The sequence below is a fragment of the Drosophila albomicans genome, chromosome 3 (assembly GCF_009650485.2).
Source record: "Drosophila albomicans strain 15112-1751.03 chromosome 3, ASM965048v2, whole genome shotgun sequence".
Taxonomy (NCBI): Eukaryota; Metazoa; Arthropoda; class Insecta; order Diptera; family Drosophilidae; genus Drosophila; species Drosophila albomicans.
In genome coordinates, this window is record NC_047629.2 from 22,492,893 (window position 1) to 22,637,071 (window position 144,179).

A 144,179-nucleotide genomic window follows, 5' to 3' on the forward strand; every position below is an offset into this window, starting at 1 on the left:
CGTAGCTTTCGTCAAAGTACATGTTTCTCGCATATAGATGTCCTGTTAAAGGACATGAGTGATTCACATTCGAGAACCGTTGCATTGTTTTCCAAACTATTGTGCCATAAACTAAATAATTTCGTTTTGAAATTATATCACACAGATTAAATCGAACGTCAACCAGAAATGGTTTATATTGATTCGCGTAATCCTTTTTGAAGAGCTTAAACTGAATCTATAAAAAGAATAATTATATTAAAGTTAACGTGTCTTGCTGGTATCTTATTTTTTTTTTGGCTAACTTACGGATAAATTATTTAAAGGTTCATGAGGATATACATCTATATTAGCAGTGGCTTTACTCCAATTAATAGCCTTTATAGAGCAAGTGAAGTTTGCAGAGAAATTTGCATAGTCACAGCATTCTGCATTTGTGAATTTGTAAACTGTTTTGGTATCACACCTCTGTCAAACGAATGTTGCGTTGTTTTTAATACAGATTTAAATATAATATTTTTAATTTAAAAAAATACTTTCCCCTTGCCAGTAGATCCAAAGAGCTACAATTAACACTATTTTTAGTGTCATAGTTTCGACTGATCGGATCAATAAATTGACATCGACATTTATAGCTTACAATAGTTTGAAAACAATTCCGGTTGGTCAATAATTTGAAATTGATTTGTTTTTAATGGCATTTATCATTTAGTTATTATAAGACAAAATAGAAAACTTTAGCATCCGTAATTATATTATGTTTTCAGTTTTAGTAGAAATGTTTTCAAATATTTTGCGTTTTCATTATTTCCGTTTATATGTATTGGTTTAAGATTTCAGTTTTATTTCCTTTCTTTTATTTTGATCTGTATTCTTCCATAGCTTGAACAAATAAACTTACGACACCAAGTGTATCAATCCGATTGCTTAAGTACTCAGTAAAATTGATACGTAATTGGTAGACACCCAATGGAAATATTGGTACGTAGCTTTCGTCCATGTATAAGTTTCTTGCAAATAAATGACCGTCTAAGGGACATGAATGATTTACATTCGAGAATCGTTTTAACAATTTTAGGCAATTGTACCGTAAATTAAACTGTCTCGCTTGGAAATCGTCGCACAGATTAAAACGAATGTTTATAAGGAATTTCTTGTATTGATGGCATAATCCTTTTTGAACAGCTCAAAGTGGACCTATAAAGAGTTGTTAGATGTGAACGAAATTATAATTTAAGTAACTCAGCTGTCGCTTTATTCCACTTTACAGCCTTTATAGAACAAGTAAGGTTTACAGCAACTTTCGAAGGCGCATCGCATTGAACATTCGCAAACTTGTAAACTGTTTTAGAATCGCTGGCCAGATAAGCAAATTGGAATTGTGTTTATCCTTAACACCTGATATTGCAGATTACTTGTCACTTGCCCGGCGAGCCAGAGATTTATAATTAACAATTGTTTGAAAGTCATGATTTTAACTGTTGGATTGACAATTTGTAAATGTGCATAACTTCAAAAGTTTTGGGTAGATTTTGCAAAACAAAACGAATTTAAAATAAATTAGTTTTTAATGAAAGTTTTGTATAATTTGATAACCATCTAAACATTAATATTTCTACTGGTTTATTTGCTAGAGTCTAACTTTTGCACTTCCCTTAAAACGATATTAATCTAACTTATTATACAAATAAGTAAGTATTAAATTAAACTAGATGTGTTTTGGTGCTGAAAAATACAGAAAAGTATAAAATGTGGCAATTGGCAAGCAGAATGCAATATGAATTTAGCAAGAAAAAATATTATTTGCATAGATAAAAAAGTGTTAATATAAATTAGATCCAAAAGAAATATATTTCTGCTCTTAACTTAGCATATATTCTATATTTGAAATATTTCCTTTCTTAGTTTTCGATCGATGTTCTTCCATGGCTTCAAAATAAAGAACAATCGCACCATGAGTATCAAAATGATCGACAATGGGTTCAGAAATATTAAATAGCATCTTATAAAAGCCGAAGGGAAAACTTGGGAGGTAGATTTCGTCGAGGTACAAGTTTCTTGCATATAGATGTCCTGTTAAAGGACAAGAGTGATTCACATTCGAGAACCTTTGCATTGTTTTATAAGCAATAGTTCCATAAATTAAAGAATTTTTCTTGGAAATTATAGCACATAGATTAAATCGAACGTCGATGAGAAATGGTTTATATTGATTGGCATAATCCCTTTTGAAGAGCTTAAAATGAATCTACAAATATTTTTATTAAGTTATAGTTGCATTGATTAAATGTTTGCTTTGGGTTACTTACAGATATGTTGTTTAAGGGCCGAAGAAGATGAATATCTATCCTAGCAGTGGCTTTACTCCAATTAATGGCTTTTATCAAACACGTTATGTTTGTGGCGATATTTGAATAGGGTAAACATTGGACATTTGTAAATTTATAAACTGTTTTGGAATCACAGATCTGTCAAGCGAAATATTCTTTTAACTTAATTTATTTAACTACAGATAAATACTTTCCTCTTGCCAGAAGACCCAAAGAGTTAAAATGAACACTATTTTTAACGCCATAGTTTCGACTGATCCACTCATTAAATTAGCATTGACATTTATAGCTTACAAAAGTTTGAAAACAGTTCAGTTGGACAATAATTTGAAATTGATTAGTTTTTAATGGAATTTATTGCGAAATTAAATTACACTAATATAGAAAAGTTTAAAATGCGATATGTTAAATTATTATTAGTTTACTATAGATTTAGCTTTTAGTTGTGTTACCTTTTTTAGGCTTTAATTTATATTCTTCCATAGCTTGAGCATATAAAGTTATGACACCAAGTGCACCTAAGTTTTCAAAGAAATTGACACGCAATTGATAGAAACCTAGCGGAAATATGGGAATGTAGCTTTCATCCATGTATAAGTTTCGTGCAAATAAATGTCCTTCTATAGGACACGAATGATTTACATTCGAAAAGCGTTTTATTGTTTTCCAAATAAATGTGCCGTAAATTAAACTGTTTCGTTTAGAGATCACGTCACACAGATTAAAACGAACGTTTATAAGGAAAGGCTTATATTGATTTGCATAATCCTTTTTGAACAGCTCAACGTGGGCCTATAAATATTGTGATAAATGTGAATTGAGTTGTAATTTGATTAACTTACAGATATATTAACAAGAGGTTCCACAATATCTACATCCAATTCAGCTGTTGCTTTACTCCAACTAACAGCTTTGATAATGCAACTGAGATTCACAGCATTATTCGAATAGGAAACGCATTTTACATTGGTTAACTTGTAAACTGTTTTCGATTCACAGGCCTGTCAAATAATTTGCAGTTACTTTTTAATGCACAAGATTTGATAACATAGTGTACTTGCCACTTGACCGATGAGCCAGATATTTAGTATTATTAATTGCTTTAAGGCCATATTTTCAACTGTTGGGATTACAATTTTCATGTGAAGAGATTTATATAATTTTGTTTGTTTCAGGTAATAATTTGAAATAAATTAGTTGTTAATGTAACCATTAAGTAATTAGATAATCTTGTTTTCCAATACTTGCCGACTAATTAACTAATCAAATTGTACAGCTGAATTCGGATGACAGTTCATTTTTGCACTTCCCTAAAAATTGTGTTAATTACTTTGAAAAAGTCATAAGCAAAGTATTTAATGTGTCTGAAAATGTTCAAAAGTGAAGTGGTTAAAGCTAATTCACAGCTTATATTTATTTTTGCATGATATTCTTCTATTTTTCATACATTTGAAATTTATTTTTATATCCGATACTCATTGGGTAGAATGGTATTAAAACTTTGTGTTTTCAGGAAATGTATGTAAGAGCCAGAAGGATATATCAAATATTAAAACTCGGTATACTTTATTGATTTAGTATATTTTATGAATAGTACCGCACTATTTTGCTCCTATTTGAACTGGATATTACTACATTGATATTCCAAATGTAGCCTTCGGTATTAGAGGTGGGCGCGGGCCTGTATTTTAAGGCCCGGGCCCGCACGAAAACAAACTCCTTTTTTGAGAGGCCCGGCCCGGCCGAACACGAAACTTTTTCACTAAGGCCCGGCCCGGCCCGGCACGAAACTTATTTACACATATAAGGAAATTCAAAAGACATGTAATTTATATATACATATATATATTTATTAAGGTATTTATATTGAATATGGGCAATTCTCTAGAAAGTGCAACCGGCGCCAAAAAATTCAAACTCTATAAAAGCATGTTTTCTTCACATTTGTTTATAGGGAAAATATTACATTTAACTAATATAAACGATTTTTCCATTTACTCATAACACATTTTGAAAAATTTCAATGCAAAGTCGAAGATGAGCAAAAGTTCTGTTTTGAACATTTCTACAGCAAGTTTTGTTTTGATTCCTTTCCTTAAAAGGAGTCAGTATGCATTGATACCCTTAGTTTAATATCTTGTTTAATATCCAAGGAATATACAAAATATATAAAAGAAATGATGCAATAGCTAATAACGGTAAATTTCTTTTCAGCTAATCAGCTTCTATTTTTGTCGCGTGCGACAGTGAAAAACAGCATTTGTTATGAGTGCATCTAAAGTTTTTGTCCATTGAGCATGCAAAATTGTGTCCAAACACATATTTTGTTACCAAATATAATAAAATAAAATTTGGATGAATATAAGCACAACTTAATTTTTAAGAATTTTTGAAAGTTTGTCGCGTGCGACATGGCAAAAAAAAATTTTTATTTTTTTTTCGTTAAATTATTTTTTTTGTAATGTAGATGATGCATACTCTTTTTATGTGCAAAAAACAATATAAATTTCATGTCATAAGCGCCAATTGAGACTTTGTCATTATAAACAATGATAGAATGAATGTGCACAGTATACCGGGTATAAACCAAATGAATTTGTTTGGCTGAAATGGCCAACAAACGAAATCTACTAGAACAGTATATTCAAAAAAAAAAAATGTTTTGACATTAATGATGTAATTTAAGATAGGTAATTATGTTTCTAATGTGCATGATATGAATATATTACGTTTTGTTTACCTTTATTAAAGTTATTTTTTAAAGTGTGAAATTTCAGTTGAAAATAAAAATATATATTGAATATATTAAAAAACTATGAAAATGCTTCATATGCTCTTCAAATGTACTTAAAAAGTAAAAAAAAAACAGCATAAAAAGTATGATGGAAAAAATGTCGCGTGCGACATGTCGCGTGCGACAGTGATTAAAATTTAATTTAAAAAAAACAACTTAATATTTTTAAGTCAAACCAAATACACTATTTAGATAAATATATGCATAATACATTAAAATTAATTGCATTAAAATCTTTCATCACGTTTCGCTGAAATTAGTGCTTGAACTGGTTTTTGACAAAGTAACTTCTGTTTTTGTCGCGTGCGAATGCGCAACATTTTTGCAATTTTCTTGAAAACGAACAATTGCCCAAAATCCATCTTAGCACCAATTATAGTGCTAACCGAGAGCTATAAGTTTCAATTTTTACAAAATTAAAATAATGTCTTGGCACATGTTTTTTTTCAGTTTGAATGCGTACAAATGTCGCATTCGACATCAGAGAATTGCCCATATTGTTATGTATTTAATGAAAAACAAATTAATTCATATTTTTATTTAAAAATAAAATTTTTTCTACATTTTTGCTTTTTAGCCTAGTGCGTTTTTCATTTAAACCATGGCCCACAGATTTGGTAATTTCACAATAGGCCGCCAATTTTGAATTAGTGGTGTGCAAACAAGTAAAATATTGTATAACCAAATCAATAGTAGCATCGATAAGCAATTAAAATGCGATAAATGGCGGTTCTAATTCGATCAAATCAAAATTGTTTTCAGGCCTACTTCGGGCTTTTACGGGCCTATTTCGGGTTTTTACGGGCCGGGCCTTTTTTCTAAGTCCCGGGCCCGCACGAAGCCCGTACGAATCTTAATTATAAGGCCTGTGCCCGCCCGAACCCGCTCCGGGCCTGTGTAAGCCCGCGGGCCACGAAAAAAAGCCCGGCCCGTGCCCACCTCTATTCGGTATATTTTTGTATATTTATTTAGTATATGGGCAATTCTCTGATGTCGAATGCGACATTTGTACGCATTCAAACTGAAAAAAAACATGTGCCAAGACATTATTTTAATTTTGTAAAAATTGAAACTTATAGCTCTCGGTTAGCACTATAATTGGTGCTAAGATGGATTTTGGGCAATTGTTCGTTTTCAAGAAAATTGCAAAAATGTTGCGCATTCGCACGCGACAAAAACAGAAGTTACTTTGTCAAAAACCAGTTCTAGCACTAATTTCAGCGAAACGTGATGAAAGATTTTAATGCAATTAATTTTAATGCATTATGCATATATTTATCTAAATAGTGTATTTGGTTTGACTTAAAAATATTAAGTTGTTTTTTTTTTAATATATATATATATATATATATATATATATATATATATATATATATATACTGTGCACATTCATTCTATCATTGTTTATAATGACAAAGTCTCAATTGGCGCGTATGACATGAAATTTATATTGTTTTTTGCACATAAAAAGAGTATTCATCATCTACATTAAAAAAAAAAAATAATTTAACGAAAAAAAAAAAAAAAAATTTTTTTTTTGCCATGTCGCACGCGACAAACTTTCAAAAATTCTTAAAAATTAAGTTGTGCTTATATTCATCCAAATTTTATTTTATTATATTTGGTAACAAAATATGTGTTTGGACACAATTTTGCATGCTCAATGGACAAAAACTTTAGATGCACTCATAACAAATGCTGTTTTTCACTGTCGCACGCGACAAAAATAGAAGCTGATTAGCTGAAAAGAAATTTACCGTTATTAGCTATTGCATCATTTCTTTTATATATTTTGTATATTCCTTGGATATTAAACAAGATATTAAACTAAGGGTATCAATGCATACTGACTCCCTTTAAGGAAAGGCATCAAAACAAAACTTGCAGTAGAAATGTTCAAAACAGAACTTTTGCTCATCTTCGACTTTGCATTGAAATTTTTCAAAATGTGTTATGAGTAAATGGAAAAATCGTTTATATTAGTTAAATGTAATATATTCCCTATAAACAAATGTTTGTTAGAGTTTGAATTTTTTGGCGCCGGTTGCACTTTCTAGAGAATTGCCCATATTTAAAAAATAATTCCGCGGTATTTTGCTCGTATTCAAATTGGGTAGCGGGTATCTCAAAGTAGGTTTTAAAGACCAGGAAGATAAATAATATATTCAACACAGATCGATGTATTTAAATCAATATACATAGTCTGTTGATTTTTGGAATGAATATTTATTGGAAACATATCGCTAATTTAATAAATAGAAATAGAAATAATTTCAAGTTCGTTGTGCTGAAAATTCAATCGTTTTTCTTTGTCAAAATTTATTTGGGAAATTTGCACATGTGACAGTTGACTAGCTGGCTAACTGACAAACTGACAGATGGCCGAGACAAGAGGTTCTCCACTTGATTCAATTAGCGCTAATTTAAAATGCCAACATGCCGAACTCTAGCTGAGAGTAAAAATAAAAGAGAGCAACTCAAAAACGAAACAAAAAAGAAAAGTGATGAAGAGGAAGTGCAACCCCAATTTACCACATGACCCCCATCAAAGTTGTTGTCACTAGGAGCTAAGTGTTGACATTTGGCATCATTTTGGGGGATTTTTCGGTCGCTTGTTTTTAGTCTGTCAGTGTTGCGAGGCGTTAACTGTTCTATACGACCAAACAACAAACAACTTGCCCCATGTCTGTTCACTATAATATTTTTGTGCGAAGGCGAACAATCAAATCAAAGTGTAAATTTGAAAGGTTCTGCGACCTAATTGTGCACTCAGCCATGACAATCAAGCAATGTGAGATATTGAAATATGTGTATTTTTACGTTTATTAGATAATAGGGTATAAATAGATGAATGTTTGTCGGCAGTTGAAGTTAAACTCTCGTTTTGCTACTTCGCGATACAAATGAGCTTATAATGCGTATACGCCATGTAGGCACAGCAGGTCGACGCCACATTTGCAGCTTTTATGGCGCACATAATCATCAGCATCATCATCATAATCATTACACACTCGCACACACAAACACACACGCATGTATCTAAATGCACATTGACAAATGTTGAAGTTGCTTGCCAAACATGAAAACACATTTGTCTGCCCGCAGGCGGGCTTCAGAGCACGCACGCATCTCTCTCTTTGAGAGTGTGTGTGTTAACTTATCGCTTAGTCTGCAAAGTGCATGTGTGTAGGGACACACTTTAAAAGGAGGTTCCGTAATAGCGGAGCCATTTGTACGCACTTGCTAACCGACTGCGTCTTAATGCTGCCTGCAATTAAATTAAATAACACCATAATTAATTACCTGATACTAAGAGAGAGAGCGAGACGGAGAGTGGAGTGAGTGGGCAAGCTAAAAGAATCATTTCGTTGCCCACAAGTTTGTTTGGCTTGATTTGTTAGCAGCATTTCATGTGGCACGCAGAACAGCCTCTAAGGTGTTAATGCTCGCCGTGCCAACGCCATTCATTATTAAAGTAGACTGCGTTCGAAATCACAACGCTGGCCACGCATGTTTTCGTTCTCACAATGAAACTTTGACCCCAACATTCGCTTGAATTTCTTTTCTTGTTGCTTAATTTTTGTTTTGCCAACGGCTTTCGATTTCGCTGGGTACGCTTCAATTATCTCAAAAGCAGAAAAAATATGGCAATTCTTCAAATCGAAAATTTTTAATTTAATTTTATTTTTTTTTGCTTTGGCTAGCTATACAATTTTTTACAAATTTTATTATTTGAAATTTTAAAAATATAATTATAATCTTTGCTTACAGCTTGTAGATGACTTAAAAAAATAAGCAAAGAGGAATAATAAATAAAGAAGCAAATAAAAACTAAACAAAAATAATAATTAATAATAATTAAATAAAGAATAAAAGAAAATTAAGTACATTTTACTTTAACTTGTGCTATATAATTGAAACTCGTATTTCAAAAGAGAGTATTGCTTTCTTCTATGGCCGATCTGTATATCTTTAAAGGTGTGAGTAGTCAACACACATAAATAACTAATTTGCTAATACACGGAAAAAAAAGATATACAAGACATCGTTGCAAACCAAGAAGTTTTCTTCTTCAGATAAAAAAAAGTGAAATGTAATTATAATTTTGTCAAATCTCATAAGAGGATCTTAGATAAAAGTTATTAATTGCATACAAAATGTAGAATACGATTAAATTAAATTGATTTTCCAACTCTTTATTTAATAATTTTGTCAAATTTCATGAGACTACTTTTAAAATTTTAAATGTTTTAGAATTTCATCAAATTATTAACTGCACAAATATAAACTATTAATCAATTTATGATAATGATAATTTGAGAAAGATGAATTCTTTATTCTTGAAACATATTTATTTTTTGCTGTGGAAAGCTGTCTAGTGTTTTCTGATACCATTATTCATAGCTCATAAACAGATTTAATCCCCACTAATTATAGCTGCCATCGAACTAAGGTGCAACGGCGTCTGGACAGTCTATTAATAAAGCATACACTATCTGCATGTCTTTGTGCCTGTTATAGGGTATTTCATGCTCAAATGCCCTTGACTCAAAGACCCAGTCAAAGTCTACTGAATGCTGCTGAATGGCTCATTGATAAAACTAAGCGTAAACGGCAAGTGCTTCAAGTATCACATATGAGTATGAGTATGTATGTAGGCCGCCATAAAGTGTATCATAAATTAAGGCAATATGATAACGAGGGCGCTGCACAAAAGCGCACAAATCAATGGGCCATAACAGAGTAATGCAACTTATAGCAATTTGGCAATAAATGTTAATATCGCTGCATTGATTGCCAATACGCCAACGAGCACAAGACTGAGTGTGTGTGTGAGTACGGATGTGAGTTTGAATACGAGTACTTATACATTTCGCCCATCAACTGGCCAAATGTGCTGGCCGTCAAACAGTTGTTGCAAGCTTATCGTTGGCCCTCAACTTCCTCTTTTTACCCCCCCCTCCACTCTCGTAATATCAAAAATTGCATGCATAAATGCGCTTTATGTTAACGAGTGGGTAACGAGCAGGAGTTACTGCTGATGATGTTGCCCCGTCCGACGACTACTGTTGCTGCCACTGCATCAGCTTTTCTCTTTGTTCCTTTCTTGGTTCTCATATCTGAAGTATTTTCATCGCGCCTGTTTTATCTCATGGCCCTTGATGAAATATGCCCACGTCCATCGCACTTTCCGGCCACCAAAAAGAGCTGCTGCTGCTGGTGCTGCAGCATAAAACCCCTGAAGCGTGCAACATAAAAAAGAGGCAGCTACAAAAAATATCAACTTAAATTAATATTCTTCTACTGGTGCTCATCGCTTTACCAACTCTTTGGCTCAGGTGAGAGCCGAGGCATACTATAAAAAAAGATGCTCTGGTAACTCAGCTAACAGATTAACATTGTCCAGCTAAAAGACGCGATGAATTTCTATAGCAAACTAATTTTTGTTTTCCAATTTCGAAGAAGGAATTCGATTTCAAAGAAATAGTCTTTGAATCAAAAGTATTTGTAAAAGTGTTTTATTCAGTATTAAGTCATGTCAAAAGTATTTTTCAACTGGTCTTTTATTTAGTATATTTCTCATATAATAAAGGCTTTATGAATATGATTTTTTTATTTTAAAACATGAAATTTTGATATCAATCATTGATTTTTATGACATATTCAGTATATTAGTATTTATTCAATATATACTAAGTAAATCGTCTATATAAAAGATCTTCTCAAGGAGTGGCAACCAAATATTTAATTCAAATATTTAAACTTTTTTGTTTTCTTTATGTTTTAAGTTATTTTTACGTTTCTATTTAAAATAGAGAAGTTTAACATATAATACATATCTTTTCTTAATTGAGTGTTGGCTTTTTGGACTGGTTTTTATTATTATTTCATTAAAAAAGTTCATAATTAAAGATAAATTAAAATACTTTTTAATTTCTTCTCTAACAAATTCGCAGTAGATTGGCAACCCTGTCACTCTGCCAGGGTTGTCATACGCTGGGGAATTACACTCAAGTGTTGTGGCGAGTCCGATGATGGAGCATTAAATGCCTAAATACTTGCAGAGAGTGGCAGAGTATGGCAAATTTGTGATGTGGATTGCTGGGAGAGAGAGAGCAAGCAAATGAAGTATACTTATTGCGGGATATTTGATGCGTTGCCCGATGCTGCCACAAGTTGCATGTGGACGAAAACGAACGGGCAGAAGGCAGAAAGCAGAAAGCGTCTTAATCAGTTTCGTTGCCTGTTGTTGGGCAAATATTTGCGAAATATTCTTGCTCGTTATGTGTGTGGCGGCGGAGACGGAAAGCCGATGACTGCCCCTCCCCTCCCCTCCCACACTGACTGCCTGCCACCAGAGAACTGATTAATGAGCTGCAAATGATGTTATGCGCCAGCGCTCACAGCGTGCGTAAATCACAAACAATTGAGCGTGTGTTGAGAGGGGAGAGAGTTGTGTGCGTGTGTGTGTGTGTTGCATGCAACAAATCTGCAAGCATGTTGCTAATAAGGTTGTTGTCGTTATCGTTCGTCGTTCGTCGTTCGCCGTTGATGTGGCATTGTTGAAGTGCGCAGCCAACTTGGCATTCGATGCGTTTCACTTGTTGCATGTTGCAGCTGTTGTTGCACTTGCTCTTGCACTTGCACTTGACTTTAGCCTCTCTGGCTTCTTGCCTCTTGTTGTTATTTATATAGAGCCGTAGACATGCCGCATCGTCTGACACTTTGAACGGTTTGCTGCCAAACTTGCGTTGCATGCCACACGCCCCCAAAGGCGACAAAACTTTGAATTGCGACACCAATTGGCAGCTGCGGCAACTGGCAACTGGCAACAGCGGACGCTCGTCACTTTAAAGCCATTAAAAAAGGCAGGACCAAAAAAAATGAAGGGGAAGGAAGTAGAAAGAAAGCAAAAACTGACAAAGCTGCAAGTAAAAGTTTTTATACTGCAGTTAACAGCAATTGGGGAAAAACTTATGTGTGTGGGAGGTTGGAGGAATGGAATGAATGAGAAGCTTGCCACTTGAACGGGATCAACAATATGCGCTGTGCTCTAGACATTGCATTTGCCAGGGCATAAAAGCAGCTTATGGCTTAATAAGTACAAGTACGAATGCTTCAGATTGTTCTAGCTGCCACAAAGGGTTACAAGCAACGAAAAATATGCTAACAAGCCAACGAAAAACAAGTAAAACAGCTACAGTCGAGTGTGCTCAACTATGACATACTCGGTACTGATATATACCGAATTGTATATCTAGTATATTAATATACTACTACTTTCAAAATATACAATACAAAATATACCAGATTTGAAAAATAAAACTATCTCTCAAATAGCTTCTAATGTTTTTATTCAACCGAAACGAAATGCATTTTATGTAGGCACAAAATTATTATACCCTTTTACTTTATGGGTAGCGGGTATAAAAATATAGAATCATTGAGCGATGTTCTTACCTTTTGACATGGTTTTGTTTCTCATCTGAGCTGAGCTGCTGCTCTTTTCCATCAAGAATATTAACATTTATTTTGTCAACCACACAAAATAAAACAAAGTAAAACAAAACCGAACAGAACAACACAGCAAAAATAAAATCACGAATTTCACATATTCCCTTGAGAGAGATCATCAATGATGTGATACACTGCCAGAAATCAATGCTTGAATCGATGAGTGTTGTCTGTGGCATGTTGCATAATCACAGCTGAGCTGAGAATATGAGGGAATGAAATAAAGATACAAGCAGAGCTGCCTTCGGGCTGTGCTCTTAAGTTTAGCCAATCGCAGCCTTAGTTTCTCTGCTTAATTATGCGTTCTTTTTTTGGGCCGAGAATTCCAGTTTCAAATACTCTTTAATATGCTGAGCATGTGGGTTTCATGATTTGAGAAAACTTAATTATTTGAATAAATATTTTGGCTGAATTTAGTTAAAACTGGTTATGAGAGAATATGTTTGCTACATGTTTCATAAAACTTGTTTTAATCTAACTAAATATTTATGTTTGATACAGCGAGGAAATGGAATGTCTTCGTGGTTGCTGTATTAAGATCAAGCCGGCAAACTAAACAAAATAATAAAAATTATACACATTCTACAATATCGCACACGCGAACATTGAAATTATAAACAAATGTCAAATAAGTTGTTAGACTGGTGTCAACAAAATAAAAGTGGAATATCAACAAAATCATTGATTGAACGTATAAAAACTGTCGCAGATCTTGACGGCTGTTTCAGTTGATGCTGGTTGAAAGTGAAGACGATTTCATAAAATAAATCATGCGCCTGCAATTCACACTTTGGGCATTTGTGCTGCTTTTGGTTATGACATTCACAAGTAAGTCAATTGCATAGTTGGCCATCAATTTTTTAAATTAACTTGGCTAACACTTGCAGTGCAAACGTTTGCTGAGGATGAGTCAAGCGTAAATATTAGTATGGATTTTGATGACTCAAAAGATGGTGAAAAAACAGAAGATGGTGTGCCCGAGGAGAATTACTATTACTATAACAATGATTTTGAGTGTTAATTGCCGTTGTTGGATAAATAAATATAAAGCAAACTTTTTGAAGTGTATCACAGCGATCGGCGCTAGCTTATCGAGAACAAGGTTTTAAGTCGTGAAAGTTCTCGACTCTAACTAATTGCACTATAGGCTGCTGGCTTGATTAATAGACTTTCAAATGTGCCCAGATGCCATATAAATCACAGAAGTCGACTTCGACCAAGTCGCATATCCAACAAAGATGTCAAAGCAGCTGCTGCTCCAGCTCTTGTTTGTGCTTCTGGCCACAGTTGCAGGTGAATGTGGCAACATTTTTACTGGCCACAAAACAAACTCACAATCGAGTTGCGTGTGCTTCCAGGTAGACAACTGATGTTGCGTCCGCTGAGTGGAGCCGAGACTCGAGCTCTCCTCGATCGTCAAGAGCTTGCCGAGGGTCGCTCAGTGCGCAGTGGACTTGCGGCACTTGGTGGCTATACCCTGGGATTAAGCAAGGCGCTGTTGGGTGTGTTCATCTATGATGTGATAACGGCGAATGTGAGCAGCATTGAGAGTGAAACGAGCAACGGATATGCACAACAAGTGTGCTTCAACACAAACGGTTTGCTGACAACCACCGAAGGTCGCTCCAATAATATTATCGATGAAGATGATGATGATAAGTCTGTCTACAATCCGTATGAAGACGACGATGTCTATGATAATCTGGGGCGTCAAACTACAACCACAGATACAGATAGCGATACAACTAGCACCGATTCTGGGGACACGGCAACGACGTCGAGCGATGCGGATTCCAATGTTGCCACTTGTATAATTTTATATCGAAATAGATGAACTTTGAGGTCAAAACCGGTTGCTGTTGTTATTGTTATTGTTTTTGTTGTCGGCGGGTCACGAAAACGAGGGCAAAAGTGCTTTACATATATGCAAAACTTAATCTGTAACTTTCTTTGGCAAATGCGGCCAATAAAAGTGGCACAGAACCTCGCGGCTGTTTCAGTTAACAAACAGATCGAGGCATGAAATCGTCGCCAATTCTTCTTTGGGCATTTGCCCTTTTTCTACTCTCAGCTCTCAGCTCACCTGTGGCAGGTAAGTTGGCAAAAATACTGTGCTATTAAACTCCTATTAACTTTGACAACTACTGAACTGCAGCCGGTCGCATCTCGTTGCGTCCTCTGTCGCCAAGTGAACTGCGCAGCGCTTTGCGCGATGTTACCAGCCAAGGAGTCGAAAGATCTCCGGATGGTCGCTCGGTTTCGTCAGCTTTGGCTGCTCTGAAAGGATTCGCTTTGGGTGTCACCAATGGCATTGGCGGCGCTTTGCTCTACGATGTGGCCACCTCGAACGAGACGATAGCTTACCTGAGCAATCTCTTCGATCAACTTAACACTACCTTGAGTAGCTACTCCAGCTCTGGGAGCAGCAGCAGCAGCAACGATGAAGGAACTGTGCAGGAAGTTTGCTTCTCCAGTCGCAGTCTAAATAGCGAAGCGATACAAGCACGTTATAATAATGACGAGGATGAGGAGGAGGAGTTGGATGATGATCAAGAGTTCTATGACGATGAGCAGGAAGAGGAGCCAGAAGAACAGCTGAGACAAGTTGACTATAGTGACAATTCCATTGGTAATGCACTCACCTGCATTGTGGTCAACACGGGACAAGCCATTTTGCGGCATCGTCGTAGCCTTGGTAATGAGCAGGTAACAGGTCCAGAGGGAGAAGTGATATTCATTAGAAAAGCAGCGAAATAAAAGTTACTAGTTTGTGTGAAAGATTTGTTGTTTACGTTTTAAAAAGCTGGCTCAGCGTGAGGTCGTTGGCACTTAAACTCAACAGTTGCCAACATATTTCTTATTCATATTTTCAGAAATGTCAAACATAACATATCTTATTTATCAGCTTCGCACTTGGGGGAAATTTGACAGAAATTAAAGACTTAAATTGAGCGCAAATTGAATGTGGCAGAATGCTGATAATCGCATGACATGTCAAAAAGTGTGTGTGGCAATTGGATAAATGATATTATAGCATGCCACACACACACAGACAAACATTGGGTTTGAATGCGATTCGAATTCGGTTGCAGAGTCCGAGCCCTAAAAGCCTTTTAAAGCCATCAAATAGGGAGCTAAAACCTGATTGAATTTCTCGCATGGCTGATTTAATCAAAATGAGCCGCCAGCCAAATACCAAAAAAAAGGGGGGAAGAGAGAAAGATTGGGGAGTGTGGAGCGTGGTCAATGTAAAAGGTTTTAGCAATGCATATGTCACCATTTGCAGTGTCATGCCTAGACACAGTTTGTGGCACATGCGAAGCGTGGCATAAATAGAAATTAATGCAAAGAGCCACGCAGAAGGCGACAGAGCAAAAGCAGCCATCATCATTGAGCGCCAATCCCAAACCATCAGACTATATAGTTATGTTGATACTATGTACTATCCACAAATATATATATATAGAAATAAACAGTTGGTCGGCTTATGTAAACATTGAAATGTCATTGCCGCCAAGGGCAGCGACCAGCCCATAAATCCTGCCGGCAATTTATTAACTTTAACACTAGCCAATGTCATCAGGCTTCCCATTTCACTTCCACATCCACATCGACTTCGATATCCATTTTGTGGCCTCGGCCGCGCCTGTCTCATTTGATTTGCTATTGATTTTGATGAGAAATTTATGTGGTTGAAGGACCCCAAGCAACTGACTCCACTCCAGCTGTCGACTTTTTCCCATCCTCCTCCTCCTCCTGCTCTACTGTCTCCAGCCACCTGTCTGCTGTCCCTTTTGCAACCTGGCATTATGGAAACTATTAGCTATGCTTCAGCTTTCGTTTATTTTGCTCCCCCTCTCGAGTTGGGACGCAATTGCTGGAGTTGTGCTTGGCAAATGGTCATTGCATTAGTTGCCATTGATTATTAATGGTAATTCGTTGAAAGCCATACGCCATTCTGATTGAGTTTTAATCAAATTAATTCAATTTATCAGAGCTTTAATTACCGACTGTTGTAATAGATGGTGAGTTGGGGTTTTGTAGATTTTACATCGCATTTATGATTTGAATGTCTCTTGGTTGAAGCTCTACAAATGTTGTTAATCTGTTTGAAAAGATGGATAGAGAGACAGCTACGCAGATGGATGGATTGAAAGACAGCTAGTTAGACAAGCAGTCAGATTGAAATATCTTCAGATGGACAGCAGGATAGACAGCTAAAGGCGCCCACAACTAAATTACTTAGTAATATTGGGCTAATATCACTAGCTCCTGCTGTCTGTCTGTCCATTCACAAAAAGATTTGGATTTCAAAAACCACAATAGACACAATCACCAAATTGATCAACACTATTACTATCTTTACTTAGTAACTTCGCTTAGTTCAGTTGGAAATGTATTTATATGATTGATGTTATTATGTTAATTACCATACAACATATATTATTATCTCTTATATTATCAATTATAAAATTATATTACATTTATAAAAAATTCGCTTGCAATTAATTGGATATTCCACAGAAATAGTTTCGTAATTAGTTATCAATATTCACCTATGACTAAATCCTGTTGTCCGTCTGTCCAGTCATATTAAATCATATACAGATATTTAGCAACAATATTTCCAAGGTTGCTTGAGAGTTTCACGGACTTTCATTGAAAATAAAATGAGATCGCAACATAATTTTGAAGATAGAAAATATATATTATAAATAAATATAGTAAATGCGTATTTCATAATAAATTAACATAAGTACAACATCAACTATATTTGAATCGTAAATCATAGAAAATTATCTGCAAATAAGATATCGTACTGAATATTCTAGTAGTTGTCATAGTACGTGCTAAGTATCGGATCTCTGAACAATTAGGAATCAAGTGAAATTTTGCAAGCGAGTTGCCACACAGAACAACCACATGCATGGTAGACACACTCAGAGTCTCCTGCAGAGCCAGGACACACGCCAAAGGACTCGCATTCGAAATGGCAAGAAAGCAAGCTGGAAGAGCGAGCTGGAAATGGAGCACTAAATGCGCTAAATTACAAACTAAACGCCGCAAGTGCCGCCCCTGGGCATGGCTTAGATTTCACAAATGAACGCCTCTTTGTTGGCCAGGCCAAGACAGGGGCATGGGGGAGGCAGAGCAGAAGGAGGAGGGGCGGGTTAGAGGGTCGCAGTGGAGCAGTGCTAAAGCAGTCGCCAAAAATTGTGGCAAGTGGCAAGTGGCAAAGCCAAACTGTCGACAGTCGATGACATTTGAGCGATAAGAAAAACTGTTGTGGCTTTAGGAAACCGTCTGCAGAGTGTGAATAAAGGAGGACGAGAAGGAGGACGAGAAGGAGGACGAGAAGGAGGAGGAGGCGGAGGAGGAGCGAGCGAGGTGGCAGATCAAACAAGCAAAGCCAAAGGCAAATGCTGTTGCTGCTTGTTTGTATTAAGTATGCAGGCGTGTGTCAAACACACACACACAAACACACTTAGTTGAAGAGCGAGCAAGAGTGTGTGTGAGCGAGAGGGGTATAAATAGCAAATGTGCTCTTCTTCTTCGTGTTGTAGTTGTTGCTGTTCCCTGTCTGTGGCACTGAAATTTTTACAGTTATTTTTACAACATTGAAAATTGTTTTAAATGTTAATGCTGCTTGTTGTTGTTGCTTTGGTTGCTGCCACAGCCAGTCGCAGTACTGCTGCCCGCCTTGTGGCATAATAAAAAGAGGCGTAACAACGCCCACTTTTCGCACGCACAGTCAGAAGACAAAGTGTGCGGGAAATCCCAGTGCAAACAAATAATTGAGACGCTTTTGCACCCTGCACACACACACACACACTCACACAAACATAAGCACAAGTACACGCACGCTCACACTCACACGCAGACATATGTGCAGAAAGAGAGCGAGTGTGAGAGAGAGTGTGGTTAGGTTGTGAGTGTGAAGGGGAGCAGGGGAGCTGACAAGTGCGCGCACTTGTGTTAAATTATGCGGGCTTTGCTTTTTATTGCACTTTGCCGCTCATTTCTTTTGCTTTCGCTTTCGTTTTCGCTTTCTCTATCTGTTTTCGTTGTGCTGTTCTTGTTGTTGTTATTGTTGTTGCTTTGCTTTTGCTTTTGTTTTATGCGTTCGTTTTGATTGTTAAAGGTCCCAGTGGATGGCGCTGCTTGGCTGCCGCCACCTGCCGCTAGGTGGGGGTGCAGCTCTGCACAAATCAAAATCATTTGAAAAGTCAACGCGCATCGAAAAACATATTTTTTGTTTTGTATGCTCTTATGAATGTGCTTGTCATTTCGTTGTTGTTGTTGTTGTTGTTGTTTTTCATGCATCCTTGACTTCACAAGCATCCAGTGGGAGTTGGAGGGTGGGAGAAAAGGGGGGTACTTGGCATTTCAATTAATGGCACTTTTGGGGAGCAATGCTTCAGCTTAAGGGTCATCACTTTCACTCTCTCACACACGCTTTCACTTTCGCCTTTACACTGTGTGCGCTCTAATGAAGCCATCTCCCTCCCCTCTGCACCCCAAAAGCCACCCTTAACTCAACTCGACTCGAGTCAAATTGTTCGCTTTAGCGAGTGTCAACAACGTGGCGCGATATCATTGCAATTCGTGTGACACGTGACCGCAAGATATCCGCTACAAGCAAAAAATGTGCAGAGTGGAGTTAGGGGTGGATATACAGAGGGGGAGGAGGGGTTTTGGGGGTAGCTATCGCGTGGGCGGGTTGCTTAATAGATTTTTGATTTGTTTTGTGCGCGCCGCGTTGGCAAAATCCAATTGTGTGTGCGAACGCTGATTCGAATAATGATTTGCCAAATGCTTCAAATTTATGCGATCCCCTCACTCCTCCCATCCACATCCCTTGTCTATATGGTAAATCAATACGGTTCGAGGTATCCTGGTATCGTGTTAAAGCAGCCGCATAATTCAATAAAGAAATCACGCAAACAGCAGACAAAGACAAACACAAAAAGACAAAGCGAAGCGAAGCGAAGAGAGAGACAGAGAGGAAGTTGAGGACAGGTTCTCTAGCCTTGGATTTTCTTAGCCGTTGGCCAAGACTAAAAGCGGCTGAAACGAAACTTTGTTACACCAATCTTTGTTGCTGTCTTCAGTTCAGTTCAGTTTTGTTGTTGTGCGTCTTTTTTACAAATTGTTTCAATTAAAAAGTTTACTTTTGGCTCGCTTTTGCTGTTGTTGCTTTTCACTTACATTCTTTTCGCTTTCGGTTTTAGCGTCTCACCCTGTGGCAACTGCGTAAGCGGAGGCGTCTCTAATCGGCTTTGGGGCATGGCCCCGCATGCGATTGACACGTGCCTCAATGGAAAATGAGCGCTAATTGCGACCATAAGTACATGCCACAACTAGAGATAGATAGCGGGGATAGAGATGAAGATAGATTGTAGACGGAGACGAGAACAAGCTCAACTTTTGGCTTAAGTAAAACTTGTAATTTCGACGGCCTTGGCACCGCATTTATAAGTCAAAAGCGCGATTGCATAATACACACACACAAAAATACACGTACAGTGACATTGCTCCTAATTATACCCTGTGGCCATGGAAACTTTTGTGAGTAATGCAAGACTGCTGCAGTTGCATGTAACAGGTTGCACAAGGCAGATAAAATAAAAGGTTTCATTTGGAAAATTTAATTTCATATCTGTTCTTTCTCTATCTAAATCTACCAACACATTTTTTTCTAAACTTTTTAACAATAATCGAATATTATAGGAGTGCAATATATATCGTTATTTTAAATTTCAGATGAACTACAATATTCAACTATTATAATATGTACAAATGTAATTTAACTAAAGGATAGTTAATAGTTAAAACTGATAATTTATATCAATATCTCTCTATCTCGTATTGAATTTACTTAAGCTGGTTGCAAATGTAGATTAATTGCTTTTCGTTTATTAAATCCATTAATTCTTTTCGAACTGAATACAAAATAACGTAATTTTAGTCAGCAATATTCGTAAACTTTTCTGCAACAAACAACTTATAATAAACAAACTGTTTGAGAGCATCTGGTGGCGCCATCTAGTGCACGTAGATAGCAAACTGTATGAGATGAGTTCACTTAGGAGGGGATTACAAATGGGAATGATTGTTAAACTTAAGGGATTAACTATAGAGTTGTACAGGGTATTTTGCAGTTTAGCACACCTAATCAGCAGCTGTCCTATTTGTTGAGCATTGTAACTGGCCAAGCAATTAATTAAATATTGTTGAATCGAACCGAATTGAATTGAATTGATGAGGAAAAAAAGAGAACAAAGTTGCAACCTTATCGCTGCATCGTTCAAATATTTCGTGGCGCTAATTAATTTAATTGATTTAAGCATTTCAACTAGCTATCTATGTGTGTGTGTGAGTGTGTGCAGTCCAGCATATAAGCTATTGACTTTATTATCTGTTTGTTTGCTTAAATGAAATTGACTTGTAATTAAAAAGTTTTGCAAATTGATTGAAACTCGCTTCGAATTCGCTCTCGCTTTTTTCTATGGTGTGTGTTGGTGTGTTTATGTGGCCTTTTCGCCATTTGGCAACAATGAAACCACACAAACAAAAAACAAAACGAAAAGAAACGGCTAATTACAAGCATTAATTAAAAATGCACTTTTTTGTTATTGTTAGCCAGTCAGCTTAAGAGTTTGTACGCAGTCACGTTAAGCAGGAAATTCTCTCTTAATCTAACACTCAGATGACAGTATAAGAGCGCAGATAAGCAGACTCTTATACGCGCGGCTAACTGACCTAGGTCATGCCATAGTTGCTTAGTTTACAGTTTGCATCAATTGTTAATTGAGGCGGTCAGTTTTGAGTCCGTTAAAAGTAAACAAATTAAACTGCTAAATAAATACCATTTCATTGAATTAGAAAATAATTAAACGAAAAAGATGATAGTATGTCAAAAAAATAAAGTATTGAGACTTTTCTTATAATATAAAAATTACATATTCGAAAGAACTCTGGTAAAATAAAGAGTTATGGGTTCTAATAAGTTAATTAATAATTCAATAAATCTTTGTTTGAATTTAGTGTACAAAATAAAATAGCATTTAGTTGAAATAGGTAGTTCTTAAAAATATAATTTAAAGTCCTCTTCAAATTCTACTGACATTTCATTGCTGAATATTTCACTATAAGTTTAACAAAAGTGGAACCAAATAATATTCAACTGAAAACCAGTTTCAGTTAGTTCTGTTTTATTGAAATACATTCTATATTATATTTGGAAAAATAACTCTGCCAGCAATAATATCAACAAACTACAACAACAACGCGAATAAAAAGAACAACAACTATAAACAAATAAAATAGCATCAACAAGGAGCACACAACGAGTGTACTCCTAGTACTACGTGCAACTTAAGAGTACTCCAAAGTTCGGCTGTAATTTCGTGCACCAATAATTCCAAAAAGCAACAACAAACAAACACACATACACACTGAGCTCTTGCCCAAAGAGTAATTTTCGCTCTCACTCAAAACACATTTGCACTCTCTTTGACTCTGCCATCATCGTGTGCGAGCCGAAGCGCGATTGAGTTCGTTAAGTGGCGAGACTTCGTGCGACGAAAGACGAACGGCAAACGGCAAAGCGACGCGAGCAGTTCAGTTCAATCCTGTGACTCGAGTGCGAAGCACGCGTTTTTGATTTATGTTCGTGGGGGAGCTGTCAAGAGTGTTGTCAAGTGCTGAAAGTTCTGTGTGTTCTGTGTGTTTCCTCGAACAGTGTTGCGACGCGCTTAACCCAAAAGCCGCTGCCTGCTGCCTGCTAAAAGCCTAATGTGTGGGCTTTTTTTGTGTCGGGTCTTTGGAGTTGCTTAATGGCGCCGAACCGTGCGTGTTAATGGCCAGTTAATGGCTGGGTGATTAAGGTGCAATAAACATATGCATAATTCAGCCAACCAAAAAACCAACAAGAGCGTACCAAACGTCGTCGAGAACAACAACAACAAAAAAAAAAGCGGTAATCAAATCGTGTTAATTCCATCAATCTAACAACTGTCATTGGAAACAGAAACAAATACAAACAACAAGCACACAAGGAAAAGCACTTTGCAACTTTTGTGCATGTAACAAGCGAAAGCAAAACATTTGATCTAGCCACACCCAGGACTAGTACGACTAGGACTAGTGCGTGGGGGGTGCGTGGGGATGCTGTAAAGTCGAATCCCATTCCCAATCCGAATCTGAACCCCAAACCAAAGTAGTGAAAGTGCTAAGCCGCAAAACAACAAGATAAATTACTTGGGCCTCCGTCGTTGTCGCATATTTCGTTATCTAAACCAAATCAACAACAACCATCAACAACAACAACAATAACAATTGTATCTGTGCGATTCAGCGAGTGTCGTGTTGCGTGTCGTAATCGTTGCATACTTTGAGGCGCTCGCCGATGGTGCTGCTGCTGCTGCTGTGAAACAAGTTGGAGAACAGCAAATTAGTTTAAAAGCAAAACAAGCAAATTGAATTTACAGTAAAACAAAAGCACACACAAAATAAAACCAAAAAAATACAAAGTTTTACACGCGCCAAAAAATAAAAGAAAATAAAAAAAGACAAGCAAAGTTACGTGAGAAAGAGAAAAGAAATCTTGAAAACAAATTAACTGCTGAGCGGGCACTAAAAAGCGCCAAAAGGAAGTTCACGCGAATAGGATATAGATATCGAAATCTATATATATATATATACCCAAGTATATACATTTAAAAAGATACAAGCTACTCGACTCATCTTGTTATTGGTCCCGTGTGAGCGCTTAGCTTACTCCGCAGCTGGAGCGTTTTCTGGCAGGGCTCTTGTTGCTCTTTCAAACGCTGACTCTAATTGGACGAGCAGCAACAACAACAGTAACAAAGATATCATATAAAAGACCACAGCGAATTACGCGCTTAAGTGAGGACTGACAACAACTACAACGATCATAACAATAAAGTGGGGCTAACAAGACCCCGGGAAAAATACCGAAAATAAAAATAAAAATACAAAAATACAAAAACGAGCAAAATGTTGTTTGCCCGCCCAGCAGCGAGAATGTCCAGAGCCAATTTCGGATTACTCAACTGGCTCATCAGTTGGCTGCTGTTGATGCTGCTTAAAGGTGAGTGCGCGCTTTTTAATTAAATAATCCAATTTATTTTCATTTAATTTCTAATTAAATTTAATTTGTTTGCCACCGTCCACCATCGCCCCTCTATCAACCCCTACTTTTGGTCTCTCAATACACATACACAGAGACATTGTTCGAGCCGGCGGGCTCTAATTGCTCTGCTCTGCGTTTTGTTTTTGTCGCTTTGAATTTCTCGTCTAATTTCCGGCTGGCACAATAAAGGCTGAGACTGAAGCTGAGGCAAAGGCGTACGGCGTGTGGCGTGTGGGGGCGTGGCGTCAAAGGAAAACTGCGCTGCGAATGTTTCACAATTGAAATTCTTTAAATTTTGCTGACAGGAATTTCAATTTCGAGACAAAAGTTTCATTGTCATTCGCTTTTCTCGCTTTGCCTGGGAAAAAGGGAATAACTAACGAAAAGCGAAAGCGAAAGCGAAAGGAGGCAAGACTTTTATATACAATGTTGAGACGTTGTTCGTTTTGCTTATTTGATGACTGTGTCAATCCATTCGCAGTCGCAAACACAATCGCGAGCTAATTGCGTTTAAATTGCTTGAAGCCTTGAAGTAGGCAACACAAAATTTGTTTAAAGCCAACTTTTTGTGGGCGTGTCGAACTCTGCCTAGCTAACGGCGTTTTGTATTCTGTTTGCTCATTTATGCATGTGTGGCAAGGTCACAGTAACAACAACAACAACAACAAGCACAACAAGAACAACATCAACCAGCTAAACACTTGTAGCCCTTAGTCCTTCGCATCCTTCTCTGCTGCTGATGCCATCTCCATATGTCTGTCTGCCACGCCAACTTTTCAAACACACACACACACACTGCTACACACCCTCTCACACACACACTCGCTGCCGCATACATTCGCACTTTCTGCAACACTGACATAAAATTTCATTTTCAATTCATTCTCAACATTCGGCGCTCGCTCGTCTCTCTGTGCAAAAAAGAAGCGTAAAAAGTGAAAAAATAAAAAACGTAAAAACGTAAAAAAAATACACAACACACACACTCGCCCACACACACGCAGACAGCAAACAAAAATCCACACACGATGACAAACTAACGAGCAGAAAGCACTCGTAAATGCAGCGGTTGCCTTGGCTGCAGTTCATCTTGTTGTTGTTGCTGCTCCACTTTTTGTTGTTGCTGCAACTGCATCAGTTGTTGGTGTTGTTGTTGCTGTTGTTGTTATACCCAAACCCATTTGGTTGTGGAAGGGTTTATTAAGTTTTTGTGGCTAAAAAAATAAAAACACAAATTTTTTTGCGCACACTAAAAAAACAAAATTTTCTCTCTTTTGCACGTTGATAAAGTTGTTGGGTTTAGGATATGCTCGAAACTTGCGTCCTGGCAATGCCCGAAATGAAAAGCAGAAATTATATTCTATTATTGCGCAGACAGAATGTCCTTCAAACTAAACGTAAACGTGCATAAGCCTGAGATTAAAACCCACAACAAAGCTCCTCAAGTGTGAAGGTGTTGTACGAGTTCTTTTGGAACTATTAAACAATTTGAAATTCTCACAGCATAAATCCCAGTTAAGAATATTTTATTTCATAACACATTCTAATTTGCATACTTAGAAATATAAATAAAACTTTAAGCTTAGTAAACACTCCTTGTTTATAGTTTATATGTTAACTTTCCGTTGGAATTGCATTAAAAATTCTTGTTTCACTTCAATCCAAAAAGTTAGGATTAAACCCCTAGGATTATTAATTCAATAAAAATTTCGGTAAAATAGTAGTATGAATAGCGAACACGGTTAACAATATTTGAACATAATGCTGCTAAATATTTTTCTATAGTATAAAACTATTTAATTTTAAGTGGGAACTTTTTTAAAATAATAAATTATAAAAATGGTTCAGCAAACTTTTACAAAATGCTGTTGAATATTTAAGTTATTTGGGAATTTAATATAAGCAATATTTAAGTAAAGTTAAATGGAAATTTAATAGAATATTGAACCTTTTTTTTGTAATAAAAGCAATATAATATAAATGATGATTTAGTAATAAATATGGATAAAAATTTGATAAATTTTAGTAAAATGTATCACAAAGAAAAACAAAAAAAAAACATTAATTTAAATTACAAATAAATTCAATTTTTTAAAATATATCTTTTTTTTTAATGGAGTAGATAAGAATACCCCAAAAAAAAATACAAACTATTTGATAACAACTGTGTAAAAACACAAATTTTTTTTGTATCTTTTTATTATGATTTTACAATATTGCAGTTTGAGTGCATAAAAGTTTGGATTTGTTTATTTTAAACAATCGTCAGCGAGAGTAGCATTATTAGCTTGCAAATTGACAAATCGTGGGATTTGTTATTTTAAACCACATGCTGACAAAGCAATTGTTGTTGTTGATTTTTTGCTTACAATTTGTATTTGCTTAGTTAACGATTTTTTACCATGCCATTATAGAAATATAACTGGTATTCTTGTGGTTTTATGATTATCGAAATACATATTAATATTTATAAAAACTAGGTAGAAAATACTATTATATTTATTTGTAAGGTAGACTAACAATAAAGTATACTAATGAAATAAATAATAAGAACAATTTAGCAAATTTTATCAAAGTACTGTTGCATATTAATAAAAAATAAAAACTATATTTATTAGCTTTCGTTGCTCTAGGAAAAGAGCATTTGAAGCGTGTGCTAACTAGTTAAATATTTCAAAGTGTTGGTATTACGAAATTTTGTTTGATGTTGTTCAGGGACTTGGTTGTAGTTGTTGTTGTTGTGGTTGCAGTTGACATCTGCAATGGTTGGGAGCAGTTGGCAGCTTTTGTTTGTTGCAACCACAGATGGACTCATTCACTCATTTCCAGGCACAGCACGCAGCATACAGCTAGTGACTAAAAGCCAAACACTTTACAGGCAGTTCACACACACACACACAGCCATGCACACAAACACACACACACACACACATAGATAGATATATAACCTAGTGAGAGACGTGCAATAAGTTTGCTGATGCAATTTGCTGTCAGCAGCCGCGGGACGTCATTGCCTAAATGCATTTCATCAACATTTTCATTTCACATTTTTCCGCTTTCAGCTTTTGCACTTCTCTATGTCTCTGTCTCTGTCTCTGTATGTGTCTGTGTCTGTGTCTCTCCTATTCTCAGTTCTCTTAGTTCTCCGTTTTGTCTTCGACTGCGTGGAATTGTGTTCTGCCTGCTTTGTAATTTTCAAATGAAATGCTTTCCAAATGCAATTTTCTGCTGCAAATTGTTGCAACATTCGCCGTTTACCTTCAGCTCCATCTTCAACTGTGTCTCTTCATCTATCACTCTATCTATTTCTGATTCTCTTGCTCTGTGTGTGTGCATTTCATTTTGCTAAAAGCTACTTGTCGTTGCGAAATAAAAGGCAAATAGAAATTACTCTGCAGCTTAAGTCATTCGCAATTGAAAGATTCCCAAAGCGAACTGTCAGTCAAGAAAAAAACATGGGGAAAATCATTTAATAATTTCTCAACAAAATTCAGTTTTTAGCATTGTTTTCCATAAAAATAAAAATAAAAAGCTTTAAGCTTTTTGTTATACATAAATTGAAATATGGTTTTTGCAGTTTTACTTTAATTTATAAAAAATGATGCATAAAATTTGGCAAAGTTTTTAGCACAATTGCAAAGCAGCTTAACTTCTTTCTTTTAATCATTTTTAAGTGAATTCTCAACTAATCACTTAAGCTGCAATAATATTTGCTTTGTCATTTGTGATTTAACTTTTATCAAGTGTCTGATTTCTTCTAAAGTATCAATGAAAATAATCTCAGACAGGAAATGATACACTTTTATGGCAAATTGATTCTTTTAAATTTTTACTGATTGTTCTAGTGTTAAGTTTTTACTTCTGACAATATTATGAATATCTTTTAGAATCTGTTTATTTAGAAATCTGTTGGTATATTCTTTTATAACTTAAAAGATTTCAAAAGTTTTTACTTATTGCGGTTTAGTTTCGTTGAAATCGTAAGAAACTGTAAACTTTTTACTTATAATATTCTTATGTATATATTTTAGTCTTGGTTAAAAGGTTTTTGTATCTCGGTAAAGAAAATGATTTTAATAAAGCAAGATTTTAATAAAAAAGGTGATTTTGAATACTGCATAGTTTTGTTTACAGAAATTTTTTAGAAACCTAATTGACATATTTATTCATAGAGTTTGATTTCCAATTTTAATAGCAAGTGTTTTTGGTCATGACTTTCTTTAGAATATATTTTAGCTTTCGTTAATTCAATTCAATTCTGTTGAGTGCGATTTTGGGGCATGAGATGAATTAACAAGCGAAGCAAACGAACTCAATTAATAAAAGGAAAGCTAGCTAGCTAGCTGTCCGAATTGTTGGTTGCAATTGCAGGTGAAAATGGGGAAATGGTAAATGGGAAATGAGAAATGTCCCTGGTTGCACACAGCACGACAACGACAGCGATGGCGATGGCGACGGCGTTGCCAATGCCATTTTCCAGTTTGTCAGGTGACATTGACGCATGTTGAATAAGTCAAACTGTTGTGGTGCAACCGCACAGGCACAGGCACAGGCTCACATACGATTTGCGAGTGTGTGTGTGTGTGTGACCAGTTTGAATGTGCAACACGAGGCAAAGCAACGCAATGGAACTCAACGCAGCTCAACGCATGTGGCAAGCTCAAAGCAACTGTCGCAAAACCACAGCGCGAAGGTTGGTCGAGTGCCACAACTGCTCGCCATATACAAACACAAATACAAATTGTGTGCCACACTCACACACATAAACAATACTACACACACACACACATACGCACACGTGAACATATTTCGTTAGCAAAATAGAAAGCGAAGGGCGACTACAAAAAAAGCATATGCAAACCTTTCCTCTTTCCTGTTTGAACTTGCTGCCTTTCATTTTTTTTTTTTTCAGAGAGAGTATTTGCATTTCAATAAATAAAAGTGTGTTTGCGTGTGTTGCAAGTTGCTAAAGTCTGTGTGTGTGTGTGTGCTGGATTCAATAATGAATTCATAAAAGTTGCGTTTTGCTTGCATTGTTTATTATTAAATATATTTACACTTGCGGTTTTCCCTCTTGCATTTTTATGTGTTTATTTAGTGAGAGAACGCGCGACGAGAAATATGCGACGGATGCGGTTAAATGTAAATTGCTGTTATTTGCACAGCTGTTCGCCATTTAACAACAAACAAATTGCTCCATTGTTGTTGCTTTTGTTGTTATTCTTTTAGCTGTCGGCCAGTTTAAACATTTTTGCAAATATTTTCACATCAAAAGCAAAAGTAAGCACACAAAAAGCGCCGCGGCTTTGTTGCACTTGTCGTGATTTACGATTCCGACTCCAACTCCAACTCCCAACAACAACAAACAACAATAAAACCTTTTTTAATGCACATTCAATACGCTTTTGATCTCTTTATGAATTAATAAAAACAACTCACCGATCAAGTGCAAAAGCACACCCATTTGAGTATAAAAAATTATGCGCAAACTATTCACAGCTATCGATAGCGATAAAAATTCATTGAATTGAAAACAAACTCAATTCATTCATTCATTCAGTTCTCAACAATACGATTGACATAATTTAACGCATAATTACGTGAAAACGCATGAGGTTGTTATGTCAATTATTGTCGGAACAATTAATTGTTTCAATAAGACACACACCAAAAAGTATTGTCTAGTGCCTTAGGTATTTTAATTAATTAATTTAAGCACGCAAAAAAAAAAAATTGTTTAATGAATGAATTGCATTTTTCTTGTTAAATCATTTTGTACTCAATTGTAGTTTATTCAGAAAATTAACGCTTTTTATGCATATATAACAGAGAATCTTTTGTTATTATGATGACAGAAAAAATGTTTTAGAATGGAACAAAAAAGAAGAGAGGAAAGAAAACAGCTTAAATTGGTAATTTCTACATTAACAAATTCGTTTAACAGATAAAAAAGTTATCAGCTTTTCAGATATTTAGTGAAACAAGTAAGAAAACTATTGTCAATTTTACTCGACTGTGAGATTACCCATTTTAAATGAAATCAAAACAATTCGATATTTTGTTTAAATTATTCCAAATTAATGACTTTATTAAGTATATTTATACACTACTCTATTCAAATTATACCATAGAGTGCAAAATATATCAGATTGTTAGCCAAAACAACTAAAACCCTACTGCAGTGGGCATAAATTGCCATACAAAAAAATTTCTTTAATAGCTTCCAAAATTATCTAATCACAATCAAAGTTTCAAGAATCATAGAAACTATAGTTAGTTAAATGGTTAAATATAAATAAAAATAAACATATGTAAAAAAATTATAAAAATGTGAACTAGAAAATCAATTTCTTAATGAATAACCAGTTTCGTTAATGGAATTACAAATTGTTAAATACAGGTTTAGCACAGACACATTATTAGATATTTAACATATTTTTGACTGCTAGAATAAATAACTACTTATACTTAACTCAGACATGCCTCAAAAATAAACTTATTCAGTATTTAATATGTGTCTGCAAAAGCTTTGTCTAGACACGCAGTTGCTTGACCCACAAAGTTGGCCAACTAATTACCGCAGACAATAATAATAATGATCTAGTAAATTATGCGTTAATACTCAATTTCAATTTCAATTCGAATTCCATTTCAATTTCGCATTGGAATGCAAGTTTGCTGCCGCTCACATGCTAATCTGGGCCATCTCGTTGACAGACAGTTAAACATGCTCATATCCAATCAAGTATCTAATGCATATGCTTTACCAGCTGCCTCCCTTTCTCCACTTCTCTTTCTCCCACTTGGAAGTGTGCGTGTGAATGGCAGGCAGAAAAATGGAACAGAATGAAGTACAAGGCGTTTGTCCCGGGGGTGCGCAACTTGATGAAATGCCAAAGCAAACTTATGGCCCAAAGGCATTGGCAATCAGAGTGAAGAGGCGGCAAAAGGGAACGAGATGCCGAGGTGGCGACTTGACTGGTGTCAGACTGATGAATGGAGCGCGACGACCGCTTAGACATGGACATGAGCATGGAACATGGACACGGACACGGACACGCATGTGGCAAGCGACGTGCGGCATGCGGCGTGCGGCGTGCGGCGTGAGGCGTGCGGCACGCACAAAAATATCAGCGTCAAATCGATGAGGCAGCAGTAACGAACGCGCCGCAAAGTATGCAAAGCAGAAAACAAACAGGCAGAAAGAAGCAGAAGCGTAGAAGTTTTGAAGTGTGTGTGCACAGTTGCTCGCAAGTAGATTCAAGTATTGCCTACAGGCGAAGGTTATTCACATCGCACCACACTTTCCCCGAAGATTCAAGGAGCGAACGTGGGCGACTGTTGCGACTTGCCACCTGCCTGGGGGCATCTTTAAAAGGTTGTCGTTGCCGTCGTTGAGTCGTTGTTGTCGATTTAAGCAGAACAGCATATGGAACTGGAGATGCTGCTGAAAAATGTATGCGACGTGCTCGTTCAAATAAAAAAGCTGCCAATGATGTAACATATCCTCAAGTAGACAGCTTGAAGTCTATCTTTTGCATATTCATCGAGTCATACTCTAGGTAACTACACTCACAACACAACACAACGCAACGCATCGTTCGACTAATTTATGAATTTGTTTGCGCTTTATGCGGAGACTTCAATGAGCCGGTCTTTCCTCCTGCTGATTTTATGACTAAAGTTTCCTTCTATGTGTTTTTTTTTGTTGAGCAGCCTTTGCTTTGGTTTAGCAAAAAATTTATTGAGCTGTCGCTTGTCTCTTTGTGCTTAAGTTTCGCCTTTCGTGTTCTTTTTTTTTGTTTTGCTCGATCTGTAGCCGCAACATTTCGCAACACTTATGGATTTGACATTTATATGACAGTTGGATTTTTGTGTACGCGCACAAGACGCAATATGCCAAGCCATGTGGGTTGGAAGTCTGTTATATGCATCTTATAATACTCATACTCTTTGCCCTTTTTCTTGTGTGTGCTGTGACTAGCAAAACTTGAATAAAAATGTTGCGTTTTTTTTTTTAGGAATTTATGAAGTTATAATATGTGACTGCTTCCTCTGCTTTAAGTATAAAACTTCCTGACTATTTAAATGAAATACATTATAAATATTGTAAGTTATTTCATTCACTCTAATCTTTAGCTATGCTGAAAATTTCCTACCTTGTTAATCGCAAGAGTTGGGCAAAACTAGAGCAGCTGAAAACCTCATTGTTTAACTGCAGCTGCAAAACAAAACTGTTGTTAAATGTAATAAAGATAATCAGTTTATGACTCAATCCATTTACAGCGTATTCGCCAGTCGAGCATTGCCAATTCCCAAAAGTGATGCGCTCGTGTTTGTTTTATTTTTCTTCCGCTTTTCTATTTTTTGCTTGGCTTGGCGAAACGTGCGCGCTTACAAGGACTAAAGCAACTGAAATTGTTTTTTATTTTGCCACAACTGTACGCACACACACACACACATATATATAGTATATCAAGATTTATATGTGTGTGTGTGTGTGTGTGTAGTCTTTTTGAGGCATTTGGCACAATTTTGTTATGCTTATCGCATTTCAGTCACGTAACTGACATTGTTGTTGCTCTCTTTATGTTGTTGCTAAAAGAAATTTATGCATTTGATTTCAACTAATTTTCAACGGCATAAATATAATTAAATTCATGCACGTCCCAACTTGCGTCTCATTGCCATTGTCTCGAGGCTTCAGCAAATTAGATGCTATCATAAATTGGGCTCGTTCAACAGCGCAAAAAGAAATGTCTGCAGACTATTAAAAAACGCTTTGGCATCGAGCGCAGCTGCTCGACTGGCTGCGAAAGCCGGGCTGAAATGTTTAAGCCTTTACCTAAAGTGCCAACATACAAGTCGTAAAACGATGTGCGCGGCGCTTCTGTGTTTCAGGCTTGTAAGTAGTTCGGACCAAGGAGCAGCAGCAGCCAAAAAGGAGTCAGAGGCGAGGCACATAAACCAGTTGCGCGACTCTAAATCTTGTAGGCCTCAATGATTTTGTAGCAATACAAGCTCATTTTGCGTTTTATTAACACGCACACACAGCAGCAGAGGCGACACACACAGACAGCGAGAGATGTGTGGGAGAGAGGGGGGAGGGTAAGCAGCTCTTTCGCTTTTTGTTGCATACCTTAAGGCGTGCCAGTAACCTACATAGATGGAAGACGCTTTACAGTTTTTGAGCCATTTGCTTGCCTTGTCTTTTGCCTGAGCCGTTTTATTAAAAATTCCACAAACACACAGCTAGAGAGAGATAGAGAAAGAGGCTGTTAGAAGGAGAGAGAAAAAGCGAGTGTTGTTTAAGCATGTTTAAGGCAACCAACTAGCAGGAAACAACAACGCGCTGAAGCAATTGTTGCTGGTGTTCCTCTGTTGTGCCACTGTGTTGCTGCTGTAGCACTTTTATTGCTTTGTCATTCCTACATATTTCACAACAACAACAACACACACACAGTCAGACAACATACACCACACAACAAACACACACACCACTCGTATAGTCAGAGAGCAGGCGGCATCTCTAGCAAAGCCTTTGAGTTGCCGCATTGCTGCTATTTCTATCCTGTAGCAAAACGCGCTCGCATTACAGGGTATGCTGCGGCTTAAGCTCCAAATTTATGCACATTTACATTTGGTTTAGATACCCATTACAGTGTGTCAGAGACTATGTTTAGGGCTTTACTTAGATTTCTTGTTACGATTTACGACCCTTTTTGATTGTGAATTCAATTCCATTCTTTTGTGTTTTTGCTACTTTCACAGGGTATGCGCTTAATATTAAATGAATTGTACGAGTATAGCATTTTTGCTATTTTCTTTTTGCTTAAACCTTGGTTTGTGCAGTGAATAAATGTAGTCTAAGAATATGATAATATTTTGTAAAAGAAAGCTGAATAAATATGATCTAAAGTTGTGAGCTTAGTTCAGATTCTTTTTAAAGTAAAGTGCTCGATTTTTGTTTTGTGATTTGACTAAATATAAACCAGAAATATTAAATCAATATATATTTGAAATTATATTCAAAATTATATATAATCAAAAGAAGTGTAATTATTTCATATGCCTGCTATATTTTGATGCTAGAAAATCCTTCAAAAAGTGTAACTTAAATTGGTAGCTTTCCTTTTCCCACAACTTAACATTATTTACAGGGTATCTCGCCATATTGATTGCCATTTTTTTTGAATATATTTACTTTTTAAAGATCTTTCATTTGATGCTTATTGAATTGCTGTGCTCAAAACTCACAGGGTATCTCACAATTCACTCAATTGCAATTGCTATCAAACTTTTGTTATTGTTGTTGACGCGAATGCTGTTTTTGTTGTTGCTACTGTTGTGTTGTGTTGTTGTATTGTCAACAACGAAGGCGGTGTGGCGCCTAAAGGGCTGCCACATTTCTCATGCGCTCGCTCGCGCGTGTCATATTTATTTATTTCGTCTTGGGATGTTTGTATGCCACACAGATTGCCATTGTGTTGATGTGTCATTCTCTCTATCTCTGCGTGAGTGTGTGGATGCGAGTGTGTGTGAGTGTGGGTGTGTGTGCGGCCAACACGTTTTTCATTTCCCGTTTGTCGGCATCCGCACAGTTTATTTTGTATGCTTTGATATGCAAAATCTGCCAGTCGCTCGCTTATGCAACACACAATTACAGACTCTGCCACAAGCTTTTCGCTTGTCTCCACCTCTCTTTCCGTTTCCCCTTCTTTAAAGGCTCTTCGTTGGCGCCTGTTGCCTAAGCCTATGGCTAATTTAACAATTGATTAGACAGCCGTTCAACAGTTAACGGCCAGCAGCCAACGAACAAGCAACGGCCGAAAGTCAATTAGTCGATCGTTTATCAAAATGTGGCTACAATTAACATTTATGGCTGCAGTTGCAGCGGGTCGTGTGACACTTTTATGGCCATGTTTAACAATTATGAGCCTGTTTTTTGCGTCGTTTATATTGAGGCTGTGGCTGTGCCACATTTGGTTCAATGAACTCGCATTGCTTTAATTTTTGTGGCGTTTTTTGCGAACCGTGTAAAAACAAAAAAACACGGCGCCGTCGAAAAATGCAACAGCAGCAGCAGCAGCAGCAGGAGAAGCTGCAGGCTGCAAGCGTTGTCAGGCGGCTGCTGTGCCTGGCATGTGGCCAACAACAACAACAGCAACAACGACCAGAACAACCGCTACAATTGGTTGGGCGCTGCAAAAACAGCAGAAAGCAATTAAACTTTGCCATTTTGTTTGCACGGAAAGCGATTAAAGTTGTTGTAAGAGACAAAAATGCGCCTTGCCTGCCCTTAAAACCGAAGGCAGCACGTTTTTTGCAACTCTCTCGTTCGCTTGTTTTTCAACTGATACTTGAGCTAGTGCCAGCATGCTTAAAATGTGCTTAATAATGCTTTTTCTATTTGCTGTCAATGCGTTTTGTATTTACACTGTGCGCGCAAAAGTAGGCAACAGAATTTGTCGGAACTTTTTCCAACGCTGCGCCGCAAAGTAGGCAACACATTTTTGCAAATCGTTTTGCAAACTCTTCTTCTTTGTTTAATTCTGTTGTGACCATGCTGCCATAGCCATAGTGAACAACACTCTATGCAAAATGTGCTGGCAATTTGATACCTTTCCTTTTTGTTGTATTTTGTATTCAGGCTGTTATGTGGTCGTTGCTGTCGCTGTTGGGTTCAGTGCTTTGTCGTTCAGGTCAGCGTCAGCATCAGCATCAGAGTCAGCGTCATCGCCCATTGACATTCATATTCATGGCTAACGCCGATGGCAGCGACATTTATTGAACTTTTTATACGCTCGCAAAATTTACTTTTATGTTTCGCCTGTTCCCATTCTCGTTTCACGTTCACGTTTTAGTTGTTGCTGTTGTATTTGCTGTGGTTTCTCTCCCATAGACATTTAGCTCGTTTTTTGGGGCTATATCCTCGCCTCGTCGGAGTAATTAAGCCGCCTCAATGGCTGATCAAAATGGCAACGCGTCCAGAAATTTCGCCTCACTTTGGTCTCTCTGTTTCTCTGTGTTTCCTTCTCTGTGTGTATGTGTTTGGGGCGTCAAATGTTTGTTTTGGACACAAAACTTGTCGACTTTTCCCATGAATATTAAGCGGCAGTTCCCTTTTTTCAATCTGTATGTGTGTGTGTGTGTGTGTGTGAAGTACCGTTATCTGCAGACGCTGTGTTTTGACAGCGCTTTGAATTATCAAAAAAAGAAAAAGAAACGAAGCCTCCTCGGCACAAATAGTGAGGAGTGAAGTGCAAGCTGCGGCTTAATTAAGCCAAAAATGTTTGTATTTTATTACTGTATATTGCGCCGTAATTAAAATCGACGAGCCACAGCTGCTGGCCACAGTCAAGGGAAACTGCCGTAGCCGCAGCACAGACAAATATCGGTCAAGTTATTGAAAGTGTCTGCGGTTTTTGCTTGGCTGCCCACGCAGTGATGTCGATGTTGTTGCTTTTGCTGTTTCAGTTACAGTTTCGAGTCTCAGCTTGCTTTTTATGGCACAAAGCAACAGCTGTGAGTTGTTTTACTCACACTTCTCCCCCTGCCTCTTCTCATGTAATAAGTAGATATTGAGACTCGTGAGGACCAGTCACAGTCTCGGGGACGGGGCGCAGGTGCTGGCAATCCACTTTGCCTTGAATGGAATAGATATTTGGCTCGGGCATTTTTGATGTTAATTGCAGGACAGCTTAGGCCCGTTCTGCCCGTTCTTTTTCCGTGTCCTTGTCGGACCACTTAAGCTGCTTTTTATGCATCAGAAAGTGCGATCTTAAAGTGAGGACGCACACAATTTGCTGGCGGCGTTTCAATTTGATTGGCGCACAAATTGCTTTACTTTTGTTTAGCATCAAACAAGCAGCAAGCAACAAGCCGCAGGACACAGCGAAGACTCAATCGATGCCCACGCAGATGAGTTAAGAAAAAAATCGAAGAAAAATATATTGAAAACACAAGAAAACGACTGCGAAAAGAACTAAGAGTGACATATGTTAGACGCTCGACATACTCAGCGATAAATATGAGGCAGACCACTTAAGCTGGCAACTGATTGGCGAAGTGTAAAGCCTTGAGGCAGGATTTTGTTAGAAATTGTTCAACTTTTTGATTTAAGATTTTCAATCAATGACAGATTTGAAATCTCTGCTACTAAATAATTTTTTATATGTACTTTTTATTCGATATACAGACCTATAAATAACTCATTGTTAAACTTTTGTTTTAAAATTTTTTATCAATGACTGATTTGAAATATTTGCCAATGAATTGTTGTTTAAACATTTTAAAAGATGCACTGATCAATAATAAAAATAAAATGCTATAAGTTGATCGAGAGTTTTTATTATATAAAATTTAAAATGTAAGTAACTCTTTCGTGCCCTTCTTCCTTCCTTCTGTCTTGCTAATTACAGGGTATGCTAGTCTAAGGGCTGCTGCTAAGCTCGTCCTGTTTCTTATAGATTGCAAAAGGAAATTCAATTTAAATTGCGGAGCATTCGACGAGCGTCAAATAGAATTACGCGTGGGCCAAAGTCTAGGGCCAAATAAATTGCGGCATTAAATAAAGTTTGTCATTTAAATTGAAAAATAGGCGCAGTCAGCAAACTGACCCTCTGCTCGCTGCTGTTCTGCTTCGGCTAGTTATCCCTAGAGTAGAGAGGCCCAGCAAGGAGCGTGTCGCTGAAAAATTACACAATTTTCAAATACATACACAGTCGGAGACAGAAAGAAAGACATGGCAACACTTATACACTTACAAATTGTGCACATATGTTAAATTTCACAACAGAGAATGAATTGTGGACGAGTGTGTGAGTGTGTGTGTAGAGGTGGCAGGGGTCAGCGGGAGGAACGACGCCTACGTGTGGACATTAGGAGCTTCAGCAACGAATGGTCACCAAAAACAATCCCCAAGTGGGCTGCTGCTGCCTGGGCTCTCATTCTCGCTCCGACTCTGCTCTGTGTGACTCACGCTCCCGAGTGCAATAAGCAAAGCTTAGGCTAAAGCCGACTGAATAGGCAGACGAGGTCTCTGATGTACAACGGGATATTCTGAGCCTACAACAGAGAGATGAGAGATGGGAGCTGGGAGCTGGGACTCGGTTCAACTTTGAGCGACAATCTAAAATAATTTGAGCAATGTCCTGAGTGTGTGTCAACTAAATGGTGTGCGTGTCCTTCTCTTTCTCTCTCTCCCCTCTCCCTCTTACTCTCTCTCACTGTGTCTTACATACGGCTTACACGTAATACTTAGGCATTTGGGCCACTGGGGGTCATTGGACTGAGGACTGTGAGGCAAAAGGCAACATTCAGTTGGCAAGTTGTGTGCACGTGTTTCGGTCCCAATCCACAATTCGAGCAGCAGCAGAATGACATCGACCCACTTGGCATAACTCTTATTATTATTAATTTATAGTATGATTTGCTATTCGTAATTAAAAATTCCACTTGCCCAAGCACTAGTCTCAGCCTGGAGTCTCTTCCTCTTGGGGCTGGGGGCTCAAATTCAGATTTCAGCATAAGCCAAAAGCCCATTTTGCAAATCGTTGTCCAAAATTCATGAGCTAATTGGCTAATTTGGCCAAAAGTGTTAGAAGACAGAGAAAGAGAGAGAGAGAGCGAAATGAATCTCAGCTGCGTTCAAGCCAAAGTCCGAGTAGTTTCGCCCAGTTAAGGGGATTAGAACTAAAATTAACAAGAAAATTACAACTTTTGCGCTGTGAAATTTCGCCTGGGTGTTAAAATACTTTTGAGAGCTGCAACAGCAACTGTTTAAGCTGTTCGCTGCCATTTCGCCTCTTTGACCCATTTTGTTGTGGCAACGTGTTGTTTTTTTTTTGCTTTGGCTCATTGTTGTTGCGTATACTTAATGTGAGCTTGCTGCTAGCGACAAAACTCCTCTCTAAAATTGCTACAATTGCTGTAATTACACGGCAGCCTGACTGCACACACCTCTTGCTGTCTCTTTTGCTCACTCTCTATATCTCTCTCTTACTCCTTTGCTTTCTTTCGTTGCTATTTGTTTGTATTTTTAACACAAACACACAAACATTTGGGCAACATTCTGCTTGGCTTGGCATTTAATGAGACGAATTGCATGCATTTATTTTGGCCAAGGAAGCGAGAGGAGTGCAAGGGGTGGCAACAGGGGAGGGGAGGAGAAGGAATACAAAGGAGCGGGAGCAAGGACCTGTTTGGTTTTCCTTTTCGTTCTCAAGCAAAGAGAGAGCGAGACTCTTTTATCAGGTTATTAATTTGATGTGAAGCGACTTCATGGCACATGCTGGCTGTGTTGCAGTTGCAACTTGCAAGTGGCAAGTAGCTGGCAGCTGCAGCTGCATCTGCAGCTTATGCTGAAGCCGTTGCACATATCCTTCTGTCAGTGTTGCTGCCATAGTCATCGTCAACGTTGTGGTTGTAATTATTTTTAATTATTTCTGTTGCCAGCCGCAGGTTTGTTGCAGTTGCACGCTGCAGTTGCAGTTACAGTTACAGCTACAACTACAGCTTCAGCTACATGCTGCATGCTTCATGCTACATGCTGCAAAGCCTGTAAGCAGTTAATAAGCTGCCTCTTTGCCATGGCTTTTATGGCAGTTTTGCGGCTGCTGTTGCACGTCGTTGTTTCTGTTTTATGTACGACAAACAATTTGCTTTTGGCTCAACTCTGGCTTTAAAACCAAACGAGAAGTGCAGCAAAAGTTATGCCAATGTTGACAAGTTCATTTGTTCTACACTCTGCCTCTTTTTCTTCTGCTTATGCAGTGCTGCCTCTGTGTGAGATATTAATTATTGAAGTGCAGTTGTTGCCTGAATATTGCAGGCAGTTGCAGTTGGTGGTGCATTTCAGTGTCCCAGTTGTCTATGAGACGATCTCTTGTGAAAAATAGTGAACAAAGTATTCATAAAATGTCAGTTCAGACAGATTGCCAATTAAGCTACTGCAAAAATATGTCAGAAGTCTTACGGCGAATACACTTCAAAGGAATAATGTCAATTATTAATATGAAATTTACTAATAAAAGTGATTTCTCTTAGAGATGATTGACAATCAAGGAACTAAATTAAATCGAAACAAGCAAGAAAACTACAGTCTAGTGTGTTCGACATTGAAATACCATTTCAGATATCCATTATCAAAGCACAAACAAATTAAGATACAAAAAATAAAATAGTAAAATATACCGAACGATATAATGATATACTATTACATTCAAAATATATCCACTCTTCTTTTCCAATAAAATCCGAATACAGAATAATAATATAAGCCTGATTATACTTAAATATTGGAAATCAAGTCATTCTTCAAACGAAACAAAATTAATTAAAAATAAGAAATAGTATTTAAATTGTTTCGTATGCTATTTGAATGGAAATCTAAAGAAAATTCATTTCAATAATAGATAAGTTACCGTGGTGTAAACCATTTCTCATTTCCCTTGTTGTCTTTTAAGCTAATCGCTCTCAGATTTGATATGCTGCTTTCCCGATTATACAAAATAATTTATCATACACTGACATAATTTAATTTCAATTTCATGCAAAAAGTTTAGCGCACACCACAAAAAAAAACGCAGAGCGACTGACAAATATCCAATATGAAAACGCAAACCTAATCCCCCGATGGCTTTTAACTGCCACAACTCACTTAATACACAGCAGCATTAATGTGGCTGTTGCTGTTGTTCTTCTTGTTGGGGATGTTGACAGGCGGCAGGCTAAAAAAGCAGTCTGAAGTGAAAAAATGAGTGCGAAAAAGTTTTGCATACTCTGTTCTTTTTTTTTTTGCGCGTTGCTTCTTGCAGCGCATTATATATTAATGATACATTTGCCAACACAGAATTCCCTCTTTTTTTTGCCAAACTCTGTGTCTGTTGTTTTTCTGTTGGCTGCCACATTTGGTAGCACGAAACACTGCTCTCGCTATGTGTGTCCGTTTCACTTTGCCTTTCGACTGGCTGCAGCAGTCAGTGGCACATTTTATAATCCACAATGATTGATATACGCGCTGCGGCTACAAAGAACTCTAGAGGAGCGGGACAGGACCTCATATTATGTGCACTCACTTGACGAGCAACAAAAGGCTGCGCCTAAAAGTGTGCACTGCAAAATATCGCCACAGTTAAAATGTCACAGCAAATTCATATTCATTCATTATGTTAAAATCCCCCGAGAACTGCCAGCCAGCCAGCCAAAAAAAAAGATAAAGCAGCAGAGGTGCCATAAAAAGAACTACACACACACACAAACACTCGGAGATAGAGGCGGAGTGTGCGGCACATGTGCATAACGTTGATTGTATGTGGCAGAGTCGAGAGTTGAGCTGAGTTGCGGAAATCTCCCTTTTTTGTATGTGTGTGTGAGTGCCGCATTCATTTTCATTAACCCGTTTCTAGGCCCAGTTTGCCACTTGCCACAGCCACATACACACACACACATTGCTGCAGCTACCTGCCCCAACTTGCTCCTCGCTTCCGCTTTCGCTGTCTCTGCTGCTGATGTATCACTTGCCTAAATCTGTGGCGCTGTAAGCAGCATTTTGTTGCTTTTGTTGGGACAGCAACTGTTTGTTTTATTTACCACACTCCATGCAAATGCATATAAGCGAAGGAAAATAAAAACTGCGACAGAGTTTAACTGACTCAACGATACCATGAAAAAAAGACTTTGAGAGCTAATTTAACTGATAAGTTAAAATTGAAATAAGTCTGAACATCAGATCTGTGTTATATTAATATCAAGATAGAAATTCTCTTGACTTGTCACTAGGCATTGATTTCAACTAAAGCTGCATTCCGCATAGCTCATTCAGGAATTTTATACCTCAAAAACAATTATTGTACTTTAATTATATAAGAGTTTTTCTCTATGATTTATTTGATTTTGTTTATATATTAAATAGAGCTGTAGAATGGTCTAAAAATTACATCATAAATTGCTTATAACTCAATTTTAAACTCAAATAGCATTTCTCTTGGGTTTTGTGATTAAAATTAAATTTCAACTTGAACTTTAGAATGGCCAATAAAATATTATTCCACGATTATTATGTTTAAAGTTTAAGAACTCCAAATATTGTTATAACAAAAAAAAATTTAATGAGAAAAATGCAGAAAAAGTGTAAAAAATACTGCAAGCATTCATAGCCTTCCTGGCACACTTTTAGAGGGTATGCGGTAGGAAATCATATATGTATGAATGAATATCCAAAAGTATATACATATACATATAGTATATTATATCTGGGGGCTGTATTGCTATTGTTGCTGGGTTTGGTTTGGTTTGGTTTACGGCAAGTGTGTCATGTTACAATTAATTGTTTCGTGTTAAATTTTGTATGAATGTGGGGCGCATGCTTTATGGCTTCGTCTTCTAATTAACAAAAGCAAAAGGAAAATACGTGTCTGTCTGTCTCACTCAATTTCTCTCTCTCTCCATCTCGCTCTGTTATTAAGTTTTTGGCCGAGTAATTGTGCCTTTAAAATGGATTTGTTGTGCCAGAAGGACTTAAATAATTGAAATGCAATGAAGCAACGAGATTATTTATGCGACAGCTTGCACAGCTCCAATCAGCAGCTATCTATAACTCATCAGTGTATGTGTGTGTGTGTTTGTGTGTGTGTGTGTGGGTGTTTATTCGTGTGTGTCAGCTTAAGAACACATTTGTGCAGATAATTGCAGAGTGAAAGGCAAACAAACGACGAAATCAAACGGAGCATGAGAAAGAGCAAAGAGAAGTGAGGGGAGAACGAGAGCCAATCAAGCGCAAATTTGTAAGCACATTTTGTGTGTATGATGCCTTATGAAAATGTTATTAATTGAGTCAGAACGACAAACAGTCATAGAGTCAGTCAGTCAGTCAGAATCGAAAAGAGAAATCCCAGCACTGAATACATCGAGATGTATGTTGATATTCTCGCGTTCTTAAACAAATAAAAAGTTGATTCAAGAGACGGGGACGTTGCTAATTAACTTTTTGAAGTGAAGCAAACATTTCAAATGTCAATTGTTTGGACTGACAGAAGTTGCAGGTTCTTGTTTTGTTGCCGCCCGCGCACATGGCGTATACGTGATGTGGCAAAAGCAGCGTAAATTTCTTTAATATGCTAATAAACATATGGCATTTCATTAAATACATTAACATAAAAAGCAAACCGTATTAAGCTCAACCGCAGCACACACAAAAATGTAAGTACACACAACGGAGAACGAGAGCACAGACAGACTGACAGACGGAGAGACAGATACATAATTTCATTAGCACTTTTGAGTTTCAAGCAAGAAAGTTGCACGAAAATTCGTTTGAAAAAAAACGAAGGAAAAACGCCCAAAGCAGCCGCCATCAGAAACGTGCAAGAATTTAATCTGGTTTAATGCTGTTAACAGAACCCCCCAAAAAAGATGAGAGCAGAAAAAAATGATGAGAATGAGCAGAGGGAAAGCTGCAGGAAAATCGGGTATTATAAAAGTAATGTTAAGCTTGAAGAGCACTTGTAAGCAGCATATCTGACTTCGTGTTTGTAATACCTGCAGAATTCTGGCATGCAAACTATTGTTATGCTCATTTTTTTGCGAGAGAGAGTCTCTCTCGAAGCAGAGTAGGAATAACAGACTAAGAAATAAAACAACATTTTATGAATAAAATCTAGTAAATGTGATAGAGAAAAAGTATGCAATGAGTAAGGTGGACAGATTAAAGATTATTTATGAGATGAAGAAGATAATACGTATTAAGAGCTGCTTACAGCAAATAACTCGACAACATAATTGTGCAGAAAGCGGTTGGTATATATATTATATTAATATTATTATATTTTTTATATATTCATAATATTTATAGATGTTCAATATTATTATTATTCTATTATTATTGTAAAAAAAAATTTGAAAAGAGAGCACAATATCAATAGAGCTAACAATTATTTATAAGTTCGTCATATTAAGTATTTATCGATTGTATTAGTATTTAAGTATTTAGACTCGCTTGTGCGAGTGTGTATGACTGTGAGATATCCCCATCTTATTTTCAATTGAACTATTTTTTCTTCAATTGAAAATAAGATGGGGATATCTCATAGTCAAACACACTCGTGGTATATATTTTAAAATATACTAAATAAATGTACCATAAAAATTATCTGCCAAAGAACGAAGACCCATAGGAGGGCATTTTTGCCCTTAACACAAACAATGATTTTTCGATAAATGAAAAATTGAAGTTCTCGTAAATTTGATATAATTTGATTATTCAATAAATGAAAAACTTGAATTCTAGCAAATTTATAATAAGTAACATATTATATAAATATATAGTTACTAAAGAACTGAAAGCGCATTAAAAATATTTGATTCTCATTTTTAGTTGTCAATTGTTTACCTTTTCATAGAGTATCAACTGTTGCTGCACTGTGTTTGTGTTAGTATGCACATCAATAAGTATGAGTGTGTGTGTGTGTGTGTGTGTGCGCGTTGAATCGCTTTCACATTTCTGCAGGCTTCACACGGCATTATGCAAATAATAAGCTCTGCCCGACAACACAAGAACCTAACAACAACAACGACAGCGCGTACGCAAAAGGGAAAAGCCTCTTTGAACAGCATTTACAGTGGCAAAATAATAATAATAAAGAGGGGGAGGGACATTTTCTTCTTCTCAGTCTTCTTCTTCATCATCTTATCCTCGCTGGTGCTTTTGTTGTTGGTGTTGCAACTGTGACACTCACACAGATACATTCTGCGGGTACGCTTTGTGTTTATAATCTGTTAGAGAGAACGACGCATTTGCCACACACTGAGAAAGCGACAGAGACGCAGATGGAGATGGAGGAGAAAAACAGCGACGCCGTCGAAGAGGAAGAAAAAGGATTTATTTGGATGCTTAACTTGGCTTAGCTGACGGTTTTAAATGTAATTAGTATGCATGTTTGCATTTCGTTAGCGTGCGACCAGCGACTGTGAACTTTTCATTATAAATCACGCTCGCCTGCCTCTCGTTGTTGGTGCCGCTTCTCTCGGCTTCTCTTTGCTTGCCACGTGCTCGCCTTGCCCCCGTGTTTTGCCGCCCAGATGATTGCCGAAAAAATTCATTTAAATAAATTTTTAATTAAACCTTGTTAGCAGCAACAGCAGAAGCAACAACAGCGTAAAGAGAAGAGCAAAGAAAAAATTGCACTCACACACTCACTCTACAAATGGGCGTGTGGGCGTGGCATGTGCGTTACGTTGCGTTGCGCTGCGGTTGCCGCTTACTTTGACTGATGAAGACTTATGGGAGTCGCGGTTATTGCTGTGGTTGCCAAGGTGCACGACAGCCCAAAGACAACCAGAGTCAGAGTCGCAGTCTGAGTCAGTGTAAAAGTCTTTGTCGTCATCGTCGTTGCCGCCGCACTTGTGGCAATTTGTTTTCGAGTGCTGCGCGTCGCCGACTGTTGCTGCCACCTGATGGGGCATCTAAGCAGTGCTTGTCAGTGACAGCTTGTGCCCGGCCGCGTTACTATCGCAGCCACTTACTTGGAGCAGAAACCGCGACGCTGACAAATTCAAAATAATTTCATTTTCTCTTTATTTGCACTCGATTATTCATGGCAAGCGGCAAGTGGCAAGCGGCAAGTGGCAGGTCGCAAGTCACTTTAATTAAATGTACAATTGCCTAGCTGCGAGTTATGATGTGTCGACTAGGAGTCGTTACTCTTAATTTGCCAGTAGCACAAACAGTTATCAATGTTACTTAATAAAATAGCTTGAATAAACAAAAGATGCGCTAATAAGTTAATATTACTTAAGAGAATGGTAATTATATGAACATTTGTAATATAAGCATTTAAAATGTAGAGTTACTAGTCATTTTATATAGAAATATACATATGTTATGCTTTTTAAGTTATGAAAATCATAATTTGAGAAGAGACAATTTAAAGCTGAATTAAAGATACATATATTACTATTATTCAATGTTTAAGAGTACTGAATGATGTTGCATTGTATTTTATTTTATAAGATTTAAAGACATAACTCAATACATGAAAGAATATTAACAAGTATCGAATTATGTAACTAATAAAATTGAACTAAAAACTAAAAAAGTTATGATTATTATATTATATTATATAATTTACTATTGTAATAATTTACTATTAACTTATTTAAACTAAAATATTTAAACTTTGATGGATAAAAAATGAAGTGGAATGCCTTATCTGTTGCTGTTTAGAACTCACTATAAATATTTATATATTATTCGTATTATCTGTAGAATAATAAATATAGAGACTGGTATGAATAGTCCCAACAATACAAATAAATCATTTGCAAGGTTAATGAGCAATTACTTATCAAATGTGCTCGTAAATTTCAACACTATATCTTGGCCAGCTAAAAGCAATAGATACTACCTAATGTATATTAGGCGATACCTTTTCAGTTTTTCATTCGAATCCTTTTAAGTTGAAATTTGCTAGCCTTGCCCTTTTTGGGGTTTTCGTTTGGTTTTTTTTTGTGCTGTTTGTTGCAATTTGAGGAGTCTTCGGTGTACTCCGTATTCTGTTTGGCTTTTGCTTGTTTCTGCTGGTTTTCTGCTGTTTTTGCTATTTGCTTTGCGTCGCATTAATGAATCCGGTTTATTAATGTGCGCTCGTATTTCTTCACTTGATTATACATGTAATTTGCACCCTGTCAGAGTTCTTTTTCCTTCTGCTTCGTCGTAGATCCTTCAAGCTTGCTGCTGCTGCTTGTTGTTGTGGTTGCTGTTTGTTGCTGTCGCTGTCGTCTTTGGGTTACGTTTCATGATTTCGCATTGTGTCGTGTCCTGTCTGGGGCATGTTTGTCTTCCGCCAGCCTTTTGCTTGGCCACCACCAGCAGCACTCAGTGTAAACAAAAACTCATTTCCACGTTGCGGCACGGTTGTTGTTGTTGCTGTTGCTGTGTGTGTGGCAACCGATGAGTGGACAGTATGGACAACGGGGGCATCATCATCATAAATTAACGACTGCCTCAATTAATGAATGGGCCGCATTAATGAAATGCCAAACAAGCAATGGAAATGTTTTGCTACTTGCCTCCCTTCTTCAGCTGTGCTGAAGGATGCGCATCCTTGGCATGCCGATAAATACGAGCATTTTGTCCAACATTCCGTATAAAATTACCGGCACACAGCAAAATTTAAAGCTCAGCACATTTTCCCTAGGCACAGGTAATCAAAATGAAATTTATTTAACCATCAAAGGGGTTTTCTGTGCCGCACACAAATTATTTATAGAAAACTGTTGCGAAAAATCCCAGCAAAATGCTCTAACCAAATTAATAATTATGGTAATTTAATATAGTAGTTGCATTTGGGGAATGTTTCGATTTCATTCACTTTAATGTTCAGTCATTAGTTAGAAGCTTAGCAAAATAGTTGATTTATGTATTGTCTAGAGAGCAATGTGAATAAAGAGAATTTCGAATGAAGTACTTAAATTTCAGCTTGTTATTGAAAGATTTTTAGTGCTTTAACATCATTGCAAACAGCTAAAGCTTATGCACTTCTTAAATAGAGATAGAGATTCATAACTGAATGCCAGTAGAGAAACAAACAGAGGCAGCAGACAGAGGGAAAACGCTGCGTATACTTAATCATTTAAATTGCATCAGAAAGCCAGAGCAAGGAAACTAACCAAATGTATTTAGCCACAAATGCTATGGCAGAGAAATTCCGTCCGTTTGCCATAAAAAAGTGCACTGGGAATGGCCGAAAGCAAATGGCCCAAACACGGCGCAAAGAATGGGATTGCAAAGATAAGTAAATCATGCTCTCCACAAAGGAAATGTATTTATATATACACAGAAATATGTATAAAGTTCAACTAGAGAAGCAGCAGAAGCACTAGCAAAAGCAGGCTTTGCTTGCTGTATTTTTGGCATTATGCAGTTATATTGTATTAGTCATAAAGCAGCCGCAACACTATGAAGAAAGCGCCTTAAAGTATGCAACACTTAAATGCAAATGAAGGAGAAGAGACGGTGGATGGGGAGAGGGAGGGGGAAAGAAGACCCGCAAGGCCTAAATGCATTTGCTACCGAAAAAGCAGCTCGCCACCGAAAAATAAAAGAACGAAGCAAAACAAAGTAATTAGTTTTGATGTTCTCACTGTGCCCTCGATGTTGTTGCTGTTGTTGGTGTTGTTGTTGCAGCTGTTGCAACGTCTGCTTGTACATATTTGGTGGCAGCTTTTGCTCGGTTTTCATTTTATCATGTAATTTCATGCAACATTTTACACGCTCAAGTATTTTTAGGGCTTCCCAAAAAGGTTTTTAATGATTTCTTTTCGTATTCGTTCGCCCTACTAAATGTTTATTTGCATGCAAAGTGCGATACTCGCTTTTTTTTTGGGGGCCAAAGAGCGTGAGAACAAAACAGGCAAACAGAAAACAAAAATACACTTTACAGACAGCAAATAACTGTGAACGGATGCGGAAGTGGAAACGGAAGCAGACGCAGACGCAGGCAAGTTTTCTCATTCTTTCTTACTGATTCTTCTTCTGCATCGGGACCTTAATCGCAGGACTGTGCTTAACTTATGTCAATTTGCATAAATGTGCTCATAAAAGTGACAAATGGCGCAAAATGGACAAATGGTGAAATGGAATGCGATGACATTTTAGCTTGCTAATGAGTAATTCGATAGCACGCAAAACATCAAATGCGAAATGCGAAAATAAAATACTCATGACTTCGAGACTGTGATTATTTGATTGGAAGACAATAAAAGGCAGTCAACAGTCAGCAATGCTCGTATAATCAACTGTTTGGGACAGTCACATTACATAAACATTAGCTGTCACAAGACATTGCCATATGTTGAATCAATTAATACCCTGCACAAATTCGAAGCATTGCCTAGTTGATTGATTTCAGTAAATCGTAAGAATCACATGAGTTTCAGAGCAGCACTTTTAGTTCAATAATTGCAAATTTAATCTTCATATGCATGCTTTAAGGACAAGACATAATTAGTTTAAGCAATTTAATTATCAAATTAACAGTTGCAAAAAGAGAGCTACGAAAATAATTTAAATGATTTTAAACACTTTTATAAATGTTAACGCCTTATGCAAACTTTGTAATTATTCAATATTTATATTAAATATTTATTTGTTTATTCTTGGATTTCAATATATTAATTTAATAAAATTGTTGATTAGAATTAAATTTATTATTATAGTATTTGAATTTATATAATTATATTTTATTTTGTTATGCAATAATCGAGTCTGCAATGCGAAACTACAAAAACTTTTATTGTAAATATCTTAATGAATATTTACAAAGTTCCTAATCAAGTTGAATCAAATAACCTAACTAGGCTTTTATTTTTTTATTTTATTTAGAGCATTTATTTCTTAAACACTTTTAATCAAATAACTTAATCATTTAATTTATTTCTTTGTTTTAATTGTAACTTAGAATTAAATTCTGTAATACATACAAGAATGCTCAGAGTTCTTAAGCATTTTTAATCAAAAAAAGATACTATATTATTTATTTAAAGTATTTGCTTGCAAAAAACACATCGTTAATATTGATTTTGTTGAAATAATTATACGCAAAAGGCAAAGCTAAGCTCTTTAATAATGCTGATAAGCCTCTGTTCGTCAGATCTTGATAGAGCTCTCGCTGTGTATTTAATACCCTTTTGTGTCTAATGCACTGGGTATAAAAACGAACATTGTCACTTCATACATAACTGTTCTTGTCTCTGTGTGTGTGTGTGTGTGTGGGAGTATGTGTGTGTGCGTCGCATAGATAAACTGGTTGCTGGGCTGGTTACCGTTTGCCCCGAATGCTGCAGGCGCTGCTCTAGCGTTGCGAATATTTTACACATCCATTAACGGCAAACGGCCGCAAACTCGCCAATGCCACACGACGCCCACACACATACACACACACGCGCATATAGGGGGAGACGGGGCAACGACTGTTAGTCATTGTCTTTGGGGCATTTAACGGCGCTTTTATGGCGCGTCCTTTGACAAGGATGCGAGCTGTTAGCTGCTCCCAACCCCAACACCAACACCAACACCAACTCCAACTCCAGCTGCTGATCTTTCTTGCCAAACTGTCTCTCTCTTGTGCTGCGACAGTCATTAAAATGTTGATGCGTCTCTGTTGTTTTTCGGCCAACGAAACCCTCGGCGCGTGGCCTAATTGACAGGCTGGTCACATTACTCGCAGTTGCAGCTGAGCAGAGACTGAGCCTGAGCCTGGGGGCGTGGCCGCTTGCGCCGCATTGCGCGAACGCCTTAATTAGGTTATAAAAGTTTAATTATGTCGACGGCAATCAGCGCAAATCATTTGGAATTTATGTCTGGCTCCCTTACCCCCCTCCAAACAAATACAATTTCAGAGTGACTTTGCCTGATGTGTTAGCCAATTTATATGGTATACAATTTAAATGGTCAACGACTGTGCGCCGAAAAGCTTTCACGGTTTTACATTGCGCATTAATGAAATATTTAAGCCATGAAACATTGCTTAAGCTCTCTTTTCATAATAGACCATGAGGAGCGGGAATTCTGTCCAGCTGCAACTCAACTGAGGTCGTTGCATATTAAAGCATACTTTTTGTTGGTTTTTTCCGTTTTTTTTTTTTTGGTGCCGCAGCACTTGGGGGATTTTGGGCTGACAGCGAACCGCAGCATTTGAGTGATGAGCTTTCAGCTGCTCCTCGAGTATCGAGTTTGCCCAAATGCGTTTATTAAAGTGTACTCTACTCTCACTTACTTAATCTTTACACGTGTGCGTGTGTGTGTGTGATTGAAGCTAGGGGCAGAAGCTCATCAAAGCGTAAAATCGATTTCGACTGCCTTCAGTCTCAGCTTGGATATCAAGTATACGCGCGAGTATCCATCTATCTGAGTGTATCTCTCTCCTTCCTTTTCGGTCTGCTTCTCTGACTGTGCTGTGTTGTGTGGTCGTAAACTATGCTAGCATATTTGTTAGTCAGACAAAAGAGCCGTGGGCATAAATTGGATGTACGCCAAACTCATCAAAATGCAAAACAAAATGCGCAAAAGTAATTTGTATCTACATATAGTTATTTATTTTCTATTATTGGCGCAAGATGCTGCGGTTGCTAGACAACAACAACAGTAGCGAGAACAAAGAACAATAGCAACAATAACAAGCGAAGAGAAACAACAACAGCAACAATGAAGCAAAATAAACAACAATCAGCATTCGATTCGCGTTCTATTTATATGCGTCGCAAAACTTTCGACACAACTTTAAATCATTTTGTGAGCGACGAGTTGCTTTCATGTGGTTTTGCGCCCATTCATAAATAAATTGTTAAATGAAAAACAACAATGCGCTCCACATGCATAATTAAGTAAACTATTCAAATAATGCGCATACGCCATGTGGTCGCACATCAATTAGTGCCTCAGCTGAGTCGCGTCGTTGCGCATCCGCCACGTTGTCACGTTTGATTTCAGTTTGCCAGTCGCGTTCACTTTCGCGGTTTGACGGCACAGTTTTTCGCTCTCTCAGCGACATCGAAATTGCACTTGATTGCAAAGCCAAATACAGGACGCATTCGTATTCGTATTTGATTTATTTCGTTTAATTTTTAATTAAACATAATTTTGTTCGACGTTTAAGCCGCTTATGCGTCACTCAATGTAGCTAATTAGATTGCCTTAGCCCAAGGCATTAAAGACAAACGGGTTGCTAAGACTTTTTCAAAAGCGGGGTGACAGAGGCCAGATCAATTAGTGGCAAGGCCGTTGATTGCAAGTCAATTTAGCAAATGAAAAGTGCTTTGTCAAGACGCATGTCAAATGTCTTTTGGTGTGCCCAATTCATAGTCCGTTTCTAAATGTCCCACACCCCTTAAATGATTGACTAATGCATAGAGTAAAGAGTGCTCGAAAATGTTTGTTTATTGAGTTGGCCTCACAACTCAATTGCACCCCTTTTGCCCTCATTAATGATGCAGCAGCACTCAATTTTAGTTTTGTTTATTAAATATGCAATGCAAATAATTTTGCAGATTTTACAAACAGTTTGAATTATTCAAGCATTTTATGCAAATTCAAATTGAAATTGATTAACTCATAATTAGCGCAATTTTCTAACATCATTGTAATGAATATCGTATTTACATTACACACTCGTTGTTTGTCGTATAAATCATTCATTCAAATGTTTAACTAATTGTTGCGTATTTCGTTTTGAAATGAAACGCCACGAATATTTTCCCATTTTGTCTAATTCCATGTAATTATTGTTATTATCGATAAATAGTTACTGTGTTTGCGCAAAAAATTAAACGGTTTAGCATGTTGTTTATTGTTTTGTTAGTGTCTAATCGCTTAGGAAAATATGAGAGAATATATTTTTTAGGGAATTATTAATTGTTGCTAAATTATTGGATTAAAGTGATTTTCTTAATTATAATTTGTGTTTATTTATTTTTTATAAGTCTTTTATATTTTAATATAGTAATCTAATTATGTAATCGAATTTGTATTTTCAATTTTATTATTTTTTTTTTTTGGCTCTGTTTTATTTTAGTTTTCTTATTTATTTCATTCTTTAGCAATAATAAATATATTTAACTGCAAGAGCACAGCAGTTTTATAGAAATTTCTTTCTTCATCAAAACTATTTGTTTTTAACTATAAGACCACCTGTATTCTTATCCCTATTTGCATAGTCTTTAAAAAGCACGTGCGTATACTTGATATTTATTCTAGTACAGCAAAGTTGCCTCCTCACATTCCTATGTTTTGACCAACAATTTGTTAACTTGGTCTGCCCATCATTAATAGCTTTTAAAGCCTGCTCGACGGCCTGACAAGATGCCTGCGGTGTGCGTGTTTGTTGTGGCCATGTTCGAAACCTGTGTAAAGTTTTCGGCGGTTGAAAAAGTTTGCAGTCAAGTAGCAACTTCAAGTGCGATTCGAAGTAAGACATTTTGCCTCATTTGGCTGCCAGACATGTGTATGTACTTTCGTATTGAAGTAGCATCACATGAGAGACTCGAGTTGTGTTGAGAGTTGAGTTGAGAGTCTGAAAGTCACGCAACGTGTGTGTTTGACAGCGCCTTCAAAGTTTGTCGCCCCAAATGGGCAAACAAAGATCTGCCAGTCAGTCAGTCAGTCAGTCAGTCAGTCAGTCAGTCAGCCTCGAAGTCTGTCTGAGATTCGAGGTTGTCGTCAGGTTTTCTAGCTCCCGTGAGATTTGGCCAGCGCGCATATGTGAGAGCCAGCCAAATTAGTGGCCAAAAAAAGGGTTTTGCAGTTGTTGTGTTGCGGCTTTTGGTTGCGCAATAAGCCGTGGTAGCCGCAAGAGCAAAAGCAAGAGAAAGAGCACAAGCAAAAGCACAATAGCAACCGAAGCTAGTATTTGTTTTGGCCGCAATGCTAGCTAATTTCCAGTGATGCCAAAAGGGAAATGTGTGCCGTGGAAGATGCGTGGTAATGATGTGGAAAATTATGCAGAGCGCGCCTCATGCAAATTATGATTGTGTTGATTATGACGCATTAAAGCTAAACGAAGCTCAGCCGACAAAGAATTTGCATATTTCTATGGGAGACACGTCATCAGCAAGGACTTAAAGTTGTCTCTCTCCTCTCTCTTTTGAATAGGAGGCTGTTTACGTTGCCGGAGCATAAAATTACAAAGCATTCTGAATGGCATACTTTCAGGCAGTTTTATGAGTGCGGCGACAATACAGCAGCAACATCGAGTAGCCAACAAAAAAGAAAAAAAAGATAGAAAAGGCAAAGTCAAGTTGCCGAGAGTGAAGACATTAGTGCGAAAGTAACCCAAAAAAATAAAGTAGAGAAGAGACAAGCAAGCAGAAAAAAAGGAACTGGAATGTTGGACACATTGCTCGCTATGTGTAGGCCATAGGCTGTTGGCCAAATGAAAAACCTACGTCGTTTTGGTCCCCCCCCACACATACACACACAACAAATGCCGTCATTTGCATGCATTGTCAGGCGCAGGTTGGAAATACTGTGGAGTAGGGGAGAAAAAGGTCAAATCTAGCAGGACGAAAACTGGTCGCCAAATTGGCACAATACGAGTAGTTGCGTAGGTGTTGAATTTGTGACCGGACTATGAATAAGCTGGACACATTTCGTCGCCCTACTTCTCGTTGTTGTTGTCGATGTTGTTGTTGGAGTCAATGCCAAACATATTTATTTGCCAAAACAGTCATTGAGTCTCGTTTGGCCGGGTTCATTGTATTCCGTGTGTGTTGGTGTGTGTCTGTGTGTGTGAGGGTATTAGCCAACTAGAAAGCCACTCAATGCAAATTGGTAACGGACTTTTGTGGACTAGACTAGACTGGGATGCGAAGGACATCGTTGATCTCCCATGGTGAACTGTTGCGCGCCTTGTTGACTTTCAAGATGGCCTTTAGCCGAGACCGGGACCGGGACTGGGACTGGGAGCACCATTAATTTAAGAGTTTCGTAAGTAGATGCGTTTAAAGTGCCAATTCATGCTGTGATATTAAAGCCACAACGTCGTGAGACAGCAAAATGAAGTGGCAGCTTGTCTGGGTGCAGTTTGCGTCAAATCAATTTCATTTATGAGCGTGTGCTTCAAATGCTGTCATTAAAAGTAAAGTTATGGCCCGAATATCAGCATTAAAATGTGGCAATCAAATTCATAAGCATAAAAAAAATAAAGCGCAGCCAAAAATTCGTTAATCTCATTTTCTCTGTCATTTATTTCATTTAAGAACGACGGCAACCAGAATGTGGCATGCGGGCGTTGCAAGAGCAACACCAAAAAAATAAAAACAAAATATTTCAATAAATGCCTTTGCCATTCATCATCATTTCGCATATAAGGCGCTCAACGTGCGGTGCGACGGTGGGCGTGGTTGCGCTGCCTGCCCTTAATTCACTTGTTTGCTATGCGCTTAAAGTTTCAGCTTCGGTTACAGTTTCATATTTTCTTCTCCACTCTGCCAAGGGTCAAGCAAATACCAGAGGACGGAAGTAAAAATATGAGTATGCTCGACGTGAAAATACCAAAAAAAAAGAAAAAAATAATATAGTGTATACTATATTTAAGAAAGGAAATACCAGAGAACACAAGTAAATATACTTCTGTTGCACGAATCAAGAATACCCCAAAAAAGTATATACTGTATATACCAACAAAACAAAATACCAGAAAACGCAAGTAATATAAAAATATTACAGCCTATAATGCTCGACTCAAAAATGGCCCCCAAAAAAAGTATATACAGTATACCAAACAAACGCGAGTAAAAATACTACTTTTGAGTTTGTATGGCTCAAAAATACATTAAAAATGTATATACAGTATATACTAACGAAACAAAAGTCATTAAAATAGACTCAAAAGTTGCATGATTTGCTCGACAGGTGGCGGTGCATTGACATTCTCCCTAAGGAGAACAGTTTGTTGACTAACTTTTGTGCTTGTTATTAGATTGCGTTACAGTTCTCTCTGAATAGTTATGCGTAATGCATATGCAAGCAGGGTGCAAACTTATTGTTTGTTTTACCCACAGGGTATAAAAATAAACACACAATTGTATATTGGCTTCTTGCATATTTTATTAATGCATTAAATCAACCGCAACACACGCGCTTCTTTTATTTGGGTCACATAACAATTATCGTAGCATACTTTTTAGGGCGCCACACACAATCGAAAACTGCGTGTTAAACGACAAATTTAATGAGTGCGAAAGTGGTTGGGGGAGCGAGAACGAGAGAGTGCTCATTTTTATGTGGGGAAATAAAGTTGTTGAGCCATGATTGGGTTTTCATTTTGTTGCTATTTGCACGCCAACTTGCAGTCAAAGTCAATTCACAGTCACTCGACTGCAATTCCCTCCCCTCCTGACTCCCATTCGCTCTGCCCAGCTGTCACGCATATGTTGTGCAGGCGTAAAACTCATTTACACACATGTGTATGTAGGGCAATAAGCGGATATAGTTGAGGTGGCTCTACGTGCCCACAATGCAAAGGGAGAGGGAGGCGATTCTATTGCGGTTGCCATGTCTCCCTTTTCGTTAACTGTCTCTTGCATGCGACTGTGGCACGCGACATTGTCAGCAGTGACAGCAGCAGTTGCAACTTGCAACTACAGCTGCAACTGCAACTGCAGCATCAGCGAAATCCATTTTAAGGCGCATGTAAAGCAAACTTTTGGCTTGACATTAAGTCAGCGCAAGCAGCGAGAAAAGAAACGCAGCAAGACATGAAGCAGATGAAGAAAAATAAAAGGGAGAACAAGCAAATGGTCTGCCTTTCCTCTTACTTTCTTATTCGCACTCTCTTCATCCTCTGCATAATATTTTACGCACTGATTAAAGCAAACCAAAAGTTTTCGCTGTGCATTTGCATTCGGGAATTTCGCAGTGACTTTTCTTCTCGCTGGTTTGCATATTAAATGAGCTTTAGCCACTGCATTTGTTGCCATTTGTTTATTTTGGCCGCATATGAATTACATTGCATTTTTCTTAGCTGAGCAATTGTTTCGCCAAAGTTTTCGTTGCGTTAATGTGCTTAAGAAGTTGCGCCACGCTGTGTGCCTTATAAATGCCGGCTAATGAGCTCGCCTGTGGACAGCATAGCTTTCATTTGTTGGCACAGCCCGGGCGTCTAGACGTGGCTTAGGTTCATGGCAATGAATGCAGTCAGCCAGTCAGCCATCAGCAGGCCATACAATGTGCTTAAATCTCAGCACAAATAAAAATGCCATAAAAATCACTCATACGCATTGTTGGCTAACCTAATTTGATGTGTCCTTGTGTGTGTGTGTGGCCTGCGACTTGCTGTCGCGTCTTCTGGCTTTCATAATAGACGGAAGGCGTCTGCTGCTCCAGTTGCTGCTGCTGCTGCTGGAAGCACTCGGATGTAATAGGAATCCATGGCAGTGGGCGCGCTTATCGACTTTGGGGCGCAGGCCAATAAAATGTGCTGAATTATGACAGTGCGACAGATAGTAGTCGCTGGCGTCGCACAATCGTAGAGGGAAAATTGACCAAGTCAATGGCCAACAAGCTTTGGCCAATGGCCGAGCTAAAGGCAAGGCGTTGCGAAAGACAAACCCAAAGAAGTTGGCGGCGTTTTGTTAAATTAAATCAGAGCTGTGTGCAAAAACGTCTGAAATGAGGCACATAATCATGAAAACAATAACACCAACAGAAAAGCAGAGTAGAGCTGAGCAACAACAACAGAAAAGGGAGCCACTGAACGAAGAAGAAGAAGAAGTCAGTGGCAAAAGCGACGCTATAAATGCGACGCCCAAAAGTCTGCAGCACTTTTTGTTTTGCTTCAATGCTACGAGTATTGTCGCAAGCTTTAACTTTTGCCTTTGCCACACACTCGAACATACTGTGTGTGCGTGTGTAAGTGGCACACTCTTGTAACTGTAACTGTGACCCAGCGACTGAGTATTGTTTTCCTCTATATATCTGTGAGTGTGTGTGTGTGTGTGGGCAAAGTTCAATGTCTGTTTGGCAATTTGAGCAGCCCCGCTTAGAGAGAGTGTTTGTGCTGCCAGCCAAAAGCGGGAACGAGGCAGCCGAACAATGGCCATGTCGGAAACAATACACAATGCCAAACCCAAAACTGAACTCAACCCAATCTCCAATCCCATATTGTAGGGTACGCCCCAACAGTTTGCACATTTTTCAGTCCCCCAACCAGAAAACGAAAATAAAAAATGAAAATTCTCGTACACTGAAATCGACTTTTGACAAACTTGCCCTTTGTGCATGACATCTTTTTTTTTTTGCCCGGCTAGCTTTGGCCTTTTTAAGTTGTCGTCGCCAAAGCCAAAGAGGTGGCTACTTGTCCAGTTAAGAGTTAAACAACAAAAGACGATGGGCATATCATCATTGAAGGACATTTGCTTAAAGTGACGAACTCAAAGGCTGAAGTTGCGCCACAAACCTGGCCAAGCTTCGTGAATTGCTTTGATGCCAACTGCAACTGATTGCCTGAGAATTCAATTAGCGTATAATTAGCTGCACTGTTGCAAGCCGCAACAACACATCAATATGCGGCGCAGTGTGTGCTTGTGGCCAGGTAATGAGTGTGCTTGCTGTGGCATCACTCTGCGACCAAACTTTTGACCATACACTGAGCGAAGCAATTGGCCAAAACACATTGTTAATAAAACTCGAAATACTTTAAGAAACTATTTAGTTTACTTGAAATTTGTCACTTCAAGTAAAAGTTTCGTTCAGTGTAGCGTAACATGAATATACTATGAAGCACAACAACATTGGCAGCTCAACATGATTGTGCTGTCAGAAGCACACATAACACATAACGCCGAGGTTGGTATTGCAAGTTTTGATAAGCAGACAAGTTTGTGGTTGGAGGGGCTCTGGAAACTTTGCTTCGATAATAAATTAAATAAATTTATGTTTGTTAAGTTTTAAAATCAAATAAATTGGCTACATTTTGAAACTGTCAAAAGTAACTGCAACACGTAGCACTCGCTATACATTCTCCTTCATCTTCTCTGTTTTCTCTTGCTCCCCAAATTCAAGTCGCCTTATGCATACGGCATGTGGTTCAATTATTATGGCTTCGCCAAGCACGCTTGTCCGTATTCCGGGCATAATTTATTGCCTGGCTAACGTCTACGCCGTAAATTAATTGTCGCGCCCAAATGCGACGGGTGAGCGAGACAGCAATAGGAATAGGAAGGCAGCAAAATGGAGTCAATCGAAATAGGCTGAAAGACAGTTGGAGAGTTGGCAAGTGGAGAGTGGCGCGTGGAGTGGCTGAAAGCCAGCTTTGATATATATCTATTCACGAGCTGGCAAATGGCAACAATCTGTTAAAGCTAATTGCCATTGCCAGCTTTTGGCATACGCGTCGTATACGCAAGTGCATGACAAAAGTGCACTCATAACACACACACTTTGAATTAACTTTTTTATGCGCTTTTTAGTCGCTTTAATGCGAGGGATTTAAGTTGGAGTTAAGTGCAACTTTGAGAGGCAAAAAAACAGGAAATGTAAACTGTAAAGCGGATTGTCGAGCTTCGATTAATGTCTGTATTTAAGTGAAGCACTTTTGTGTGTCAAATCATTTAGGCTACACACACACATACACTACACATATATAGTATAGTCCCAGTGTATTTTTGGGTTAGTTGCCGGTGTCGAGTAAATGCTGCTCTCAGCAGTAAAAATGCCTTCGGAAATTCCAGTCAAAGCTGCACACGCCAGCATTTCTTGCTGCCATTGTGTAACTGAATGTGTGTGAGTGGGTGTATGTGTGTGTGTGTGTGTGTGGCATTGTCAACACACTCGGCGCGTGGCACAAAAAGAATTTATTGTATACTGACGTTAAATATCACCTTTGGGTATTTATTATTGAAAATACATGCTGATGCCGAGAATGTCGAGATGCAGAGAAGCAGTCTTTGAGCTGTTGTCATTGTTAATCTGCTTAAATATTGAAATATTTGGCAGACACAAACCACAAAAAATCGAGTGAGTGGCAAAGCAACTATGCGAGCGAATTGCAGATGATTTCTGGATTAACATTAAACGATCTGGTTTTCGTTTTTTTTTTTTTTTTGTCGTTTTTAAGAGGACTCTTGACAAGAATTTACGAGCCATATCCGTCAGATGTCGCCATCGTCGCCATGGGCGCCATTCAGCAAGCGTTTATCTGATTTCGTTTCCGCTCTTTGGCATGCTCGCCTATCTGTGTTTTTTTTTTCATACTCGTACTCGCACTCGTTCTCGTTGTTATTTTCATACGCCCCGTAAGCCCACGCTCTGGTTTTGCGAGCTTGCCAGCGTTGACATGTGATGCGAATGCAAATGTGGCAGCCACATAGTATTCGTCCGTATATTATGCGAAACTGTCAGAGACTGATGCTGAGATTCAACTCAACTCAACGCAACTCAACTTAACTCAACTCGAAGCGACTCTCACACATCTGTTTGTGTTGTTGTTGTACTTTATGCTCATTGAAATGCGACAACGTCGCGACATCATTTCGCGCTGATGCCCGCTCAACAGTGTCAACAGTCAGCCAAAGTATTTTTCTTATTCATTTGAATCGAGGAGCCTAGCCTAGCCTAAAAATCTGACTCATGACGCAAGTTATGTAAGTGCGTTAAGCATTCATACGAGTAGAAGACAAGGCGGCTTCATCTTCTTCTTCTTCAAAAAAAAAAAAAAAAAAAAAACGAACGAAAATAATAATAAATTCCAAGCGCGACACTAATAACATTAGCTCAATGGCAACTATTCGCTTCAGTTTCGGGACTCAGACTCAGTTTCAGACATTGCGCCTCTGGGTATGCTATAAAAGTGGCGACGCATCAAAAAAGTTTTACATGCGTCACACACATAAGAGAAAGAGATAGAGACACGCACGTATGTGTGTGTGTCCTTATACGCACTTGAACTTATCGAATGAATAAAGAACAGCCACAACTTTCAGCTTTCAGAAGAACTAAACACAAGTTCACTTGCTATCTCCCTCTCCATCTATCTCTCTCTTGCTCGCTCGACACTAATGCACATTTGCTGAAAATTAAATGCAGCTCAGCGCCATTTAGCAACAATAAGTAATTCGCCCCTGGAAAAGTTGCATGAAAAGCTAAAAAGTTTCCATTTTTGGCTACGCATAATCGCCCAGTAAATCTGAAAAGCACAATTCAATTTCTCTTTCTCTCTCTGTCTCTGTCTCCTTCTCTGTGTTTAATGTTGAGTAATAAAATTGGAGAATATGTCATGGAAAGGGAATTCTAATTGAGTCATTAGCATTAGGTAATTATTCAACACGCACATTCGAGGTAAAATCTGAATAGACTGTCTAGACTTTAACATACTCTTTAAATATGAAATAAAAACCGAGCTGAAATTTGAAATTGATTTCATGTTTATTTTTTATTTACTCCATAAAAATAATTGCAGTAATTTCAGCAGACTGAGACTGAGTTTGCGAATTGAAATTTGAGCAAAAGTTTGCATTCAATGAAATACGAAAAACAATACCGTCTGCCTCAGAGTGTAATTAAATACACCTTTGAGTTGTTACAGCAATTAAATTTGACATATTAACAGCAATGGGAGAAGAATGTGTTTTGGCCATTTGCCTGTCTAATTGCCAGCAATTTAGTTTAAATATATGTATAGAGAATGTAAAGACAACATATGTTATTGCCAGCACTTGTTCCATTTAATTTGAAATCAAACGAAACCTCAATTTCATTGCTTCGCTCAGCTTGAGGTCGAAGTCCGTTTTTGTGAGCTGCTGCGAAGATAAACTGCATTTAACATTACAAATATTTATTGCATTCGAAAGCTGGGGCAAATCTCAGTCAGCCAGTCATGGTGGGCTATCTTCCAGCATGTGGAAATCGGAAACACTTTGGCAACATAATCGATAGTTCAACATATTTAAAAGAGCTGCACTCTGCGGCAGCTGAGTGGCAGCATCTCCATCTCTCTCTCTCTCTTGCTCCATCGTCTGCTGCAGTCTAGACAATTTTGTGGCAAGTCAACAACGTATCTCGAGGCAACGGCAAGCAACGTTGCCACTCAATGCGTCAATGTGTGTTGTCAGGCGCAACTTAACCTTAAGTGCTGGGATCATGAAAAATCCAAGGCAAGTCAAGACTTAACTGGCATCTCGATTCGACCGTTTCTGTTGCCATTGATTTGTGCTTCACATGTGTGTGCTTAAGCAAATAAAAACTTTTAAGTAGCTGATTGACTATTGAAATATCCTATAACAATGAAATTCGATAACAATTTAAATAGGTGAACAGAAACAAGATAGAAATAAATGCTTTAATCGAAATGTGTGCAGCAGCAGTTATCTCACTCTCACACTCTGCTGATCGCATGTTTCGCTGTTAACAATTTGAGTGCAAGAGTGAGCGGGATAGCTAGCTGTGCTTTACGCTGCATAAATTGCGTGCTGTTAAAGCTTTGTTCAATTGAGCGTTGCTGTGATTGAAGCCCCTTGTGGTAGCTTAGTACTAACAAGTGAAATCAATAGGTGCATTTTAGCACATTAGTGGCAAATCAGTTTAAGTAAATAGAGCAAGCCAAGAACAGTTAATAGACAAACAATAGTATTAAATAGCAATGGGACTACAAAAGTATTCATTTAATTGTATTATTTATACTTTAACAATTAGTAGTTAACTAGTAATAATCAATATTATTTTTGCGTTGTGCAAAACCTTAACAATTTAAGATTTACACAATATTTTTAATTTAAATATTGTTTTGTATTTACAATTTTGTAATTTACAATATAATTACTATTAAAATATAACTGCTATAAATTATAATATTACTATTATTATAATTATTTTATATTTGCCATTAATATTATATATTTTTAACATTACTCTAACCATTATTACATTTTCTTATTATTGTCATTATTACTTTAAGCAATTAAAGAAATCTTGCGCTTACGCAATATTATTTGTATTACTTTTTACTTATTTACTTACAACTACTACTGCTTGTATTACATTATACGTATTATTTATTATACTGTGCATTTATCTTTTACAAATCAATATGATTTAAAACATCCCGACAGTTTAAACAACCTTGCGTATATGCAATGCTATTAGTCTTACTATTATTATTAGACATATTATTTATTTTTCTGTGTAAACAATTTAATATGATTTATATTAAAATATTTCACAACTGTCCCAACAGGTGAAGCAATGCTATTGCTTTAGTATTATTAAAATTACAACTATTATTATTATTAAGTATTGCACATATTATTTATTTTTCCGTACAATTCTCTTTTATAATTTAATATGATTTATTTTAAAGCTTTTCGTAGCATTCCCAACCGGTGAAATAACCTTACGTATACGCAATACAAATTGTCATTTGCCAGCGTGAAAGTGTTGTATATATTTTCTGCAGCAGTGAAGGGAAGCAATGCTGCAGAATGACAGTGAAGGGAAACTAGTGGGACAAGTGTGATTGATTCTTAAGTGTGTTTAGTTGGGCAACTGATTGATGGCAGCACAAAAGCGCCATCAAGAGAATGCTTATGGACTTAACAACCCCAACTCTAACCCCAACCCCAACAGCAACTACCTTGCAACCCCTTTTTGCTGTTGTTGTGCCACTGTGCTGCGTTGTTGTCTGCTGTCTGCTGCTTGGTGTCTGCTTCCTCGCTTTTGCGATATACGATGCTTTTCGTTGTGCGCTTTCTGTTTGCCATACGTGATATCTGGCTGATAGTTTACTCTTGTCACACAGAGCGTATCACTAATCATGCCGTTTGTTTGCCCCTCTCAAATGTTTACCCTTGATTTGCATAAACAAAGCGCTTTGCAATGCATTTAACGCTCAATTAATGTGACCCTTTCACTAAAGGGGGAATTTCTCTCTGGCAGTCACATTCAATATATATTTAGCTTTAGCTAATGCTCCTGCTCCCGGGTTTCCATTCGATCTATTATAATATGAACGCATTTGGCGACGTTCATAAATTTTGGCGTGCGTTATGTAAACTCGTTGGTAAATTTTCCACCACATTTGCTAATTTGGTGAAAAGCCGCGCTGCCCGCATAAAACTGGGTATCGAGTTTGGGTTGTGAAGTTGTGGCATTGCCCATGCATCATGTCAATTTGTAGGCATTGCCTTTTGCTGTTCGCAGCGTTTTTGATTAAACGCACTGAAAGCCAAAGCCCAAAATCTGACAACACCAGCTGTTTTTCCTCTTGTTATTATTGTTGTTGTTGTTGTTGTTGCTTTTTCTGTTTAGTTGTCGCTCTGTGTGTGTGTCTGATCGATAGCAAAGCGGATGGAAACAACAACAGCGACAAGTTGTGTGCCATTTTTCCGCCAGCCGCATCGTTAATTTGCTCAAACATGAGCACGCAGCAAATTTTCCATGCATAAACTTAAAATTAGCGCCAGTTCGAACACACACACAGAGAGACATTTGTTTTGCAGGGAAATCTTGGCACTCTGGTCATAAATTTCATGCCCGCTGATAAACAATAAATTAAGTTCAGCTTCAGCCAAACATGGCACGTATTTATCCGACGTCGTTGACGTTGCCGCCTCACGAATTTTCCACGCACATTTCCACGCCTCCAATCGCCACGCCACACACACCACAGCACACACACACACACACACACACGCACACACCACATCACACACAGCACAACACGCATACGTGCAAAATTCCAAAGCTAATTTCGTTGGCCATGCGCCTGCTCTAGGCCACTTTTTTTCTATACACGATTTCGGGTATTAGCCTAACGTTGTCGAGTTTATAGCCAGACCCAAACTTCTCCACCCCTCTTTTCAGTATCTGCTTGCTTCCTGTGTTCGTTGTTCTCCTGTTGCCTTCAAGCTACTGAGCGCAGACATTCAATTTGTGTTTTTTTGTGCCCCTCTACTGTTGCATTGATGCGACCAATTGAGCTTGCGCCATTGCGAAATAGACGGCATAATTAATATTATCTGCCGAAAGCTAGCTTGCTGCTGGCCATCTTTAATATGTGAACCATTTACGAAGAGAGTTAGCTGAAAATTCCTAATTAAAATTGGAAGTGCACTAACCTTTTCAATAAAGTTCTCTCTGTTATTTGATATCAAATTAAGTAAAAGATTTTAAGTCCCGTTTGCAGTATTAAATAATTAGTTGAAAATAGAAATATCAATGGAAATAGAAATAAAGTTTACTAATGTCTTTTTTTATTTAAAAATATTCCTACTTGCATTCATAATATCTTAGAATAAAAATAGATATATTTATTAATATTTTAGTATTTTTTAATTTGTATTTTTAACTAAGAAATATCTAAGTAATTCGGAAAAAAAAATTATTCAATTAATAATAAGATCATCGTTTTTTTTTAATATTCTATTAAATTTCGTTTAATATAAAATAAACATTCCCAAGCTTTCTCTTCAAAGTTAGTAAAATATTCTATCATTTAAGCTAATTTTCTCCCGTCAATTTTGCCATCAAGCCTCTTTATCCCACAAAAATATTTTCAATCTCCATTTGTATTACTTTAGACATCAAAGCGAAATACTTTTCTTACCCAATTTTCTCAGCTTGCCAATTGTTAATCAACAATAAATACTCATTGCCTATAAGCAAAAGTAGGGATTGCAGCATTAATCTTGAGATAGACCTTTGCTCACAGGACACGAAGCAGTTTTTAACTTGTTCTTTCTGCTTTGTTTCTCAAGATATCAAATAGCAAATTAAATATGCAAATTCAGTTTTAAGTTTTCTTTTTTTTGCATTAGTTCGTTCGCCTTTTCGCTTTCTGCATATCTGCAGTGTTGCGCTGAAAATTGCTCTTCTTTTTGTTCAGTTTGCCTTTTCGGGATATATATTTTGCTAGTCTTTTTGGTTTTCTGGAATTATCTAGACTTTAGGATACTTTGCATATTGCCGCGCTGCCACAAGCAGAGCTAAGCGAATGGGGCACGTACAGAAATGTTGCGGGCGCACATTAAATTTAACTTTGTGTTCGAATTTTCGCAGTAAATCGTAAAATTTGTCATGCCCGACCTCGTCACACCATTTTCGGCGTGCCCCATGCTCCGTGTCTGCCATCCGCTTGCATCCTGCCAGCTTGCCTGTCGCCCTGTCTTTCCCTCTTTGCTGCCGCTGCTGCTGCTGCGTACGCATGTGGCAAAAGTTTTGCGTATGTTTTGCCTTTGCTGTTGCTCTTTCTCTCTGCCTCTTTTGCGCGTGCTGAGCTTCAACTTTCTGTTTTCTTTCTTTTTTTTTTTTTGGTGTGCTGTGTGCCGATTTCGTTGCGTGCTTTTGGGCGCGTGCGGAAAAGGAAATGTGCAACAGCAGTTTTTCGTATTCGGGGGCGGGCGAAAAGTCGTAGCATACTTTTGCAAGAGCATTGTACATTTCAACTGCTGCCATTCGCATTGAGATTGCCAAACCCTGCTTTGCCTTTGCCTCCCCACTTGCCACTCCAGCAATCCAGTTCAAAGTTCGATAAACTGCTTGCCCCTTCAACGTTGCCTCATTCAATTATTCCTTCTCTTACAGTTGGCTGCATGCGATGTACGCTGATTTCCACACTGCTTTGATCTGCTCAACTTCTGTCTGTCTCTTTGCTCCCTTTCTTTGCTTGTATTGATGAACTTATTTTTACCAGCTTCCTATAACAAGATTCCTTTTGCTCTTGTCCTGTCTTGTCCTTGCTCAACACGCTTATCTAAGTCGCGTGCTGCTCTTTTTTGGCCGACTTTTGTTGGCTCTGCTCAAACTTTGTACATAGTTGAGAAGCCAAGTCAACTTTTCGATTTGATTCCGCATTACATAAGCTGCCAACTGTCCTGATAACATTAAAGTCTTTGTCTCCATCTCTCTTGCTCTCCTCCCTACTGCTCACCACTTGAATACCTCTTGGGCAGCCATATTAATTTTCAATTAAATTGCGTTTCATATTGCTTCAGTTGTGCGGTCTGTTTGTTAATGCCGCATCAATCCTAGCCCTGAGCCCAAAAATGGCCACCAAAAAAATGACCAAAATGCTTTACAAATTAAGTAAAAATGCTAACGAAGACCCTTTGCGACGAAGAGTTACCCTAGAGTGTAGTTCAATAAATGTAGAAATATCATAAAAGCACATATTAAGTATACGTAAAGTAAACTGAGTGTATAGTTTACATACTTGCATTTTATTGGCTTCTATTTTAAGTAACTAAAGAGTGCGTTGTTTGAAATATATTACGCTTCCAGTGAAATGCTACTTTAGGGCCACTGATAGAGCTGTGCAAATAGTTTGCTTAGCAAGATGTAAACATTGCAACAAAGATAAATAAATTTGCATTTGAATTTTCAATATGTTGTTGTTTAATACTGCTGCGTATGTTAGACCAAAGCTGCAGAGTTCCGGTTTAACACACGTCTGTGCATATATATACATATATATATATATATATAAAATATATATATACAATCCACTCTGCATGGCGTATGCAAACTGAACTCAACTGAACTGAACTGAAACCCAACTGAAGCAGAAAGCATAAAGCATGCTAAAAAAAAAAGCGAGCGAGCAAGCAAACAAACAGCAAAGGGGATATAATTGTTTGTTGAAGATTTTTGTGTTTTTCTGCTGAATTTTTATGAGAATTTTATTACTTTTCAGTTTTAGCGAGGCAACAAAGCACCACACACACACACACATACATGAGCATTCACACACACATTTTGTGGGCCTTTTACCGAACAATGAAAATGAAAATAAATTTCCATTTGGCACAAGTTTTTTATATTCGCCGCAATGTATGCTATAGCAATTTCACACTCTCGCTGTCCTGCTCACCCATTTATGTTATCTCTCTCTCTCTCACTCTTGCAGGCTATAATGCTGCGATAGCACCAACGCCACCAACAACAACAACGACAACGGTCTCACCCTCGAATCTGTTGCCCTATTTCGACTTTGATGTGCCACGCAACTTGACCGTCACCGTGGGCCAAACAGGATTCCTGCATTGCCGCGTCGAGCGACTAGGGGATAAGGATGTAAGTAGCACACACACTTGGTAACAGACACACTTGGTATAGTTTAATTGCTGCTTGTTAAACCAAAAGACGGGCATTCAAAATATGCTTATTGCTTACATTTGAAAACATAACAAGCATATGACAAAACATACCCATTACCATGGCGATAAGCAGGGTAAGGTAGGGAAGCACTTACCCATGGAGATAGCAATCTACTTGCATTTTCGCAATCAGTTTCTTGGTTTGCTTTTGTCTATATAATCAAGGGTCGAGCAGCTTGCGTTGCCAGCTCTAAGCAACATTTAATGCTTTACATATTTCAATTTTGCAGGGTATCCACAACATTGTCATAGAGATAAGCAGTGGCAGCAGTTGTAGTAATGGAAGTATGCCATTATTATAATTGGAATTTAGCATCTACATTAAGTACTGACTAAATCTTTTCTTTTACATATTTGGTCTACCTCAAAGTAAACAAACGACAATTCATGATAACCCAGGCTTAAGTATTTAGAACACAAGAACATCATGACGGATTTATCAGCCTTTTCTAGAATGTAGATTTAAAAACAAAAATAAAAATTTGCTCCTTAATCAGTGAGCAAGATGTATTTTTTCAATATTGTGATGGAATTTTCTTCCCTGAATTGATTCATCCTCTTATAAAATAAAGAAACAAAAAAAAATTAATACTAAACTAATAACTTTTTAACATTTTTGTACTATTCATCCATTAAATAAAATAAATCGTATTTTACTCTAAAGTTAATAAGAGGCAAATCAAAATAGCTGAGGAAATAGTACTTAGTTTTAGTCATTTTAGCAGCTTTCGTTAAGGAATAGTAAATGGCAAAGACAGAGCATTTCTTAACTGCAGAGTATAGAATATGCATAACTAAAGTTATAAAAATAAGAAATAAATGACGAACTGATAACTTTTTCTTCTTAAACAAAGTTATCCAACAATCTTAGCTATTAAAGCAATAAAACGTTCTCTCTTCGGATTTACAGAGTATAAAGCTAGCCGGCTACACTCAAAGTGAATAACGGATGCATCAATTAAATCCACTGAGCTAAGGTTAAAGGGTATGGAATTAGCTGCTGAGTGCCAAATGAATATGCTAAGAGTCTTTGCTTTCAATTTGGACTTAGTCCATGGCACAAACGCAGCCACACAAGCACACAAGCACACACACACACGTAAGCAAACACTCACACAGAGGGGAGCACACATGCCTATATGAAAATGGTACAAGGGATTTTGGTGCGATTTAGGCTGAAAACGTTCAATCATTTGGGCTGACATAGTCGCGCAGTGATTGCCTAACCAAGGCCAGAAGCAGCATGAGCATGATTGAAGGTCGTCGTGTTGTTAACCCTTCACAAAATATGCAGAGGCAATAGAGGCTGTAGAAGGGAGTCTGTGTAGGCACTCGGCACTCTTCACTCACCACTTGGCACTAGAGACTGGCCAGTTTGTGACGGAGGCGGAGGCTGAGTTTGGGGGCGTGGCATGTAATATGTCAACATCAGCAGCAAACGGCCCACGCAGTAGCAATAGAGCTTTAGGGCGCACACAAAGGCAAATAGATGCGAAGAGTAGTCGAGGAAGGGAAGAAGGGGAGGAACTGAAGAACACGTTGCTGGTGCCGATATTAAATACCTACTCTTTGTGGGAAGAGCTGAGGCGGGCTTATGCCAAATTACTGCTTGATTACGGGGGCTGCAGCCATAGCGAAAAATGTGCCACAGAGAACGAAGCGGGGTGCACGACTAACAAGACAGGCGACAAGCGAGCTGAGTGAATGTCCTGCTCATAGCCTAACGAGTGACGCAGCATTCGCAGGCAGGCAGCAGGAAGCGGAGGCGGCAGGAAGACAGCTCAGCTAAGGCGAAATGACTAATTTATGAGCCATCAATCACGTGACTGGCTATGCCATCAGCCATTTGACGTGAGCGCATTGCAGCGCAGGAGGCGAAACGTTATCAGCTTTAATTTGCACGAGCTCATGCCGGAAACGGAAGTTGTGCGAGTTGCTGTTGCTTCTACTGCTGCTGCTGCTGCTGCTGAGAGTAGGAAGCAGTCCAAGTGCAGACACGCACCGACGAACGTTTAGCTGTAGACGAGTGGCTAAAACTTTCAGCCTTTCTCTTGGTAAGAAGAGTTCATTAAAAGCATTGGCAAAACAATATTAAATAAAGGACACTCAAAATGAACGTCAGAGCGAGAGCCTTGCCCTTGAGTCTTAATTACAAAACTGAACTCAACTGAACTCAACCCCGCGCTTTTAGTTGCCATTGCCCTCGGCCTTGAGGCTGTCCTCCTCCTGGCTGTTTTCTGTCGCCTCCTTGAGCTGCTCCCTCTCAGCAGCAGCAGCCTCAGCAGCAGCAGTGACATCTCCGTCAGACGTCAGCGTAGCGCAATCTTCGGGACTCTGGGGACTGCTGCACAGCATCGCCAGCTCAATGGCCGCCTCGGGTAACGCTTGGGTCAGGGCTGACTTGGCTGCAGTTGAAGCTGGCAGCGGAGGCGGAGGCGGCGGCAACGAGGTGACACTTGAGTTGGCACTGGAGGTGGGCGTGACAAAGGTGGGCTGTGAGGAGCGCGGATGCACGTCCTGCTGATCATGGTGGGTGAACATGGAGGCGGACACCGAGGCTGCATCCACAATCAAGGGCTGCACACGATTGGGATTGGGAAAAGGTCGCTTGTTCTCCAAGATGAGCTTAATGTCACGCGCCGATTGCCACCAGCTAAGTGCAAGACATTAAAGTGGGCGAAATTGAAACCAGGGCTGCTTACCGATACCAGGGCGTCAGTTGCGATTTGACCAGCATGTAAACATTGGCAAAATAAACCACAATCTGTGTGGCAATTGCACCTTAAAAGATAATCAAAGAAAGATTGCGCATACGCACCGTCATCAGCAGAAAGAAGAGCATCCAGGACTTGGTCCAGAGCTTGCTGACACCCCAGGACTGTGTGTTGAGCGCATAGTACTGAATGCCCACCAGCAATGTGCCAATAATGCCAAATGCCACCAGTGTCAGTAGCGAGAACATCTGGCAATCCTCCTGCAACGCCCGACGACTCATCGCCCGTGAGTACCACAAACGCAGCGATTGCAAGCAGGTGTATCTAAGGGAAGTTGCAACAGCAACAGTTACAACGGTAAATCGCAATTAGAGTAAGCAGCGGCAGCCAGTTTGTCAGCTGGAGAGTTCACTGATTAAAACTCTATCTCTGTTGCTGTCCCCTGTCTGACTTTTATTCACACCTTGCGACTGCGGCTCAAAGTGCAATCCACGCTGATGAAGATGAAGGGCGGCTGTCAACTGACGAGTCGACTCGACTCGAGTTGAGTCAGCCGTGGGGCACTTTGAACTGTTGCCACTTGGTTAGCCGGTTTCCCCACTCTTGCACTTACCGCAATGTCTGCTCCGTGTTGTAATGAAACTGGCACAGTTCACAGATCGTGCAACGCGATGTGCTAATCCAGCGCTCCAGGCAATGCACGTGCACATATGACAGCGAGCCTTTGCACAAACACGGCGACACCAGTCTGTAAACATCAACAAGAAAAACAACAACAAGAGTAGCAACAAAACAATAACCATAACGACAACAAACAATAGCAGCATCAACATTAAAAGCGTGGATTAAATGTGCGGACAGATGAGCAAACATGCAACAGTCAACATCAGCAAGCAGAAAAGCAGCAAGCAGAAGCTAAAGAATCTACTTCATGTTCTTTTTTATATAATTTATATAAATATAAATCTCTGCTACACATTATATAATACTTATATATATATATATTGCAATGTAAATATAGTTTAACAAATGGCATTACGCTAATTTTATTAAAATGCCACGCAATTAATTTGGCGCATTTTGCGGCTGCACGCACAAATTGTAATGTCATTTGTTATACCCTATAAACCGCAAGCGATAAGGGTTTGATAGTTGCAGAGAACATGAAATGAATTAAAATTTAAAACTAAATTTAGTAGTAGCAAAGTCTAAAAAAGTCTCGACAAAATAAATAAGGAAAGGAAAATTAGCATATTGATAAAGATTTTAATTAGGAAAAGTAATTTATATGAAAAATATAGTAAAAAGTATTCACTAACCAAAATTAATAATGAATTATGTATAAAAAATAAATAGTTAAATGGAATCATTAAAATTATTATTAAACAAAAATTTAAGCAATTTATATAACTAATATATATAATATAGTATTAAACTCTATTAAATTGTATATAAAAGGTAGAAAATTAATGTTAATATGCATTCATTGAAATTATGGATAAATTATATAAAAATCAAGTATACGTAGTGTTGGCATATGCAAGCAACAATGCTTAAATACAAATGTAGTTGCTGGATATCACTTAGTCACGCATACTACAGCAAAAAATGCTAATTGCAATCGATAGATTTATACGCTATATATACGTGTAGCTTAACTTTTGCACTCACTGTTCGGGATTATCCGCATTGTGGCAAATGCGACAGACGAGCGAGCCAATCGATGGCACCGAACCGCTCGAATTGGACGCCTCATAGTCCAGGTTGTTGAGGTTGTTGCACTGTGTGGCGCCATCAGCAACTGAACGACACTGCTGCTGTTGTAGTTGAAGTTTCTCCAACTCCGCTGTCACATAACTTTTGCTGTTGCCAGCAAAGATTTCGGTGGCACACGAGATATTCGCCGCGGCCAGAGCAGCCTCAGTGCTGGACAATTGCTGCTTGCCTTGGGTAGTGGCCGCACTTTGTGGCAAGCGCATGAACTGCACATTGGGCTTGAGACCCAGTGTAATGGAGCAGCCAGCCTCCTGTTCGACAGTCTCGATTGCATCTGCCTGTTTTGTGGCTGCTTGCAGCGCGATTGGCATGCGACTGTCGAGCGCAGAGTTGATGCATGTTTCGACGATGATCATAGCAGGCGGTGTATCGTCCACGCTGCTGTTGTTACACTCCTCAATTTCCAGCTCTAGAGTGGTGTCTGGCTTCAGTGAGTTTGGCTCCAGTGCATCTCGAGAGGCATCTGAAGGGGATGAGATTAATAAGCTTGAAGTATACGAAGTGAGCGATTTTTGACGCACCAAATCTCTCGCCCTCCATGGCTCACGAGCAGGCAAACTTATGGTATACAAAAATCAACCAAAATTTGAACAAATTTCTCATGTAAATAGTCAGACTTGTAATTATCACAGTATGTATGTGTGGGTGAATCGATGTGACATTAGTCAAGCAAATCGTGGGCTGCTGTGTTCGATAGAACCGAAAAGTTGCTCGAAAACAGCAAACAAAAAAGGGCAAGCATTAATTGTAATTGACAGACTGGAACCGCGCGCTGTCACCCACAGCAGCAGCTGCTCCCCTGCTGCTTCTCCTCCTGCTCCTGCTTCTCCTGACCATAAACTCAAATTGAAAGTGTAACAGTTACGCCAAATAACTTTGTCGTCGCACTCTCGCCATTACTCGACTACCTTACCTTCCCTTCAGCCGTGCTTGGGCTATTGCACTCGAGAAGTCTGTCGAGTCTGCTGTTTGGGGTAATTTATGCTTGCGCCGTTAGTTCGTTAGGTTCTCCCACTTCAAGAGGGGGAGAGGAGTGTAGAACATCTCTACTGTCTGTGTGCCCATTACCATACCAACTGCTGCTGCTTCCCTTTGACTTCACTTTTTGTGTTTTTGGTTTTTTTTTTTTTTGGCCTGCTTTTTCGCTCTGGCTTTTGGCGTGTGCGTTGAGTTGTTTTTATGTTTTCTGGGCGCCGGAAGCTGCTTGAATCCGCTTGTTCAACTTGACTTCACAGGATTGTCCGTTCTCTTCGTTGATTTATTGCGCCGTGGCACCCAACGCCAGCCAATGTATCGAGAACATTTTCTCATAATCGCGCCCCCAACAACAACAGCAATATGAACACCCGCAATTTGGTCATGTTACAGCAACAACAACAATAACACCAGAGAAACCAGTGAAAAAATAAACTCTCAAATACTTGTAAAAAAAAATACTGACGAAAACAGAGAGAAAAAAAGATGCAAGGGGATTTTATGTGTATATCAAAGAACAAAAGTTTAGCCAGCGAACCCTTTTTAATGCCATGGCCGTTGTTTCTGACGCGTTGTCCCAAAATCAGTTAACAACTTTGTTTACAACGCAGCCCCAAAAAAGCGAGCTGCTGCTGCTGTTTCTGCTTTCTCGAAACTCGCAAAGTTAAAAGTGAAAGAGTTGAAAGTTGAGCCAGGGAGTTTTACCAAAGTTGAAGACTTCATTTGCTTATTGTCTGATAATTGGGCTAAAATCTGGTGTCGATATTTAAATAATGCTCAAACTCTGAACAAAAGGTTAAATGGCTCAATTGAAGCTTACATTAGGTGAATGCAAAGCAACAAACAGAAAAGGAAAATATTTGAAATATTTTATGGAAAATAACTCGACAAAATTCTTTTGTAGTGTGGTCAATTAATTTATGAGTTATGAAAAGAAAATGTTCGACATGCTTTATGAAAATTGCCAACCAATTATATCGCGAAACTGGGTCAATAAAATTAATAATAATCCCAAAAGTTTTTTGGCGAAAAAAATATTAGTCTTATTTGAAATTTGCTCAGAGAACTCTTTTATAGTGTCATCAATAGATCAATAAATTTATGATTTATGAAAATATTTAAAATACCTAATGCAAATTGACACCTAATTATATCGCAAAACTGAGTCAATAGATTGATTTATAATTTCGGAAGTATCTGGACTTAAAATATATACCAAAAAAGTTGAATTTTTATTTGAATAGTGTGATCAATAAATTATGATTTAATATAATTGAAGTGCTTTCCAACTAATTATATCTTGAGATTGGATGAATAAGATTATTATATAATAACTGAAATGTTTAATATTCTGAAAGAATTTCTTTATAGTGTAGTTAATTACTTTTTGACAAAAATTTTTGAAATGCTTAAGAGTATTTGATGGCATTGAGTTGCTAACTAATTGCGAGTTATTTTAAATTAATTTCGGAAGTTTCTTCGGTAAGAAATCTACAAAATAAAACCTGAATTTCTTTCTCTGTGAATGAAAATCGCTGCTTTAACCTAGGGAAAATCATTCACAAAATGTTAAAGACCAAAGGGAGGGGACAAGAATGAGAAGTGTATGTATAATAAATAGAGTATAGTGAAAGGGTTGCATAAGTAAGCTGCGACTATTTATTTACACGCATAATACAAGCATTTCACTCAGCTTTCACCTCGGGCAATGCGAAGAAGCAAAGCCTTTAATATTTAATTTTGCCAGCAAAATCAAAAAGAGCAGAAGTGAAAAGTTGATAAACTTTGCATGGAATCCATTTGTGGCAACTTCACTTGCACACACACTCGCACACTTGAAGTTCACCTGAGTGGTGTGTGTACATAAGTATGCTTAGATTTGGACAGCAGTTGAGTTCAATTCGCGTAGCTTAGGGATTTGCCGCCGAGCTTGCCACAGGTTGCACGTGGCAGGTAGCGAAGAGGTATAGAGGGAGGGAAACAAGTAGATCCCCAGCTAGATCCCCAGTGTGTCAGCGCAAGCAAACTTTGTGCCGGGGGGGTATAATTTTCGTAATGTCCTTAGGTTTAAATAAATACCACAAGCATAGTTTTATATTATTTAACACTTTGTGTTGGTTTGCTTCAACCGAAAACTTTCGCTTCGTTGTGCCAGTTTTTTGGCTGCTTTTACTTTCCTTTTTTTTTGCTTCTTCTTGTTGTTTTTGTCATTTTATAGCACAGCCAAATGAAGGAAGTTTCAATGTATGTGCGAGTGTGCGAGAGTGCGAGAGAGTGTGTGTGTACAAACTTGGCGAAAATACATTAAAAACTTTGCTGACGCATTTTCTGCGTCTCTAACCAAGCCAGAGCAAGAGGGAGAGAGAGAGAGAGAGAGAGAGAGAGAGACTTTAGACTTTGGGCCAAGTTGTTGGCCGATGCTTCGGGTAACTTGAGAACTGACACACAGTTGCAGTTGCTGTTGCCACAGAGTTCTTGGTTTTGGCCCCGACTTCTTCGTTACTTTCCACTTTTTGGTACGTGGCCCTTCACCACCACAACGAAAGCGAAGCGAAGCACTCGAGCACTCTTTGTACTACGTTTGCCGGAAATGGTGTGAAAATTTCATTAAAATTGTAAAAGCCATGAAAATGTGCCTGAGTGTACGCTTGTTGTTTTCCTATTTACAAATTGCGAGTGCCCAAAAACTAATGAACATTCTACACTCTAGAAACACACACAAACTGTGAAAACTAAACTAAATGTAATGAAATGGAATATGTACAATGAAATGGTCATTATTTGAGTACTTGCCGACACTCTTTTACCACAATTATCAGTTGCAAGACTTTAAGACTTGCACTTTCGACTATAAATAAAGTAATGACTCTCCTCTTTTTTATACACATTCAATATCGATTACTTTTTTGAAGCGAAAGCTAACTAATTGCTCTAATAGATTGCGCACAAAACTCGAACTTAATGATAGTAAATTATTACCTATGGAAGTATGCTCAATTAGCGCAATTAGTCGCCTCGAGGAACTCACGTTTGTTTGCTCAATGAGAGCCAAAGAAATAACAATTCTTAGTTTACCTACTTGTTCTATTTATTAAGTCTTCAATAAACTAGAGTACTTTATTTGTTATAAATAGTTGATAAATGATTGTATTACTCCTTACTTTCTAAATAAGTAGATAAAGCATTCTATTATTCAGCCAAAAGTTCGTTATTACTAGAATAATCTTTATTTTAAATTTAGTTTAGCTTTTAGTTTATCCATGTGAATGACCGTTGCTTAACTAATAACAACACTCACTCTTTATTTATTTTATTGAATTATATAGTATATTATATTATTTTTATTATTTAGTTGAAGATTTAATTTAACCCTTTCTTAACTAATAACAAAACGAAAATAAAAATAATTCTATTAAGCAGCCATAAGTTTCTTATATTTAATTAGAATTTCACTACTTTATTTTCTTCTTTTGTTATGCCTTTTTCGATTATTTGTTTTATAGTTGCGATTTTATTGTGGTCATACGAACAAGTTTGGCGTATTCATGGACTCATCATACGCATTGAGTAGTGCTTACTTTCTGAACACAATGAATATGCCGCTTTTTTATGATGGAAGTGCGCCGCTTATTGCTTCAATATATTGGGTGATAGTTCAACTCTCCCGCTGTTCCTGCCACAACTATTAAAAGACTGACCTTGCTGCTCTATAAGCTGGAGGGTAAAAAAAGGTTTAGTTTGAAGTCAATTCAGTGCTTTAGGTTTTCGAATTCCTCTTCTTGTTTTGTTCGCTGTTCGTTGTAGGCGTTTAATATCGAATTCCCAATGCATTGGCTCATTTCGGACGAAAGCATTCGGGGAATCTGGGACAAGTAAAATCCAATGCGGGATTCGGCGAAGGCGAAAAGTCTATGATGAAAATCATAAAATTGCCGCATAAAACTTTTACAAGCAAATGAATTTTATTTTTACGTATTACGTGACCGTTTTCACTGCCTGCTTTCAGCTTCATTTTCATAGCCCGGCTTTGTGTGTGTGTTGACTTTAGCGCCAATCGAATGAATTTATTAGTCTCGTCCAGGATGAGATCAGTGGCAATAGTTGTCAGAAAAGGATTCGAGCGGCAAAGGATTGTTTATTTGCGAAGCGAGCACTTGGTAGTTTCTCTTTTATTGGCGATTGTTTCGTTCATTTCGTTCGTTGTTCGCACATGCTTGGCTTGTTTATGGAATGGCCCCAAGGCCAAGTCATAACAGTTATTAATGAGCCTGGCCGGCAAAACTGAATATTGCCAAGTTTTGTGCCCGCAAATATTTAAACTTTAAATTGGCCGAGTCGGCAAAACTTTGGCAGCACTGTAATTAAAATTGAGCATCACAATAACAGCAGCAGCAAAAGCAGCAGTGACAACAGCGGCAACAGTAAGAGGACAACTAAGAACATTAAATAAATTGGCAACAATGTGCCAGAAAAGGGCACAAAGGTCGACAAAAGAAGCAGAGAACGCAGAGGAGAAAAGAAATCACAGAGAGACAAAACCAGGGCTAATGGTTACCCCGAAAAAGTTACGGGAGCCAGGCAACGCCAGGAGCCAGAAGCCAGAAGCTAGAAGCCAAGGCAATCAAATGAAAATGTAATTCAAGCTCTAATAAAAATCGGGTCCAAAATAGAGGCCAGCACAATGAGGCTGACTGCGACTATCTGTGACAGCGAATTGAAAGGCATTTGAAACAATTCGAGTCTGAGAAGGAGACATAGAGTAAGAGAGAGAGAGAGAGGTAAAGAATAAGAGCGAGACAGTGACAGTTCATCGAGAAAGTGTTTCCGGCTTAAAGACTTTTCTGCAATTGTGTCTAAGTAATTTATGTTGACCGGCGTAATAAAAACGTAGGTTTGAGCATCGATAAGACGAGCCAAATATTCATTTAATTTCAGTTTTCATTTTCATTTGGTGTGTCAGCATGGCGTATACGCAACCCTTTTCACACTCAAATGTGTGCAGGGATTATGTGCGTTGGGCATTTGTTGTTGTTTATTGTTCGTGTTTGTTGTTGTTTTTGTTGCTTGATTTAATGCCAAAAACAAAAGCAGAAATCTAAAGATTACCAAACAGCAGCAAACCCCAAACGAAACAGCACACACACAAAAAAGTAAACTTTGCGCTTTCTTTTGTTACTGTTTTGCGCTGCAAGTGGCAAGTAGCAAGTGGCAAGTGGCAGCACACAGGATACACAAAGCGCTGTTAAACGCACTTGGGCGAAACTTTTAAGTGCGGGAATTTGTAATTTTTAAACTTTGCAGACATAAGACCCAAGCAATGTGAGGAACTCACAAGTTCTCAGCTCAGCTCAGTTCTCTTTCTTTTAGAGCTCTAAGCAAAGTGAACAATGTGTAAGCAAAGTCTTTATCTGTTCGGAAAACTCACGACTCACAATTTACTTGCAGGTCTCGTGGATACGCAAACGTGATCTGCATATCCTCACCGCTGGCAGCACCACCTACACCTCCGATCAGCGTTTTCAGGTGAGTCTCGCTCTCTGTCTGTGACTCTGAGCATGTTTTAACTCATCTTTATGGCATGATGCAGGTTCTGCGACCAGATAACTCTGCCAATTGGACACTGCAAATCAAATATCCACAGCCGCGTGACTCTGGCGTCTACGAGTGTCAAATCAACACAGAGCCAAAGATGTCCCTCTCCTACACATTCAACGTTGTGGGTGAGTATTACATAACAACAAAACTCCAATGTCGACAACAACAAGTTGTCTCACTAAATACTTGGGCAACACTTGACCCAGAGCACTCGGGTATTTGTGACCGGCTGCTTAGGATTCTTGTGATAGGAAATTTAAAACAAAGGCTACGACGCACTCTACGTGACTTAAATACTCGCACCCGACCCAAAAGGCAACGATATTGAATGTTAAGCTTGTAAGCGAGAAATGAATTTAATCAAACTGTTAGCAAATCATATAATGGGTAATATTATTAGGGAATAGAGCCCAAGTTAAAGTCGCTCTTGGCCAAATAAAATGCTGAGTAAATTCAAATGAAAACATTTATGGGCATTAACAACTTAGGCAACTTTGGGTATAAATTGATTTTGAAAGAAATGTAGACTTTAAAACGTTTAATATTTTTAACATATTGCGCAGCAAGTAAATTTTGTATAATCTTAGGATTATTGGCCTACAAGTAGAATTTAGCGTTGGAGAACTGTTATTTGAAATGAAAAACAAAGAAGCAAAACTCAATTCATTTTATATGCTAATATTTAAAAATTTTAATTTAATTTATTACTAAATTTAAACTAGGATATTCTAAGAGCTTAACGTTGCCTTTGACCAAATAAAATGTTGACTGAATTCAAATAAAAAAATGTATGGGCATTAACAATATTGGGGTTTCAAAATAAATTGAAAAACATTATGAATTGAAGCTAAGTAAAGTTTTAAATGGACTTTGAGTTTGAGGAATTAATTCTTTAAGTCCGAGTTCTACTAGATCTCAAGTTAAATTTATTGCTGTCAAATTTGCTGCTTGAAGTTGTGGTATAAAATGAAAAGCTAAGAAATCAAACATATATTTATTTTCAATTGAATTTAATATGAGTTAAAAAAAATTTCTCATAAGACTATTGAACTTAAAATGAATGCAAAATTTTGGAGTGTTTAAAGAAATACACAAAATATCCGTATCTGAGTATGTTTTAAAGTGATTTCATTTTCAAGTAATAATAGTTAAAACCTTAATTTCAGTTTTTAAAAGCGGAAAATTCGAAGAAGGTCTTAATCTTATTAGAAATTAAAGTTGCCTTAGAATTGAATTTAGAGTTATACGAAACCTATTCAAAGTTGTATGAAATGCAAAATTTATAAAAGCGACTTTACAAAATGCACATTGCTCACAAACAACAGCAAAGCCCAAAAGTCACTTGAATATTGACCATTTGAATACTCGATTTTCGGTTACATATGTAATTACAAGCACATTCGAAGGGGAAGTGTATTAATTTTCACACGCACCTTCTTTCCAAAGAAAGAAAACACCTAAAGGTGTCCTTTTTCTGGCATTTGATTACCCATTTTTAGTATTTGCTGACATTATTTTCGGGCGACCCTGGAGAACTTTAAAGTGTGCACAGAGGGTAAAAGGACAGAATGACAGAAGAAGGGCCCAAGCCATAGGTCGTAATACTCGAACAAATGTGAACATTTGTTGGGCTGCCAAAATTTACTTGCCAAACTCGTTGCGCAGCCGAGTGCTCACAAATATCGACAGGCTGTGTGTTATGCTCTCTAATGCTGTGTAATGTGAAGCCAGGCCAGTTAATAGTCAATGTACGGCATAAAGAACTTTTTGCCCAACGGCAATTATCATAACTCTCTTGGCCTGAAAGCAGACCACATACCGAAAAATAGGCAAATTCGCATGCTGAAAATTGTGAATTTACCGAAAAATCCAAGTTTGCAGCAGCAGGTGGTGAGGTGGGAGGTAAAATTGGTCACAAACCACTGAAGTGATTACTTTTACGAGTAAGTGTTGTTGCTCTTGAAAATTTGTTTTAAGCACAGGCCAAACGACGAGACGGGACTTTAGACTCCAGTTGCTTCGCTCTCGCTCTGTACTGCAGCCTACACTGAGTGGGCTTAAGGAAGCCATTCAATATGCATGTTATTTACACATCATGCATATGTGTGGGAGTCTGTGTGTGTGGTGGTGTGGGTGTTTGCTATACTTCCGAGTCTCTTCTTGACAAGTAAAAATGGCCACGCTGCGACCTTTGAGAGAAAGGCAGCTTGCTTGCTTTCTCGTTGTGTCCTCGTGTGATTATAAAATTGTAAATTCGATTATGCGCAAATTGGCTTGTTGCTGCTGCTGTTGGCCACGTTTGTTCTTAAGTTGGCTTAAGGATGGACGCTTAAATGTAGTAAAGCTAAGCTTAGCTTAGATTACGCTTTGCCTTGCTTGCTTTTGCTTGCCTTTTGTTTCACTAACTGGCTGTCAGTCTGGCACCCAAATGCCCCAGTAATTAGCTTAAGTTTCTCACCCGTTTAGACCGAACACACACACACACAGAGATCCTGTTAACCCTTTTGTGTAGTCAGCAGTTTTGCAGCTAATTGAAAAATGAAAAATGTTTCGGTATCTTGGCGAAGGTGTTGCCTGACTGCACTGCAGACTATAAATGTAACTTTTTATCTCTGGCCTATAAGTTGGCCAAGCTAAACGGGTTAGATGGCCATTTGTGTTTGCTTTGCTTATAAATTTTTCGTTCGTTTTGGTTCGTTTAGTGCATTTTTATCGCATCGCATTAGCAATGCATTTTTGTTAAAACTTTCTGGTGCGGAAGAATGCCTTCAATGAGCTTATTTGATTTCTGACCCCCCTCTGTGCTCCCCCTGTGTGTTGTTGTTTTAGCCAACTGAACTGAACTTGGCCACATGCGAGTGCAATATACACTCAACGACTTGTGTCCACTCTAAAATGCTTTGGTCAGCATCTGATGTTATGAATGTTTTAGCACACACACATACACACTATTTGACATGACCAATATGAAAAGCGGTTGGGAAAACAAGTTAACACGCACACATACATATACACAAACATATTTCTGCAGACAGCAACTTGACAGACTCGACAGACAGCTGGACAGAGCAAACGTCAAGTGAGACAGGCCGCTGCATAGACATCACACAGAGCACGAGTCATAAATATTACATTTGCGGAAATGCAAATGACTGCCAAACGGCTGAATAAACCACGCCCACTCGCTCCCCGCCCATGCAAACTAGTACGAGTGTAAACTACATATAGTATAAAGAAAATAAAAAGAAACTCCTCGAATCGCATGCCAGGGCATAGCTTCATGTGTTCATACTCATTTGAATGCCCAAAAAGAAATGTGCATATAAAATATTCGACATGCCACTCACGTGGAAGCGGCGGCAGCGGCTGCGGCAGCAATGCCTGCCACACTGTGGCAAAATCTTATTGTTTGCGGCAAGTTAACAAGTATTACATTTAATTAACAAATTTAATATGAAATTCGAAGCTTTAATTAAATGATAATTATTTAAAATATGCGTAAGGAGTTTCTGAATATTTCAGGAATAATTTTGTGGGCTGAATTTGTGAAATGAATTCAGTAAGAAGAATTGCATTTAATTGTCAATTTAATAAGACATTTTTAACTTTAATTAAATGATAATTATTTAAAATATGTGTAAGTAGTTTCTGAATATTTCAGGAAGAATTTTTGGAATGTATTTGTGAAATGAATTCAGTAAAAAGAACTTTATTTAAATGTCAACTTAATATAACATTTTGAACTTTAATTAAATCTTAATTAAATAAGCCAATGTGCTTTGAAATATTGTTGGGAATTTTTAAAGATTTTAGCAATAATTTGTAGGCTTTAAATTTGTGATGCATTTACTAAATCCTAAGAACAGCAAGTATGTATCAATTAATGCGATATTTAAACAACAGAGCTGCAGCTGACTGTGAGATTCATGCTAAAAATATACCTCATTAATATGCGAAAAATACCAAAACATTTGGTATATTAACATAGTGCAATATTGAAAAACAACCATAGATTTTAAAATATACCAGATTGTCACCGAAAGCAACTAACATCCGATCGTATTATTTCATAGGAATAATAAATACTGCTCTTAGTATATGGTAGACATTTTTAAAATATTTTAGAAACAATTTATGGGCTTCAATTATGAAATACATTAACTAACAGGAATTGCAATGTAATACTTAAATGATTTATAGAAAGATAGAATATGTGATAGTTTTTTAAATTAAGGTAAAGAAATTCTAAATATTGGATAATTAATTTATGGGCTTCAATTATAGAAATGCATTAACTAACAAGAACTGCCGGTAATACTCAATTTAATATGAAAGATTGTACTTAAATGAAATAATATAAAGATTTAAATTATTTGAATGTTTTTTAAAGTATGCTCAAGAATTTCTACATATATAACGATTAATTTATGGACTGTGCAATTATGAAACGCATTCACTTAATTATAACTGTTTAGTAATCAAATTTTGATGCTTGGCACTTTAAGCAATATTTCTGCTTTTTAAAATTCCTTCATTCAAATACGGCTTTTATATTTGGAATGCCTGTTGCCACTGTACTTCGCCTGATGCTGTTGTCGTTGCATACATCTGGATGTTGTGTCAGTATTTTTTATGCGCTTATGCAAATAAAAAATTTTGCACTAAAAATTCCATAAATTTGTTTGTCTTGATGCCTTTGTTGTTGTTGCCCTCTTTTTGGCGCTAGTGAAAATTCTATTACACACACCCTCAAAAAGTCGCGACGGGGAAAAACAAACGCCAGCGCCAAGTTGACCAGAAGAACCATAAACATCAGTCAAGACTTTCGAGGACGTCGAGATGCGGATGTGGAGATGCGAGATGGCATGTAGTGTAGGTGTTGGAATACTTTAGACATTTTAATGCAATGGCAGCCCCTTCAATTGCTTAAATTACCAAGTTTATTAGCGAGTCTCGACAAGGTGTCAAACTCTGGACGAAACACTAAAGAAAAAGAGAGAATCGGGAACTAAGAACTCTGAACTCTGAACTCAGTTCGCTGTTCGCTGTTCGTTGTTCGCTGCTGGTAGATTTTAATTTGAAATTTAAGGCAAATTACGAACAGCAGAAGACGCTGCTGATAAAGAAGGCAAATTGTAAATGAAATTATGTACTTTGCGTGTGCGTCAAAACAGACGACAGCGACACCGCGTGAAAATGAAGATGAAGATGAAGTAGGCGTAGCTGTGGGGAAAGATCCTTAAAAAGGTGTTGTTGATGCCGCTGCAAAAAAAAAAAATTTGTTTACCAGCGCGAAAGTAATCAAGCGTAACTATACAGCAGCGGAGAAAAAAAATAAAACAGGAAAATATCTTAAAAAATAAATTGCTCAAGCGCTGCCAAGACAGTCAAGGTGCCAGCAGCTGACGATAGACCGAAAGAAAGGGGCTGGAAAGGTGGGAAGGAGTAAGGGAAGGGAAAGGAGAAGGAGCTATGTTTGAATTTAAACAAAATGCTGGCAATTTAAATGCGTAGCCAGGCATAGAATGAAAGCTAAAGAAGATGTCTGTCTCCGGCTCGCTAGATTGCTCTTTTTTAAGATAGATAGAGAGGGGAAGCAACTCTCTCTCTCTCCGTTCCACTCTTGTTGTTGACATTAGCAGCCAGCAAATTGCATGCAATCAAGCGCAAATAATTTCACTGCCTTTCCAGCTACATAGCAGCCCAGTTAGAGAGCAAAAGCGAGTGAGAAAGCGATTCAATTTGTGCGCTTTTTATATTGCACAATATTGTTTATTTAAGGCGCAGCCAAAGGCCAAATCATGCACAAAAAGCACTTCGTCAAAATGTAAATACATAAATAAATAATAAATTAAAATGGACGCTCTACGCTTCTGTCTGTGCCTGTGCCTGTGTCTGATATGCCCAAGCGATAAGTGAGCACATACTTAACATAAAATAATTTAAATATTTCCCAGCAAATGTTTGCTGAACAAAAATAAACAAAAGCAATGCTAACAAATATTTAGCAGAAAGACTCCCACAATAGAAAGATGCCCAAATTTTAAACCAAAACAGACAATTTAAATAAAAAGCTTTTCTATGAAATAAATTGTAGCTTGAAATCGATTAAAATTCTGCAAAATAGTTTCCCAGTTGCAACTCTAAAATTTATAACTTCAATTTTTAGCTTCTATATTTATGCTCGCAAAAAATTGAAATGAATGAGAGAAACAAATTATACACATTAAAAAATTGAAGAAAAAAAACACTATTAATAAAAATCTGCATTGATAAATTTTGCAATATTCTCTGAAGCAACGCAATCGATTAGTTTTGAGACTGAATGATGAACGCGAACTCAAATGAAACGCAACTGACTGATGCATAATTCAATGGTTCTGTTCGTTATTAATACTTAATTTAATTATAACATTAAAACCGAGTCGACAAATCTTTTATGCTCAATCATTGCATATTTATTTCTGTGATTCACTGAGTCGGAATCAAGAAATGCACAAGTAGGAAACGAAAATTTCAGCTGGAAATATATAATTGAAAAGGGAAGCTTAAAGTTGGCTCTGAGCCCTAAGTGAGTCTCATATAATTCACGGTAATAAGTCGTTGTGTGGTCAGTTGTTGTTGAGTCATTTGAGAAATTCAATTGGTTAAGTAATTACACTTAAATCTCAAAGACACACACACACCCACACATGCCCCGTAGACATGCTTAATTACTTGTTATTAATTCGGAGCTTAGATCATCTTAGGGAATCATTCGAGTGTATCGTCAGCAATTTGTCTATTAAACCGCAATTTAAATGTCCGACGCTAAAGCTGTGAAGTGCGCGGTTCATAAACAACAACAATAATGCTAACAATTATTTGCATATTAAAAGCTCAAATCTACAGTTGCTACAATTACACTTGGGCGCTTTAAAGTTATGGCAATGCGATTGTCTTAGTAACGCGTCTTTTGCTCTACTTTGGAGTGTCTTTTATTCGTTCTTGTTGTTCTTAGAGCCTGCTCTGAGATTCATCGGCTGACCCAATTCTCTGGCAAATTGTATTTATAGCACAGAACAACGACGCAGCGAATCCGCCAAAATGAATTGAGTAGCATTAAAAAGTGCATTAAGTTTTATTTATGCCAATCTGCTACACACATACATTCTAGCAGATCGCACACACACACATACACAGCAGGCACTGCGAAAAAATAAATAGAAAGCTGGTCGCAGTTGCAATATTCTTTGAGAGAAGCCTGTTATTGGTAGGAAAATACATTTACTTGTAAATAAAGTAAAAATTAATGTAATATAATTACAAATTTAAAAAAAGGATTACATTTTATATATAATATTAATAACCAGTTTCATAGTAGTAACTCTCAGTAAAAAGCAGTCCAATTTGTTCTACAAAATAATATTCTTAAATTAATTCCGCTTCGGTCTAGAACTTTTAAAGAATAATTTTTCAATGTTATTTTAGAATGTTCATTCGTTCGTTTAGAATTAATTGTTATTAAAATTATAAACTGAATTTTAAAATGAAAACAAAATTCACAATGCATGAATTGTGTAAAATACAATTTTATTTTTAATTTAAAAGTCAATCATACTTATTTTACTAATAAACTACAAACTTCATACTTCTTGTACTAATAAACTACAAACTAAAAAGCAACCAATAAAAATAAGAATTATATTAATTTGACACAAGCAATTCTAGATTGTAGAACAAAAATACGCAAATATTTTCTCTTGTTTCCACTTTCTACAAAATGTGAGTATATTTCTTACTTAAATAGTGAAACGTGTTCTGTTTTAGGTAGAGTGTAGGAATGTAGGAAAGGCCGCAACGCAAATGAAATTGCAAACATAATTTGCGCTAGTAATAACAAAATGTTTTACTATTTGCATTGTTTGTGGCAGGTCGGCAAGTAGAAAAAGAGAGAGAGAGAGAAGGAGAGAGTAAAAGACACAGAGGGCAAAAAAGCGCTCGCAATGATAAATTACAAGGATATTATCAAGCTGTAGGTGGAGCGCTTGCTAGACGCATGATTAATGTCTCCCGAATTATTATTAATAATAATAATAATAATAATCAGAAGAATGAAATTGGCAATGGCATGAAGGACATTGCCGCGATTATGATTATGAAGGAGAGGGGAGCTCAGGATTATGTCTGGGGCAGACGGCGACGGCGATGACGATGTTTGATGATGATGATGTTTTGGCATTTCATTGGGGGCCTTTTGTTCGGGGCCATTTTGACAAGCATCGCGAAGAAATTCTTAAGAATATTCCAATCAATTGTGCGACTGACTTTTACAAATTGAATTTATTTATTTGATTTGACAATTAATTCCAAGCAATTTGCGTTTCGAGACGCAAGATTAATGGCCAGGGGATGTGTGCTTAAAGCGCTCAACTTTGCATTTCGCAACCAACACTCAAATTATGCTTTAAATCTGCACCCCAAATAAACAAAAAAAAAACAACAAGAAGAATGAGGAAAACTGTTAAATTGTTGTATGTCACTTAGCGCTGCGAAACGAGCTGAGAATTGCGAATGCGAACGAGAACGAGAACAAGAACGAGGCAATAAATACTCGTATATGTTGTACATGTGTGCAAACATACATCAACATATGCGGGGAAATAAATTTTTACAACAGCAGCAGCCACATTGCAATAGTAAACAAGGCTAAAGGATGGTCCAAGGGTTACCCTATATAATACAAAGAATGTAGAACTTAAAATTGTAATAATATTTTATGTTTATTTTTAAAGTAGAATATATTAAATACAGTGATGACTAACTGATTTTGCTTAAATTTATTTGTTTTTAATTTGCTTAAAACTTGACGGATTTTATAGTTTCAAATAAACTTGATATCTGTCTTTAAACTCAAAGTAAAATTTGACTAGAAAGCTTTTATTAGATAAATGACTGACTCACAACCGTGCTATGTTTTGGCTCCCGTAGTTTTCTCTATACAACCCTGGAGCATCAAAGGAATTCAGAGCTCTTTTAGTGCATCCATTAGCCTGGCATACCCGCTGGTTCCCGCAGTTGATTGCACAGAGCATAACACAAGCCTAGTAGCTGCATTGTGGCGCCCAAAAGTATGCCATGCGCAAAGTTCATTGCTCCAAATGTTTATGTTTATGGGCATATAGGCTTATGCGCATTTTATGCGCGAAATCAAGAAAAATGAAAATGCATTTTCATGACTTTTCTCCCTCTCTCTCTCGTTTCGTCTCGTCTCGTTGGCTGTCTATATGTCTACCAGTCCGTCTGTCTGTCTGTCTGTCAGTTGGCCTTCTGTGGCTGCACAAATTCTGAGCTTTCCTCGTTGACTCTCTTGTGTGTGTAAACAAGACTCAGTCAAGCTGAGTTCTCAGTTCTGTTTGCCAGCTGCCTTTATCGTGTTTTTTGTGAGGCCCCTTGGCAGCTGGCCAGCATAATGTGGCCAAAACGTGTAGAACGTGGACTCGGCAGCTTTTTGGCCTCTCTCTCTCTCTCTCTTGCTCTGTGTGTGTTGCTGCTGCGCCTGGGTCAACTAATGAAAACTTCAAACAGCTGGGCCAATAACCGGAATTGCGCTTAGACTGGCAAACTGGGCAGAGCCTGCCCCAATTGGTTTTGGCCTAAACGCTCGACATTCATAATGCAGGTGACCCTCTTGGTGGTAGCAGCAAAGCAGAGATGCCAATTGCCGCAAACAGTTAATCTAATTATTGTTAAATAAGCAATTTGCCCTCGAGGGCAACTGGCAAGTATATTTCTATTATTTGAAAGGAGCGTGAAGAGAAAAACCTCTCTCATATATTTCCGAGAGTTGTCAGCAGGCAATGCAAGAATGGCAAACATGGCTAAAACGGAAGCCAAACGAAAGTACAGTTATATGCGGGTACAAACACACTTCCATACACACACACAGTTAGCACCTGCATACGTATACGTGATGCCACATGAATTAACCAACACACAGAAGCATATAGAGTAAAGAGTGTGCGAGGGGTAACGTGTGCGGTTGTGGGCGCAAAGTTAGCGCGTTGTCAGCTGCATGTGTGTGGCAATAATTTTCGGCTTTCTTCCTCTTTGTTTGCGCGCATTTGGGCCAACTGCTGTAGCCAAGTCAGCGGCAAAAGTCATAGTCGAGAGAGGTTTAGCTTTTCCTGCCACAATTGTTTTGCCAGGCACAACAACAGCAACAGCAAGGACAACAACAACGATAACAACTACTTCTTCAACTACAACCCCAATAACAGCAACAACAATCAGCAAAGGAGCTGCAGACGAAGAACGCGCAGTCAACACCCTCTGCGGGTCCATAAAGCAGCCAGATAATCGTCTGCAATGTTCGAATTCCATTTGGGGTTTGTTTTCCACTTTCGGGAGTGTATTATTACCATGCTTGGCATTTAATTTAGATTAACATTTACCCCGCCAGATCAGATCCTCTGCAAAACAGAATCGTTGTCTTTGGCAGGTCCTTTTCATAGAAGTGCTAGATATAAATCTCAACATTTCCTAAACAATAAGAAATTTACGAAAGAAATAAGAATAAAAATACCTTTATCATATTTGCTTTAAGTAGATGGAAATATGATTTGAATGCGTATAATATCAGAAACTATTCTATTATATGAAATAAACTCATCTGAATCAATAGAAAGCAAGAATTCATTAAGCAATTTAATAAGAAATGAGTAATCATAGAGTAAATTACTTGACTTATTTTAATAACTTTTTTGATGGGTGCCGCTCATTTTTTGTATATGAATTACAAAACAAATAGAAAATTTGCTTTCTCTATTCGTGAAATAGAAATGCATACTTAAAATATTAATACACAAACATTTAACATTTATATTATATTTTATTCATATTAATAGTCACAGTTTATACATTTTCATCAATTGTAAAGTAAATGTTAGTTGAAAACTGTCGTTTTTTGTCAAATAACCAATCGATTTCGAGTAAAAATTCGCCTCCTGGCCATGGAACTCGAAACTTCTCATAGCTCATATGAAATCCATCAATAATTTGTGGGCCCTTGAATAGAATTCTATTGCTGTAAGCTATACTTATTCATTTGTACTACTCACCATGTAGGGACACGAATGATTGAAATTGGTAAATTGTTTCACCATTCTATAAAATATTATAGCAACCGGATTATAAGGTCTATTTACAAATTGGCAAATATCAAGATTGACTTTGTAGAGAAAAGGCTTATAGCCGCTGGCCTTCTTTAGAAAGCGCGACTCCAAATTGATGTGATAAGCAGGATGCAAGACTGTTGCATTAAAATTCATCACAGTTTTGTAACGATTTATCGCTCGAAGGCGGCAATGATGAATGAGAAACCAAGATTCATTGTATGAGCGACAAACCAAATTCGTCAACTTACATTCTCCTGCGTTCTATATTTAGTAATACAAAATTTTAGAGTGGAATAGCTTTAAACACAAGACTCACATTAAAACTCAGCTGACAGACTGCAAGTACTGCGACAATAATCCATTTTATTACCATAACTAAGCACAACTGAAACGTTCGAACGTTTGTTCGGTCGAATAGACATTTAAAATAATATTAACTTATTAAAATGATTTCACATTTATCGTACTATCAAAATCTACATATGCAAATGGACTATTAATCAATATATAAAATATATAGAGTTGTTAAAATATCATTATTTTATTATATTTTTTTTTTTTTGACATAGGAATAAAAACTCATCAACCAACATGTATGGTTAATTTAAACTGGAATTATTATTATTGCTAAAAAGATCATTCAGTTGATCTATTTGATACACTGCTTGTAGTCATATTGTTACACACTGCTTGAATTCATCTTTGCTCTGCTTGCTGGTACACTGCTTGCAATGTGTAGGGGTTTGTGAAAACTTAAGTTTAATATTGTACATATAATATAATACAATACAATTAAACATTCAATCGATAAAATCGAAATTTCGGAACTAGTAACCATTAAAGTTAAATACGATCTTCATTCGATACGTGTTCATAATACAAAAGTAGGCTTATTTTAGCTGCGGTAAATGTCATTCATCATTGTCACCTGATAATCATATATGTTTAAAAGGTTAACTCCATTAAACAAATAGCTTGCGTTATAGGTGAAGAGTCAAACTCAAATTAGTATAGGAATAGTCGAAGCTACTCACGTAAATAAAATATGTATTGTATTCTAATTGTGCAAATGAATAACCTGTAATTATTATTTTCCTAATCAACAAATTTCACAAATTTTAAAAAATTAATTAAGAATACTAACGAATTTCGGCTTTATGAATTGCTGCACTAATATACCCCAATTGAAAATAAAGTAGGCATAGACTTGATACACACAAGTAGCCATAAAACAAGCTGCAGAAATGGGAAACAAAAGTTATATAGAACATTAAAAACTTTTCAATTCCAGCTGTTCATTTCGCTATCGGCATCAGGTATACTCGTACACCTTAGTGGTTTAGGTAGATGCCTTGGGCAACCCTCGCATGGCAATTTATGGGCGCGCATAAAGACACACACTCGCGGCAGAGCGCATATGAAGCTCATGCAAATCAGCGAGAGCCCAAAAGTATGCAACACTTTTTGCGTTACACTTTTGCCAAATGGTTTTTCGTTGCCGCTCGATTGAATGGCAGCCGAAGGGAGCTACATAAGATGGGAATAGTTGAGGGGAATAACGCGAAGCACACAAAAACGTAGTGAAGTAGAGTGTAGAGTAAGCAAAGCAAAGCTTAGCCATGTCAATGGTGTGTGTGGCATGAGAAAAGAGTGCCAAAGTATCAGCCGTAGAGTCGTGCCAACCGAGTGCCCTTATGCCTCTGGTTCCTTTTTCATCCCATCATCGTTGCAGTCAGGCAGGCAGGCAGAGTTCCAGTTCCAGTTCCACTTTCATTTGCAGTTGCCGTTGAAGTCGTCGGTTGCAATTTATTTACGCTGGCTTTGCGGTTCTTTAGCACCGAAGTTGCAAAGGCGCAAAAACGTGGTGTACGCTTGTCGCTGCTCAAAAGTGGAGCAAACAACGTGTGTTCTTGCTGTTGTTGCAACAACAGTGACGCGGCAAATTGCGAATGTGTGTGTGTGCTAGTTTTTGGTGTTCGCTTTTAAGCGCTTACAGACATTAGTGGCAATGAGGCAACAAAATGTTAAACTTAAAGTCACCATCGCTCAATTCAATCGGGACATTTTCCATTACAGCGACTGTCAAGACTCTTAGCTCAATATATATACGTGGGCGAGATAGTCGAAAGTCATAAGCTCGCACCGAAAATCTTATTTGGCGTGCTGTCCAAAGCAATTTTCCATTTTCAATTGAAATCGTTCGACAGTTTGGCTTTAACAACAAAAGGCACTTCAGCGTTGACACTTTGATTTCGCTCGCTGCAAATGAAAAGCGGCAAATTTTTAGACAATTCCCCATTGTGGCAAACGCAGAATAACCGTTGCAGGTACAACGGGGCGTATGAGTGCGCATTCAGTACGAGTATCTCGCCCACACACTTTTTCGCTGTGAGTGTATGTGGTTGCTGCTGGCTTTTATATGGCATAACAAAAGCTTATCGCCAGCATAATAGAGACACGCGTCTGTGTAATAAAGTAGGCAGTCAGACAGACAGTGGGACAGACAGAAAGTCGGACGGTTAGACGGATGGAGGGAGGCTAACAGTCAAGTCGGGCGTTATCATTAACATTATTATTATTATTATCATTACACAAACAGCGCTTTGTGTCTGTATATGTGTTCTCAACTTAAGTGACTTTTTGTTCTGCATTCTTTTTTTCATTCTCTCTCCCTTTCCCTTTTCTTGGCATTGTTAAGCAGAGCTCAAAGCGGAAATCTTTGGACCCAGCGATCTGATGGTTAAAACGGGCAGCGACATTAACCTAACCTGCAAAATTATGCAAGGCCCACACGAGCTGGGCAACATATTCTGGTACAAAGGTGCGTATGCGTAATGTTTACCCACTCACATACATAAGAAAACAATTTAATTTGAATGCTCATTCCAAATTGGCAGGCAGCGAAATGCTCGACAGCAAGAACGAGAACGAAATCGACAGCTCCATGGCCAGGATACGAGTTGAGGATGATTGGTCGGATGGCCTGACTTCCAGGTATGTGTGATTGCAAAACAAAGCTCGACTCGAAAATCCATTTCAAGTATTTGCCTTAAAATGTCGAGCACTTAATTAAATTGTAAAGCGGAAATGTAAAGTACATTTCCACTTGCAAAGACTGGCAGACATGCAAAGAGTGGAGAAGCGGAAAGAAGTGAGAATGCTAGCTATTGCTTTCAATTTTACAGGATATATTTGAGTAGGAAACTTTAGAGAGCCATTTGAAGCGAGAACTGGAAGCACTTTAGGAAAGAAAGGAATTAGTAAAATTTATTAAATAATATGCAATAAAAATGTTCGTGCAAATAAAGAAATTCAGAGATTAATTAAAGAATTTTAGATAATTTTAATTTTAAAGGAAGTAGTTAAAGAGAAAAAATAGTCAAATTTAATAAATAAAATGCATTACATAAATAATAAATAATCAGAACATCTGTAGAAAATGTAGAGTTAATATTTATTAGAAGAAAATAAGAATATTGAAGATTTTTAATGAAAGAGAAGATGTTAAATAAAAAATATCATAATGTTAAGTCAAGCAGTAGATAAAGTATTATTAGAAAAAGTAAATAACAATAACAATAAGAGAGACAATTAAAAAGACATTAAAAATATATTAAAGTGGGTTTGAAAAATGGGAAATTATTTTCAATACTAATAAAATTCTTGTAGTATTACTAAATCTGACGCTCAAAGGGTATTTCATAGCGTATAAACTAACTACGGATAATATCGTACACAATTGTCTGCAGTTAGCCGTGTGTGACTTTTAATTTGCCTTAGTTTTTGCTGTCACCCTCGGAAGTTACAGTCGCAGAGTTGCTGTCCACACAGGAAGAGGACACGAAGCAGGGAGTAGCTGAAGTGCAGTGTTCGTAGCTCGTTGGTTGGTTAGCTGAGAGTTTACCCTATGGCTATACATGGCTACATGTGCTCATTGTGCATTTATGCCGTTAACTAACGACACTGTCGACCATAAAATGCAGATGCCGGGCAATAAGAGCAGCAGTCAGCATCAGCATCAGTATCTGAGTCAGATTCATAGTCAAAGGATACTATAGAAGAGAGGAAGAGAGGGCAATACGCGCCCATAAAGTAGCAAAAGTTTTTAATGTTGATGCAACAAAACGTTTGCCTCCAATTGGTAGGAGAAGAGAAAGGGTAGAAAGGTGGCAGGAGACAGGCGCATTTGATGTGGCAGCTACACCGTGCCCTGGCATAGAGTAGGTTATTCATTTGCTGGCATTCGCAATTCGCATTCACTTTCAGCCACCACTAACCAACTGTGCATGCTTCGCTCTATCCCTTTCACTCACACATTTGCTGTCTCTCTCACTGTTTTTCCATAGATTAAAAATCAAGCGTGCCATGCCCGGCGACACCGGCAACTACACCTGTGTGCCGACTGTGGCAAAAACCTCCAGCGTCTACGTGCACGTAATTATTGGTGAGTATGTGTGTGTACTGAATGTGTGTGTGTGTCTGCGTGAGTATGTGAATGTCAGTGTGTGTTTGACAGTTTTGCATGTTTATGACAGGAAGTTGCCTGTTAGCAGAGCGCGCACATTGCAATTTGAGCATTTCAACTGAATGCATTGAATGCCAACTACAAGGGAAGACGAAAGAAGTGTTCGCAATTGGGGGGAAAGTGGGGAACGTGGAGAAAGCAGGGAAAGCACACTGTATGAAAGAAGTGCGGAAATTATTTCTTGTGAGCTGAAATGCCAATAATCAAGAGCTGCTTCAGGTGGAAAGACACACACATATGTATACAGCAAACAACATCAACTTCAACAGCAGAAGCAGAGGCAGCAACCTCTTCTGTGTGCTCAAGTGCGCATATAACACATAACAACGTGTTGTTGTTGTTGTCGATGTTGTTAGTTGCTTGTTTGGCAAACAGGAAATGCGCACAGGCAAAGTGGAGCAACTGCAGCAGCAGCAGTAGCAAGTCGTCGATATTATCAGTGCTCTGATGCGACCCAAGAAGATGCCCCTTTATGTGTGTGTGACTCTATGCCCCGGGGCGATTGAACCTGCCCTGACACAGGTAATCAGAGCAGCAACAACGACAGCAATTGCTTGAAGAGCTGCTCAACTAAATTGCATCCGTTTACGCATGCGCTTCACTGGAGTCTTGTTAACAATTAACAACTAACAATGCACTTTTCACTTTCACTTTACTTTTATTATCATCCATGTTGACATTTATATGTTGTTCTATTCTTGTTTGTTATTGTCAGGTGAACACCCGGCGGCAATGCAGCACAATTCGAGCAGCAACAGCAACAGTTTCTATTGCGGAATTTGTTGCATGCTGCTGAGCATCGTCTCCTGCTGCCTGCAGCATTGGTATGTGAGTGGTGCGACGTCTGAGACAATGGCCGCGCTGTTGCAGCTGTCAAAGTTGCCACCGAGGCAATTGTCGCACTACCCAACAACAGTTGCAGCGACAGCAGCAGCAGCTGCAGCAACAGCAACTACATTTAATGCCCGCCCCCGTCCCAGCAATCGCCTCGATAGTCGACGGCTTGTGCAGTGCATGAGATGAAGGAATGGAACCCCCAAGGATATGATGGTGAACTCTACAATCATCGCAATGCTATTGATAACGATGACGATGATGATGGGAATGATGATATAAGAAAGCTGCAGTTTAGTTAAATTCAAGACATGATTGAATCGAATCGAATCGGATCGCATTGATTTCGTATCTAAAGATAAACAAGCACTTAGTGAATAACAAAAAACTCTCTAAACTTTAAGCGATTTCGAGTAAGTTTAGCCAAGCAGACGGAAAACGGAATCAACCATGGAGAACAACACAAAAAATATATATAAAAAGCAAACAAAATAATCAGAATAAATAAGTATCTCTTTATATATAAACATATATCGATAACTAGTTAAGAGTTAAGCCAACTGTAGAACAGCAAATGCACTTGTGGTCACAAAAGTAATTCACAATTTGCAATAAATATTTCTTTTGATGTAAGTATTTTGTTATCTCAATATTGTCAGATAAAACACATTTTGTGATCACTTAGCGCATTTGTTGGCACACCACTTCACTTGCCAATAGAAAAACAGTTTACCGACATTTCTCATTATGAATTAAGACTTACTAGCTATAAATATGCTTCATATTCAAACCCCGTCAGTCAGTCGATCGTATACAAACTTCTGTCGCTCACAGTTATTCGATTAGCCTAAAAACAATACAATACAATACAATACAACAAATTATTCGCTGTAAATAAATAGCATTCCGCAGGTTTTTAGTGTTTTCAAATTCGTATATTGAAAGTTTATTTTTAATTTGAGTAGCATCCAAAATTTTTCATATGATTTGCTCATTTAAATTGCAAATTTAAAACTACATAAAAGAACATCGCAAGTCGATTTTTAGCAAACCCTGGCAGATGAGGTATTTTATATATATATTTTTATACATTGAAAGATATTTATAGATATTTAATTTAATTTACCATTAATTTAAATTAGAAATTGAAATTGTGTTGGCTTTATAATTTTGCACAAAATTCAATGCTCGATATTATCATTCAACACTCGATTAGTTCTTAGCCCCACGTTGAAAGTGGAAAACTATCTGCTAGGGTAAAACAGTACGAAATCAATCTGAATTCATATAATTGCTTAACAACTCACTAGCTACCCAATTCATCAGCATTGCCGGGCTCATTAAATTGTCACATTGAAACACACTCAAAAACGCAAATGAAAATGAAAAACACAATAACAAAACTGGTAGAGAAATTCGTATTGAACAAATTTGTTAAAAGCTTTCCAATTTGGGTTCGATAGTACCATGTATATACATATATATAGAAAGAGAGAGCATCGTTAGAGAGATAATTAGTTTTGGCTGATTGAAGAGAAGAGCATATGGAAATGCGATTTATAATTGTGCTTAACGCAAGCTGAATGAAAATTGATGGTAAGTGGTGATTGGCTGGAAATCGATGGAAATTGATGAAAATGTGCGAGCACTGTAAATAAATTCATTAGTAGCAAACTGTAGATTTAATTAACTCTTAAATAATAATAAAATTGAACATAAAAGCTACATACAATTTAAATGTTATATCTGTTTTCATTTGGATAACTGCGGCACCAAAAAAAAAACAAAAACACAAATTGGCAACACAAACTACAGCAAAACGAGTAACAGACAAAGAATAAACTATTTATAGAAAAAGCAAAGCAACAACAAAAAAATAACATATAAATAACATTTCAGCAACAACAAATAGACAAAGTTAGTGAGAATTTTATAAAACAAAAAATAAATGGATACAGAGAGTGCAAACAGGACACGAGATTTGTTGGGTATAAATGATCGATTTGTTTGTGTGTATGTGAGTTCAGCTGTGTGTGTGGGTGTGCGAATGTGTGAGTATAAGTGCTTGTGTGTGTGCGTTTGTAAGCGTAGATAATTAAGTAATGAAAACACTCTGTAAATACATAAATTACTTATAATTAATTTTGCATTAAATGGTCAGACGATAACTAATATTTATAATAAGCATAAACCGAAAGAAATATATATATATAAACAGAATCATAAGATATACATACACAGACACCCACTCACACACTGTCACACACATACACGCATATCTTAAGCTGTATTGTGTCAGTTTATCTATTAACTGTAAGCAACATGACAGTCTATCAAACAAAGAGAAATGTGTACAATAAACTAAGTGTTTATTCATACGTGTCGCAGCATTTGAAACTACATGTTTAGGTACACTTACACACACACCATACCAAATACACCCACACACACACATAATTTAAATGAATTAAGTGAAATATAATTATGAGTTAGAAAAATTACAAAAAACTCGGTGTGTCTTATTTCGTCTTCACAGAATTTCAGATAATTGAGCATCGAACAAATCTCTCGTCAAATGAACATCAATATCGCCAAACGAAGAGAAGAAAACTAAAATTAGAACAAACATCTTCGAATTTGAAATACTTTTTGTAGTAGAACTATGCAAACATTTTAAGAATTTTAATTTCGTAATTAATGTCGTAGTAGTCGATTCTTGTAGTTGTCGTAGTAGTCATTTCTTCTACTCTTGAGTGTTGAACTATTCAAAAAATATTTCTGATGTATATCTAGTTAAATAGAAATCACCTTTCATTCTTTGAAAACAATGAATCTAGGTGTATCTTAATTTCGCTAAAATAAAAAAACAAAATGAAAAACTTTCACCCGGACAATCTTCGACAAAATTGTTTCCCAGAACAAACAATTTTAGCACTCGCTTCAATCATTTAAATAGTACACACATAATGAAAGTAAATAGTTGGTACTTATCACACAATTCAAATCTGGATCAGAGAGACACTTAAAAAAATTAAAAAAAAAGCTATTTGTGTCTTCTTCGTTTCATCGCAGTTTAACAGACTTCCATGTGATGGAGTATCGAGCCAATCATTCAGCTATTTAACCCAAAACCAAAGCGAGTAGAAAAACAAAAAAAAAAAACAGAATATATAAATACCCTTAGTTGTAGAACTATACAAAGAATGTTATTGACATATATCTAGATAAATACATAACATTTTTAATTTTTTAAGAAGAACAAATCTGAATCTCACTAATGGTAAAAGAGATAAAACTTTTACCCAGATTAAATTGATTAAAAATATTTCTCAGAATAATTTTAAGAATTTAAGCGCTCAGTAAAATTAAACACACATAATATTTGGTATTTTTCACACAATTCAGATCCGGTTCAGAGAGACAAGCTGTATGCCACATGAACACATCAATGTGCCCGCCTCGTTGTGAGAGTATCTTGAGGTGGCGATGGAATCGTATGCACATAAATTAAAGAACTGTTAGTGTGTTATTCCCACAATCAGATGTCAATCGAGCTAAACGATGATTTTTAATCTATTTGCGACTGACAAATTCGTTATGCTCATTAGCATTTGTCGTCATAGGCTCTGACAACCAGTTCCAAGTTTCAAGTCTCATGACAACTTCTCTAGTTCAGTTTATGGCTTGACTGAGCTGTGGTCAGAGTGATGTTGATGGAGCTGAGCTTTAATGCGTTCATTGACTCGATCTCGAATGTGTGTCAGATTACAGACTACTTAATTTATTAAAATGGATGAAATCGCTGCTCGCATGTTCAACTTCTTTGGTTAATTGCAATATTTGGTTAATATTTACCGTTGTTTTCTCCTCACTTTGTTGGACGAATGTATAAATAAAACCGTCGCAGGCCAAATGAATCTTAGTATCTTAAGATTTTGCACAGCTTTTTCACAATGCAATCGAGCGTGCTTCGATATCTGAGCCTGCTCTTCGTGCTAGCTACATTGAGTTGCCTTCAAGCCGCACCCTCAGCGGATAAGCAGACAGTGGAGCAATCGTCACCCAAGGCGGAGCAACTAGTGCGCGTCTATCCCATTAATGAGGAGCAGTACGAGAAGCTGCTCAAGCTTACCAATGGCAAGAATCTGATCTCCGAGGCGCGTTTAACCAGCGCTGGATTCACCGCCGTACGCAACAGTCTCGACAACGGCTGGAATTCGTTGCTGCGCATCATTGGACTGACCACCACAAGTCGCTCGGAGCAGTCAAAGATCGATTTCGATGGCCAGCCTTTGTGTGTGATGAAGCGCAGTCTCTCAGACGCTGTTGTAGATGCAACCGAACCAAGAGCGTTGGAGACTAAGGAACTTTCCGATGAGGATTCTGTCATCAATTGCATCGTTGTGCTGAAGAAGGACCCGGCAATAGAGTCGCAATCAGCGGTTAACAATCCCAGCTTTGCTCCTTACTGGTATCACGAAAACAATGCTGCTGTTGTGCCAGAGCAAGAGCTGCCCATTGAGCCACAAACCAACGAGCCAGTTGCTCCAGCTGTTGCCGAGCCAGTTTCCATTGCTGCCGAGAGCAACAAGGAGCAACTGGTGGCCACTACAACCCCCGCGCCCAAAGTGAACAAGCCCAAGCCCAAGACCAGATCCAAGTCCAAGTCGAAGGTGCAAAAGAAGAAATCAGACGCTGGTGCCTCCCGTGAATACAACCCCTATGGTTTGCCCCCACCTCCTCTCCCACCAACCCTTTATGGCAGCTCCTATGGCAGTCCCTATGGCGGCGGCTATCCCTATGGAGGCTTCAATCAGAATCCCTACGATGGCTTCAATCCCTACGGCTCCTTTGGCAATCAGCCCGGCTATGGCCAGTTTCCACCATCTATTGGCCAGCCGCCACTCTATCCTTCTTCCCCCTACTACAGACCCCCTCCACCGCCTTTTAATCCGTATCAGTTTTACGAGCAGACCGCCGCACTTGAGGAGGAGGAAGACGAAGACGAGGAGGCATATGAAGTCGATGGCGATGTGGATGGAAGCTACGAAAATGAATATTACCATTAGTTTATAAACCTATTTCTTTAATGATTTGATTATACAGAAAAATAAACGAAACTGATTGAAGTTTTAAATGAAAGTACTTTAATTGAGGTCGAATTAAAGCATTTGATTTATTTTTAAGGAAAAATAAATTAATGGTTTACAGATAAAAACAGTTTGATTCCAAAAATAAACTTTGAAAAGATTTAATATTTTATAGAAAACTTCGTGAATTAAGTGATCGAAAAAATTCTAGTGAATGTCAAAAGATGAATCTATCTTTCTACACTATTTTTAGAATCTTCTAAATATGAGCTGACTCTCATGAAATTCATAAAATAAAACTGACATAAAAAAGCTATAAAATCAAGCTTTATCCAATTGATGCTATGACACAGTTTCTTCACAATAAATTCTCCCCAATAGGAATAACTCAATTAGGTAAAGTCACGAGTTCCAAAATACTTAAACAAAGGAAGAAGTTTATGGGAAAAGTAAAACTTTAATCCCTTGTTTGACCATAATGAATATAATTTCTAAGAGTCCACTTGATTCACACGATCTGTGATTAACTGACAAATATAATACAATTTAAATTTGCAATACTTAAAAAGAGTTTTAAGAGATGTAGTTTCCTTAATGCTGTTTCTATTGTAGGCCAAAACCAAAAATGGAGCTACTCGTGTTGCCATATTTATAATTGAATCGATGGCACAAATCCAAGACAATATTTAGATCGCAAGTCATTGAATGGGAAAGCATTTCGCCGTTGCTCGTTGAGCGAAATGGACCATAAATAAACAGTTATCGCATAAAGGCATCGACTATTAAGTATAATCTCTCATGTTCCCATGTTCTTATTTTATTTCATGTTTTCTGTGCTTTTTTTTCATTTTGGGGCCCAGACGAAAGCAAGCGAATAACCAATTAGGGGCTTGGTTCATTCAAGTGGAAATCATCATTGAGCGAATTCTTACAGAATGTGGAACAGCGATTAAATTATACCCACATTGTCGCTGCTTAACTTGGTATAGTTTAAGTTGGCTCAAGGGCGGGGCAGTTTAATAACACTATTAAGTTCCAACTGATTTGAATGATAATGACCAATGGGCACTTTAGGGCCATCAAAACAGTCAATACGAAATCAGCGAGAGCAAAAGTCGGATATAAATATGTTGTCAGGCCTGTCGAAAGTTATTCTATCACAGCGACCGCTGAGCTAAGGCTGTTATGAAGATCCTACAACTTGTGGCAGTGATCGCGCTTTGCGCAGTTGCAGCCAATGCTGGTAAGTTGTACAAAGTATTGAAATGATTCCTATAAAAAAACACCCGCTTCCTCCTCACACTCAACAGCTCCTAGGGCACAATTGCTGCGATTCCATCAGGTGACGCGTGAGGAGTACGATGAGCTGCTCAAGCTGACCAACGATGAGGGTCAAGTCTCTGAGGCTCGTCTGCTGAGCAGTCCATTGAATGGCATCAAGCATTTGGCTCACAAGACAGGCCTGTCCTCCTCCGATTATTTCCCCTCTTTCTTTGACTTTGACAAGAAGAAGACCAAGAAAGTCTATCCACTCTGCGTTGTCTCCACTGATGATGACGATGATGGTGGCAAATCGCTGAGCCACTACCACGATGAAACTCCTTCCGATGGTGACAATACTGACAACGATGAAGGTAACGATAACGAAAACGAGAACAATGAGGAATCTGAGCACCACGGTCAGAAGCCTACGACCACATTCTGCACGCTGGTGGTGCAGGGTGGCGACATCGGTGGCAGCAGCGGACACAGCGGTAGCAGCGGCAAGCCGAAGCCCAAGCCTAAGCCAAAGCCAAAGCCTCATCACTCTGGCCACCAATCGGGTCACCAATCTGGCCACCAGTCTGGTCACCAATCTGGTCACTATCCACCCGGTTATCCCAACCGTCCACCTTATCCACCACCATTCTGGGGTTGGTATCCCATCTACTACCCACCACCTGGCCCATATGGACCCTATGGTCCCCCACCTCACAGCAAGCCACCGAAAGATGATTGTGATCCCAAAAAAGAAGATTGCCCAAAAGGATTTTTCTGAATTCTTAATATACTCGACTGTGAGACACCTGTTACCCATTTCCAATAAAACCATATTCTAAAAATACATATACCAAATTTATTTACCGGAAAAATACTATAATATAACTATAGAAGGTTGTATTTGGTATATCGCTGAAGTACTAGTAGGCGTTGCAAAAATTTTAAACAAACTGCAAAAATAACTTGCGCTGTCTGGAAAAATTATATTTCTATCTCTTATAGTCTCGGAAATCTAGATGTTCATATGACTGTTGAGGGTGATCATGAATATAAGTACTCAATGGGTTCGGAGATGCCTTCCTCGCCTGTTACAAATATTTCCTGCTGCACAAAGTTAAAAAAAATAGTTGGTTTAGTTTGCAGACTGGCAGAATTATTTCTAATTACTTCAGCTGAAAAAAACGAATTCTTAGATCAGTTTTACTATTTCTTTGCATAATTGAAAAAAGGAGTGTGGTATATATTTAGTGTTCTTTATTAAACAAAAGTCTAGAGTGTCTAAATGGATACTAATTTAATGAAATATATATCAATTCAAGTTAGCCAAAATAGTTTGCAGGCTATATAATTGTTATTGTTGCATTTAGCATGCACATTAAAATTTAAGTTGAATTGCACTTCGACTAAATTGTTTCATTTATCCTATTTTTCAACTTGTATTGATTATATTTATTTTAAAGAAATTTAGAAATTTAATCGGCAAGAACAACAGGCAACATTCTAATTGCGACTGCACTTGAATTGCATTCGGATTGAATGCTAATTTGCAATGGGTGCTCGCAAATCGGGTGTGATCGAAAGTGTTACAAGGTCTGCAAACTAACAGCAGCATCGAATGCCAGCATAAAAACTTGATCTAGGCAACAAACAACAACAATGAAAAAAAAAAGAAAATAGGGGCAGCCATGTAAACAACTGACATTACACTGTCACACACACATATACACACATTGACATAGGCGGCAATACACATGGTTGCCTTTTGTAGGGTTGCAGTTGCAACAAGAGCAACAACAACAGCAACAACAGCAAGGACATCGCACAAAAAGAGAATAAATTAAAGAACAACTCAAAATATCCGCGGGGCAATTTGCAGTTGCTCTCAAACTGTGCATGGACTGCAAGGGGCGTGACTAGGGGAGCAGGTGGAGGAAGAGAAGGCTGCCTGGCTGGCTGATGGGTCGTATGTGTGTGCTCGATTTGCTTGTCTACGTCAGTGCAGCTGCTGTTAAGTGCAAGTGCAGCATCGCATCGATAGCAGTCCGCACACACATCTACAATTAAGCAAACATCACACACACACACATACACTTAACACACCACACACACACATACACACACATGTCCAGAGTGAGAGACAAGCGCCTTTGGCCTCGCTGCGTTTTAGCTGCCTGAGCTTGGCTCTCATCCGCATCCATATCCACATCCACATCTTCAGCCTCCATCTCTATCGCTTTCTCTTCGCTGCTAGATTTACACGCCCCCGCTTGCTGTGTCTATGCTCGAGCTACAGCAAAATAATTACTTTCATATCCAGCGGCAATTAAATTCATTTAGTTTGGCACCAATTTTCATCCAGCAACTACCACAACAACACTAACAACAACAAAAACGACAACAACTGCCTGACACGCTATTAAGACATTCATTCATTCATTCCACATTCAACGGCCTTTGCATGCTGGCTGTTGAACCTCGCCCCTCCTTCCCCCTCTTTCTTCTCCCTTGCTATTTCGCCCATCGTCTGGCCGAGCAACTCTAAACTATGTCAACTGTTAACTTTTTAGCCGCTGGCATTACGCTTGTATGGCTTACATATTTTTCAAGGACTCTACATAGTTTATCCATATACTGAAACACACACACACATATACATGTCCATTCACATACACACACATACAACAAGACACACGTATGGGTGAACAAGCGTTGAAAACGAGCAGAGAAATCGCTGCAGGAGCTGGCAAAGTCTCAACTTGAATAGTCGTGAAATGCTCAAGTGACAGACAGGATGATGGCAAACTGATTAAAGGAAGGAATATGCTCAATTTGTAGTTAACAATTAGTTGAACAGTTAACACACAAACTATGCAACAAAATTTCATGAATCAATTGCTCATTTTCGTTGTTGAATTGTGAATGGCATGGAAATAGAATAATGTAAATAATAATCTACAATTAACTGCAAATGTCAAAACTAAAAATATAATTCTCACCAAATGTTCTTATTTAAATAAGCATCTATCACCATAAATAGTTGTTCATATTAATAATAAACATGTCAAGTATTTGGGACATAAAATACCATGCAATTAGAATAGTTGCAAGTCATGATTATAAGTAAAGTATTCCTGTGTGTTTTGTAGTTTAACTTATTTGGTTTTAATCGAGTTTGACAACATTTTAATGCTATTTAAGGTTACTAATCAGTAACAATATAAAGAGTAGAATCTTAATTGAATACTATTAATCAGTAGCATTTTAACACCTAAATATTATTAATATTTCTGTCATGAACCAAAATAGCTTGACATTTAGAGTCAATTTCAGACAAGAGTAGGTAGTAATTGTTCAAGTTTTTTGTATTTGATAAAAAACGGTTGTTGAAATTGGATCCTTTTAATAGCAATACTTTCATAAATTCTTCTAACTAAATTTTATATTAAAAATAAGTTTTTTGAATATTAATTAAGTTAGTCAACCTGTACTATATTACATAATAATATTAAATAATCATAGGTTATCTATATAACAAACATTACGTACATGTTTTACTTACAATCTACACAAGGACAATAACCAATAATTGTTCAAGTTTTTTGTATTTGATAAAAAACGGTTGTTGAAATTGGATCCTTTTAATAACAATACTTTCATAAATTCTTCTAACTAAATTTTATATTAAAAATAATTTTTTTGAATATTAATTAAGTTAGTCAACCTGTACTATATTACATAATAATACTAAATAATCATCGGTTATCTATATAACCAACATTACGTACATGTTTTACTTACAATCTACACGAGGACAATAACTTATATCATTGACTAATGCTTTAACTGCTGGTATTCTTTAACTAATCGACAATTTTTTTAGTCAAAAAAAAAACACTGTTAAACATGACTAACTATGTTAGTGCCGTACATGTTAAATGTCTTATAAATATGTGTACAAATACAGAGTATTTCAAAGTCCATCAGCACTCTGAACCCGAAATCGAATTGGGTCTCATTATGAAAATAACTTTGCCCAATTTCCTCACCTTTCGCCGACCCTTGACAAGCGTTTAATTGATTCGAATGCTAATTAAGCAATTATAAACTGGCGTTAGTTGCGTTCAGCATTGCGTCATCGAAAAATAACTGTCACACTCAAATACGAACTGGCATTTAAGAGTTATTGGAATACTTGATAATATGGTAGGCAGGCAGACAGACAGGCAGGAAATCAGGCCGTCAGGAACTGCGTCAGTTGTGGAGAAACACACGCCCTAAGTGTCATTTTGGCTAAGGCGAAAAATTGATAAGTGCCCTGTGGTTGTGGCGGCCATTAACACGTATACACACCAACACACATTGACCGCTGACAGACACGAACACACACAGAGACAGAGAGATGGACGGAGAGACAGTTGTACGCACAATCAAATATATACAATAAGAAATATTTATTAGGAAGCAGAGACACATAACGAGCAACGCACACACACAGACAGTGGAACGTCAATCAAATATGGCGTCAAATAATCATTAAGCAGCACTCACACATACATAGAGACACATACACTCACACTCGAGCCGTGTCAATTTAAAAGGCAGCAGAGAAACAACTTGAACCGAAGCAAGAAATAAGTTTCTGATGGTGTGAGTGCAACATTGTGTGTGTGTGTGTGTGCTCAGCTGTCATGTAGTTGTCGTTGATTTGGTGGTAAAACTGATTTGTGGTTTAGGCACAAAAAAAGAAGGCGTGGCACCGCCTGCTTGTTGAAGACCCTCTTCAGTTGTGTGTCATTTAATAATTGCCAAATTTCATACTCCTAGACCACACACAGCACACAGCACTCACTCTCTGCTTTTTGAAAATTATTTCAAAATGTGGCATGCAACATGCTCTACGAATTGGATTCAATCGACGACGCAACAAAACTTGACTAACGAGCTGTGATTTTTAGCCAACAACACAAAAAAAAAATACCCAATGCGATTGACGTCAATTAAGTGGCATAAGGCGACACAACAAGCAGTCAGTTCGACAGTCAGTCAATCAATCAGTCCGTCAATCAGTCAATCAAACGAGTCTGAGAGGTGGCAGGTAGCAAGGGAAGAGAAGACGAGAGGAGAGCAGACGGACTGCTTCTGCTTATGGCATAGGCGGCTTTTGACACACATTCCGGGGGCACAGATTGATTGCCGCCACTCAATTGGCAACGCCACAGCAACACCAACAGCAACAGCAGCAGCAGCGGCAGCAACCTTATGGCCTGCCTGATCTCGACCTGACTCGGCTCAGCTTGGTTAACCGTCGCTCTGACGCCAGTTGCAGCTCGTTACACGCATCGTTGCACCAACGAGTGTTGCCTACTGTTTGCCTCCTTTCGATTTTTGTGTTGCTGCTGCTGCTGCTGCCTGACAAGCGATTAGAATAAATTGCAACAAGCCGGCAAAGCGACAGGACTTGCAGCACAGCCACACAGCCACACAGCCCAGGATATTGGCTTAACACATGCATTTGACACAAGTGTTGCGGCGTTCCCCCCGAACTCCTTTCCCTTCCCCATCTGCTTGAACAAGCTCTCAATATCTCAATATGTGTGTTGCCTCCATTGAGTGTTGCATGTGTGTAATCAATTTTAGTGGCGTCGCAAACTTTTTCAATCCGTTGCCATTCAATTAAAATTTCTCGCAACAACTTTCCGGCTCTTAAGTGCGGAACACACATACTTCTACATATATATACACATTTTATACACTATTTGTATAACTATAAATTGCTTTGACTGGCTTTTTATTGGGTTGATTCATCTGCCTGCCAAGTCAGCTTGATGAATTGCCACTCGAGCACACACTCGCCTCGTATCTGAGAATTCTGATTCAATTGCAGCGAAGGCAATTGTCGATACAATCAAAATACAACTCGCAGTCAGGATGAGCTGCAACATAAATCACGAAGCGTTATTAGTGCTATATTATGGCTGACAGATGCAGTCTCAGAATATGGCTACTAAAATAACATATTCGACTGAATAATGCTTCCTTTTGCTGTTAACGAAATTGTAAATATTAAAGTTCAAATAAATAAAGAAATGAATTTTATTCTCTTTCAAACTGTTGGTAAATAAACTTCAGCTTACTCACAAATATTTATTTAAATTTGAAATATTTTCTTTCGAAAAACCTCAAATTGTTTTTGCATCTAAATTGAGCTAAGCTTAGAGACATTTTTCTTTAATCAATTAGCTCTCTAAAAATAGAAATGTTTATTTATTGATGCCCTTTTGCAAATGCATTACAAATGATTAAAATACTTTCAGTGCGCATTTCAAAAGTAAAATTAAATTGAATTTTCCCCTTTTGTGATAACTGAGTGACTGAATGAAAATGTTTTGCAGACTTTACGATTGCACAGATAACTTGAGAAGATGTCCAGTTTGCTTCTTTTTTTCGGGCAACCAGTTGAATTCTGCTTTGTCATGCTTAAACACACACATACGCACACAAACACAATGTATTGTAATAATTTTCCGGGCAGGAAAATGACAAAGGCCTGACGTGAATTGAGGAAGAAGTTTTCTTTTGTGCGGCCAGACTAAATTGAAATTCTATGCAAAACTTAATCAAAAATTGTTTAACAATGCACAAGACGCACACATACATACACACCGCCACACACACATACGCGTACACACACACACAGGCGCACACATCATAAGCACTTGAAAAATGACATCAAACTTTAGAAGAAATTGAAAAATAATAACAAAAAGTTACCTTGGCAGCGGCTGCTGCTGCTGCTCTTGGTGTTTGCTTCCTATTTGCTCTGCTACTTCTGGTTGTTGTTGTTGCTGGTTGTTGGTTGGTTGTTTGTTATCAAGTTGTGGTGGTTGCTGTTGTAGTTGTAGCGATGAGTTCTTTTTTTTTGCTTTTCTTTGTCTTGCTTTTAATTTATCTACAAGCCCGCAGCTCCTGGCACCTGGTGAGCATGTTGTTGCTGTTGTTGTTGTTGACGTTGCTGCTACTGATGTTGTTACTGTTGTTGTTGCCGATGTTACTTCCATTATTCAATCTGATGGCGTCTTGATGCGCCCTCTACGTCCCTTTCATGTTGTTGTTGTTATCAGTGTTTGTGTTTGCATTTTAATAAAACACTGGCGCTACATCACATCGCGTTTGGGCCAAACTTGATGGCAGAGTCAAGAGCTAAATCTTATTATTTTATCCTTTGTTATTGCATTTCCAAAGCCGAGCACTGGGCTTATGCATATATCCTCGCAACCACTTCTCTCTCTTCTCTTCTCTCGCTTGGTGGTGTTGTTATCATAAATCTGCATGCTGTTGTAGCTTATGGCATGCTGACTAAAGCTGAATCACAAGCTCAGAGGCTGAGAGGCTGGTCTCTGATTTTGATTCGGATTTCTGTTTGCCACTTGAGCTCGTCGGCTGGCCGAAGCAACGTCATATGTCAACTGCATCAATATTTGCATTTTGATTGAAACTTGCAAGCAGCAGCAAGAGCAGAAGCAGGAGCTGGCGCTGGAGCTGGAGAAGACAGACTGTGTCTGTCATTTGCATATTGCTTGCTCGAATTGTGTCTTAGTTAATCCTTTGACTGCACACTTTAAATGTGTTCGACTTTAAGACATTTTACAATTTGAGCGGAGGGGGGAACGAGATTCACGTGTCAATAGCAAATGCAGTTATGCTGTTAATTTCACTTACATTGCACATTAAATGCAGGCAACACAACTGCCAACAACTGCAAATAGCCAAATAGCCAAACAGGCACAACTACAACTACCAAGCTGGCAAAACTGTTTAGGCCACAAAAGCTATTTGCCCATAATCAGTTCAAAGTGCCACCAGACCTAGCTCAATTCTAGCTCGAACTCCTGCATCCCATTGTCATTGATGTGGGTCTTAACAATGTTGTTGCTGTTGTTGCAGTTGTTGCTGTCTGGCATTGTCGTCGTTGGGCTAAATTAGGTCAAAATGCGTTAAATATCCCTTGCCCAAAATGCCAAATTAAACGAGTTCACCAACACAACAGCAACAGCAGACGGATTTTGGCCATTTTCAAGCTAAAATTGCAAACGAAAACATTTGTTTATCAATTACTTTGTTTGGCTGCGAATAATACTTAATAAATAAATGCAAACAAAAGTATTTGTTTACTCTTTCATTAGCTTAAATTGTTCGCTGAAATATTTAATTCAAAATTTTGCAAACAACTTTAAAAGAATTTAAATTAAAAATTGATTTAAGCATTGACCGCAACTTTTCTTGGTGTAGTTTTTAATACATCTTCTTTGCGTGAAGTTTTGCATTCTCAAATTTCCGCCAAGTTTAGCCCACGGATTTGCAACGTTAGCCAACACTGGAACTTGCAAGTGCCTCTGATACTGTGATATCGATAGCTTGCACTATTGACTTCAATCCAAGGCAATCGCCTGCTGTTATGCTATGAAAATTAATTGGCACTTGTAAGTGCATAGGCATTTACACACACGATACCAAACACACCCACTCACAGACATACACACACTCGCACAGACACACACGCCTGCCACAATGAGATAATTTGGGCTAATTAAGCTGAGACTTGGGTCACATATCGACAAAGCACACAGGGGCACAACACAAACAATAACTACTACAACAACAACAGCTGCATTTAATAATTATGAAATTTTTCAATTATTATTAACTTGCTGCAAAGCCATTAGAATGCCGCGAGTTTGTCCTTCTTCCCGCTCGAGTGAGCATTTCATTTGCCTCCCCCACACCCTCGGGCGGGTTTATCGTAATTAATTTTGCGGCTGTTGCTTGTGGCCTCATCTCCCATCTTCCGTCGTCGTTGTCGACTGGCGTTTCATTAGAAAGATTGTTTATTAAAAAAATAAATAGCATAAGAAGTACAATGTCGAGAACAAAACGACGAGCAAGCCACGACGCTGTCAGCGGCCTGTCCCGCTGATGGCCAAGTTTATCTTTTGCATATGCGCGACTCCCACAGCTTCCCCCTTATCACTGACAGCCAGAGAGTCAGAGAGAATAACCCGACTGAGCAGAGGACACTCCGACTGAGGATGTAAAGAGACAAGGCAGAAGGACTCACGACGACTATCTTGAGCATAATCATAAAAAGTTATGCGCTTGCTAATTTGATTAATGGCATTTCCTTGGCCGCAATCCAAATTCGTAATGACTCTGGCTAGGAAATTATTATTACTTCTAATTACAACAGACAACAGACAACTTCATTAAGCCAACAACAGCAGTAGCAACTGAGGCAACAGCAACTGAAGCAACTGAAGCGACAGCGGAACTGCCGAGGCATTAAAACAATCGCATCTGGAAATCAAGTGCCGTAAATCATAAAATCTAATTAATGTCTGCCAAGGCTATTCACAACCGCGAATCACACACACATACAAAAACACAACCACAAAGCCACACACACACACCTATAAAAAATATCGAAAAGCATTGAACACTTCAATTTCATGTTGCGTATACGCCACGTTGCCTTATCTGAATTGACATGTGTGTTTTTTACTATTTTCGCTATGGACTAAAAAAGAGTCGAACAAAAATAATTAAATCTACTGCATATTTTATTTATATTTTTATTAGAATCTGTACCGCAAATCGGTTTAGATTGAATTTTAATAAACAATTGCAATTGACAAAAATTCACGACGTACCAAAAATTGTTTATTCAAGCGTTTGCACTCGCTTTTCATTCAATTTTCATTGGAGTTTATGGCCACACACGGCCACAGTCAAAGCGACTTTGTTTTCACATAAAATCAAAATCAAACACTATATACATTGCCCCTTTCACCCAAATTCATCTCTTCTTTCCCCCTCTAGAGCAGAGCCACGAAACTTTCCGATATGCCAAAACAATGAAATATGCAATGCAAATATGTCAATGGAAAAAAATATTATACGTAAAATGCAAGCAGAAATGTTTACGAAATTTAAACAAAAACGTTTTGAAAAATGTTCAATTAACGTTGTAAAATAGAGTTCATGTTGCAATTCAGTTCACTTCTCTCAAATCAATATCAAATATTGTATGCCAAGGATTACAAACTACCAAAAAGAGACAATTAGGAAAATTGTGAAATATTATTAAAAAGAACCATTAAAATACTGAGAATTAAATTGTGTGAACCTGCAAAAAGAGAATGTATATTTTAAAAATGATTTGATTGAAATCTCAGAAATTTAATACAGCAGAATGAAAGGTTTTAATCTTGTTCTCTTTTCAATGAATATCAAATATGTTTAATACATGCATCAGAATTAAGTACAAATACAAAAGATACAATATTTGAGATATGAAGTATTGTTCAAGCCGACAATTTAAAAGTTATGAATTAAATTATGTTAAATGACATGAAGGCTGCTAAGACTCTGTGAGAGTAGTTTTAATTTATAATTAGACTTGATGGAAATCTTAGCAGATTGTCACCCGTTGAAAGGTATTGATATTGCTTCTCAGAAGTTTGCTTAGCCTGAAGCAGCTGCACAAGTTGTGGCTTATCTTGTATTTGAAGTCTGTCTCCCATATTGTAGGCTATTAGCAAAGCGATGTTCTGCAGGACTTGCTTAACAAATATTTGCTGTTAGTGCCACATCGTGCGTAACTGCTGGACAAACATGCTGCAGCAGGAGGCAACAGGCTGGGGGAGAAGCTGCCACATTGATGTTGCCACATTGCTGACCAATTCGCGGCGTGCACAAAGCTGATTATCATGGCAATGACAAGCGTATTGGTCACGTTAACAGCTCCGCCCACTGCCACTCCCCCATCCTAGACTGACTGACTGAGTTGCATGCACTTTACAAGCAACCAGGAAGCAGTCCCGTTAATAACTGAAACGTGCCTCAAATGGACCATTCGGCATTAACGCGTCCGGATGGCTGCCTCTATTTGCGTACGACTGTCTGACTGTTGCCCAGTTACCAGTTTCCCAGTTCTCAGTTCCCAGTTTTCCAGTTTTGCCTGTGGGGGCAGCAATGGCATGTGGCTGCAGCCAGTGGAGCCAGTGTGGCATGCAAAGTGGCAACTCCATTTTCCGTCAGTCTCTCTCCTTGTTATTTAATATTTTTTCCTTTCTCTCTGTTGTTTTTTTGTGTGTTTGCCATTTGCCGCTGCCGTTTGCCGTTTGCTGTTTGCGTGAGAATCCCTAGTCCCGAGTCTCGCAGAGCTCTCACGTTTGGCGCTTAGTCACGGCAATCGCATGAGTCGCAGTGATTAAGTTCTGTTAGCATTTCGGTTATGCATGCGCCTGCCACACGCCTACACTTTCGAGTTCCATTTGGCAGCATAAGTAAATACGTTCCTCTCTCTCTCTCTCTCTCTGTGATGTTTGCTAATTACTTTCCTTTTATATTTAAATATTCAAAGCGATTCGTATCGTTTCTATTTTTTTAATTGCCGCTAATTGTGGAGCCCTTTTCAATATCCACCGCCTCCTTGTTTAAGACGTTGATGTTGATTGATGCGATTGAGACTTTAACACCAGCAGCATTGCAGCACTGCAGCATTAAAGTCCCCCAAGAGCTGGGCTGGCTGGGCAAAGTTGCATAATTAATCATACGCGCATAAAAATGTCAACTGAAACGAATGGAAACGAGAAGCTGTTGCAACATGTTGCTGCTGCTGCTGCCCCGCAACAGTAACAGCTGCAACTGCAACAAGGGTCTCTCTCTCACTCTTTTTCTCTCTGCTTGCTGCGTCGAACATTTACAAACAAATCAAATTTGCATCAGAATTTCATTTATCTTGTTTTGCTGTGTGGCAACTACACAGCTCTCAGTCCGCTGGGGAGGGGCGAATGGGCGTTGCTCTTGGTTGTAACGCAGTAAAAGTGAAATTGTATTTGCCAGTTGCAAAATCAGAAATAACAAGCAACAGACAGAGAGAGAGAGCGAGAGAAACTGAATTGAAGGATGAATTGTACGACCCTGAAATGACCTGCAAAAAAGGTTTTTCTATAGTGTATAAAGTTTATCGGGAACTATCATTTGGTAACCGCAAGTCAAACCCTTTTCATAATCGCACTCGACAATAGAAATTAGGCCCTTTGCTTGCCATCAATCAATTTGCCCAATTTCACAATCGAATGACAAGCTCGCTGTGAAACTCAATATGCCATCAGCATGTAGCAACAATTTGCCAGTCAACGTTAAACAAAACAGAAAAAAAAACGAGCTTTGGTAGCATCATGTGGCAGCCACGGGTTCAAGTTGCAACGACTTGCGTCGCGCCCAGCGAGATTCAGCTCCTCATTTATTAATGTCAAATGTAATTTCTTTACATATTTCGCTCGTCGTTGGCAACCCTGGCAGAACAAACGATACTCAGCCAAAAACCGAAAACTGCGCAAAAACCAAAAAAAAAAAAAAACTATGCAAAAACATAATAAATTGAGGCAACAGCAGCGGACCAAGGGGCAAAGCCATGAAATCACTTTAATGAAACACTATATACGACGATCTCACACACACACACACACACACTCGCACACACTCCCACACAGTTATACATATATTATATGACTTTTTGTGCAACGGGCAAACAAAGTTAATAACCGTTTTATGAGTCTATTAAAAAAGGATAATCGTTGGGTTCTATTTTGTTTTTTCTTTTTTATTCTTTGGTTTTCATTGCGTTTGTTTTGCCGAGAAGATGAGAAGGGAGTTGGAGAGGGGAGTAGGGGAACCTGTCTAGGAGCGGGCTACATGTGCGTGTGGCATTTATGTAAACGATGCCACAAAAACTTCAGGCACACAGTTGCAAAAACACATCATCAACTACAACAACAACAGCAGCAGCCACAACACCAACATCAGCAGCAACAACAACCTGCCTGACGGGTTGTAACAACAATAATGAAAGGACCAACACACACACACAACAGCCTGGCACTCTCTAATCGTCGTTGCCGCTGCCGCTGCTTTATATGCTCGTATATTATTAAACCCGTCTGAACCTGAACCTTTCTGGAAAAAAGAACTCCAACCCCAATCGCCAACAGGCAACCTCGACCAGGCTGCCAACAACTTCACTAGTTACTTACTTTCTGTGTAAATAAATAAACAGGCAAATAACAAAAAACAACTACAAAAAAAGATCAAGAAAAAATGCAAACAATAAATGGATTCGAGTCAAAGATACCTCTTGTAAAAGTAGACAAAAATGAAGCTAATAAAACTCGCTCACATTCACCTGGCAGGCAAGCAATGAGCCATAGATGGCGCCAGTCAGAAATTTCATAACTTTGCAGAATGCTAATTAATTTACAATCACCTTTTAATGATTTGTCAATTAAAAAATGAAGAATATGTTTTGTCGCATTAATTAAAAAAACTCGAATTAAATGGTATAAACATTATATGGAATAATAAATATAAGGTATTCGAATAAAAACGTTTACCTTACACAAAAAATAAAAACAAACTATATTTCAATATCAATTTACTGCGTTTTTAACTTCGCAGGGTATACAACATAAACTAGAGATGGTTTCTATTTTTTCCTCATTTATGTTGTTTTGTATAAATTCTGCTGCCCCTTTAATGATTATCCTCTGTGTAAATCAAACCGCTTGTGAAAAGGGACGTAGCAAAAATTATGTAGATTAAGTTGAGTTGCAAAGTGTGGCGAGAGCACCAAAAGGGGGCTCGAAAATAGTCTATAAATATTATTTATGGTGATATGTGTTTGTGCCCCAAAAGCCCGGCAGAATGATAAATTATATAAAATGCCACATTTTCTGCCAACATTTTCCAGGTAAAATGTTGTGGTTTAGGCTTTTAAGGTTTTCTTTTTCCCCTCTCCAACAATAATTCTCACTTTGCTTGAAGTGTGGCAGAAATCAATAATTAGAGAGAAGCCAAGCTGATGCTGCGGTGGCGGTGTCGCCGTCGCTGTCGGGACTATCATTTGGCCCGCGTTTATTTAATTAAATTATGCGGTGAGCGTCATAAATCAAATGGCAAATTGCATAAGCGGCGTCCCGAAAGTTGGCTAACTACGTTTGCTAAACTGTTGCCAGGCCAACCAACTGCATGCAATTATAAGGATTTTAAATGCACATGTGGCGAGCTGTCTCTACTGTGTGTGGCAAGTGTGTGTTGCATTGTGGCAAGTGCCAAACTTCCGCCTAGGAGTAGGAAACCATCTTAAAGCTAACGGAGTTGCCAGCATCAACTTCCCTTTTCCGTTGCATAAATAATAACAAAAGTCCTGGCCATCTTAATGTTCCAAGCTCTCATCCTCTCAACGAGACTTGCGAGAGTTTCGCAATTGCCATCGCCAACGACGACAACGACAACGCAGCCAGCGGCCGGCGGCAATGAAGCAACACGCATACGCAGCGTATGCCGAAAACTTTGCAGCAGCTGCCACTAAATATTATATATGCTATCTTTGCACCCATAGATACTCGCCACACAATTATGAAAATGTCTCGGTGTGTGTGTGTAAGTATGTGTGTGTGCACACACATGAATATGCTTTGCTCTGGCTAAGATGAGCATTTAAATTTACCGACTGGGCATTTGCGGACTTACAGACATAGCGCACTTCCGCTGAAGCTGGCAACAGTACCAACAACAACTACAACCAAACATTGCTACAGACCAGACAACTAACATGCTGCGTTATATGCTTATTATACGAGGTTGGGCTTTAAGTTCTTGCCAACTCAAGACCAACTTTAGTTTACTAAAATGATTTAATGCTTCAGATATTGCCGAAAAAATATATATTTTAGAAATAAAACAAATATTGCATTTGCATGAAATGAACAAGAAAAATAAAGAGTAATTCAAAGTGCATATTTTGGATTTGAACTTTTAAAAATTCCTAAAGAATAAAGCTGAGATTTACCTCTATAACTTGTCCAGCAACCCTCGCTGTTTGTGTGTGTGTGCTGGCATTCACAGCGTATGCTGATATGAAAAATATTACTTCCGCCATTTTGTTGGTAGAATTTATGCCTTGGCTTGGTAAGAAGGATTCACAGCACACAGCTACAGCAACCACACACAGTGTGCGGTACAAGGCTCCACAGCATCCTTTTAACACATGGACTTTCAGACAGACACCTTTGCCTGGTTGTATGTGGGCACTTGATTCCCGGAAAGAGAGCCGCAGGCAACACAGCTTTCATTAACAGGCAAACACAGCAGCACTTACAAAACAGGACACGCTCAGCTTTTGCTTTGTGCACAGCTTTAATATATAAGAAGCATTAAAATTTGGCAGCTTCTTTTTCCCACAGAATATTCCCGTAACATAATTAAGAGTTGCTGTTATGCTTTTTATTCAATTTTCTGCTGCTTGCAAACAAAAGAAGTATGAGAATCAACAAACTGCTGCAGTGCCTCAAATTGTGGCTAGACGGCATAAATCAGAACAATTGCAGAGCAGCTGCTGCTGCAATACTTGGCCAGGAAATGTTATATCTTTGAAAACTTTTTGTCCAATTTGCTTGCAAACAACCTGGCCACATGTCGACTCAAAAGTAGTACTTAAACGGAGATCAAACTCTGTCTGTATTCATTTCAATGCAGCTCGAAATAACAATAAAGATGGAAGAAAATCATAATGCCAAAATATGCCATAACCTGTGTGTGATGCAAAAATACGGTTCAACTTCTAAGGCAGAGAGTTCGGTAAAAACAAGTTTGGTATGACATAAATCCAGCTTTATTTTACCCAAATACAAATTGAATAAATCGTAGTTTTTGCTCTTGAAAACAATGTAAAATGCTATCCAACATTCCGGTTAACCTGAATTTCAAATTAGTTTCAACTAGCAGCTGTTTAACGTTTGGAAAGCAAACGGAAATTGAACCCTTCCGCAAGGACGTTTTTGGGAGGAAAACAGATGAAAATAGATCAAATTGAATTCAAGCATAAATCCATATTAATTATCGCACTAATTACTGGTATGCGTTTGCTGTAATCTAATAACGCATTATGAATAGCTGAATAGTCGAGAAATGAATAAATATGAATATGAATTGATTCAGCTATTTTTAAAGCGGAATTTCAGTTTTGATTTAATCAACGATTGCGTTTACTCGATATTTATTTAGACATTGATGAAAGTAGCACTCTGCGGCACATTCAGCGGTCTGCATGAGTGAATGACTGAATGAGTGAGCGAATGCATTCAATTCATTGCGGCTGGCAATTAAATATTCAACGGGCAATTGAAAAACACGAAACAAATTTGCACGCATAAATTGCTAATTGACATGAAAACGCATCGTTTTTCCAACTCTCTGTCTGACTGACCATCTGTCTGTCTGTCTGTCAGTTAAACTGTCTGCCAGCAGCGAGGACAAACAAAACGCGTTATAACAAACAGCACTCCTAAATTGAAAATTCAATTGTCGTCGCAAATTGATATCAAATGTCACATAAACGTCAAACTTTGCAATGGATGCGAACCATATTTTCCATCCTGCTTCAACACACAGTGCAACTGCAGCTGCTGTTGTTTCATCTATGCTGATAATAATGCTAAAAGTGACAGGAAAATAGAAGCAAAGAGTGGGAGAGAGAAAGAGAGAGAGAGAGTGAAAGCGGGACTCTTGACTTTTGGCCATAGTTAGATAGATGATTCGTCAGCGTTCAAGCCATCCATGAATTTAGGTGAACACCAATCAATAATCGCATTCACATTCGCTTTGGCCACACTCTGTTTCCTCCCCCTCCCCTTCCCCCGTGTGTCCGCCATGCCAACATGAAAAATGACCGATGGCAGCCAAATAAAGGAGAGAGAGAGAAAAGGTGTTCGTGTTCGTGTTGGTGTTAGTGCTCGAGTGTTTGGGTCGTAACTGTTGTGGCAGCAACTGTTGGCTCTGAGCTCTCTGAGCCAGCAGAGAGCTCGCTTTGATTTACTTGACTGTGCCCGGGCTCGACACTTTGACACAAATCACAGCTGACCAGGCAGCTAGTCGCTCAGGCATCCACTTTAAATGGCAGCCTATTGCAACAGCTTTTATGTGTGTGTGGTTGTGTGTGTGTGTGTGTGTGTTTGAGAGTGTTTGTGTGTGTGGTTTCCAGTCAAATCTGAGATTCCAGTGTGTCAAATGGACTACACTGCGCTACCTCAACTGGGAAATCAAATTTAAGCCAATGTCAAATATTTAAAATGCCATGAAATTTCAAATTGAAAACTCAACAAAATCTAGATTCATTTTGCTGCAACGAAAATTCGTCTAATAACACGGCATTAGTTTGAAATCAAATGGCTTTAATTATTTATTGATTTGAGATATATTACAGAAACAATATTAGCTTTTGAGTTTAATTCGGTAATATCAAATTATTATTGTTATAAATATCTATGTAATCGACATAATTGGCTTATGGTAACATGAATGTAAATATGATAATAAATTAATAAATAAATACTTTACTTTGTCATTTAGCAGCGATAATTCCAGTTTTAGATTGTGTCCCATATAATTTATACTCAACATTTGCTTGTTTAAATTTAAGTTAGAATAATCTATGTAAAAAGTATAATTAAAATTCGTTAACAACATAATTAGTTTGTAGTACTGAGGTGAAATTAAATAAAACAATGATAAACAAATAACAATAATTGAAACAAATTATTAAAAAAGGAAATTTACACGAAAAAAGAGTATAGGTAAAAAGCCATATAAGAAACACTATACAAAATTTATATTTAAGAAGACATTGACAAAAACTTTATGATAAACAAACTTTGCCACTCTTAAGAGATTAATCGTTCTTGCATAATTTCTTTAAAACGGAAACATAAACATTTATATTGCCTTTCATCTTAACATTTTTGATTACATTCTCAATCTCTCAAATGTATTATAAAATTGCTTGTTGAAAAATTAGAATTGTTATAAATGGAAATACACTATTTAATTTAATTAGTTTACATACAAATTCTTTATGTTAAAATATGCTAATATAATATAATGAAGATAGTTAATTAATAATAATCAAAAACGAATTCGTCATTCATCAGACATAATTGTTGCCTATATTTGTATCTCATATATTTCCTCTTTAACATATCTACTTAAACATTTATATTTCCTCTTAGCTTCCCATTTCAGATTGTCAACCTCTCAAAAATTGGTTATCTACTCGTGATTCCTTTTGATCTGAGCCCTGGGCTTGCTAGTGTGCTTCCTAAAAACTTTGCCTTCTTCATAAGTGAAAGGATGTTTAATTCATGTAGCATTTACCTGTTGGGAATAACAACAAGTGTTGAAGTGACGCCTGCCGTTGGCTTTTGGCTTTTGGTCACGCGTGTGCGAGCAAACCGTATGAGGAATTTAAAAAATACAATATATAATAATGCTCATAATAATGGCAAATGCTATGAAACGCAATCGCAATGATGCAGCTAAGCGGAAGCACGTGTCAAGGATTTGCCCAGCAATGAATCGTTGTTTTCTTTTTTTTTTTGAGCTTTTGGAATTTTTGGAGAATTTTTGTTGTACATTTTTCTTTTGTTTTTGCAGCGGCAATTGCCTTTCATTAGCCATAGTAGAAGCTGACAGGATTTGTCAGACATTTGTCAAATTCGAGCATATCAGACGAGGACAGCGAGAATGAGGATGAGCGAGGACGTGAATGAGGACGACGACGACGCGACAGTTGTCAACTTGGCCTGCGCCTTTTGTTTGTTTGTGTTTGTGTTTCTATTTGTGTTCGTGTTTGTTTTTCGACTTGCAGGCCAGAAGCGAGAACGCGTACAAAATTCACGATAAATCAGAGAGACAACAGCCAAAAGTTCATATCACACACAAGGTGAGAGGGGACGACTCTCTTTCCTCGCCCCGCCAGGTGACACACATGCAGAGCGACGTCGTCAATTTTGACTGCATGTCTGCCGGACTGAAGTGAACTCCGGCACGGGACACAACTCAACTCAACTCGACTCGACTCGATTTGTTTGTTGAGTTTTGGCTTTGGTTGTCGCGACAGCAACAACTTCATCACTCAATGCTGCCACTGCTACTGCTGCTGTTGCTTGCCACATTCAGCGGCGACAGTTACAAATTATGATTGATTGGCATACCAACTGAATTCGTCTCTCTTCTGCTTGCCTCTCACGCACGAACTGAACTGAGCTGAGCAATCATTGAATTTGAGTTGCATGAGCCATAAATTCGCATTAGACACACTAAAAACTACTGACAAGACAAGTGCATAAATTCATATATAAAATCCAGCCAAATTTATGACCAACGTTTGCCTCAATTGAAGCCACTTCATAAATAATCTGTTGCGAGTGTGTGTGTTGTGTTGTGTGTGTGTGTGCGGAGAGTACACAACATATTTTGCATTGTCTGTGGTGGGAAACGCTTCACTTGAGCTTGCCAAAAAGGCTATTAAAATTTAATGCTGGACCGCGTATTATTGAAAAGCAGCAGCAGCAGCAGCAGCAGCAGCAGCAGCAGCAGTAGAAGCAGCGGGAACAGTAGCACCACAAAATGAAGCTACCACCACACACAGCTCTGCACGACGGGCAATCGAATCATAAATCATTTGGTCAATTTTAATGCAGAACAAGACAACGTAGACAGCAACAAAAGCTGCTGAACTCCAGAGAAGAGACAACAGCAACAACAACAAACAGAAGAAGCGACAAGTAAGAATGAAAAAAAGAAAGCTACAACACCCAAAAAAAAAAAAAGACGAAAAGCAAAAGAAAAGACAAGCAGACAACGTTGGTTTCGTCCCATTACACGCTCACTTGCCTAGATAATTGGTGTCTGCCCCTCTATATGTGTGAGTGTGTGTATATGTGGCCGAGAGGTGGCCATTGCTGGCGCGTGTCGGTGATTTTAACCTTAGGGGTATTATAGTACGATTGTCCAGTTTGCATACTTCTACTTCCAACTGCTTACTAAAGTTTGGGTCGAAAACAACAAAAGGAAAATATTTAATTAAAATTACTCACTTCATTCTCAGCTTAGCAATCATTACAGTTCATTCATATTTATTTATGCAATTAGTTTGAAGAGGCCCTTAGCATTCTATACCCTACATACGATGAGCACAATGGATTAATTCTATCAAAGATGAGAGAGGAATGCTATATAGAGTTGAAACAATTCCATACTTATAAGGTAACAATCACTTTTTTGCGAATGTGTTTCTGCAAATTTTGATTCAACTTAATTTTTTTATTTTTATTTAGAGTAAAATTATTTATAGAGTGAAAAAATTTCTTTCTTAAGAGAAAACTTTCACTTTACTGCCAATGATTTCTGTTCATTTTGACTTACTTTTATTTTTATTTAGAACACTTCATTTGAAAAATATGAATGGCAAATAGAACATAAAAATAAGAATGAGAAATAAATGAGAAATTCGTTACAGTTTTGTAAGAGATTGCTTTCACTTTCTTCAAAATTCTTTTTTTGCGCAATTTCTGTTCTGTTTTGATTGTCTTTTATCTTTATATACAACACTTCGTTAGAGAATATACATTAAAGAGAATATTTATAGATTTAAAAAATGTTTACTTAAGAGATAGTCTTCACTTTTGCGAAAGACTTTCTGTTCATTTTGATTTACTTTTATTTTTATTTGTTTTTATTAAGAGTAATTTGTATGATAATAAAGTCAGTAATTAATGAATTAATTAAACACAAATGGAAAAAAGTTGTTGATCATTTATAGAGTATCTAAGAGTCGCATAAGTTGCAGTTTAAACTTGTAAGTTGTTGTTAATAAATCATAAATTGGCGTAACCATCGTTTGGGCGTGCTTTTGGTTTTGCCTCAACCACCCACAACTACCACGCCCCCGCCTCGTGTTATTTTCTCTGGCTGATTGCAAAAGTTAAATGAACTTTAAGTTTTAAAGCAGCTTAGCAAAGCGTTTTGCCAGCTTCTTATGCCAAAATTGGTTGGCTTTGCATATTGATGTGGCATTAGGTGCAAAAGTTTATCATTTCTCCCTCGCGTACTCTTCTAAGTAAGGAAGGCAACAAGTTACGAGAGAGCGAGCGACAGTAATCGTCATCTCTACAACTATCAAATTTGTGGCACTCATAAATTTGCTGTTACCGTTCCCATTGCCATTCTGTTTACCACTGCCCCAACCACTTCCACTCTCACCAGCGTCCACTTCCTCTTCGACTGACATTGCGTTGCGCATACGCAGTGTGTGCGTGTTTGACTGCAGAAGTTTTGTCGGCTTTTGTCATTGACATTCAGGCTGCGTACCATAGAATGTAGGATAAAGTAAGACCGTGACAAAGAATCGGATTTTTATGTTGGCCATAAAGTTGCCGCCTGCATTTGGATTTTGCTCTCGCTGCTCTCGTTTCGATGTTGTTCTTCTTTACTGATGCTTCTGCTGCTGGCATTAGCCTTTGTTTTGTTTTATTGTCTGCTCGTATAGCGCCTAGAGTTCTACTGTTATTATCCTTGTTGTTGCACTAAATCAAAGTCTCGTTTATTCGTTGGCTGGCCAAGTTTATTGCCATTGATTGTTATGGCCCCATTTTTGGTTTTGCATAATAATTATTCACAGCAATTTGATTAGCTTTTGCCCATTGAGTTATGCAACCATTTTTACCACCCACCGAAATTAAATTCAAATTGAAAAACCCCAAGTGAAAAATAAACCAGTGGCCAGCGAAAGTTGTGGCTTGCAAACTTAATACCCTTTTGCTTAACTTTGAACTGAAAGTTTTGGAGATGATATAATGACAATAAAATTCTCTTGAGGGACATGCAGACTAAAATTGAATTGAAAAAGTGGAAACAGTGATTTAACTATAAAGAAATTAGTTTTATATCAAGATTCTAAACAGCTATGTACTTAAAATATTTTTATTAATACATTAAACAGAACTGTTAAGAAGATATTCTACAATATTTGTATTCGATTAATAATCGATTGAAAGCCATTTTACACAAAGAATGGAGACAGTGATGTACATTTAAGTATACTCTAACCTTATTCAGATATCTCCCCTCATGTCAAATATATTTTATTCGATTCAAAGATGCCCCATTGAGGACGCCCAAAAGTTCAAGGCAAGGGTATAAAAGACATTAAGTGGTAATTGATATTATCAAGTCGCCATTAGCAAATATTCGCTCAATTTGCTTCAAATTTGCCACCGTTGAATGCAACCTCTGCCTCAAATTGTGGCGAGTCTGTCCCTGTCATCAAATACGGTTTAAAAAAAGTAAAGACTAAACGACGAGGGAAAGCAAAAGCGAACTAGAAATATATGTATAGGACTCGGATATACCCTGTATATAAGGACAGGCGCAATGAACCGCGAGAGATGCAATGCGGCAAGTTGCAATGCCACAGCGCGAAGGGGGAAGCGGGGGCGTCAAGCTGCAAATGCACAAGAGACACAAAGAAAATTGCAATAACAATTTGGCACAGACCAAAAACTTGTACGAAAAACCATTCAAATTTGGGATACAATTTTGTATTTTTTGTGTTTTTTTATTTGTTTGTGCTGTTCATTTGCATAGAAAAATTCAAATTAAGCGAAAAATGTGCAAAATACTGTGAACGAGTTTTCCATTTGTTGTGCTGTGAGTTGCCATTTGTTTGTTATTTTAGTCTCTGCTTCAAATGCAACAAATGAATGTCCAAATAAAAGTAAAAAACAAACGGGACACAAAGTATTTGCCAACTGGGCAATTGGTTGGCTCAAATGAGCAGCAGCAGCCAGGACAAGCCGTATACAAAAGGATAACAAAGGCAGACACAGGACACGGTGATAGGGGAAGAGTGAAGAGTGGAAAGTGGGGTGTTGAAATTGTCCGTCTAATGACAAAGTAAATTGTTTGCATTTGCACTTCTGAGCAACAACAACAACAGAAGAGACGACAACATTGAGAGTGACAGCAACAATAAAGCAACTTAAACTATTTGCATTGAAGTTTAAAGTTGCCAATTGAATAAATAATGAAAGAAGTTCTTCTTTCTTCAAGAGTCAACCACAAAAGGCAGTTCATAATGTTGTTGTTCTTTTGATTCTCTTTAATTAAGATGCTGATGACAATGCTCTTAATTGTCTCACCCGTCTTTGTTCGCCTTTGCAGCAACGCCATCTTGTAAATCCTTTCTCTCTCTTGCTGTCTCTCTCTCTATCGCTGTCGTTTCGTTCCGTTTATCCGCTTAACTTTTGCTTGTGTGCGCTGGCCCATGACTTATTTTTATTTGCATAGGCACCTTGGCACGACCAGCCGACCGGAAGGATGTCCACTGGTCAGCAAACAGCAACTGACGGCGTCAGCTTCATCTGATTGCAGTATAACCCTCGCTCTTCCACTCCCACTCCCACTGCCACTTCAGCACTGAATTGAGACTCGTAGTTGCCACTTATGCTCGCCTCTGTAAGCAAAACTGCAAAGAGCAGAAAGAAACAAAGTTTTTTATTGCAACAATGCCAGAAAGTTGTGAAGTCTAAATACCCTTTAAGTATGCCAAACTTACAACAATTCAATTCACTTTGCAGTACCATAAAAACTGTGCACAATAAGCGAAAAGTTGCTTTTTGATGGACGCGTTTACAAATATATTATTTATGGCCTGCTATCGATTATTCGCTGCCAAAATTTATTGCTGGTTGACGATAATTAATCGAATTGCATTTTAAGCAGGATATTTCCACAAGACGTTGCCACAAGTAATTTGTTTACTTTTTGAAAACTAAGTTAAACTTATTAATAAATAAAAAATATATTTAGAAACAGTCTAGCGTTATAGTATTTACGCTTTACTTTTCCATACTTTAGTAATTAGCGCAACTCATGCGTAATCGATAAGAATTTCGATTGCAGCTTTCGTTAGAGTTGATACTTCCATATCATTCAGCAATTGAGAGACAACGTTTGTTGTTCGAATTTCGATTTATTGCGAAACGATAAATATAAATAAAAATGTAACGTATTTAAATTGAACCGTTTGAATTAGTTATCATGCCCTATTTGATGAAGCCAAAAACAGAACCTTTTTTTAAATGTTTCATTTATGCCTTTTGTTTTACCTACCCTTTGCTATTTTCATCACCATCACTTTCTCTGCCAAATGCAGTAAACTGTCTTTGTGTGTGTATGTTTGCTTGTCAGACTGTCCAACTGTCCTCCCGCTTGTCATTTTCGTCTTTCTTTTTTGCACTCTCTTTTTTCATTTTGTGTGTTATTTGCATTATGCCTCTGCATTCATTGGAGCCGCTATTGTTCGCATGTAGATTTGGCCGCATTGCTTCACTGTTTACGGTTCGAAGCACTAAATGTCAACAGTTTTCATAAATCTTGCACAGTAGACATCATCGTAGTCATCAGCGCTGGACTGGACCGTGAGCCCTGCTTGCACTTGCCACAAGATACAGTTATCTTAAGTGCTCTAAGTGCAAGCTGTCACTCGCCGTGTTCCCCTGCTACTGCTGCTGCCCAGTTCTTCATTTCATTAGTTTCTTTTGTTTGCCGTTCGCTCAACTGCTTTTGACATTTTCGCAAAGATAAATAAAATTCCCAAATGCCCGAAAATTGAATTCGGGGAATTGGGATGGAGGGGAACGAAACACAAACAAATGCAATTTATTTTTGACATTTGTGATTAAGTATATAAGTAATGTCTATGGAGGTGGTATTTTTTACTTTCCTTTTGGTATTAATTATCGATATTACTATCGATATTCATATGCAAATTGGCGACAATCGACTTTCACCTCGCGTCATCGCGTGTGTCACTTTATTAAGTTTTCAAGCAACGCCATCGCGTAAAAATGAAATTGGTCAAGGCTCTGACAGGTCAGCGTGTCAAAGCGGCAACTAAACGACAGGCCCATCATCTTGTCTTGACCATAACAATCAAGTTTTATGGCATAGCATTAGCAAACAGCAACAATAACAATATTCGAACCCAAACAGATCCCATTCCGATCCATTGTGTTGACAGACAGGGTAAAAAACAGAAAAGTGCCGTTGTCTGAGCCAATTGGGAAACCAGTTTTTGCTTTTTTGGCAATTCAAGTTGATTTTCACATTCTTAGAACATTTGCGAATGAATGTGAATGGTTAATGCAAATTAGACAGCAGCCAAAACTTGATCTTCACAGCTTCATGTCTTAGTCTGACCCAAATTCAGAGGTGATAAAATTGCGTGAGTGTCGCACAATCGGTTTAGTCGTTGACGGAACGGACGGGAACGGAACGCCCAAATTATGCTAAAGTCATGTGGCTGCCGGCAGTAAAGATATTGATAATCATCGCCTTGGCATGTAAAGCAACTAACGTTAATGTTAATTTACTCCACTGACTAAATCCCAACGGAATTCTCTTGTAGCTCAACCACCTGCTGTTGTCCATGGAGCACGCAAGCACTGGAAGCGAGCGCCAGTTCATGGCGTATTCAACGTTGATGTTTATGCGTACAACAAACCGCTGTCCAATTTGGTAGGCAAGCAGACGATAGCTGAACCTGGCCAGGCGCTGCCCATGGGTCAACTGCTGGAGCAACTCTCGCATATCAGTCGTCGTGAATTGACAGTGGCGAAATCTCATTACCGTAACCTCGACACCGATAATTACATGGCGAGTTACCCAGAAGTTGCCTCAGCTAATGCAACCGCAGATGCAGAACAGATAATTACGCAGCGAAAACAATCGAACGAGGATCTTAAACTAACCGAAACAACTGCAACTGCAACCAGCAATAGCGAGCCAATAAACAGTCAATTAGCCGAGCAGCAAATGAATTCCAGTTTGAAAAACTCGCATGCAATGCGTAATTTATACTCGCATGAGTTCCATGTGCAGCACATGGGCAAACGGAAGATTGTGCTGCTCAACACGCTCAGCAAGAATGCCAGCCAGCAACAGGATCGTAAACCAGACAGTGCAGAAGTTATTGCGCAGCAAACGCAGCCATTGAATTTGAAATTGGCAATGCCAACACTCGAGGAGAACGAGAAGCAAGAAAAACAGGAACAGGACCACACAACAACGCCGAAAATGATCGAAAATTTGAGCACAGCAGAGATGCTAGTCAAGCCGGACTCTGAGCACTCTCAAGCAATTAGCACATTAGATGAAATGGAAAGCATGAGCAGAGAGTCGACAACTGAGCAGCCTAATAAGAGCAATGCCAATGATGGCACTGCTGGCATTGATGACAGCAAACATGGAGCAAAGGATGCGAACAATATGACGACAATTGAAGCAGCTAATACAGCTAATGCATATGACAAGGAGCAACTGATGCCGAAGCCAGAGTTGCAGGTCGAGAATGAGGCTGAGACTGATGCTGATGGTGATGCTGATGCCACGAAGAAGAATGACAGTCGGCATGACAATGATGGACAAGCAAATGGCATCAATGCTGTGCTTCAACTCGAGTCGATGCCACGACCAGTTGCTGCTGTAGATAAGCCTCTCACTATTCCCAAGTCCAGGCGAAAGCAAACAAAACCAAAAACAAAGAAGAGACCCAATGAAATTGATACAAAGCCGACGACTTCGAGTAGCAGCAGCAGCAGCAGCAGTGGCAGCAGAATCAGACCGAGCTCTGGAGCAATGCTGATGGTTGGGACAGCAAATGTCAAGGCGCCAGTGAAAGTATCACCGGAAATCAGCACAACGACGACGAGCACACACGCCCCCGGCACGAAAAAGAGTAAGGGAAAGGGGAAGGGCAAGCGGAGGAAGGGTTCACAACGTCGACCCAGTGGCAGTCAGCAGGAGTTGGAGCAGGAAATCGAAACTACGACAAATTGGTGGCAGATACTACCATATGCGGAAATTAGAAAATTTTTGAATACGATTTATGATAGCATCACCGAGGATGACGATGACCGTCGCCTTGGTCGTCATCATCATGATAATGATCATCCAGCCCAACGGATATGACTGTGCAACCAGTTCAATTGTCAGGTTTTGAGAACAGCGGGGAACGGCAACAACAAAACTGATGTCCAGCGAGCGTTGAATTGAATTTCCGTTCAAATGAGCCCAGTTTGCTGTCCAGTTGTATGTTAGCTGTTTGGTAGGGATCGGGGTAAGTTTTTAGTGTTGATTACAACTACCAACTAAGTTAGTGGATCTAAACTTCATTTTTATGCTCAGCACTTGGTCATAAAAAATAAAATATAATCGTAAAATGCCGAGCGAAAGTTGGAGAAGTTCCTGCTCAACTTGGGCAATTTCACATTTTGTATTCACTTGTAACCATTTCGAAATGAATACTTTGGAAATGAATGGCGCGCCTGGGATTGTAACTGATGCAAGAAAGAACTGATTTGTCCTACTTGATTGTTGGCTTATCCTGGTTAGTTTTTAGGCAACTTTCTCTTAACCTATCCCTTTACTTTTGAAATAATTCTTGCCAATTCATTCGATTGAGAATGAATAATTATGACACGGATTCTCTTCCGCGTGAATAACTGTCACTGTTAACAATGAATAATGAATGCTCTTCTCTCACTTTCTACGAATTCTTAAGTATGCAAATGCGCTAAGTAAGAATTAATCTATTCTTAATGCCTTCAATTGTCACTCACCTGTCTCTCAATACTAAATTCTCCCCCCGTCGAGTTCATCGAGAAATCGAAAGCTCAGTTCATTCAGAAAGTCAACGAATGACTTAATTAAATACGTTCTGGCATTTAAAAGGCAATTTATTAATATTTAAGTAAACAAATAGAAGATGAGCATAATGACGGCTTAGTTCACACCAAATGAAATGTGTTTAGACAGCTTATCGAAGAGGTGACAGAGACGCATAAGGGGAAGGGGACACGCGACGATGCGGTCACAGGTTAAAGTTGAAAGCGGTCCAACGGCTTCTAGTTCTGACTTCCAGTTTGGACGGCCGACAGCAGACAGCGCTCAGCATGGCGTGAATTGGACATTAATGAGATAATAGTCTTATTTATTGTTCGATAACCTGTAAGGCAGTTTTGTTGGTCTGGCCTAAAGCGCCAGAACAGCATCCAAGACGTTAAATAAGTCAAATGGGAAACTATCATGAATCTTGAGCCATTTAAGACTTCTTGGGATTTTGTTCTTTGTCGTTTTATTTGTTGTCTTCATTTATTGAATTTAAGCAGCAAAGCGGAACTTTTCAACTTGTCTATCGCTTTGTTTACATAACCGTTTTGAAGTTGGCCAACAGCTTTCGCCGTCGTCGTCGCCGTCTCCGTTGTCGTTGCCGTTGTGACTTGCCCAACTTTGTCCAGCTCTGTTGTCGCTCCACCTGCGCATAGATAAGTAATTTGTGGCTCTGATCGCTGCCAGGCACCGTAAAGATTACGGGAATGGGTTTAGTCTCAACTGGCGGTGAACTAGTTGTGGATGTTGTGCTTGAAGTCGATGGACTTGTGGTTGTACTTGTACTGTTTGTGATGTTGTTGTCTTGTGGCAGTTGGACGCTGAATGCGTGCCCCTCGTACAGATGAAGTTGCCAATCGCACAGCTCTGGCGTTAGCTTGCAACGTGCTGTGGCATTGTCAGCGATTAGCGCCACTTGGGCGTGGCTTAATTTGGGTATATGCTGCAGTGTCTCATCGAGTGTGGCGTCCACACGTACAACTGACCAGGCTAAGACCATCGCTGGCAGTAACAACAGCATCCGCAATCCATCGCACATTGCCATAGCGACACCTTGTGAGCTAAGTACCTGCTGCTCTTGAGTTACGATTGCGACTGGCATTTGGCTTTCAAGTCAGCTGAACTCAAACCCGTTTTTTGCTTTGACATGTCAAAGACAAACACAAAGACAATGGCCATGGCAATGACAATGACAACCGAATTTATGCTGATGCCCTGAACCCTTTCGCTTCACCAGAGGCGCCCACTCTTGCTACCTGGCAATTACGTAACAACATCTCTGCGATTGAGATTTGATTTTATAGAGTTTGTCAGCTCTCCTTCTTGGGTGAGCTCACTTCTGGCTGGTTTCAGTCGAGAGTTTCTTGGAATCATTAGAAAGTTAATCGGTTAAAAGATATAGAAAAAGTTGGGCTTCGCTCTGGTTGTCAGATTTGATTTCTATCAGAAATCTATTTCACCGAATTCCAAAAGATCTTAGTCATAGCCTTCCGCTCTTAATTTGGAGCTGTAGATACTCGAAGAATAATAAGTAAGTTTTGCAATGCAACGTATAATGTATCATAAAAGCACTTTAGGATGATTTTGTTTCCCATGAGTAATGCCTTACTCAGCAAATGCGAAACAATTTAATAAAGTAAAATGTAAAGATGTAAACTTGGCTTTTAAAATTAATTTCTGTCATGTTTCGCAGACTACTTCTTTTCAATCACAACAATATTCCACAGATACTTTATTGAATTATTTTCAACGCATAGAACTAATAATACGAAGGACGCTTTCTCGTTTCTTTTCTTAAAGTCCTGTAGAACTGATTGCCACTTCGCTTCCGTTGATTATAAGGTCTTAATGTAGGTTTGTAGATGTTTGGCTTTTTGACTGTTTTGGCAATTGCTCTGGGCGATATCAACAAGAAAGGATTACCATTGCCATCAGTGAGTTCCACGTACTGTGCATCCTCCGGCTGTGTGCATAGCTTTGGAAAGTTGTAGCACAATGAGTTCATAGACTTTGGTGGCGACTTGATGGACAACTGCTGAGCGGGACTTAAAATGTCTTCAGAGTCACTTGAGACGATGATAGAAGGCTCACTGCTTGCGCTGGGAAATGATGGTGTGGTAGTGGCTGTTGGGATGGTTGTTGTTGTGTCGGAAGAAACTGTGGTTGTCTCTGGTTGCGGTGTTGTAGTAGTAGCATTGTTTGAGTCCACAGATGATGCAGTTGTGGCTGCAGTTGTAGAAGCAGTTGTGGCAATTGTTGTTGTGGCTGCTGTTGTTGTGGTTGCAGCTGTTGTGGCAACTGTGGTTGTGGCGGCAGTGGTTGTGGTTGTTCTCCTCGTTGTGGTTGTTCTTCTGGTGGGTCTGCGCGAAGGTCTTGGTCTAGGGGGAGGAGGTGGCGGCGGAAGCACATACTCCACGTACGGCGGATTGTGATAATAATAATTCTCCCAATAATCATTGTAATAGTTGTCCAAAGCAGCAACATCAACTTTTTTTTTCCTCTCAGTCTTTTGCTTTTTATGCGGAGCGTGCAATGCATTCGTTATCCTGGAGTAAATATCGGTTATATCCCACACAGGAATATGTAGTCTCATCTGACCAATATCGCCTGGTGACTGACTCCATGTTGACCCTGCGAGCAATAGCCAAATGCAGACGCGACTTATAAACATTACGGATTCGAATTTTTCGGTAAATTTTACATCACTTTACGGGCACGCGTCTTGGTCGGAACTTAGGAGAGATTGGCAAAGTCCAAGTGCTTTTATATAGACATCAGTTGGGGCTAATCTCGCAATAAAACTAATAAAGCTATCCATTCTAATATTGATGATTAATGGTTGCCTAAAGCGTTAATTCACATTCAATAGCATAAAACTACGCAGCTTTAGATGAAACAATACCTGGCTATTATCACTTCTTTAACTTGCTTTTCATCACTTTTAATATTGTTATTGTGGATTAAGAAAATGTTTCTATAGATTTTACTTTCATTCAAGAAGTGTTTTTAAAAGGCAGCTTTTGAATATCATTACATTAATCTTTAGAAGATTAGTCTTTAAAATGTACAAAATTTGAAATTTATTAAATTTTATAACGTTTGGAGTACTGAAACTTGTACTAATTTTTTTTGTATTTAATCCCATAATTTAAATTTTTAGAAAGTAAATTCAATAAACAAGTAAAAATAAAGATAACTGTTTTTTATCCTTTTGATGATTTCTTCTATTTTTTTTTTGATCCATATTATGAATACCCCTATAGTTCTCAATATTTGTGGGCTAGTAGTAATTAAATATTATCTGAATTGCGATAAACAGGAACAAAACCTGTCTGACGTCTTTAATTTTTTTGTCTTTCTTTGCACGCTCCAATTTGGTTTTAGCATGAATAACTTTCTAGACTAATGACCTACAGATGCAGCACGAGTTTTGCGAAAACTAACTCGCTTTTGGGTACAATGAAATCGATCCAAATGCAGAAATAAGAAAAGGTGACACTGATAAAGAATAAATTATCACTACGATTAGCTTTAGAAAATATTTTGATTTTTTCTCATTGTGTTTTAATGAATAATTTAGATAAGGATTTTAAATAGCCACATTAATAAAATCACTTTTAAAAGCAAAGTACCTTCAATAATAATATTTCGTTCTTAAAGACTTAGAAATCAGTCGGTTAGTTTATAAGATTTGTGTTTTGTTCACAGACCTGTGAATTTAGTAGACATAACAGTGTCAATGGATTCGGAGTAGAGACAAGAGATAATCTTTGAATAAAATTTTGATTCGATGTCCGATTTCTTGTCAGAGTAGAAACTGTTGTGACCTCTGGTTTCGTTGGTGTCTCAGTTGATGACTCAGTTGTCGTCTCATTTGGTGGTGTTGTTGGCTGCGGCCGTGTGGGATGTGATGGTTTTGACGGTCTTGGTGGTCTTATTGGTCTTACAGGGTTGATGGGATAGTACCATGGTTGCAGGCGGATAATAGTAATAGTATTGTCTATCAATTGCCGGCCTTGGAATGAAAAGACCTTTTGCTTCGTTGATTAGTTGCGCTGTGTCACTAAAATCCAAAATAGGCCCTGTTATTCTGTAGTCTCCAATCTTAAAAGTGATTGCCCATGCTGTGCCTACGGTAAGCAGCAAAATGCTCACTAAACTGGGCAGCATTTTCGCTATGTGTTCAGATCATGGAAACTAGATTATTACTAAATCCATTCTGCCGCATCATGAGATTTTATACGGAGAGCCGCTAAGACAATACCCTCGTTTTCCTTTGCTTAATCATATTAATTAAATTTTTTTGCATTTTATTGTCTTTCCAAATCATACACAAAATTATCGCTTGAATAACTTTCTAATTTAATGAGCTATCAATGCATTCCAAAGTTGTCTACTTCTGACCTCTTTTATGATACAACGAATTCTGATTGTTGTAATAATATGGGTAGCTGGTGTAAGGTGCAACAGGTCGTCGTCTCTGTGGCTGTTTTTGTGGCCGGGGCCGTGCAAGTGGCAAAGGCTGTTGATACCGGTTGAATGTGCTTGGTGCCATTTGCCAGCTCTGTTTGTCGGAGCTGGGCATTATCAATATCAAAGGTCTTCCATCTTTATCAGTTAATCGAACAAACTGTGCATTTGGTGGCAGCGAAATTTGTCCTTGATGACCTTCGACGACACTTGGGTAGTGAACTTCATCTTCGCTCACAGATGCGGGAGCCTGAATTCTTTGATTGTTTCCATTGCTGTTGCTAATCAGTAAGGGATAAGGAACAAACTTTCGTACTGGAACAGTCGTGGTTGGTGTGGTTGACGGGGCCACTGCAGTTGATGTTGAAATATCTGTAGATGTTGGCAACGCTGTGGAAGTTGTAATATCTGACGAAGCTGTCGTAGATTCTGTTGGTAGTGCTGTGGAGGTCGAAACCGTTGTTGAAGCTGTGGTCGACTCTGTTGTTGATGAAGTGGTTGAATCTGTAGTAGAAGATGTTGGTATTGCTGTGGAGGTCGAAACAGTTGTTGAAGCTGTGGTCGACTCTGTTGTTGATGAAGTGGTTGAATCTGTAGTAGAAGATGTTGGTATTGCTGTGGATGTCGAAACAGTTGTTGAAGCTGTGGTCGACTCTGTTGTTGATGAAGTGGTTGAATCTGTAGTAGAAGATGTTGGTATTGCTGTGGATGTCGAAACAGTTGTTGAAGCTGTGGTCGACTCTGTTGTTGAAGATGTGGTTGAATCTGTAGTAGAAGATGTTGGTATTGCTGTGGAGGTCGAAACCGTTGTTGACGATGTGGTTGACTCTGTTGTTGATGAAGTGGTTGAATCTGTAGTAGAAGATGTTGGTATTGCCGTGGAGGTCGAAACCGTTGTTGAAGCTGTGGTTGACTCTGTTGTTGATGAAGTGGTTGAATCTGTAGTAGAAGATGTTGGTATTGCTGTGGATGTCGAAACAGTTGTTGAAGCTGTGGTCGACTCTGTTGTTGATGAAGTGGTTGAATCTGTAGTAGAAGATGTTGGTATTGCTGTGGATGTTGAAACAGTTGTTGAGGCTGTGGTCGACTCTGTTGTTGATGAAGTGGTTGAATCTGTAGTAGAAGATGTTGGTATTGCTGTGGAGGTCGAAACCGTTGTTGACGATGTGGTTGACTCTGTTGTTGATGAAGTGGTTGAATCTGTAGTAGAAGATGTTGGTATTGCTGTGGAGGTCGAAACAGTTGTTGAAGCTGTGGTTGACTCTGTTGTTGAGGAAGTAGTTGAATCTGTGGTAGAAGATGTTGGTATTGCTGTGGAGGTGGTAATTGTTGAAGATGTTGGCAAGGCGGTTGACGTCGAGACCGTTGTTGAAGCTGTTGTCGATTCAGTTGTAGAAGAAGTGGTTGAATCTGTAGTAGAAGATGTTGGCAATGCTGTCGAAGTAGTCACCGTGGGCGAAGATGTTGGCAATGCTGTCGAAGTAGTCACCGTCGGAGACTGTGTTGGCAATGCTGTAGAAGTGGAAACCGTTGTAGCCTCTGTTGTTGTTGTGGTAGATGTCGGTGCTGCGGTTGTTGTGGTAGTTGTGGTCTGTGAGTTGGCATTTTGGGCTTCTAGATAGGCCAGCAAAGCGGCGTAGTACTCGTAGTTTTGCAGGTATTGAGCATAGTTGTAATCATTGTAGTAGGCATTCCATAAGTCGGCTTCATATTGATTATACTGATTAATAGCATTATTGCCGGCTCCATTATTACCGGCCCCATTATTGTTTTGTGCGCTTTGTCCATTCGTTGATTGTCCTGTGAGCTGATTAATAGCATCCCGGATATTAAAAACTGGCAGAGTAAAAGGCCCAACGTTGAGCGTAGAGAACTGAGCCCATGCAGGTGCACAGGCAAAGACAAGTAGGAGCCAGACGCGATTAATTAACATTTCGACGACCTCACGTCAAAGCAACTCGTTAAGAACTGAACCTTCGTGAGGTTAGTGCAAATGGTTTTATATATTTGCAGCTACTTAACTAGTCTGCTAGAGGGAATTGCTAATTTATAGTTTTAACCCAGCAGTCACTGTAGATAGCGGACAGCAAACAGAAGACAGCAGGGCAAATGTAATAAAATGTGAAAAGATCAGAGCATAGCTTTATTATCTTAGGCTATTCGCAAGCAAATACAATGAAGACAAGAGACAAGGAACATTTGAATAATGGCTTTCGATCAGCGTTAACTAGACTTGCTTTCATTCCCATCAAGATGGAATTAGATAACCAGTTTGCTGTCTATTAAAGACGCCGACAATCTGTGGAGCTGGTCGAACCCTTAAAATTTTGTTGGGGTTTCGAACATAATCAACTAGTTGCCGATTGTTATCCAAATCGTATTTGATGCGTGATCCCTTGTTAAAGTCTATGTAATCGTATTCGCCATCATTCTCATCTATGGCCTCGGAGTCTGTTTCATCGGTTTCATCCGTCTGTGCATCCAAGTCTATGGGAGCATCTGGTAATATTGCTGCAATAGTGTTAGGCGCATTGTTGGCCAAAAGCGACTGCACAAAGCTTTGCAAAAACTGTTGACGTATCAAAGCTTCCTGGAGTTGAGCTGCATTTTGTAACGCGTCAGCCAGCAAAATTGGGTCTTGGAATGGTGGGTAATCCTCAAGTGCTTGTCGAAGAGCCAACTCTGACGACCCATTGTTTCCAACGTTGACATTAACTTTCGAAGATCCTAACAGGAACAATAGCGAACGCGTCTCGGGTTTCGCTTCTATGGGCACACTGTTAACGCCCAGCTGAAGACAGGCCGCCAGGGCGACGATCAAAGGCCAATGCAGAGCAGACTTTGGATTCATTTCGCTACGAGTTCGCTAACCAACTAAATGATTCGGCTATGGTTTATGCATATTTAACTAGAGTTCAGACAAAGCTCCGTAGATACTTAATGCAAATGGGTCCGGGTGAGTTTCTATCAAAAAAAAAAAAGAAATGATCAGAGCATAACTTTATTATCTTAGGCTATTGGCAAACAAATACAATGAATACAAGAGACAAGGAACATTTGAATAATGGCATTCGATCAGCATTAACTAGACTTGCTTTCATTCCCATCAAGATGGAATGAGATAACCAATCTGTGAAGCTGGTCGAACCCTTAAAATATTGTTTGTTGTTGGAGCATAATTAAATGCTTGTTCATTATTAACGAAATCGTATTTGATGCGTGAACCCTTATTAAAGTCTATGTAATCGTATTCTCCATCGTTAACGTCAATAGCACCACGATTATTCGACTGTGCAAGCAAATCCAACAGGGCAGCTTCTGATATTGTTGCTCCATTGTCGTCCAGATTGTTGCCTGAAAGCGACTCCGCAAGACTTTGCAGAAACTGTTGACGGATTAAAGCTTCCTCAATCTGAGCGGCATTCTGTGACAATGCGTCAGCCACCAAATTTTGCTGTCGGGTATCGTCGTACTGTTCTTGTTGTCGTCGAAGTGCCGACTCTGTTGAATCGGTGTTTGCCACGTTTACATTCACTTTCGAAGATCCCACTAGGAATACCAAGGGTAAGAGTGAACGCGTCTCTTGTTTTCTTTTCTTTAGAGGCAAGCTGTGGACGCCAAGTTGAAGGCAGGCCAGGGCAACGATCAAAGGCCAAATCAGAGACGTTTTGGGATTCATTTCGCTACAAGTTTGCAAACCAACTAAATGATTCGCCCATGGTTTATGCATATTTAACTAGAGCTCAGCAAAAGCGCTGAAATTATTTAATGCAAATGTATCTGGTTAAATTTCTATCAAAATTTCTCCCCCGGAAAAAAACTGCTTAACAATCGATTCGTAGTCAAAGTCGGAGCATTCATTCAATTTATTGAAAACACTTTTAACTAATTAATAACTAATGCGTTTGGAACGTTGTTGAGATTGTTGCTCTGGCTCTATCCGTTTCTTGTCTTTCTTGCTGTCTTTTTTTTGCTTTGGTTTGCTTTGTGTATCAGCATTCGCTTTGCGCCACAAATCATCACCATCTTCGTAGTCGTCGCCAAAGTCATCGCCCTCGGCGAAATCAGTTCCACTTGGCTCAGCATAATCATCCTCATCGTCGCCATAATCATCTTGGCCATAACTGTTCACATTCTGCTGGCCATAACCATAGCGATGATATTTAGGGGAGTTGTCATATCTCTGTGAAGAATACCTGTTGCGCAACCACTGGCGATAGCCGTCAATATCACTGGAGTAGCGATCCCGGTTGCTGCCACGCCTGCGATATCCTTGGCGGCGACGATTGTTGTAGTCGTTGTACAAGGTGTAGAGTCCTCCATTGTTCTGTAACACGGAGTAGGGCAGCTCCTGAACTCGCAGACCGGGTATATTGTTTAGGTTGTTCAAGCCAATGATCTGTTGTACTCCAGGATATCCATAACCATTGCCAAGACGCGTTCCATAGTTAGCACCAAGCTGGGGAGCATAATTGCCACCATAAATTTGTAATCCATTTACTCCGGTGGGTACCTGACCTGTGATCAAATTGTTTAACGTTGGGGTTCCAGTGCGAGTTATAGTATTTGTAGCTAGGGTGGGCACACCGCCAAAGTATCCAGTGGGCACTTGTGGGGTAACCCTATAGCGGAGGCCATTCTGTAGAAGAGAAGCGGCAAGAGTTTGTGTGAGAAGCGCCTGACGCAGATTGACGGCTTCTGGGGTTGTCCTTGTGTCGGTGGCAGTCTCCAGCGCAGATATCAGTCCGGTCTTGGAAGTCAAATTCAAGAGCTTAGTATAGAGCGGGCTAAGACTAAGGGCATTGTAGAGTCTAGTAAAGTTGACAGTGGGCAACTCAACCACCAGTTTATTGTTCTCCAATTCCCGTGCTTGGAAACCCACCTGGGCTGTTGCCATGGTCGCCAGGACCAGCAGGATCACCAATTCCAGTTGGCGTCCAAACATTTTTGTATATTTCTGTGGCTGTGAACTTTGAAAGAATCTGTTGCGCGTGCGGCAAACTTTCTGTATGTTTACTGACTGAGGTCAGTAAAGAATGAACAGTGGCTTTTATAACATGCTTATAACCCATCTGACCTTCTTTTGTTTATTTTTTCTCAAGACTTCTTCTTTTAGTATTAATATTAATATTCCGATTCGAGCGCAATTTGCATAAATAATTGATGCTTAAATTGAGGCGTCTCCTTCTAAAAATGAAAGTATTTGGCAATAAAAATATAATGCGAAGACGTGTATTCCGATATCATTTGCATTTGGTCATTTGGTCACCTGGTCAAATGGTCAAACTGGTGCTGGTGAAAGGTGAAAAGGACTTACACATTTGCCTAATCTTCTAATCTTGTTTTGGCATTTCTTAATTATGCAATATTTTTGCACACATTCCTGGATAGTTTAGCATATATTTTATGTCATTTTAACAGATAAGAATCGATTTAGCAACTTGGTCAACTTTTCTGTCATTTGCTATGAATCTATTCGCAATTTAAATTTCATTGAGAAGTGTGCAACAAATTACATTTTACAACTTTGAATGTGCTTAACACAGTTTAGCTTTTATTTAAATTGAATAAAAACAATGCATCATAAATATGATAATTTATATGCACGCAGTTCTATTGAATATTTGCCATATCAATTTCATTGCTTTTACCCTAGCCTTTTTCCCCTGAGGCCATCCAAATTAGCCCAACAGAAGCGAATTCTCGTGTGAATGCAGTTCATAAATATCTATTTCAATTATATTTTTGTTTGTTTATTTTTTCATAAAACACACTCAGTTTTTCATTACAAAGTTCATTAAAGTACTTATTTTAAGCCTGTACAGCGTTAGCTTGAGCTTGCGCTTGCGCTTGAACATCGATTGGCAATTGTCCTTGGACGGGGTCAATGGCTAGGTAAACCGTTTGAGGATGCACCCTGGACTTCTTGGATTTCTTGGACTTCCTCTTGGACTTTTGAGAGCGACGCATCTTGATACGCTGATCCGTCTCTTCATTCATATCAATATCGATCAGTTGTTGCGATGGCACATAGTTTGAAAGCAACTGTTGGAATTGAGCCAGAGTAATGGTGCCCTCTTGGTTGTTGGCGTTGTTGTTGACGTTTCCGTTGAATGGTGGATAGGCCACATTGGTGGGCAATGCCTGGTTCTGCAGCTGAGAGAGCTGCTGCAATTGTTGGAACTGTTGAATCTGTTGCAGCTGCGACAGCTGTTGAGGCATAAACTGAGGCTGACCTTGAGGGAACAGCAACTGCGACAGTTGGTTAAGATCATTCAGTTGCGCTTCCTCGACACCACGATTGAGCAGACCTGAGCGGGTTGCAGACACCACTGGCGAGTAGGTGATGTTGATGAATGGCGGGAAACCGCCAAAGCCGCCGAAGCCGGGATTATGATGATGATGTGGCCTGCTGATTATGGGCCTGATGATCGTGGGTGGAATTGGCGGTGGCACTGGCACCGGGAAGGGAATGGGCTGTGGCACGGGATAAGGCGCTGGAGCTGGTGCTGGCGGTGGTGGTGGCGGTGGGGCTGGTACTGGACTTTGGTAGTATGGCAGTGGTGGATACGATGCCTGGGGTGGTTGCGAGATTATGATCGGCTTGGGGTCGTACAGTGGATAGCGCGCTGGCTCCGTCTCTCGGATAATCGAGAAGAGACGTCCCTGTGGCTCAGGCTCCTCATCGTCGAGCTCCTGGGAAGTGGGCAACGCTGTGCGGGCGAAGACCCTCAAGGCCTGCGTTTGCGTTAGGGCACAAAGGCCAAGAAGGAGGAGTATGGAGTTCAAGCGAAGCATTCTCTGATCTATTGAGGAATAAAAGCAACTGATGCACAGCAGATGACAAGAGGCCTTTATATAGATTACAGAACGTTCGGGTCGGGTTCAGTTCCAACTCATTAATAGTAACCATTAGTTATGTAAATGTAGCGTTTTTGTGTTCTGCAGCTCAGAAACATATGTATATACATATTATATCTGTGCATATTATTTGTTGGCCCTAAAATATATGCGCATAATTTGACTGCGTATCACAGGCTGATGTCAAAGTTGATAGTTCCTATTAGGAGATTTGAATTCAATAATTTTTATTTAATTTCATTCAGTTATAGTCGTTAAAATATCTGCATATTTTGAAGATTTGCGTCACACAACGTGTGAATGAAAGTCCCAATCATTTCACTAATTAGGTTTATGGCCCACACGTGATGATCGTTTATACAAAGCGTCGGCGTAGTTGGCTCTATTGTTGATGTAGCTATAGAGACGATAGGACTTCGGTTCAGTCTTGTAGATTGGCACGCGAACTTTACGTGATTCTTGTAAGTCTTCCGCAGTGTAGCGTCCTTCTGTCTGTTGAGGCACATCCAAGTCAACGTCGCCCACATGCACTGGTTCCAATTGAGGATGGAGTATCAACGCCTGTGGCACCTCCTCAAGGTTTCGACCGAAAGTAATAGTTGCCGGTATTCCAAACTGATTGAATATGTTCGATAAGAATGTTTGTAACGGGGTATCAGACGTTGGTTGAGGCTTTATGAGACTTGTTATATTTTTCACAATATCAGTCACATTGATTGTAACGACAACTACGCCATTCGAGTTTGTATATGAGAACTGTTGGCCATTTGCAAGGCCAAGCAAAAGACAACTAAATAGAACCACAAACATTTCGTTTGAAAGTCAACTGAATTCTAAGTATAGTTCTTTCATTGTTCTTCAGCTTATATACCATGGAGAATGCGCTCAAGTAGACCAAAGTAAACTGATTAATTGCTGAACAAGTCTAAGGCATCATGTCAGTCACATGTCACTGTCAGAGTTCAGAGTTTAACAGCTTAACAAGAACCCATTGATCGGTTAGATTAGCAAGACATTAACCTACAACTGAACCACAAACTGATCCGTATCAAAGGGTTGCTCTTCTTCAAGTAATGATATTCATCTTTTTATGCTCTTTTCTTTCCAGTGATTTTGTTTTGTTTCATATTTTATTCATCGTTTGTTGGGCGCGGAATTTAGAGTGTGGTCTAATCTGATGATATTAGTCCAAGTTATTAGCATTCGAATTGTTCTTAACGACGATGACGATGACGATGTTTCTATTCCTAATGCGACAAGAAAATGTCATATTACATTAGGCCTTTTGCGGCATTTTTTTATCTCCAAAATTGGGTTACCATTCGCATAAGTGTGGAATATTTGATCTGCTTTGCTGTATGAATGTATGTATAAATACGTCAGTGGAATATAAGATTCTAATCATTTGGCCTGCAGCGCTTACAAAATGAGCTTGAAATTCGCCTTATGCCTGTGCCTGGCACTCTGGTGTGGCATTGCCGTTGCCATCGAAGGGGAACCAGCCAAGACAAGACATGATGATTACGATGACATCGATGACATCGAAGAAGAGAGCAATACCATTGCACTCGCTTCGGCAATTGAAACTGGTGAAGAAGAGGCGCTGCTGGAAACCGAGACTGCAACTCTGCAAGGTTCATTGCCATACTATTTAAACAATCCATTTATCGGTTATCCGCCCTACTTCTATCCTGGCTATCCACGACCTGGATCACATGGACATCATCACGGTTATCGCCCCTATTCTGGCTGGCCTTATCCCGGTTACTATTCTCCTGGCTATCCTGGCTACTCTGTTTATCCTGGCTATCCTGGTTACCAGTACCCTGGTTATCCCAACTATGGATATCCTTATCCCAATCTTGGCTATCCCTTCCGCGGCAGGGAGTCAACTGAAGATGCGACAAAGATCTGCTCAAAGACTATACTAGGCCTAGGAAGAATTTGCACTACGAAATGATAACAACGAAATCACAAATTTTGAAATAAATCATATTTAAAGACTTAATAGGAGTGTATTGATTTATTGAGCATTCGGATTATTGTAGATTATTAGACTTTGACTTACAAAATTAATCAGTTAATAGTCATAGAAAATAGTGATTTATTAGGAAGCAAGCATTTAAGATTTAAAGTTCAACTTGCTGAGTTTGATATTTATAGCTTGACTAATATGACAAAGATCGACAACTTTAGCTTTCTGTAAGATTAACTGATTTGCATGTTAATGATTCTCCTGACATAGAAGTGTAAATCAACTTGGATGGTTGGTGATTTGATGATTGATCCAAGTGACACTTGACAGCTGTCACTATAAAAACTAAGAACTCGTTGCAGAGTTCAGCAGTTGCAGCAATCGTTCACCCTAAACATGAACTCAACAATTGCGCTTAGCCTGTTATTGGCACTTGGTGTGGTCTTTCCATGGCCAAGGATGAGAACGATGCTGTGGTCTACAAGATGGACGAGAGCAGCATTCAGGCTGCTGCAGCCTACTATGCAAGTCCCAGGAGTATCAAGAGAGTCACTGCTGGCCAAGGAAGACTTATTGGACTCAACTGGGGACAATTGCCCTTAAAGAATTATCTCTTTACAAAAAGCGAACAACATGTAGACAAGGATGGGGAATTCGATTCAGATAGTGACGAATATCCCGATTTCGATCCGGAAACTGATCCAGAGCAACTTCCTCCTCCACCTCCTTTCATTCCCAGTGCTCCTATTTCTGCTTATTCAGCTTATGGCGCCTATGCTGCTTTTCCTTCTCCATATCCCTATAGCAGCTATAGTGGTTTTCCTTCTCCATACCCGGATTTCGTTTACCAAGGTCCGGTTCAAGGAACTAAGTACTACAATCGTTACTATTACGGTGCTCCACGTAAATCTGGAAAGAATGCCAAAAACTGCCGTCAAACCCAAACGAGGGGCAAGACTTGCTATTAAGAGAAGCAACTTTAGAACAATTTGTTAAGCTTGGATAACATTTTAATTATATGTATATACTTTAAAGATCGAGTAATAAATTAAATTATTCAAGAAACGTTTATTCTATTAATTTAACCATTAAGGAAACTACAGCTAAGAGAAAAACAGTGCGAAGACGCGGTAGTATTGTGAAATTATACCAACTTCATATAAGAAAAATACTAAACTAACCCAGAAGATATGCATATTTGGTATATATGCTTACTACAGCATTCTAAATATACCGTATATAATTGATTTCTAAATAACTGTTTGTATCTGGTTACAACAAAATTTACAGGAATCATTAGCACTGTAGTTGTTATTGTGTCATTATATCTACATATGTATATTCTATCCCTTATAGTCTTTGAGGTCCTTGTTTTCATACAGACATCCATTGAAGTTTTAATATTCCATAGTAGTGACGGCGGTTATAAAGAGGGGAAAAATAAACTGGCGCCATCTAGTGCTCATGGCTCACAATATGGTTGAGTATGTAAATGTTTTAATGGGATTAGATAAATATTGATCAATGTTAGTATGTTTGTAAACGATTTCTGGTCTGCAAACTAGTTTTAGCTCCAAACATAAGAACAATAACTTGCTTAACTGGAAACGACATGTGTAAATACTTGCCGATTCTATCTTTGCGATCTTTCTACAAACAAAACTAAACATAATATTAAGAAAACCATTCATCATTTATTGCTCTAAATTAGACAAGAAAAGAAAACACTTTGATGCTATCCATTCACATAATGCTCGATCGATAGCAGAAAACTGTCACATCATCCTGAGACAGATAGTTTTATTTTTATTACCTTGATATAAAATTGATCATTTCGCGAAGAAATAAATTTAATGTTCGATGACACCGATAAAAACGGGTAAAACAGAACGACATTTCGTCGAGTTCTT

At 38.4% G+C, this 144,179-nt stretch overlaps 9 protein-coding genes across 11 annotated transcripts; 6 read left to right on the plus strand and 3 right to left on the minus strand.

Moving 5' to 3' along the window:
* The first annotated feature begins 14,625 nt into the window (after positions 1-14,625).
* On the plus strand, positions 14,626-15,390 carry LOC117566567 (uncharacterized). Its single transcript, XM_034246108.2, has 2 exons — positions 14,626-14,710; positions 14,774-15,390. Exons 1-2 carry the CDS (start codon positions 14,638-14,640, stop codon positions 15,373-15,375), a joined length of 675 nt encoding a protein of 224 aa, XP_034101999.1. The 5' UTR covers positions 14,626-14,637; the 3' UTR covers positions 15,376-15,390.
* Positions 15,391-22,262: 6,872 nt separating this feature from the next.
* LOC117567394 (zwei Ig domain protein zig-8) lies at positions 22,263-95,558 on the plus strand. Of its 2 annotated transcripts, none has more exons than XM_052004214.1 (8): positions 22,263-23,734; positions 67,165-67,331; positions 78,325-78,402; positions 78,467-78,599; positions 92,329-92,451; positions 92,528-92,624; positions 93,977-94,074; positions 94,871-95,558. In XM_052004214.1, the coding sequence occupies exons 1-8, from the start codon at positions 23,641-23,643 to the stop codon at positions 95,176-95,178; spliced, it is 1,098 nt and encodes a 365-aa protein (XP_051860174.1). In that variant the 5' UTR covers positions 22,263-23,640; the 3' UTR covers positions 95,179-95,558. The 2 variants fall into 2 exon arrangements, with proteins under 2 accessions (XP_051860174.1, XP_034103236.1); XM_034247345.2 differs by having other exon boundaries at positions 92,332-92,451.
* Positions 69,460-72,575, minus strand: LOC117571245 (uncharacterized). The gene is made up of 6 exons (XM_034253299.2): positions 72,426-72,575; positions 71,800-72,367; positions 70,742-70,876; positions 70,233-70,452; positions 70,117-70,178; positions 69,460-70,067 (listed from the first exon to the last, which is right to left on the minus strand). The coding sequence occupies exons 1-6, from the start codon at positions 72,442-72,444 to the stop codon at positions 69,602-69,604; spliced, it is 1,470 nt and encodes a 489-aa protein (XP_034109190.1). The 5' UTR covers positions 72,445-72,575; the 3' UTR covers positions 69,460-69,601.
* Positions 95,559-98,942: 3,384 nt separating the features above from the next.
* On the plus strand, positions 98,943-100,058 carry LOC117566566 (uncharacterized). The gene has a single exon (XM_034246107.1). The coding sequence runs from the start codon at positions 98,943-98,945 to the stop codon at positions 100,056-100,058; it is 1,116 nt and encodes a 371-aa protein (XP_034101998.1).
* A 1,181-nt stretch (positions 100,059-101,239) lies between these two features.
* LOC117566565 (salivary acidic proline-rich phosphoprotein 1/2) lies at positions 101,240-102,164 on the plus strand. Its single transcript, XM_052004451.1, has 2 exons — positions 101,240-101,322; positions 101,390-102,164. Exons 1-2 carry the CDS (start codon positions 101,265-101,267, stop codon positions 102,115-102,117), a joined length of 786 nt encoding a protein of 261 aa, XP_051860411.1. The 5' UTR covers positions 101,240-101,264; the 3' UTR covers positions 102,118-102,164.
* Positions 102,165-126,130: 23,966 nt separating this feature from the next.
* LOC117569301 (uncharacterized protein DDB_G0284459) lies at positions 126,131-141,648 on the plus strand. 2 transcript variants are annotated; one of them, XM_034250413.2, is made up of 3 exons: positions 126,131-126,637; positions 126,703-128,412; positions 141,403-141,648. In XM_034250413.2, exons 1-2 carry the CDS (start codon positions 126,592-126,594, stop codon positions 128,262-128,264), a joined length of 1,608 nt encoding a protein of 535 aa, XP_034106304.1. In that variant the 5' UTR covers positions 126,131-126,591; the 3' UTR covers positions 128,265-128,412; positions 141,403-141,648. The 2 variants fall into 2 exon arrangements, with proteins under 2 accessions (XP_034106304.1, XP_051860853.1); XM_052004893.1 differs by lacking the exon at positions 141,403-141,648 and adding an exon at positions 128,481-128,580.
* On the minus strand, positions 129,019-130,637 carry LOC117568689 (uncharacterized). The gene has a single exon (XM_034249499.1). The coding sequence runs from the start codon at positions 130,063-130,065 to the stop codon at positions 129,499-129,501; it is 567 nt and encodes a 188-aa protein (XP_034105390.1). The 5' UTR covers positions 130,066-130,637; the 3' UTR covers positions 129,019-129,498.
* On the minus strand, positions 139,245-140,231 carry LOC127565384 (YLP motif-containing protein 1-like). The gene has a single exon (XM_052003535.1). It carries the CDS (start codon positions 140,229-140,231, stop codon positions 139,245-139,247), a length of 987 nt encoding a protein of 328 aa, XP_051859495.1.
* A 72-nt stretch (positions 141,649-141,720) lies between the features above and the next one.
* Positions 141,721-142,254, plus strand: LOC127565385 (uncharacterized). The gene has a single exon (XM_052003536.1). It carries the CDS (start codon positions 141,721-141,723, stop codon positions 142,252-142,254), a length of 534 nt encoding a protein of 177 aa, XP_051859496.1.
* The last annotated feature ends 1,925 nt before the right edge of the window (positions 142,255-144,179 follow it).

Bases quoted from the DNA above. Each gene is read 5' to 3' on its own strand.
- LOC117567394 (XM_052004214.1), top strand. From the start codon at position 23,641: ATGTTGTTTGCCCGCCCAGCAGCGAGAATGTCCAGAGCCAATTTCGGA. The intron at 78,600-92,328 runs GTGAGTATTACA...GGCATTGTTAAG, and splicing joins CTACACATTCAACGTTGTGG to CAGAGCTCAAAGCGGAAATC. The intron at 94,075-94,870 runs GTGAGTATGTGT...TGTTATTGTCAG, and splicing joins CTACGTGCACGTAATTATTG to GTGAACACCCGGCGGCAATG.
- LOC117569301 (XM_034250413.2), top strand. From the start codon at position 126,592: ATGTGGCTGCCGGCAGTAAAGATATTGATAATCATCGCCTTGGCAT. The intron at 126,638-126,702 runs GTAAAGCAACTA...ATTCTCTTGTAG, and splicing joins GATAATCATCGCCTTGGCAT to CTCAACCACCTGCTGTTGTC.
- LOC117566565 (XM_052004451.1), top strand. From the start codon at position 101,265: ATGAAGATCCTACAACTTGTGGCAGTGATCGCGCTTTGCGCAGTTGCA. The intron at 101,323-101,389 runs GTAAGTTGTACA...CACACTCAACAG, and splicing joins CGCAGTTGCAGCCAATGCTG to CTCCTAGGGCACAATTGCTG.
- LOC127565384 (XM_052003535.1), bottom strand. From the start codon at position 140,231: ATGCTTCGCTTGAACTCCATACTCCTCCTTCTTGGCCTTTGTGCCCTA.
- LOC117571245 (XM_034253299.2), bottom strand. The intron at 70,453-70,741 runs GTAAGTGCAAGA...AACTTCCCTTAG, and splicing joins AACACGGAGCAGACATTGCG to ATACACCTGCTTGCAATCGC. The intron at 70,179-70,232 runs GTGCGTATGCGC...ATTGCCACACAG, and splicing joins TCTTCTTTCTGCTGATGACG to ATTGTGGTTTATTTTGCCAA.
- LOC117566567 (XM_034246108.2), top strand. From the start codon at position 14,638: ATGAAATCGTCGCCAATTCTTCTTTGGGCATTTGCCCTTTTTCTACTC. The intron at 14,711-14,773 runs GTAAGTTGGCAA...ACTGAACTGCAG, and splicing joins TCTCAGCTCACCTGTGGCAG to CCGGTCGCATCTCGTTGCGT.
- LOC117568689 (XM_034249499.1), bottom strand. From the start codon at position 130,065: ATGCCAGTCGCAATCGTAACTCAAGAGCAGCAGGTACTTAGCTCACAA.
- LOC117566566 (XM_034246107.1), top strand. From the start codon at position 98,943: ATGCAATCGAGCGTGCTTCGATATCTGAGCCTGCTCTTCGTGCTAGCT.
- LOC127565385 (XM_052003536.1), top strand. From the start codon at position 141,721: ATGAGCTTGAAATTCGCCTTATGCCTGTGCCTGGCACTCTGGTGTGGC.